The 144179-nt window shown below is 41.8% G+C and overlaps 4 protein-coding genes across 5 annotated transcripts in view; all 4 read right to left on the bottom strand.

Annotated features, from left to right (window-relative positions):
- LOC106611536 (protein farnesyltransferase/geranylgeranyltransferase type-1 subunit alpha) overlaps window positions 1-5326 on the bottom strand; it is a 16475-nt gene extending 11149 nt beyond the window's left edge. Inside the window, exons 1-5 of the mRNA XM_014211829.2 lie at window positions 5073-5326; window positions 4624-4709; window positions 1286-1400; window positions 1037-1141; window positions 632-758 (exon numbers count right to left, since the gene is read on the bottom strand). Coding sequence (XP_014067304.1) covers window positions 632-758; window positions 1037-1141; window positions 1286-1400; window positions 4624-4709; window positions 5073-5281 — 642 coding nt within the window. The 5' untranslated portion in view covers window positions 5282-5326. The remainder of the gene's footprint in view (window positions 1-631; window positions 759-1036; window positions 1142-1285; window positions 1401-4623; window positions 4710-5072) is intronic.
- A 4860-nt stretch (window positions 5327-10186) lies between these two features.
- Window positions 10187-13961, bottom strand: LOC106611535 (glutathione S-transferase P). Of its 2 annotated transcripts, none has more exons than XM_014211827.2 (7): window positions 13736-13961; window positions 12894-12929; window positions 11790-11896; window positions 11362-11449; window positions 11131-11234; window positions 10842-10943; window positions 10187-10590 (listed from the first exon to the last, which is right to left on the bottom strand). In XM_014211827.2, coding segments are annotated over exons 1-7 (627 nt in total). In that variant the 5' UTR covers window positions 13737-13961; the 3' UTR covers window positions 10187-10401. The 2 variants fall into 2 exon arrangements, with proteins under 2 accessions (XP_014067302.1, XP_014067303.1); XM_014211828.2 differs by lacking the exon at window positions 13736-13961 and adding an exon at window positions 13526-13672.
- Window positions 13962-24261: 10300 nt separating this feature from the next.
- LOC106611534 (glutathione S-transferase P) lies at window positions 24262-27464 on the bottom strand. Its single transcript, XM_014211826.2, has 7 exons — window positions 27310-27464; window positions 27016-27048; window positions 26295-26401; window positions 25562-25649; window positions 25367-25470; window positions 24821-24922; window positions 24262-24689 (listed from the first exon to the last, which is right to left on the bottom strand). Coding segments are annotated over exons 1-7 (624 nt in total). The 5' UTR covers window positions 27311-27464; the 3' UTR covers window positions 24262-24500.
- A 10067-nt stretch (window positions 27465-37531) lies between these two features.
- LOC106611533 (short transient receptor potential channel 3) lies at window positions 37532-136412 on the bottom strand. The gene is made up of 13 exons (XM_045723839.1): window positions 135984-136412; window positions 120385-121159; window positions 118787-118837; window positions 111381-111566; window positions 106081-106245; window positions 104302-104518; window positions 73809-74042; window positions 61028-61292; window positions 59305-59500; window positions 52200-52409; window positions 44880-44954; window positions 38389-38464; window positions 37532-38031 (listed from the first exon to the last, which is right to left on the bottom strand). Exons 1-13 carry the CDS (start codon window positions 136136-136138, stop codon window positions 37880-37882), a joined length of 2757 nt encoding a protein of 918 aa, XP_045579795.1. The 5' UTR covers window positions 136139-136412; the 3' UTR covers window positions 37532-37879.
- Between the last annotated feature and the right edge of the window lie 7767 nt (window positions 136413-144179).

Below are 144179 nucleotides of genomic sequence, written 5' to 3'. Positions count from 1 at the left end.
ATAATCAATGCAGCCCATTTCAGAGAGCTATAGAGTCTATTCGGTGGCAGAATTCAAATGGGACTTCATTTACACAGACCTGCAAAAATAAATTGGTAATCAACGTCGTTTGGTTTCATGCATCAAACCAGTTGCCGTGATAAGTTGTTGTTGTGTACTCTCCTCAAACAATAGCATGGTATTTTTTCACTGTAATAGCTACTTTAAATTGGACAGTGCAGTTAGATTAACAATAAGTTAAGCTTTCTGCCCATATAAGACATGTCTGTGTCCTGGAAAGTTTGCTGTTACTTACAACATCCTGCTAATCACATTAGCGCACGTTAGCTCAACCGTCCCGGTATAGGGACACCGATACCGTAGAGGTTAAGAACAAATTCTTATTTACAATGACGGCTTAACCAGAGACACTCTGCACAACAACACTTCTTGCTCAAGAAGCACCGTCAATACCATTGACCCAGAAAAGCCAAGGTGCAAGCAAAGGTTCAGCTAGGTCCAGGACAACGATTTTAAGTCTCAGGGCAGGAGATGTCACTTGCACGATGGTCGCTACTAGCACACACACACAGAAAACTAGCTAACAATTCACCATCGGTTACAAACGCAGCCTGGTTGTTGAGGCTCATACCTTGATGACCCACTGTCTGTGCTGCCAGGCATGGTAGTTCTTAGCGTCCTGACTTAGGATCTCTGCAATGAACTCCAGTTCCTCCGAGGGGTCGTTCAGCCACTCCACCACCATTCGTCTATGGTGCCTAGGATATGGAGCAGACGGTTAAGTCTTTGTAGAACCGAAGAAGAAAAATAAGAACTTTATTGTCCAACTTGCAGAGAACGGAAATGTGTCTTTATGCTCACAACCCAATGTTGGAGACAAAAGAGGCCGATGTTGTCATCCAGTCACATTTGATAATTTCTTTAAAAAGTAAAATACACAATATTTTACATAAATTAGGTTCTTAAAGGACCATAGAGTTTAGTCTGCTTCATCGAAAATCAACTATGGTCGTGACACTGGATTGGCAGAGCTCACCAGACTTGGTAGTTTTTGGGCTGGTCCTCGATGATGGCTGTGATATACCTCATCTCCGCTCTCAGGTCCTTCTCCAGGGCCTGCAGTAACACTCGCCGGTAGTGCCTTCACATACACAAAATGGAGAGAGGAAAAGTTCACCCTTTCTGAATGATCTTGCACATTTCCTTTTCGAAGGAGGGGAAAATAAGAAAAAAAAGTATTGGTTTTCTACTGTTATGTTCATAAATCATAATAACACCTGCTTACCATACAGTGTAATTTGCAGCATTCAGTTCAATGGCTTCAGCTGTCAGCAAGAGTGCCCGGTCACTTTTTTCATCATTCTTCAGTAACGCTCGGAAATAGTCATACACGTCTGTGACTATTTGAGACAAATGTAACATGTTTGGTTACGTGTGAAATGTAGAGTGAAATAATTTTTCATGAATCATAAATCTACTTAAAGTGACTTCAGAATAACAGTTGAAGTCTACATAAACGAGTTTTAATGACTCCAACTGAAGTGTTTCAAACACTCCACAAATTTCTTGTTAACAAACTATAGTTTTGGCAAGTCGGTTAGGACATCTACTTCGTGCATGACAAGTCATTTTTCCAACAATTGTTTACAGACAGATTATTTCACTGTATCACAATTCGTGGGTCAGAAGTTTACATACACTAAGTTGAGTTTGCCGACCTCTTGGGGCTAGGTGGGACGCTAGCGTGCCACCTGTGGTGCACTCCATCAACAGCAGGTGCATTTCAAGAGCGGCAAATTTGAATCCAAATAAATGTCAAAATTCAAATTTTTCAAAAATACAACTATGTTACACCATTTGAAAGATAAACATCTCCTTAATCTAACCACGTTTTACGATTTCAAAAAGGTTTTACGGCGAAAGCATAAATTTAGAGTATGTTAGGACAGTACATTTACAAGAGTTGTGTGTAATGTTTTGTCAAGTCAAAGACAGGGTCACCAAAACCATAAAACCAGCTAAAATGATACACTAACCTTTTACAATCTCCATCAGATGACACTCCTAGGACATTATGTTAGACAATGCATGCATTTTTAGTTCTATCAAGTTCATATTTATATACAAAAACAGCGTTTTACTATGGCATTGATGTTGAGGAAATCGTTTCCCTCCAATAACCGGCAGTCAAGTCAGCGTCACAAATTAAATAATTAAAATTAGAAAACATTGGTAAAATATTATATTGTCATTTAAAGAATTATAGATTTACATCTTTTGAACGCAATCAACTTGCCAGATTTAAAAATAACCTTACTGGGAAATCACACTTTGCAATAATCTGAGCACTGTGCCCAGAAAAATACGCGTTGCGATACAGACTAGACGTCATGTTGGGGAGATCTAAAATCGAAAATACTATGTAAATAATCCATTACCTTTGATTCTCTTCATCAGATGTCACTTCCAGGTATCACAGGTCCATAACGAATGTAGTTTTGTTCAAAAAAGCTCATCATTTATGTCCAAAAATCTCCGTCTCGTTAGCACATGATGTAAGCCAGCCGGACTTCTCGTCATGAACGAGGGGAAAAAATATATTTCCGTTCGTTCAAACATGTCAAACGTTGTATAGCATAAATCATTAGGGCCTTTTTAACCAGAACATGAATAATATTCAAGGTGGACGAATGCATAGCCTTTTATAACGTATTGGAACGAGGGTACCCAACATGAAGTAGCGCGCCAGGTGTCTAATGGGACATCACCGTTCCATGGCTCTTGTTCGGTCAGATCTCCCTCCAGAAGACTCAAAACACTTTGTAAAGGCTGGTGACATCTAGTGGAAGCAATAGGAAGTGCCAAAATATTCCTAAACCCCTGTGTTTTTCAATGGGATAGGTTTAAAGTCAATACAACACATCAGGTATCCACTTCCTGTCAGAAAATGTCTCAGGGTTTTGCCTGCCAAATGAGTTCTGTTATACTCACAGACACCATTCAAACAGTTTTGGAAACTTTAGAGTGTTTTCTATCCATATATAATAAGTATATGCATATTCTAGTTACTGGGTAGGATTAGTAACCAGATTAAATCGGGTACATTTTTTTTATCCAGACGTGCAAATGCTGCCCCCTAGACCCAACAGGTTAAACAGCCTGAAATTGCAGAAAATTATGTCATGGCTTTAGAAGCTTCTGATAGGCTAATTGACATCATTTGAGTCAATTGGAGGTGTACCTGTGGATGTATTTCAAGGCCTACCTTCAAACTCAGTGCCTCTGCTTGACATCATGGGAAAATCAAAAGTAATCAGCCAAGACCTCAGAAAAAAAATAGTAGCCCTCCACAAGTCTGGTTCATCCTTGGGAGCAATTTCCAAACGCCTGAAGGTACCACGTTAATCTGTACAAACAATAGTATGCAAGTATAAACGCCACGGGACCGCGCAGCCGTCATACCACTCAGGAAGGAGACGCGTTCTGTTTCCAAGAGATTAACTTACTTTGGTGCGAAAAGTGCAAATCAATCCCAGAACAGCAGCAAAGGACCTTGTGAAGATGCTGGAGGAAACAGGTACAAACGTATCTATATCCACAGTAAAACGAGTCCTATATCGACATAACCTGAAAGGCCGCTCAGCAAGGAAGAAGCCACTGCTCCAAAACCACCATAAAAAAGCATGAATACGGTTTGCAACTGCACATGGGGTCAAATATCAGACTTTTTGGAGAAATGTCCTCTGGTCTGATGAAACAAAAATAGAAATGTTTAGCCATAATGACCATTGTTATGTTTGGAGGGAAAAGGGGGACGCTTGAAAGCTGAAGAACACCATCCCAACCGTGAAGCACAGGGGTGGCAGCATCATGTTGTGGGGGTGCTTTGCTGCAGGAAGGACTGGTGCACTTCACAAAATGGATGGCATCAAGAGGGGAAAAAATGATGTGGATATATTGAAGCAACATTTCAAGACATCGGTCAGGAAGTTAAAGCTTGATCGCAAATGGATCTACCAAATGGACAATGACCCCAAGCATAGTTCCAAAGTTGTGGCAAAATGCCTTAAGGGCAACAAAGTCAAGGTATTGGAGTGGCCATCACATAGCCCTGACCTCAATCCTACAGAAAATGTGTGGGCAGAACTGAAATAGCATGTGCGAGCAAAGAGGCCTACAAACCTGACTCAGTTACACCAGCTCTGTCAGGAGGAATGGGCCAAAATTCACAAAACGTATTGTGGGAAGCTTGTGGAAGGCTACCCAAAATGTTTGACCCAAGTTAAACAATTTAAAGGCAATGCTACCAAATACTAATTGAGTGCATGTAAACTTCTGACCTACTGGGAATGTGATTAAAGAAATAAAAGCTGAAATAAATCAATCACTCTATTCTGACATTTGACATTCTTAAAATAAAGTGATCCTAACTGACCTAAAACAAGGAATTTTTACTAGGATTAAATGTCAGGGATTGTGAAAAACTTAGTTTAAATGTATTTGGCTAAGATGTATGTAAACTTCTGACTTCAACTGTATTTGGTAGGCTAAATGCATGACATTGACAACATAAAACAATATGGATGTCTGGTTTTAAATGATATGCCAAGTTTAATTTCTTACACTTGTCAGAGTAGGCAATCTTCACAACAGGATTGGGACCATCATCTTGAGGAACAGGCTCTAAATCAGCCCATTCTTTCCTGTCTCTGTAGATGAGGGCGAGAGAGGGAAGGTGAAGATAGACAGTGAATGGGGTAACTGTTCAGTCTCGGCCAATGCGCCTACCTCAATTGACGTGAATTTCAGGTATCACTTTTAAATAAATTAAACATAGAAAACAATAATACCTAGCTAATTGTAAGCTTACTATGAAGTATAGATCAAGGCGAGCAATAGCTAACGTTAATTAGCGAACTAACTCACACCGGCTAGGGATGTGGTGGTGGGGAATTGACGTATTGCTACACAGAGAAGAATCTTTGACTTCACAGACTCGTCATACTCGTCTCAGATACTGGTTCAGCTAGCTACGCTACTTAACGCTAGCCTAACTAGCTAGCTTAGCCTACCTGTAAAACACATAACGGAACGGGTCTTCATAGCCAATCTCCTCTTCGACCTCTTCCTCGCTCCTCTCCTCCTGAAATTCTGAGGATACATTTGAAGTTTCTTCAATACCTGACATTCTGTAATAAACTGGTATTTCGGTTGCAAGCGGAATAAGAGCTGCCTTATTTGTAAGGTCGGACGTCTGTGCTATTGCACTCATGGACGTCATTTCCTGTTTTGTGCAACTCTGTTAATCGTTTTACAAGGAGCAGTGTACTGGAGCACGTATGGTCCGCGTAGGGGTTGATAAAAATATAAAGGAACGTTTTTAAAACGTGTTTATGTCCGCAATCTGTCACCTCATTCTCGAAAAAAAAATAGTCCTAAAAATTGATGAATATGTGTGTGTTTCGTTAGTATGCACACAGGTTTACCAACGAGAGTATTACATTTGGCACGAACATGTATTTTATTCCCTACACTGGATTCATTGTTTTGGATCTTTAGAGAGATTCGTACACCGTTTTGAGTTTAAGAATTTTAGCAAGAATTTATCCTATAAATGCCAAAAACCGAGTAAAAGCCAGTTTCAGGTTGGGAAATTCGACGGATATTCGCGCTTTCAAACCTCAATTGCTTTCAAACCACTTGAGCCACAGACTCCAAATAAGTGTCATGATGTTGGAAGAATGTTGCGCAACATTGCACCGGTCTGATTTTCACGATTTGGACATTAATTAATTTTCAAAAGGTAATAAACGTGGAAATGTGAGCAGCATTTTGTATGCCTAGTTGAATTAGTTAGGGAGCTTAAACTAAGTAGAAACATTTTTTTACATTCGAATTTTAATAGTTCCTTGGTCATGTGACCTACTGACTTCAAACAAGGTTCAGAATGTACACTCAGTGGGCCTACACATTGCACATCCTTTAGTTTATCCGTTTTCATCTTACACGTTTTTACAATAATTTTTCAAATTTCTCATTTCAATAGCTCCTTGGTCATGTGACCTACTGGACTCAAACAAGGTTCAGAATGTCGACTGACTACCCTTCTATAGCGCACACCCTTTTGTTCGTCCATTTTCATCCCACACGATATAACATACATTTTCAATGTTTCTAATTTAATAGCTCCTTGGTAATTTGACCTACTGACCTCAAACAAGGTTCAGAATGTACACTCAGTGGGCCTACACATTGCACACCCTTTAGTTTGTCCATTTTCATCCCACACGATTTTACATGAATTTTGTAAACTTTAGAATTTCAATAGCTCCTTGGTCATGTGACCTACTGACCTCAAACTACTTTCAGAATGTCCACGGAATGGCGAAGACAATGTGTCCAGTGAGGTAACGAGAGGGGCCCAAGCCCTGGAAAGGGGCCCAAGCCTTGGAAAGCGTTGCAGTTCCGGCGGCGTCCGGTGACCTCTCACTGGCCCTTGAAAATCCGGGGGAGGGTGTAAATCTCAAGCCGGGCCGTACCCATATCCGCAGCAAGTCTCCAAGGTGAACAGGCTCTCGGATGTTATAACAATGTAGGTAAGGGAAGTTGGCAAGTCAGATCCGGAACTTTGGGATGAGGATTGGCTCTAAGGGCTGGGTTGGGGTGCAAAGGTCAGGATGCGAAGTGGGGCTGGGCTCAAGCTGCAGCTGGGGGAGCAGTCGCCACCGTTGGAAGTTCGTTGTGCGGCCCATCTCACGGTCTCTCGTGCGTGGTCTCGCAATGAGCTGCGTGCCAGTGTTTGTCCAAGTCGTGTCTGGCGGGCCGGTGGAGGGTTGGGTCCGGCGGTTGGCGGCCGCAACTCTGGACGCGCACCAGGCCCTTCTTGCGGATCTCCCCAGCTATGGCGCTCGCCCGCCCTGTTTGCGCGGGGTCACTTTGGACGGCACCTACAGCTGACTTCGAACTGGTAGGATCAGGGGAATCCGACTGTTTAATTAAAACAAAGCATCGTGAAGCCCCAATGTGGGTGTTGACGCGATGTGATTTCTGCCCATTGCTTTGAATGTCAAAGTGAAAAAATTAAATGAAGCGCGGGTAAACTGCAGGAGAAACTATGACCTTAAGGAGTCCTTTGCCCAGGACATTGGTGATCCATGCTTCGCGAATTAGTGCAAAGTCGAATACGGGCGACTGCTTGCAGGTGGCCCTAACATAGCAACAAACTGGAGCAAAAGGTGCCTTCAGGTCGAACGAAACCCTGGTCCGGCTGAGAGTGACTACCTCGAATAGGTTAAGACAGGGGAGGTAAGGAAAGACAGCAAAGTCAGATCCATAACTTTGGGATAAATAGTACCATAGCCCTTGGAGGGCTCTTCCTACCCCTACTCTGTGTGTCACCTGTTTGAGGGAGTCTCTCCAACAGCTAGGAGGCAAACTGTTTCTAGTACACAGGGTGTAAGGGAGATAACGAGGTAGCCCTCTAGCAGGACTCCGATCCTTGTCATCTGTTTTCAGGTGTCGCTAATGATGCAATCCAAACGGGAGTTACCTGCAGATGGTGACGGCTGTTGATCATTTACGGATGGCAGCAGTCGATCCTGGAATATGGTGCTTTCGGTCAAGCATGAAAATGTGTGTGCGGTTCCACCAGACTCAATGATTTGCTGCGGGGCTCTTGTAAATGAATCCTGACCTTGACAGGAAGGCAATCTGAGAATGATGGCTTGAACACATCCCTGGCTTTAGCTGGGAGGGGGGAGTTAAGTCCTGGGAGACAGCTGATGAAAGTGTAGTACTGGCATCAGTCTGATCACAGAGCGGCTGTGGTGAAACGTTTAAACACGCGTCCCCGTATACTTAGCTAACTCTAAACCACAAAGGTTTGAATCAAATGCTGGCTTTGGCTGGACCCGCTAACAGTGGAGCACTAAGTGGAGATGGAATGTGCTTAACGGTTATGGATACTGCCAGGTCTCAGGTCTGCCTGGATGTGGGACTCTACACATTCTATGTGGGGGCTCTCCTCCACGCTCCTTGGAGCATGTAGTGGAGATGGCATGTGCCTTACCATTAGCTGACACTACCAGGCCTCAGGCTTGCCTTAGTGCGGGACACCACACATTGTAGGTGGGGAGGTCTCCTCTATGCTCACTGGACTCGAGGCGGAGACTTAACCCATTGAACCCGCAGTGATAGGGAATTGCATGGATCTGGCTCATGCCCTATGAAGTGAAGAGAGGTATCTCCAGCTTGTCTGGGGAGGGAGGCCTATATCTGATGTGGGTAGTACCATCCACACCTATTGATTTGCTGCGTACCTCAGAAAACGGACGGAAGAAGCCTAGGTTCCCACTGGGCACGGATCACTGAATGTCAACTTCATGAAATTCAAAGGAGCGTACCCATCTGTAGTAATCCTGCTCAGTACGAGAGGAACCGCAGGTTCAGACATTTGGTGTATGTGCTTGGCTGAGGAGCCAATGGTGCGAAGCTACCACCTGTGGAATAGCCCTAAACGTAACGATACTGTAGCGCTGCGGATCTTCAGTTGGCCCGGCATAGCCTGCTTCTTTTGGCAGGTGACTAGAGCCGTTCATGACGGGGTTGGGGTGCAGCCGGATGAGTTGCCGCCCCTCCTGATGCGCACCGCATGTTTGTGGGGAACCTGGTGCTAATTCACTCGTAGACGGGTGAATGGGTCAAGGTTGAGGGTCAAGGTTTCGTACGTAAGAGCAGCTCTCACACTGCGAATAATTGAAAGTCAGCCGTCGATCCAAGTTTTTGGTCGGGGACGGACTGCGTCTTCCTCCACCACCATCCTTCTTTACTAACGGGTTACCAGGTGCACGCAGAAGGGCCAGAGGCCAGACACAGAGTGTGAGAGCTCAGGCAGGCGGATAGAAGGCGTAAGACATTGACATTGGGCTCTGGATAGGTAAGGGACTAGGTAGTGGACGCCCATCCGCCCGGGCCCGTTCTCTGGTGGGACTTTGAGTCAGGTTGGGACTCGCTGTGGAAGTTAAAGGATTACCAGGTGCACGAGGAGGCCTCCCCCAAGGCGGGGGGCACTCAGTCTGAGCAGGGGCGGCCGGACTGGGGGGCTTGGGGCAGCACTCAGGCTGTGGAGGTTGGAGTAGGGACTTAGTCTCCGAGCAGAAAAAAAGTGGGCAGGTCACCAGGTGCAGAATCTGTTTTGGGTTACCAGGTGCATATGGTTCCTGATAGCGGGACTATAGATGTTTTAGTAATTCCAGGGAGTAAGCTATACTAAGGCGAAGGGAGAGGGGTGTTGACTGGGTAGGTGCGGAGGCCTGGAGGTCTGTAGTTCCAGGGAGTAAGCTATACTCTCAGGCCCAGGGAAAGGGCAGGCAGGCGGGCAGTCAGTCAGAGATCACTGGGGGCCTGCCTGCCTGGAGGCCAGGAAGCCCCCAGGAAGAAGGCCCAAGTGAATAGGTATGAGAGTGACACTATCCTTCCGGGGGCCAGAGCAGGCAAATTAATGTAAAATGAAAATGGACAGACGAAAGGGTGTGCAATGTGTAGGTCCACTGAGTGTACATTCTGAACCTTGTTTGAGGTCAATAGGTCACATGACCAAGGACCTACTGAAATTCTAAAGTTTACACAATTTATGTAAAATCGTGTGAGATGAAAATGGACAAACTAAAGGGTGTGCAATATAGAAGGGTAGACAGTAGACTTCCTGAACCTTGTTTGAGTCCAGTAGGTGCTATTGAAATTCAAAACAATGAAAAACAGAAAAAAATCTAGTAAAATCACCTGAGATTAAAATTGACTAAAATTGGATTAAAATATATTGCTAGTGCGTAGATGCTCTGAAAGTAGTTTGAGAGTTGTAGGTCACATGACCAAGGAGCTATTGAAATTAGAAACATTGAAAAACATTTAAAATGAAAGTAAAATTGTGTGAGATGCAAATGGACAAACAAAAGGGTGTGCAATATGTAGGCCCACTGAGTGTACATTATGAACCTTGTTAAAAGGTGTGGGGGTGCTAATGAATTAAAAAATTGCCCCCTACTGACCATCTTCTGTATGTACTGTACCAATTCTTCTTCATGGCTTGTCATTATAATGGCAATTGCCATAATATTCACAGAACTGCAAAGAAGTGATAAATGTACTATAGAACCTGTAAACGTCTACTAAATTTCAAGTTCAAAAGTGCTTTTCAAAAATACCTTTATTTTTTGAACACATGACAATTACAATTTATCATGTCAAACAAAAGTCATTAGTATCTAACAATTGTACATACAGTTAACAAGCTTATCGTAGGCTAATGTGTAAGTTGGACATACAAAAAAAAATGGCTATTATCCATGATCATTCAGGTTACAGTATAAGGGATGGAATTTAGCCTCCTTTGTTCAGCAGAATTTACTGTTTGCCATTGCCATTAATTGGCAGTTTCTTGTAGGCGTCAGAGTCTAGGAAGGCCTTGATTTTGGGACGGGCAGACATCTTCTCGACAAAACTCTTCAGGGAGGGGAAGGTATCCAGGCAACTGGAGCAGAGCACCAGGTGGTTGAGCAGGACTTCAAACAGACTATAGTCAGCAAAGGAAGGCTACGTAGAATAGGGATCATAGAAATAGAATCTCGCATTATGAACTTCAATGGGGATGCCTGCTCTATTCGTTCTAGTTTTGTGATAGGTAACCGACAGTACTGTGATTACAAGAGAACCAAACCATTTAGTTAATGCATTTTGGTAAATATTATTTTTTTTGGACCACAACTAATGATTGCGGTATGTACTATGTTAGAACTCCATTTATTCAAGAACCCTATTTTTGGGTGCATTGCAGGTTCGGTTACCTTGTCGTCAACAAGAAAACCAGTCTTGTTTTTGGCCATCACAGCTTCAAACTTGTCAAGGTGGTTAGGGAGGTCTTTGATGTATGCGTCTTTACCAGTATCCTATGAAAAGAGAAAGTGATTCATCATAATGCTTCATAAATGTTTACCCATTAAGCTGCATACATTTTTAAAAAAACGTTTTGTGTCTCTACACACTGAAACAAATGTTTACTGCACAGTACAGGTAAAACGTTTTATGAACTGTACCCTACCCTTAGTCCGAATTTCAGCTTTCATGAATACTTACGTATTCCTGGTAAATCATTTTTGCATATTTAAGACGAAGGTCCTCAACGCCATCACACATCATGTCAATGAGGGCAGCCTCCTTGCCATCTTTCCCATAGGCATCTGTGTGTGTGTCCGAGTTAAGCATGAAATGTTAATTATACTTTCACCTATATTTGATAGATTATAAAGGATAAATAGAGTGAGAAAAACATTGTAAATATATGACATAACGATTGAGATCAATTACCATGATTGCGGCCCAAGTGCCTCAGAATGGCATTTGACTGGTACAGGGCAAATCCTCCATCTTCTAACTTGGGCAACTGACCAAATACCTAAAACCCCAAAATGGAAGTGTTATTTATTATAGATTTTAACAACTAATGGGGACATGGGGGTTTACATTTGTTGTAGCTGAATCAAATCTACATTGATGATAACAGAAGATACAGGTAAATAATGGAACACAAAGCTCATGAGGTAAAATCTCTCTACTTAAATAAGAATAATGGAAAGCACAGGCAGAGATTGTAGAAACAAACAGTGTATACTAAACAAACCGATCATCCTTCAAAAGCACATCCCAGCTGTTATCATTAGACCATCATTGGCTAAACTGAACAGGTTGACAAATTAACAAGATGGTAACAAAGGAATGATCCATTCCCCACTCACACAAGTGGCTTTCAGATCTCCCTTCATCCAGTCCGCAAAGTCCACCACGATCTCCTTCCATTCCAGTCCCTGGTCGGCCATCATGATTCTCATAGCGCCACAGCGCCCTGTGGTAAACAAGGGTCTCTGTTAGCACAGGTCAACCAAAACAGATCTCAATCATAAGACACTTTGTCACAGATCTAACAAGTCATACATAGCACTAGTGTTGGGCAAATACATATGTTTTCAGACTAGATAATTATTTATACATACAACCTTTCTTGATTATTCAAGTCAAAACCTTTCATGGGTTCAAGTCAATGAACCCTTAGTCCCATGACACAATTGTTCACCAGTGCACTCCACATTAATCTGGGTCACATGCTCCTGACAGAAAGCCAGCCCTTCTCATTGCTCAAGCACCATGAATAATGTAAACAAATAGGAGTACTTTGGAAACAAAACTGTTGAAGTTTATGAACAGTGATCATGGGGGCCAGCTGAGCCAAACTATACTCCACGTATTTCCTGTGATAACAATCAAAAAAGTATGGGTGAGGCTAAACTGCCACTGTGGGTGAAATCCAGGTCATATCTTGTTTAAAACCAATAGAAACACAATATTGAGTATTGAGTCAAGCTGCTAGCAGTAGGCTATTGCAGCATTTCCCAAACTCTGTCCTCAGGACCCCTTAGAGTGAATGTTTTGGTTTTTGCCCTAATACTACACAGCTGATTCAAATGACCAAAGCTTCAAGATTAGTTGATGATTTGAATCAGCTGTATAGTGCTAGGGCAAAAACTAAAACACACAATTTGGGAAACCCTGGGCTATTGGGTAATGAATGACAGATAAGGTCTTTGGATATGACACTTAAATGCAAAGTTCATTAATATGCGCAGTAGCATTTGCAAGGCTTTTGTCTTCGACTTCAAACAATCTTACTCCATCACAATATAACATTTATGGCTGTCAAATTGAAGGAAAGATTTAGTCATAAATTATCAATATGAAAAGCTTATAACAGGGAATGCACTCTCCATTAGTAGGCTATTATTACTTGAAAACAATAGCCAGGCTCTATCATGTGATGTTGAATAGGATTAACTGACTCAACATACCTCGGACTCCAAAGTAGGTGATTGTGTAGGGACCCACTGGGGAGAGGAGATACAACACACGTCAACTAAAATGTATATTTTCAATCAATGTAGTTTAATTAGTCTGATTTATTCCATGGATTCAGACAAGTCTGTGTCCCGTTGATATTTCAACTAATTACATAGCTGATTTTAGTACATTTAGTATGGTATAGTATCAAGTGCTATTTGCATGTAAAAATGCCATGCAACATTACATATTGCTTGACATAGTTTTGTTGCCAAACAAATCTGTCAAATGTGACCAGTCTGTGGTTCTTTTTTTGCATATCAAGTATCCGGGTCCTTTCTGGTCTAGTAAAGTTCACCCACACCACTGTTATGCAAGGAACCTAAACATCTTTGGCCACTGTCTGACAACACATCTCAACCAACTAAAATATAGACATGCCCGAATACAAAGTTTTAATCTGCACGTGAAAACATTGCACCTTCAGCTAGCTAGAATATAATGAATTAAAAACGTCAACCATGCGTAACTGGGGTAGAAGGGCAATCGGTTGTGCCGTTACATAAGAACCCTCCGTTTAAACCAAGAAAATAGCCTAACTTCCGGCTAACTACAGTGCTTTTCGGTCGTATTTTGCGTTTACCGTCGACAATCAAGTTGCAAAAACGATTAATCCTCGATAGCTAGGCTATTTCAAATTAGTTTAATTAAATGACACAATGAGTGCACGACCGACTAAAGGACAGACGTCTGTCTGTGTGCTAGTATGAGGTGTAAATCCTAATTTAGATTAGCTATTGCAAATCGCTTTATAATGTTTAAAAGGCATTACTGTCTATAACTGGTTACTTACTTTTACGATGTAAGAGTCGTGATGGTCCTGACAGTAACTATGGAACTCTGTGTGGGTCAAAAAGCACGTGGTGAAAACGCAATATTCCCAATGCTACTCGTGTAGAGTAATACCCTGACTACACCGCTCGCGTCGCGTGCGCCACATTCCATCTGGTTATTTTTTTACAATGCCTTCCTCACCATCTTAAATAAGCTTGCCACATTGAAGAAATTTAGAACCAGGAACAGATATAGCCCTTGGTTCTCTCCAGACCTGACTGCCCTTAACAACACAAAAACATCCTGTGGCGTTCTGCATTAGCATCGAACAGCCCCCGCGATATGCAACTTTTCAGGGAAGTTAGAAACCAATATACACAGGCAGTTAGAAAAGCCAAGGCTAGCTTTTTCAAGCTGAAATTTTCTGGGACACTGTAAAGTCCATAGAGAATAAGAACACCTCTTCCCAGCTGCCCACTGCACTGAGGATAAGAAACTCTGTCACCTCCGATAAATCCACTATAATTGAGAATTTCAATAAGCATTTTTCTACGGCTGGTCATGCTTTCCACCTGGCTACCCCTACCTGGCTACCCCAGCTGGCTACCCCAGCACTGCACCCCCCACAGCTACTCACCCAAGCCTTCCCCATTTCTCCTTCTCCCAAATCCAGTCAGCTGATGTTCTGAAAGAGCTGCAAAATCTGGACCCCTACAAATCAGCCGGGCTAGACAATCTAGACCCTTTCTTTGTAAAATTATCTGCCGAAATTGTTGCAACCCCTATTACTAGCCTGTTCAACCTCTCTGTCGTGTCGTCTGAGATTCCAAAAGATTGGAAAGCAGCTGCGGTCATCCCACTCTTCAAAGGAGGGGACACTCTTGACCCAAACTGCTACAGACCTATATCTATTCTACCCTGCCTTTCTAAGGTCTTCGAAAGCCAAGTCAACAAACAGATTACCGACCATTTCAAATCCCACCGCACCTTCTCCGCTATGCAATCTGGTTTCAGAGCCGGTCATAGGTGCACCTCAGCCACGCTCAAGGTCCTAAACGATATTGTACCCGCCATCGATAAGAAACAATACTGTGCTGCCGTATTCATTGACCTGGCCAAGGCTTTCGACTCTGTCAATCACCAGATCCTCATTGGCAGACTCAATAGCCTTGGTTTCTCAAATGATTGCCTCGCCTGGTTCACCAACTACTTCTCTGATAGAGTTCAATGTGTCAAATCGGATGGCCTGTTGTCCGGGCCTCTGGCAGGCTCTATGGGGGTGACACAGGGTTCAATTATTGGGCCAACTCTTTTCTCTGTATACATCAATGATGTCGCTCTTGCTGCTGGTGAGTCTCTGATCCACCTCTACGCAGACGACACCATTCTGTATACTTCTGGCCCTTCTTTGGACACAGTGTTAATAACCCTCCAGACAAGCTTCAATGCCATACAACTCTCCTTCCGTGGCCTCCAACTGCTCTTAAATACAAGTAAAACTAAATGCATGCTCTTCAACCGATCACTGCCCGCACCTGCCCGCCCGTCCAGCCTCACTACTCTGGACGGTTCTGACTTAGAATATGTGGACAACTACAAATACCTAGGTGTCTGGTTAGACTGTAAGCTCTCCTTCCAGACTCACATCAAACATCTCCAATCCAAAGTTAAATCTAGAATTGGCTTCCTATTTCGCAACAAAGCATCCTTCACTCATGCTGCCAAACTTACCCTCGTAAAACTGACCATCTTTCCGATACTCGACTTCGGCGATGTCATTTACAAAATAGCCTCCAATACCCTACTCAATAAACTGGATGCAGTCTATCACAGTGCCATCTGTTTTGTCACCAAAGCCCCATATACTACCCACCACTGCGACCTGTACGCTCTCGTTGGCTGGCCCTCGCTTCATACTCGTCGCCAAACCCACTGGCTCCAGGTCATCTACAAGACCCTGCTAGGTAAAGTCCCCCCTTATGTCAGCTCACTGGTCACCATAGCAGCACTCACCTGTAGCACGCACTCCAGCAGGTATATCTCTCCTTCCGCTTTATTTTCACACAATTGTGTCTTGCAGAAGGGAACCATGAAGAGGAGCTTGGAGTGGGCAAGGGGGAGGCTGATAAAGCAGCAGGGAAGACCTGATTCATCAAGTATCACAGTTAATTCTGGTGATTCTCACATGGTTGGCATGCACAACACTGCAAGGTATGCAACATTAAGTCTAATCAAATATCCAATGTTATTAAAACATGTATTCCAATCTACGGTCGAGCAACGTTTAATGTTAGTTATGTGTTCATGTTACGAACTACAAACAATCTATAGTTCTTGGAGTCAATGAATCAATTGAAAGTGACGACAATTAGAAATGATTTTAAAACAACTGTGCCAGTAAAGATGACAAAAAAAGGGAATCTGTTCTTATGGTCCTGTTTGAATTTTTTCAGACACTTCAATCAGAATCTCTTAATGTTTGACGTCAGGCAATACCTCTTTAGTCACCGTAGGACATAGAGCCGCTGGTTGGCATTTTTGACAGCAGTGTCTGTCTGGGTGTACCAAGACAAATTCACTGGACCAATTCCAGTTTGCCTGTTGTCCCAACAAATTTGTCAAATGTGCATTTTACATACTTCACAGTGCGTTTTCTTTGATAGCTCTGCTTTCAACACCATCCTGACCCACAAACTGGTTAGCATACTCAGGCCTCTGTGTGAAAACCCTGTAATAACAAATTATATTTTTTACATTATCACAAGAATGTGTATCCCCAGAATGGACCCAACACCTAAACATGCTGACGTCACTACCATGGTACACCTGATCACCAGTGATCATGGGTAAATGGAGGAGCTCTGGGGTCTGACATAATGGTGATAGGACAACAGTCTCAGCGTAAGCAAAACAAAGTAGATGGTGAGACTTAATGACCATTCTCCCACCAGTGCTTCTCCACTACCCTCATCAACTTGCTGCACCACAACCTATGTACCAACTACAGTGTTTGTTTCTATTGCCACTACACATGTAAATGAAATGTTGTCCATATTTACTGTAAGGTTTATTTATGGTAACATTGCACATATTGTAAAATTATAGTCGTTTTTCATACATGACTTAACTACTTTGCATAATGCTCAGTTCACCGCCTAAGAAATCATACATTAATTAAAATATTAAAGCTGCATTATGTATTACTGTGTCCAATTGATTCTGATTGGTTGTAATGTTTTTGAAAACTTTCACTTCACAACTTCTTTTGCTGATGGTCGATCCTGTCGGAAACTTTCATAATATCAAACCTTTTGGGACACATAACCAATTAACATTGGCTGCAGTATTCTGAACTTTACTAGGTAGTCATGTAATAAACATTTTGGATAATTCCCCTTAAATTAATTCAATTTTTATTTGTCACATGCGCCAAATACAACAGTGGTAGACCTTACAGTGAAATGCTTACTTACAAGTCCTTAACCAACAATCCAGTTAAGAAAAATACCTTAAAGAAATAAAAGTATAATTAAATAACAAGTTATTAAAGAGCAGCAGTAAAATAACAATAGTGAGGCTATATACAGGGCGTACCTGAACAGAGTCAATGTGCGGGGGGCACCAGTTAGTCGAGGTAATATGTACATGTAGGTAGAGATATTAAAGTGACTATGCATAGAGAGTAGCAGCAGCGTGAAAGAGGAGGGTGGTTGCAATGCAAATAGTCTGGGTAGCCATTTGATGAAATGTTCAGTAGTCTTATGGCTTGGGGGTAGAAGCTGTTTAGAAGCCTCTTGGACGCAGACTTGGCGCTCCGGTACCACTTGCCGTGCGGTAGCAGAGAAAACAGTCCATGACTAGGGTGGCTGTCTTTGACAATGACACCAAATGTTGGTGACTGTAGAATTCCACTCTCCATTTTCTCCCTGAAGGCTGCGTAAGTTGGGTAGATTTTCTCCCGGGAAGAACCTGGCAGCCTCCTTCTCTTGTTTGTGTTAGAACTGTAGCTGTGGCTCCGCTGGGAATCCCAGCCTAGGAATGGCCGAAGCCCCCGAAGTGAAAATGAGAACCTTCTCCAGGGTTAAAGAGTATGCGTTCCCCTCTGAAAAAAGAAGGGGGGGTCATTAAAGTCCATAAGTAACACTTATTGGAGAACACGATACTCTAAGTGAAAGTAGTTTGGGATTTAATTGATCTATTACGTTCTTAGGAGGCCCATGAAAGAATAAGGTTATAACATGCTGTCCCACAGTTGTGAGAGTGATTCGGTGATATATTTTACTGATGTGGGCCGTGTTACTTCAATGATCATGGTTTTGCATCTAACCTTCCACCTCCAGAAGTCAGTCCCTCCAGAAACATACGACTCTGCTCTCTATTGGTCTTTGATTAGTACCAGGTGGGGAGCGCTCTGCTTTGAAGAGAGAAGATTTGTCTTTGGCCAAAAGAGGCTTCTCAAGGTAGAGGAAAACCTCTCTGAAGAGGCTTGAGGGTCTATTCATGTAAGGCAGGAGACCTAGACACTCCAAACACTCTTTTAATTTATAAAGCAAAAAAAGTCACATGATGAATTTGCCCTGAAGAATTTAACTCAGCTTATGAGATTCCTTAGATATATGGAAACTCACTGCTCTAGAGCATCCCGTAGCCTGCTTTCTAAGTAGAACTTCGTGGCTGACTCCACCAGGGCATCCCTCTCCTCCTATGTACGAATGTATCATATTGAACCCAACATGACCAGTTGTTTGGAGGCCTCCATGACCGCTTCCTGTGCCTCGTCAATGGTTTGTGCTAACTGGATCTTAGATAGTTCAATAACAGTGTTTTGGGACAAGTTAGCAAAACAATTACCTGATTATCACTACCCTTAAAAAAGATTGACTGCCAACAAAAGGAAACCAAATCCATGTGGAAAAGTATTCATGAACAACTACAATCTGACATGTCAGAATATAACTGTGCATGTAGTGTCTGGAAAAAAGAATAACAATGGCCAGGGATGAGGTAATGTATATCATCATAGTAATTTTAAAGTCCTGTCTTGATTTGTAGTTTATAGCATTACTCCCAAGCACAACTGACCTTAGACAATGTTTGACTGTCGATCAGGACACATGTAGAATATCTGCCATCTGAGACACACTGAAAGCACAGGACATCAGAAACCTCAGTTGCTCTTGAGTGATGGCATAACAAAGTACACTTCTAGCTCCTCTAAAATTCTGAGGAGCCCAGTAACCGGAACTGGCTGTTACAATAATACAACACTGTGTTTAGGCTTCTTAATGTATTGTGACACCGCCCACCCCCCCTCATTCCAAAAACACTTTTAAATGATAGTAACTGTCACACATTGTGGCCCGGTAATCTTTTTTTAACATTGGATTTTAAATCCAAGACATGAATAGAAATGTTAACCAAGAACAAATACAATGGGCAGCAGGAGAACGAAGAGTGAAAAAAAATCAGCGGCCTATCATACAATACTGTTTGATTGCTCAACAGTAAGCCCAACCACACCCACTACAATGCTGCTTACCTTGATGTCAGCCAGAGGTATGAATCTCCTGAATGAACTGAGATACTTGATCAATTAGATCATCTGCTGAAGCAACATTTATCAGCCTAGCCCACTCAAGGCTTCTCTGCATGGTTTCCATTCTGCAAGATGACAGTTTTGTGAAAATGATCTTTCACACAATTCAACACCTTAAGTGGTAGGTTCTTTTTCACAAGAATTGCTACACCTTTACTTCTAGATGTAAATTATGAGAAAAACACTTGACCAAACCCCCCCTTGTTGCAATTTCAGATGCTCCGTATTGTCCAAATGAGTTTCTTGCAACAGAGCAATATCAATATTTTATTTTTTCAAAAAAAGACAGTACCTTCTTCCTTTTAATGGGGTTATGGCTCTCTCTAATGATCCATTTACATACACACAGTCTGTTACCTGCCATTGCACTTTGACCAACCAATATCCAGACTGAATTCTACTGCAAAGATGGGGTGGTACATTTTCACATGTGTTGAACTCTCCTCAATCTCACCGAGCATAAACAAACAATATGAACCCTGAACCCGAACTATACTAAACCCGAAAATTAAACATGTAAAGATCCAAAAGGGGGTTTTCCCACTAGCTAACAGCTAACATCCAATGTAGACTCTTAAGTCCGCATAGCCACTCTATAGCCTCATCCTTTATATATATGGAAATTAAAATCAATAAAAGAAGATTGAGGCTCTTCCACCTAAAACCAGGCCTGGGCACCAATATAGATTCACACATATCTCAGTCTGAGCTATAGTGGCAGTTACTTTAGCAAGAAAAATAATAAAGATAGGAATATTACTGAACAGGAGCACTTGAGAACTCACATCACTGCTTCATGATCAGATTCAAATAAAAAAGTGATCCAATGCTGTGGTGCAGCTTAAAGTTATTTACCCGAGAGAGTCAATAAACGCAGCAGCCTCTTCAGGTGTGTAGAGTTTTTTTAGGCGATCCGTTGACCATAATCTTCAATATGGAGGGGTACAGCAGCGCGTAGTAGTCCATCTTTATTCTCTTGAATAAAGAGAATAAGGCGTTCGATGAGGTTCACCTCATCGAACGCCTTGCGTCTTCGTACAACTGCTGTGGAATAATCATTGAAGAATGAGACCCATGGACCTTGACGTTGACTACCGTAAAGAACCGATGCGTCTGGCCGCATCCATGACGCGCTGCTTATCAGTGAAGTTGTGGAACTTTATAACCACTGGTCGTGGGCGCTGGTTGGGACCGGGTATCAGTGCTTGAGAGCGATGGGTTCTATCCAGCTTCACATGACCAGCTTTAGTGTCCATTTGTAGGTAGCCAGGGATCCATTCCTCAAAAATGTTTACTGAACGTGTCCCTTCAGAATTTTCTGGGAGTCCCACAACACGGATATTGCATCTGCGTCCTCGATTATCCATGTCGTCAATGTGCTCCGCCATTTCATGCACCTGTTTCTCAAGTGCCTTTATCTTAGTGTCCATTGATGTAGTTGAAGTTTCCACAGTAGCAATTCTTCTTTCTGCTTTATCCACACGCTTGACAACCCTCTGTAGTTCTTCTGAATGGCCTGCTATTGCTTCTAAGACCATTACTATCTTAACATCGATCACTTTAGTAATGTTATCCGTCATCCTTTGAATCACCAGGTCCATTGTGCCTGGATCCGCAATGGTGTTAGCTTCGCTAACGTTAGCTAGCTCCTCCTGCACATCTACAGAGGTGGTGGTTTTGGTCGAGTTCTTAGTAGTTCTGCTGGGCATGCTGTCGGAAATTCTAGAGAAATACTCATTGTAGGATAGCTTATTTAGCAAATTCTACCACTTTTTCAAGCTAGAAAATTTATATAAAAAGAGAAATTAAAGAACGCCACAGTAGTTTGCTGAAACACAGTGTTCTCCCTACGGCGCCATTTTGTCCCTCCCGAATCAACCTTGTTAACGTGGACTGAAGGGCATCAAGTCCAGGATTATTGAAGAGCAGAAGCCAAGTGCAGTCATTTAGGGATTGTTTGCAGTGGATAAGCAAGTTCTTTCTCAGAATATGGTGTTGTTGCTTTAAACTGACTGTACACCGATTAATGAAATCTGTTTGAAAGGAGGAGCTAGGGAAATTGGTTAGTAAAATGTGTATATTAAAGAACGCAATAAGTTATCGTGTGTAGGTGTATATTTAGCAGCTGTAGGCGTTAATTTGACTCTGCATGACCGCTTGCAGCCGTTTATTTAGCACATTGGACCACCTGCAAGAACATTTGCACGTGCTTATTTGACGTATGTAGGTGTTAACTTAGTGCGTGAAGACGTTAACTTAACACGTGAACACGTTAACTTTGCACCTGCACCTGCTTACTTTACATGCGTAGTGTTAAAAAGATTGCGTTTTGACCTCCTGGTTTATGACCCAAACGGCGTTCCATAGCTTTCTGAAAAGTCATACTGATTTACCATCACTGAAGTTACGCTGTTGCCTTGAATGAGTTGCAAAGCTTCTTTGTTTCCAACAATAGGCTTCTAATCTTGTTATATCAATCATGCAAAGTCTCAGGTGTGACTTTCAAGTCTATAGTCACGTTCTTATCGTCTGCAAGTCAATTGCTTATTTACAATGGTGGAAAAAGTACCCAATTGTTACTCTAGAAAATCACTAAATTAAAAACTTAATTCACCCACTAAAATACTACTTGAGTAAAAGTCTAAAAGTATTTTGTTTTAAATGTACCTAAATATCAAAAGTAAATGTAAATGTTAAAATATACTTAAGTATCAAAAGTAAAATTATAAATAATTTCAAATTCCTTATATTAAGATTTGTTTTTTAAATATACGGATAGCCAGGGGCACATGTCAACACTCAGACATCATTTACAACTGTAACTCAAAGCATTTGTGTTTAGTGAGTCCGCCAGATCAGAGGCAGTAGGGATGACCAGGGTTGAGGATTATTTCTGTCTGTAATAAACCCCTTTTGTGGGGAAAAACTCATTCTGATTGGCTGGGCCTAGCTTCCAAGTGGGTGGGCCTGTGCCCTCCAAGGCCCTGTGCACTTGCCCAGTCATGTGAAATCCATAGGTTAGGGCCTAATGAATTTATTTCAATTGACTGATTTCCTTTTATGAACTGTAACTCAGTAAAATCTTTCAAATTATTGCATGTTGCATTAATATTTTTGTTCAGTGCACTTAACTGTAATATTAACCTAGGTCTATTCTTTGGAAAAATATAGGCTCAATGACTTGAGGCAAGATGTGTGATTTTTATGTTTGTCTCTGGAAGGTTCTTTGTGTAAATATGGGGTAACTCAAATGTGAGTACTATACATCTACAGACAACTATTATGGTAATTTCTATGACTTGGCAAAATCTCATGATCTGCATAAAGACATCTGTGGCCAGCCAGTGCATACCAGAAAATCTGTTTATCATTCTGAGTCACCCTGTCTACACTCAGAAAAAAGGGTTCCAAAAGGGTTCTTCTACTGTCGCCGTAGGAGAATCCTTTTTGTTTCTAGGTCAAACCCGATTTTGGTTTCAGGTAGAACCATTTCGGGTTCCATGTAGAACCCTCTGTGGAAAGCATATCTCCTCATGTGAGCATTTAAAAACGCCTTCTTTAAGGTGTGGTCCATGAACATGCTACAGTTTAACTGTCCATGAATTCCATGCATACCTGGAATTAGGCCAAACCACAGAATATTGGGAAATTGAGAGCAAACAAATGTAGAGAGGCAAAAAGTTGACATTTCCTAAGCCCAATGAGTCTCTTTCAATTATACTGAACAAAAACATAAACGCAACATCAAACAATTTCTATTATTTTACTGAGTTACATATAAGGAAATCAGTCAATTGAAATAAATTCATTAGGCCCTAATCTATGGATTTGACATGACTAAGCAGGGGCTCAGCAATGCGTGGGCCTAGGAAGGCAAAAGCCCACCCACTTGGGAGCCAGGCCCAGTCAATCAGAATGACTTTTTCCCCACAAAAGGGCTTTATTACAGACAGAAATACTTCTCAGTTTCATCAGCTGTCCGGGTGGCTGGTCTCAGACGATCCTGCAGGTGAAAAAGCTGGATGTGGAGGTCCTGGGCTGGCGTGGATACACATCGTATGCGGTTGTGAGGCCAGTTGGATGTACTGCCAAATCCTCTAAAATGACATTAGAGGTGGTTTATGGTAGAGAAATTAACATTACATTCTCTGTTAATAGCTCTGTTGGACATTCCTGCAGTCAGCATGCCAATGCCACACTCCCTCAAAACGTAAGAAATCTGTGGCATTGTGTTGTGTGACAAAACTGCACATTTTATAGTGGCCTCTTATTGTCCCCAGCACAAGGTGCACCTGTGTAATGATCATGCTGTTTAATCAGCTTCTTGATATGCCACACCTGTCAGGTGGATGGATTATCTTGGCAAAGGTATTATGCTCAGTAACAGGGATGTAAACAAATGTGTGCACAACATTTGAGAGATATATGCTTTTTGTGTGTATGGAACATTTCTGGGATCTTTTATTTCAGCTCATGAAATATGGGACAACACTTTGCATGTTGCGTTTGTATTTTTGTTCAGTATAAATGCTCGCTATATATGACTGCAAATACCAAACCTGATCCTCCTTCCCTATACATTGTCCCCTCACACTCTTTCTTAACTTGACACCTGACAACAACCATGACTTGCACATTTGGCTCTTCACTGTATGTAAGTTGAGCTGCTGTTTGTAATAGAATACTTGAGACAATGTTTTAGTCAATTGTTTCTACAAGTGTCAATAAGATCCACTATCACTTATTCTAAAAGGAAAATATTAGATGTAAAATATTTAAGCAATGAAGCCCAGGAGGGCATGGTATATTGGATATATTGTCAGAAGGTGGCTGGGAGAAGGTGGCTGGAAAACTACCTAGCCATTACAATATATCTGATAGACCACAGCCTCAGGGGTATTATATCTGCCAATATTTTCGACACACAAAACAATAGCGAAAATTCGATGTATATGCAAATGTACTTTATTAAACAATAACATCATTTTTAACACTCCTCGCTGCAAGCGGGTAGCACTGATACCAGGCACAAACAGACAGAGACCTACTCCACCAAGACACACAGTACTCAATATACAGCCAAATTACAACTCAACGTGATCCATTCTGGTTGAATGTATACATATTGTGGCATTTTAGATATGATTTAATACTGAGGTACGATAAGAGGACTAGGGCCATAAGGACTTTAGGCTCTATTTCCAGGAATGATGGGTCTGTTCTTGAAGTCGTCGCTATGAAGGTAAGCATGCAGGTTGGGTCGGGCACACAGCCTCTTCAGGTAGCTCTGGAGGGAGGGGAAGGCATCCAGGCAGGGGGGGCTGAGGACTTGGTGGTGGATCAGCAGGAGCACCAGGGCGTAGTCGGCTAAGGAGATCTGCCAGAGAGAGGAAGAGAGCATGAGAAGTCCAGGTCCAAAACAACCCCTAACCCCTTACCTCTACCCCCATGTACAGTATATGCCAGTTGACGTCTTTGATGATAATGAGAAAACATAAATAAATGTACCTTGTCGCCAACCAGAAAGCTTCCTTTATTGCTGGACAGGGTTTTCTCGAAGGGCTTGAGATCTGTTGGCAGTGCCTTAAGGTACCTTTCTTTACCGGAGTCCTGGGGAACCAAATATCATTATTAATCATTTTGGGACTCAATCTAATCAAACTTGCATTGCAGTTACAGTAGGTAAGTGGCAATTCTTCCTACAGTCAATACTATACTACTACTATACTATGATATACATATAGTATATTCATTTGATCACTGTTGTCGCAGAGAATTTTCCTGCTCTGCAGGAAATTATAAGTGCCCTAGTAGTAACATAAACAGTTATCTGTCTCTCACTAGATCTCTCACGTAAACAAATGCCTACTGTAGCCTAACAAAACACATTTCTGTAAAAACGTTTTTGAGAATAATCAAATCCTCCTACTGCAGGATTATTTTACTACTGTGACAAAACTGGTCAAACTAAGATCCAGCAACAGATCTGTATTATGAGGGAGACGATGGGTTTAGATCAAATTGGTTACATTTACCCTACATTTGAACACTTACATCTTTCTCGAACATCAGTTTTATGTATTTGTTTAGGAGATCTTGAATGGCTTCATCCATCATGTCAATGAGAGCAGCCTCCCTCTGGTCTTTGCCATAAAGTCCTGGAGCAGAGAATTGATCAAGACATATTGGGTGAGTCAATATGAATTTCATTATGTTGCAAGCAGGATTTTCTGTTTGTTCTCCATTTACCAAGTTTCCGTGCGAGATGTCTCCTTATTGCATTGGTCTGGTACAAAGTGAGGTCACCGTCTTGAAATATAGGGAGCTGACCAAACAACTGTGAACAAAAAGCAAAGGAAAAATGATCAACAATTCACTTCTAATCCTCTGTCAAAAAACATAATTGTGATTTGTCATGTCCTGAATCACTTAGCATCTAAACGTCATGATTCAAATTCATGATTCTGAGATGATGTTTTGGTAACACCTCCTATGAATACCCTCTTCATAATGCATTATAAGTGCATGAACAACACCTTGTGAGCTATGCATAAGGCACAGAGTGTGCTTTTTATAAAGACAGTATTTGTGGTAGGTATGTTTTCTATTGATATGTTTATCAAGTTCCGTTTGGCTGATCTTGCATCCAACCTCCCCCTATAGAACTTGTTAGGGGCTCTCTCCGTCTCTGTAAGGCCCACATGGGTAATGTTGCTTAGAAGCTCGGGTTACCAGTGTCATGTTTGCTCAGTTGCTATCTAAACCGCCTTTTTAGAAGAACATTGTCGACGGTGTTTCAGTAAACATTCAGCCAAGAATACTCATTTATTCACTTTTTTAAAGTACTTTTTTTTTTTTTCCGAAGGTTACTCCCTCCCCACCAACCCCTGAATTAACTAAGACATTTTTGTCTGCATGTAAAAGTGATGTGAAATGCAATAACATAACTTGACTATGGTACACTGGTTACCGGGTTACTCACACAGCTGGCTTTGAGAGTGCCCTCCTTCCACATCTCCATGGTGATGACCTTCTCATCAAACTCTGCCCCTTGGTCTTTGAGCATCACCCGGATGACCTCAGCACGACCTGTTATAGCACAGACCATAGAGATCCTATTCAAATATATTGTATTCTAATTCTAAATTCTACAGCACAGGAAAAAGGATTGGCCTTTTCACACTGCATCGTTCTTAGCCCTGAGCTAAGGTGCAGTGTGAGCGCGCCTAATCTCTACCAAATGAAACCCTAGTAGTGCCTGACAAAATGTCTGGTTCTTACAACAAGGTTATAAAGAAAGTTAAGGGCAAAATGCAATTTACTGTTTAATAAGCAAACTCTATATCAATAATAGTTTCTGTGTTTAAAAGAAAAGGTTAAAAGGTCCAATGTAGCCATTTTTATCTCAATAGCAAATCATTTCTGGGTAACAATTAAGTACCTTACCGTGATTGTTTTAAATTAAAATGATAAAATTATCTATATAAAAAAACACAGGTAAATCACGTTTTTAACTCCATAAAAAGTCTACTTCAATAGCCAAGTTTGGCATGAAAATTCCATAAGGTGTTGGCAAGAGAGCAGAAACAGACTGACAACCAGGGTAAATGTTGGCTACAGTATTTTGCACTTCAATAGCTGTCCATTCTAAAAACTGAAAAGTTCAACATTGATGGAACATTGATCAGGTCAACATACAATACCTCGGACTGGAAAATATGTGAGTGTGAGAGACACTAAAGAGAAAACAAAAAACAATAATTATTAGTACGAAAGACAGAAAATTAAAGGCTCTGCACACTACAGTTAGTTCTCTGAAGTGTGCAGTACAAAGTCAATGTTCTTTATTGTCAGTTTCCTACTTCAGAATATCCAGCAGCACTTGCAGAAATAAATTGAATGTACATGTTTTCTACCCTTTTTATACAAATCAACCATAGTCCATAACTAAACAGGCAAGAAGAGCAGATTAAAGGTTTTGCTGTGCATTCACTTACTCTCTGCTATCAGCTGTGGTTTGTAGAGCAAAGTAGTGTGTTAACGCAAAATGCAATACCTACTCTCCTCTGTGTATTGGCCTTATATACACCTTTGTTGGTTTTGCAATATGACTTGCACGTTCAAGTTTTAAAAATGGGAGGAGAGTGGGTTATGTATTAGAATTAAAGGTGTTCCCCCAGCCAATGAACCAGTTAGACCTGCCAGAAAGCAGAAAGTCAACTGTTTTGGCTGAGTCATGATGATATATACTGAACAGTGTTTGTTCCATGTTCCATGAGCTGAAATAAAAGATCCCAGAAATGTTCCATGTGGACAAAAAGTTTATTTTGCTAAAATGTTTTGCACAAGTTTGTTTACATCCCTGTTAGTGAGCATTTATCCTTGGTCAAGATAATCCATCCACCTGACAGGTGTGGCATATCAAGAAACTGATTAAACAGTATGAGCATTACACAGATGCACCTTGTGCTGGGGACAATAAAAGGCCACTCTAAAATGTGCAGTTTTGTCACACAACACAATGCCACAGAAGTCTCAAGTGTTGAGGGAGTGTGGCAATTGGCATGCTGACTCCAGGAATATCCACCAGAGCTGTTGCCAGAGAATGTAATGTTCATTTCTCTACCATAAACATATTTTTTCAGAATTTGACAGTACATCCAACTGGACTCACAACCGCAAACAATGTGTAAACACGCCAGCCCAGGAACTCCCCATCTGGCTTCTTCACCTGTGGGATCATCTGAGGCCAGCCAACCTGACAACTGATGAAACTGTGGGTTTGCACAACTTAAGAATTTCTGCATAAACTGTCAGAAACTGTCTCAGGGAGGCTCATTTACATGCTCGTTGTCCTCACCAGGGTATTGAATACACAGAGATATCGTGACGAGATCCTGAGGCCCATTGTCGTGCCATTTATCCACCGCCATCACCTTACGTTTCAGCATGATAATGCACGGCCCCATGTCGCAAGGATCTGTACACAATTCCTGGAAGCTGAAAATGTCCCAGTTTTTCCATGGCCTACATACTCACCAGACATGTCACCCATTGAGCATGTTTGGGAGGCTCTGGATTGACGTGTACGACAGCATTTTCCAGTTCCCATCAATATCCAGCAACTTCACACAGCAACTGAAGAAGAGTGGGACAACATTCCACAGGCTACAATCAACAGCCTGATCAACTCTATGCAAAGGAGATATGTTGTGCTGCATGAGGCAAATGATGGTCACACCAGATACTGACTGGATTTCTGATCCACACCCTAAGACATTTGTTACCAACAGATGCATATCTGTATTCCCAGTCATGTGAAATCAATAGATTATGGCTACATGTATTTATTTAAATTGACTGATTTCCTTATATGAACTGAAACTCATTCAAATCTTTGACATTTTTGCATGTTGTGTTTATATTTTTGTTCAATTTATGTACAGGTATCTGATGATAAAATAATATTTATGCTGTATTGGACATGTTAAAGTACCTGCCCAGTGTTTACAGATTTCTATGAAATATGACCTTTAATTACTTACAATAGCTTTTCTGTTTTGGAATGGTGTGGGTGTATCCCAACAACAGAATGGTTTGGGCATATACTGGTCATTAAAAATATGAACGCAAGTAGACCACTGATTGGCCAGCTAATCCTCCTCTAGACCGCTGATTGGCCAGCCCATCCTCCTCATGAATATGACATCATGTTCTATGAGGAAATAACAAGCATTCTTAAGTTTGAGGTGGGTTTTTTTTGTGTTTTTTTCTCCAATGTATGCTTTGGCCACAAAAATGAGTATAGGGTGAGTCAACATAATTTGGATATGAGTTAAAAGAATAACTTTTAAAAATGAGATTTTCACTGGGTAGCTACTTTAATCACATTAAAACGCCTGAAACAATTCCACTTCTTCCTCTTCTTCTTCCCTTGTAGACATTGTTATTGGTTATTGACGTGAAACAACGACTATCCTTAAAATACAGCGTAAACGGTCTGAGTGAACCCTTTTATCTGCAATTGATAGATTTGGGACCTAAATCCCAATCTTCTATAGCACACCACTGCCCTCTAGCTTAGAAAGACTATTTGCAAGGATCCCACTGTGTGCTATTGAACGTCTTGAATGTTTCCCTCATGGTGACGCTCCACTACCAGGTTTATACTTGATATAAGGGCTTTGCTACCTAATATCTTAGTATTACACATACACTCATGACTAAACAGGATTGTAATAAAACATGAAATATGTTGGATTTGTATTAAACAATATTTGTTTTCTCATCTTTTGTTTGTGCTAAAAGAGGAGGAGAGTGTATTTTACATAGTGCTTTGCCTGGTCCCAAATCTACCTAATACCTTAGTGTTACATTTACTTATGACAAAACATACAACAAAATCATTCCAACTCTGCTTTTTTCCCAAAGGAATTTTAAATAGAAAACAGGTTAAAAATATGCATCACCATATCATTTCTAGATCATCTCATTCTACAATTATGTAATTAGAACCATCAAAATAAAGTCATACATATGGATATATGAAAATGCATAAGTTAAATGTAAAAAAAAATACCCTGCTGTAACCAAAAAATAATGATGCCAGCTTTTCCCCACAAAATAGTTGGTGCATCTATCCAAAACTAGTGGAGAGGCCTACAAGAAATCACTCTTTGATAATATTGCACATTTAAATATTACATACTGTATATATAAGATATATTGTATGAGGTTTTCCATTGCTTATCTCAAGCCTTCTTTATAACACAGCAGCTATGGATTTTCATATACAGTTGAAGTCGAATGTTTACATACACTTAGGTTGGAGTCATTAAAACTTGTTTTTCAACCTATCCTCAAATTTCTTGTTAATAAACTATAGTTTTGGCAAGTCGGTTAGGACATCTACTTTATGCATGACACAAGTAATTTTTCCAACAATTGTTTACAGACAGATTATTTCACTTATAATTCACTGTATCACAATTCCAGTGGGTCAGAAGTTTACTGTGCCTTTAAACAGCTTGGAAGATTCCAGAAAATGTCATGGCTTTAGAAGCTTCTGATAGGCTAATTGACATAATTTGAGTCAATTGGAGGTGTACCTGTGGATGTATCTCAAGGCCTACCTATCTCAAGTGCATCTTTGCTTGAAAATCAAAAGAAATCAGCCAAGACCTCAGAAAAACAGGCGTAGACCTCCACAAGTCTGGTTCATCCTTGGGAGCAATTTCCAAACGCCTGAAGGTACCACGTTAATCTGTACAAACAATAGTACGTAAGTATACACACCATGGGACCACGCAGCCGTCATTCCGCTCAGGAAGGAGAAGCATTCTGTCTCCTAGAGATGAACGTACTTTGTTGCGAAAAGTGCAAATCAATCCCAGAACAACAGCAAAGGACCTTGTGAAGATGCTGGAGGAAACAGGTACAAACGTATCTATATCCACAGTAAAACGAGTCCTATATCGACATAACCTGAAAGGCCGCTCAGCAAGGAAGAAGCCACTGCTCCAAAACCACCATAAAAAAGCAAGAATACAGTTTGCAACTGCACATGGGGTCAAAGATCAGACTTTTTGGAGAAATGTCCTCTGGTCTGATGAAACAAAAATAGAACTGTTTGGCCATGATGACCATCATAATGTTTGGAGGAAAAAGGGGGATGCTTGCAAGCCGAAGAACACCATCCCAACTGTGAAGCACGGGGGTGGCAGCATCATGTTGTGAGGGGGTGCTTTGCTGCAGGAGGGACTGGTGCACTTCACAAAATAGATGGCATCATGAGGAAGGACAATTATGTGGATATATTTAAGCAAAATCTCAAGACATCAGTCAGGAAGTTAAAGCTTGGTCACAAATGGGTCTTCCAAATGGACAATGACCCCAAGCATACTTCCAAAGTTGTGGCAAAATGCCTTAAGGACAACAAAGTCAAGGTATTGGAGTGGCCATCACAAAGGCATTTACATTTACGTAATTTAGCAGACGCTCTTATCCAGAGCGACTTACAAATTGGTGCATTCACCTTATGATATCCAGTGGAACAACCACTTTACAATAGTACATCTATATCTTTTTTTGGGGGGGGGGGGTTAGAAGGATTACTTAATCCTATCTCAGGTATTCCTTAAAGAGGTGGGGTTTCAGGTGTCTCCGGAAGGTGGTGATTGACTCCGCTGTCCTGGCGTCGTGAGGGAGCGTGTTCCACCATTGGGGTGCCAGAGCAGCGAACAGTTTTGACTGGGCTGAGCGGGAACTGTGCTTCCGCAGAGGTAGGGAGGCGAGCAGGCCAGAGGTGGATGAATGCAGTGCCCTTCTTTGGGTGTAGGGACTGATCAGCGCCTGAAGGTACGGAGGTGCCGTTCCCCTCACATCTCCGTAGGCAAGCACCATGGTCTTGTAGCAGATGCGAGCTTCAACTGGAAGCCAGTGGAGTGTGACCTCAATCCTATAGAAAGTTTGTGGGCAGAACTGAAAAAGCATGTGCGAGCAAGGAGGCCTACAAAATCTGACTCAGGTTCACCAGCTCTGTCAGGAGTAATGGGCTAAAATTCACCCAACTTATTGTGGGAAGCTTGTGGAAGGCTACCCGAAACATTTGACCCAAGTTAAACAATTTAAAGGCAATGCTACCAAATACTAATATTGAGTGTATGTAAACTTCTGACCCACTGGGAATGTGATGAAAGAAATAAAAGCTGAAATAAATCATTCTCTCTACTATTATTCTGACATTTCCCATTCTTAAAATGAAGTGGTGATCCTAAATGACCTAAGACAGGGAATTTTCTCTCTGATTAAATGTCAGGAATTGTGAAAAACTGAGTTTAAATGTATTTGGCTTAGGTGTATGTAAACTTCCGACTTCAACTGTATGCATACAAATATTATAACTGAAATGCTACAGTTATTGAGTTAGAAAAAACATTCTTTACAGTGTCTAAGAACATCCTAAGGAAAGACTTTCTATCAAATACAATATGGAATCAAATGCATGTTTCTGTTCCCTAGTATAATTACAAAATGGTTATCGGACAAAGATAATTAAATATCCTGCATAGGTTATTAAGGAAATCTAAAGATATTTATCATACCAATAAATGCTTAAGTGCAGGTGTAAACCAACCCTGGACCCGGAGAGGCAATATTCCACTTTCTATCCACAATTTTACACCAGGGCTACGCTACAGAGAGAAAATAGGTTGACTCACACAAGGACCTCAATCAAATAAGGTGGCAATGTCAAAATCAAATCAAATTTATTTTTATATAGCCCTTCGTACATCAGCTGATATTCTCAAAGTGCTGTACAGAAACCCAGCCTAAAACCCCAAACAGCAAGCAAAGCATGTGAAAGAAGCACGGTGGCTAGGAAAAACTCCCTAGGAAAAACTCCCTAGAAAGGCCAAAAACCTAGGAAGAAACCTAGAGAGGAACCAGGCTATGAGGGGTGGCCAGTCCTCTTCTGGCTGTGCAGGGTGGATATTATAACAGAACATGGTCAAGATGTTAAAATGTTCATAAATGACCAGCATGGTCAAATAATAATAATCATAGTAGTTGTCGAGGGTGCAACAAGCACGTCCGGTGAACAGGTCAGGGTTCCATAGCCGCAGGCAGAACAGTTGAAACTGGAGCAGCAGCACGGCCAGGTGGACTGGGGACAGCAAGGAGTCATCATACCAGGTAGTCCTGAGGCATGGTCATAGGGCTCAGGTCCTCCGAGAGAAAGACAGAAAGAGGGAAAGAGAGAATTAGAGAGAGCATGTTTAAATACACACAGGACAAGAGAAATACTCCAGATGTAACAGACTGACCCTAGCCCCCCGACACATAAACTACTGCAGCATAAATACTGGAGGCTGAGACAGGAGGGATCAGAAGACACTGTGGCCCCATCCGATGATACCCCCGGACAGGGCCAAACAGGCAGGATATAACCCCACCCACTTTGCCAAGGCACAGCCCCCACACCACTAGAGGGATGTCTCCAACCACCAACTTACCGTCCTAAGACAAGGCCGAGTATAGCCCACAACGATCTCCGCCATGGCACAACCCAAGGGGGGGGCGTCAACCCAGAAAAGGAAGAACAAGTCAGTGACTCAACCCACTCAAGTGACACACCCCTCCCATGGACGGCATGGAAGAACACCAGTAGCTCACATTGGTAGGCAGACCATTCCATAAAAATGGAGCTCTATAGGAGAAAGCCCTACCTCCAGCCGTTTGCTTAGAAATTCTAGGGACAATTAGGAGGCCTGCGTCTTGTGACCGTAGCGTACGTGTAGGTATGTACGGCAGGACCAAATCGGAAAGATAGGTAGGAGCAAGCCCATGTAATGCTTTGTAGGTTAGCAGTAAAACCTTGAAATCAGCCCTTGCCTTAACAGGAAGCCAGTGTAGGGAGGCTAGCACTGGAGTAATATGATCACATTTTTTGGTTCTAGTCAGGATTCTAGCAGCCGTATTTAGCACTAACTGAAGTTTATTTAGTGCTTTATCCGGGTAGCCGGAAAGTAGAGCATTGCAGTAGTCCAGCCTAGAAGTAACAAAAGCATGGATTAATTTTTCTGCGTCATTTTTGGACAGAAAATTTCTGATTTTTGCAATGTTACGTAGATGGAAAAAAGCTGTCCTTGAAACAGTCTTGATATGTTCTTCAAAAGAGAGATCAGGGTCCAGAGTAACGCCGAGGTCCTTCACAGTTTTATTTGAGACAACTGTACAACCATCCAGATTAATTGTCAGATTCAACAGAAGATCTCTTTGTTTCTTGCGACCTAGAACAAGCATCTCTGTTTTGTCCGAGTTTAAAAGTAGAAAGTTTGCAGCCATCCACTTCTTTATGTGTGAAACACAGGCTTCTAGCGAGGGCAATTTTGGGGCTTCACCATGTTTCATTGAAATGTACAGCTGTGTGTCGTCCGCATAGCAGTGAAATTTAACATTATGTTTTCGAATAACATCCCCAAGAGGTAAAATATATAGTGAAAACAATAGTGGTCCTAAAACGGAACCTTGAGGAACACCGAAATGTACAATTGATTTGTCAGAGGACAAACCATTCACAGAGACAAACTGATATCTTTCCGACAGATAAGATCTAAACCAGGCCAGAACTTGTCCATGTAGACCAATTTGGGTTTCCAATCTCTCCAAAAGAATGTGGTGATCGATGGTATCAAAAGCGGCACTAAGATCTAGGAGCACGAGGACAGATGCAGAGCCTCGGTCTGACATCATTAAAAGGTCATTTACCACCTTCACAAGTGCAGTCTCAGTGCTATGATGGGGTCTAAAACCAGACTGAAGCGTTTCGTATACATTGTTTGTCTTCAGGAAGGCAGCGAGTTGCTGTGCAACAGCTTTTTCTAAAATTTTTGAGAGGAATGGAAGATTCGATATAGGCCGATAGTTTTTTATAATTTCTGGATCAAGATTCGGCTTTTTCAAGAGAGGCTTTATTACTGCCACTTTTAGTGAGCTTGGTACACATCCGGTGGATAGAGAACCGTTTATTATGTTCAACATAGGAGGGCCAAGCACAGGAAGCAGCTCTTTCAGTAGTTTAGTTGGAATAGGGTCCAGTATGCAGCTTGAGGGTTTGGAGGCCATGATTATTTTCATCATTGCGTCAAGAGATATAGTACTAAAACACTTTAGTATCTCCCTTGATCCTAGGTCCTGGCAGAGTTGTGTAGACTCAGGACAATGGAGCTTTGGAGGAATACCCAGATTTAAAGAGGAGTCTGTAATTTGCTTTCTAATGATCATGATCTTTTCCTCAAAGAAGTTCAGAAATGTATTACTGCTGAAGTGAAAGCCATCCTCCATTTGCGAAGGCTGCTTTTTAGTTAGCTTTGTGACAGTATCAAAAAGAAATTTCGGATTGTTCTTATTTTCCTCAATTAAGTTGGAAAAATAGGATGATCGAGCAGCAGTGAGGGCTCTTCGATACTGCACGGTACTGTCTTTCCAAGCTAGTCGGAAGACTTCCAGTTTGGTGTGGCGCCATTTCCGTTCCAATTTTCTGGAAGCTTGCTTCAGAGCTCGTGTATTTTCTGTATACCAGGGAGCTAGTTTCTTATGACAGATGTTTTTAGTTTTTAGGGGTGCAACTGCATCTAGGGTATTGCGCAAGGTTAAATTGAGTTCCTCGGTTAGGTGGTTAACTGATTTTTGTCCTCTGATGTCCTTGGGTAGGCAGAGGCAGTCTGGAAGGGCATCAAGGAATCTTTGGGTTGTCTGAGAATTTATAGCACGACTTTTAATGCTCTTTGGTTGGGGTCTGAGCAGATTATTTGTTGCAATTGCAAACGTAATAAAATGGTGGTCCGATAGTCCAGGATTATGAGGAAAAACATTTAGATCCACAACATTTATTCCATGGGACAAAACTAGGTCCAGAGTATGACTGTGGCAGTGAGTAGGTCCAGAGACATGTTGGACAAAACCCACTGAGTCGATGATGGCTCCGAAAGCCTTTTGGAGTGGGTCTGTGGACTTTTCCATGTGAAAGTTAAAGTCACCAAAAATTAGAATATTATCTGCTATGACTACAAGATCCGATAGGAATTCAGGGAACTCAGTGAGGAACACTGCATATGGCCCAGGAGGCCTGTAAACAGTAGCTATAAAAAGTGATTGAGTAGGCTGCATAGATTTCATGACTAGAAGCTCAAAAGACGAAAACGTCATTGTTTTTTTTTTGTAAATTGAAATTTGCTATCGTAAATGTTAGCAACACCTCCGCCTTTGCCGGATGCACGGGGGGTATGGTCACTAGTGTAACCAGGGGGTGAGGCCTCATTTAACACAGTAAATTCATCAGGCTTAAGCCATGTTTCAGTCAGGCCAATCACATCAAGATTATTATCAGTGATTAGTTCATTGACTATAACTGCCTTGGAAGTGAGGGATCTAACATTAAGTAACCCAATTTTGAGATGTGAGGTATCACAATCTCTTTCAATAATGGCAGGAATGGAGGAGGTCTTTATACTAGTGAGATTGCTAAAGCGAACACCGCCATTTTTAATTTTGCCCAACCTAGATCGAGGCACAGACACGGTCTCAATGGAGATAGCTGAGCTGACTATGCTGACTGTGCTAGTGGCAGACTCCACTAAGCTGGCAGGCTGGCTAACAGCCTGCTGCCTGGCCTGCACCCTATTTCATTGTGGACCTAGAGGAGTTAGAGCCCTGTCTATGTTCGTAGATAAGATGAGAGCACCCCTCCAGCTAGGATGGAGTCCGTCACTCCTCAACAGGCCAGGCTTGGTCCTGTTTGTGGGTGAGTCCCAGAAAGAGGGCCAATTATCTACAAATTCTATCTTTTGGGAGGGGCAGAAAACAGTTTTCAACCAGCGATTGAGTTGTGAGACTCTGCTGTAGAGCTCATCACTCCCCCTAACTAGGAGGGGGCCAGAGACAATTAATCGATGCCGACACATCTTTCTAGCTGATTTACACGCTGAAGCTATGTTGCGCTTGGTGACCTCTGACTGTTTCATCCTAACATCGTTGGTGCCGACGTGGATAACAATATCTCTATACTCTCTACACTCGCCAGTTTTAGCTTTAGCCAGCACCGTCTTTAGATTAGCCTTAACGTCGGTAGCCCTGCCCCCTGGTAAACAGTGTATGATCGCTGGATGATTAGTTTTAAGTCTAATACTGCGGGTAATGGAGTCGCCAATGACTAGGGTTTTCAATTTGTCAGAGCTAATGGTGGGAGCCGTCGGCGTCTCAGACCCCACAACGGGAGGAGTAGAGACCAGAGAAATCTCGGCCTCCGACTCCGACTCGCTTAATGGGGAGAACCGGTTGAAAGTTTCTGTCGGCTGAATAAGCGACACCGGTTGAGCATTCCTACAGCGTTTCCCTCCAGAAGCCATGAGAAAGTTGTCCGGCTGCGGGGACCGTGCGAGGGGGTTTATACTGACGTTACTATCTGTACTTACTGGTGGCACAGACGCTGTTTCATCCTTTCCTACACTGAAATTACCCTTGCCTAACGATCGCGTCTGAAGCTGGGCTTGCAGCACAGCTATCCTTGCCGTAAGGCGATCGTTCTCCTGTATATTATAAGTACAACGACTGCAATTAGAAGGCATCATGTTAATGTTACTTAGCTTCGGCTGTTTGAAGTCCTGACGAACCATGTCCAGATAAAACCTCCGGGGTGAAAAAGTTGAATGAAAAAAGTTGAGTGAGGGAAATAGCCTGTATTCACATTTACACACTCCAGGACCAGGGCTGGACACTTCTAAAACATAACATTTCTAGAATCCTGCAAAATAGCCAAAGCACTAAGACCAACAAGACCAGTGTTTATGTAGAAAATAAAGGTGCTTTGCAACTAGATGGATTTCAGTTAAAAAAAAGAAACATCACAATGACATTAGTGCACGAGTTTGATAGCCCTGGCCTAAAGTGTATGTCTCAACAGAGACTATACCACTATTTGTTGCATAAAATACTGCAACTGCTTTTTTGCATTGGATGCATCTCAATCCACCGCATCCGCCGATGTCGCACTTCCGCATCTGCGGGTCACTTGTAGGGCAAGCGTGTAGTAGGGCCTAGGTTCAGTTTGTCACTCAGTTTCTGGATAAGCAAGGACAGCTCCTCTGTAGCCTGAGACTTGTCTTCCAGGAGTTCGTAACGTAAACTGGAGATGTCCTGCTTGATTTCTTTCAGTTCACCTGCAAAGTAACATAATGTGAGGTCATAACAGAAATAATATATGAGGTCCATTCAAGTTGTATGTATTGAAGAATTCTGTTAAAGGGTTCTCAAATGAAATATTTACTGAAATATTCACTGCATGACAATGTTGAACTGATGCACTCTTCATAATTCAACATATATACTGTACACAATGCAGTTAGCACGGTTTATTTGAGCTTCAAACACCAATGGGAACCCTGTGGAATTTGCAGTTTATAGGCCTCTTTCTACCCCTGAGAATTGTTAATTTTATGCATTGTGTAACACCGCAAAAGATTCTCAGACTATTTCTGATGAAGTACTTCAAAGTAAAAGTGAAGATGCAACTTTACCTTCATTGACCTCATCGTTTTCTTTGTCCACTTGTGCTTTCAAAACATAGCGTTTGATGAGTCGCTTCATGATTTGCTGTAACAAGGAAGGAACATTTTAAAAAATGTAGGTCTATATGCTGTTATGTTATAGTGGGGCTAAACTTCCTGATTTGGCCTTGTTTTTCAGCTTGGTCATTAACAAATGCAGCAGCCATGACTGAAGCCAAACGAGAGTTGGCTTGAAGGGGGTGGTTTATTGTGAGTCTCTTGTGTGTGTGGCAAGTGTTTGTACATTCACTCTGCCAAAACAGTACACAGTTACAGTCACTCATCCTTCTAGATAAGTTGAAACAGTCTAACCAAGACCCGGTCTCCCAAAAGCATCGTAAGGCTAAGTTCATTGTTAGAACCTTTGTATGAGCATCGTTAAAACTCTGAGCTGTTTCCCAAAGCATCATAATTAAAACCTGTTAGGGACAGATGTTCCGCTAGCGGAACGCCTCACCAATATCCAACGGCATAGAGTGGCGCGAATTACAAATACCTCAAAAATGCAAAAACTTCAATTTTTCAAACATATGACTATTTTACACCATTTTAAAGACATGACTCTCCTTTATCTAACCACATTGTCCGATTTCAAAAAGGCTTTACAACGAAAGCAAAACATTCGATTATGTCAGGAGAGTACCCAGCCAGAAATAATCACACACCCATTTTTCAAGCAAGCATATATGTCACAAAAACCAAAACCACAGCTAAATGCAGCACTAACATTTGATGATCTTCATCAGATGACACACATAGGACATTATGTTACACAATACATGCATGTTTTGTTTAACTTCTCTAGGGCCAGTGGGACGATTTCGTCGCACCTACGTAACAGCCAGTGGAATCCCGTGGCGCCTTATTCAAATATCTTAGAAATGCTATTACTTCAATTTCTCAAACATATGACTATTTTACACCATTTTAAAGAGAAGACTCTCGTTAATCTAACCACACTGTCCGATTTCAAAAAGGCTTTACAACGAAAGCAAAACATTAGATTATGTCAGCAGAGTACCCAGCCAGAAATAATCAGACACCCATTTTTCAAGCTAGCATATAATGTCACAAAAACCCAGAAGACAGCTAAATGCAGCACTAACCTTTGATGATCTTCATCAGATGACACACCTAGGACATTATGTTACACAATACATGCATGTTTTGTTCAATCAAGTTCATATTTATATCAAAAACCAGCTTTTTACATTAGCATGTGACGTTCAGAACTAGCATACCCCCCCGCAAACTTCCGGTGAATTTACTAAAAATGTACTAAATTACTCACGATAAACGTTCACAAAATGCATAACAATTATTTTAAGAATTATAGATACAGAACTCCTCTATGCACTCGATATGTCCGATTTTAAAATAGGTTTTTGGTGAAAGCACATTTTGCAATATTCTAAGTAGATAGCCCGGCATCACAGGGCTAGCTATTTAGACACCCAGCAAGTTTAGCACTCACCAAAGTCAGATTTACTATAAGAAAAATGTAATTACCTTTGGTGTTCTTCGTCAGAATGCACTCCCAGGACTTCTACTTCAATAACAAATGTTGGTTTGGTCCCAAATAATCCATTGTTTTATCCAAATAGCGGCGTTTTGTTCGTGCGTTCAAGACACTATCCGAAAGGGAAAAAGAAGGGTGACGAGCATGGCGCATTTCGTGACAATTTTTTTTCTAAATATTCCATTACCGTACTTCGAAGCATGTCAACCGCTGTTTAAAATCAATTTTTATGCCATTTTTCTCGTAAAAAAGCGATAATATTCCAACCGGGAATCTGCATTTAGGTAAACAGACGAAAGAAAATAAAGCATGGGGTCGACTCGTGAACGCGCCTAAGCCCATTGTCCTCTGATCGGCCACTTGCCAAAAGCGATAATGTGTTTCAGCCTGGGGCTGCCTCGATATCATTCAGCTTTTTCCCGGGCTCTGAGAGCCGATGGGAGCCCGTAGGAAGTGTCACATTACAGCAAAGATCCTCAGTCTTCAATGAACAGAGACAAGAAGAACAAGATCTTGTCAGAGAGGGCACTTCCTGTAAGGAATCTTCTCAGGTTTTTGCCTGCCATATGAGTTCTGTTATACTCACAGACACCATTCAAACAGTTTTAGAAACTTTAGGGGGTTTTCTATCCAAAGCCAATAATTATATGCATATTCTAGTTACTGGGCAGGAGTAGTAACCAGATTTAATCGGGTACGTTTTTTATCCGGCCGTGTCAATACTGCCCCCTACCCCCAACAGGTTAATCAAGTTCATATTTATATCAAAAACCAGCTTTTTACATTAGAATGTTTTGTTCAGAACTAGCATACCCACCGAAAACTTCCGGTGAATTTACTAAATTACTCACGATAAACGTTGACAAAAAACATAACAATTATTTTAAGAATTATAGATACAGAACTCCTTTATGCAATCGCGGTGTCCGATTTTAAAATAGCTTTTTGGTGAAAGCACATTTTGCAATATTCTGAGTAGATAGCCCGGCCATCATGGCTAGCTATTTTGACACCCACCAAGTTTGGCACTCACCAAACTCAGATTTACCATAAGAAAAATTGGATTACCTTTGCTGTTCTTCGTCAGAATGCACTCCCAGGACTTCTACTTGAACACCCAATGTTGTTTTGGTTCCAAATAATCCATAGTTATATCCAAATACCTCCGTTTTGTTCGTGCGTTCAAATCACTATCCGAAGGGTGACGCGCCGGCGCATTTCGTGACCAAAAAATTCTAAATATTCCATTACCGTACTTCGAAGCATGTCAAACGCTGTTTAAAATACATTTTTATGCGATTTTTTTCATAAAAATAGCGATAATATTCCAACCAGGAGACGTTGTATCCGTTCAAACACTGAAATAAGAAAATGGAGTCATCGCATGCACGCGCACTCCAGTGTCATTGTTCTCAGAAGTACCACTCTCCAAAACCCCTACTGTTTTTCGCCCAGAAACTGCAGAGTTATCATTCCACGTTCTGGCGCCTTCTGAGAGCCAATGAAAGCCTTAGAAAATGTCACGTCACAGCAGAGATCCTGTATTTTCGATAAAGAGGCTACAGAAGGCCAAGAAATGGTCAGACAGGGCACTTCCCATATAGAATCTTCTCAGGTTTTGGCCTGCCATATGAGTTCTGTTATACTCACTGACACCATTCAAACAGTTTTAGAAACGTTAGGGTGTTGTCTATCCAAATCTACTAATTATATGCATATTCTAGTTTCTGGGCAGGCGTAATAACCAGATTAAATCGGGTACGTTTTTTATCCGGCCGTGAAAATACTGCCCCCTATCCCAAACAGGTTAGCAATGCACTTGAAAATGCAGGTAATCTAACGCATGCCTCGGACAACTTGTAGAACAGCTAAGTGCATGGTTAGATTTTTTTTTCCCCTCCCGCATCACTGTATACACAGAAGATCTCTGCTAAACATCTGTGACCGCCAATGACTTCAAAACAAAGTTGTCGATGTCTTTGCAATTGATACAAACAAGTGGCGTATAAAAATATTATTTAAAAGAAAACCGAGATGACTGCATTAAAATAAAGGTTGATTTTGTACGTTTGCCCACTGACAAAGAAATTATCAGTCTATAATTTTAATGGTAGGTTTATCTGAACAGTGTGAGACAGAATAACAACAACAAAAATCCAGAAAAACGCATGTCAAAAATGTTATAGATTGATTTGCATTTTAATGAGGGAAATAAGTATTTGACTCCCTCTCAATCAGAAAGATTTCTGGCTCCCAGGTGTCTTTTATATAGGTAACGAGCTGAGATTAGGAGCACACTCTTAAAGGGAGTGCTCCTAATCTCAGTTTGTTACCTGTATAAAAGACACCTGTCCACAGAAGCAATCAATCAATCAGATTCCAAACTCTCCACCATGGCCAAGACCAAAGAGCTCTCTAAGGATGTCAGGGACAAGATTGTAGATCTACACAAGGCTGGAATGGGCTACAAGACCATCGCCAAGCAGCTTGGTGAGGAGGTGACAACAGTTGGTGCGATTATTCACAAATGGAAGAAACACAAAAGAACTGTCAATCTCCCTCGGCCTGGGGCTCCATGCAAGATCTCAGCTCGTGGAGTTGCAATGATCATGAGAACGGTGAGGAATCAGCCCAGAACTACACGGGAGGATCTTGTCAATGATCTCAAGGCAGCTGGGACCATAGCCACCAAGAAAACAATTGGTAACACACTACGCCGTGAAGGACTGAAATCCTGCAGCGCCCGCAAGGTCCCCCTGCTCAAGAAAGCACATATACATGCCTATCTGAAATTTGCCAATGAACATCTGAATGATTCAGAGGACAACTGTGTGAAAGTGTTGTGGTCAGATGAGACCAAAATGGAGCTCTTTGGCATCAACTCAACTCGCCGTGTTTGGAGGAGGAGGAATGCTGCCTATGACCTCAAGAACACCATCCCAACCGTCAAACATGGAGGTGGAAACATTATGCTTTGGAGGTGTTTTTCTGCTAAGGGGACAGGACAACTTCACCGCATCAAAGGGACGATGGACGGGGCCATGTACCGTCAAATCTTGGGTGAGAACCTCCTTCCCTCAGCCAGGGCATTGAAAATGGGTCGTTGATGGGTATTCCAGCATGACAATGACCCAAAACACACGGCCAAGGCAACAAAGGAGTGGCTCAAGAAGAAGCACATTAAGGTCCTGGAGTGGCCTAGCCAGTCTCCAGACCTTAATCCCATAGAAAATCTGTGGAGGGAGCTGAAGGTTTGAGTTGCCAAACGTCAGCCTCGAAACCTTAATGACTTGGAGAAGATCTGCAAAGAGGAGTGAGACAAAATCCATCCTGAAATGTGTGCAAACCTGGTGGCCAACTACAAGAAACGTCTGACCTCTGTGATTGCCAACAAGGGTATTGCCGCCAAGTATGAAGTCATGTTTTGCAGAGGGGTCAAATACTTATTTCCCTCATTAAAATGCAAATCAATTTATAACATTTTTGACATGCGTTTTTCTGGATTTTTTTGTTATTCTGTCTCTCACTGTTCAAATGAACCTACCATTAAAATTATAGACTGATCATTTCTTTGTCAGTGGGCAAACGTACAAAATCAGCAGGGGATCAAATACTTTTTTCCCTCACTGTATAGGCTTATCTCAATCATATTGAAATACATTTATATTTTGCTACTTTTAGGCTACTGTTTGTAATTTGTCTCAATATAGTTAATGATGTACTGTATAGCCTAACATTCGTGCAATGATGTACCAAATCAGTGATTTAGTGCATTTTAATTGGGTAAGCATGAGAATAATCAAAATCAATATTTGCAGCCATAGGTGGTAATATCTCTCTAGGAACTGATCAGTCATCAGTATTGTGAAATAATGTTAAGGAAAGATTTGAATAGAGAAAGCTGACCCGAGAGCAGCACTTCCTTTCTTTCGATCCTAGCAGTACAGACATATGCTCCAACGACACACTTAGTGACCATTCTTTCTGCGTGGTGAAGCGCATGTTACATCTTCGGCCATTGTAGGAAAGATACATCGCTAACACACTGGTAAGCCTAGGTTCCATCGCAATTGGGAAATCAGGCCCAGGTCTTGTGTCTCGAAGTCGCCTTGGCAAGCTAGTGCTAGCCAACTTCTTTCGCAAATTAGCTTAACCTGGCTGGTGTGCGACTATGGCAAAGTTGGTTTGACATTGGATAACCTCTCTCTGGGCTAGTTAGGAACCGTCAATAAATTACACAAAGTAAATTGGACAATATTTTCATCTTTCATATACAATATGTTTTCAATATTTGTATATGAATTTCTACAATTTATAATTGGTTTGAGGTTTTTAAGTCATTGAAATTTGGAGCTATTGACATTTTTTAAATATTGTCCCATATACATTGAGGTAATTTACTGATGGTCCCTAACTAGCCCCATTGGGATATTGAATGTCAAACCAAAAAGATCATGGGCATTACGATCAGGTACCGTGCAACTGTGCTCCAAATTGATGATATCCCGTGTGGCTCAGTCGGTAGAGCATGGTACTTGCAATGCCAGGATTGTGAGTTCGATTCCCACGGGGGACCAATACAAAAATGTAAGCACTCACTACTGTAAGTCACTCTGGATAAGAGCGTCTGCTAAAATGTAAATGATTACTTGGCTGCTGTGGGCAGGATTGAAATCAACCCAAGGAAAACTGTCATGGTACCCTTCATCCGTGACATACCTATCATCTCCCAAATCTCAGATTTGGACCAGACTGGCTTTATGACCAAAATTATCCTATTTATACTTTGTAGTCAATTTTGACACTATAATAAATGTTTCTGACTCATATCAATACCACATAGGCCATTTTCAAAATGTAAAGTTGCTTTTTAGGGGCAGTCGATCTTTAATGTGACATTTTGCTAAACATTATATTTAGACTGACGGAGAGGTCAGCTTACCTGATAGCAAGTGGGTTGGTTCAGAATGCTGTGGGACTCTGCAATGCGTAGGTTGGACTGGGTGAAGAGATTGAGCTGCAAAAATAGACAAGCAAAAACAAAAGCACATTTGGATACTTTATCTGGATACTTAATTAACCATTATAAAAATAAGGACCAATTATCAATGAGAGTCTTAACCAGAGGTTGGAACCGGATCAGAGAACAGAACAGAAAAATAACTAAATCTTTCAAGGAACAGAAATGGAACCTGGAACGAAAGAGATCCATAATGTTCTGGAAAAGAACCGTCATTTAAAAATCATGGGAACCAGTTAATATCGTTCTTTTATATTCCAGGCATTTATTTTCTAGTTCCACAACAAAACGCAACAAAGCCCTACTCTGTCACTCAGAAACGTATTCCAGTGTCTGCCTGCAAGCTGAAAATCTTTGCCTGTGAGTGTGCATGTTTAAGTTACCTGTGATCCTCCCCCCTCCTAAACAGACTCCGTTACTGACATTACAAGCTTAATTCAGAAGATAGGGAGAGACATTTGTAATTGGCTAGAGAAGAATGGATCAACATTTTAAATTCTAGTTAAGGATACTATAGGCCTAGTTATCACGTTTAACGTTGGATTTATTAACTACAAAAAGGTAAGATGTGCTTTTAATTCTGGTGCCGCTCTGCAATCACGAGCCTGTTAGCTAGCTAGCTCAAGCTTGTTAGCTAGCTAGCTCAAAGGACATTCAAAGCTCCTCCATAGAAGCCGCTCCTCCTTGGTATAATTCTGTGGACCTAATTTAGATAATGCATGTCATAACAAGATGCCCAGCGCTTCAAGCCTCCTCCTCAACTCTCTCTCGCTCTCTCCCCACCCACAAAATGTCTCCCTTGCTCTCTACCCACCCACACAATTTCAGTAGCATCTTGCGCCATAGGCTACACACATGTAAACAACTAGCTTGCCTAATCACTCCGCACTGATTGGTGAAATCATGTAATGAGCTAATTGTTAAAAACTGTTGATTTCACAGATTAAAAAAGGAACAGAAAGGAACAATATAAACAGGTTCAAACCGGTTCAGAACCTTGTTTTGCTGGTAGGAACCGTGGTATGAAATAAATAGTAATTATGTTCAGAACAAAATGATTGGAAAATAATTTTGGTTCCAACCCCTGGTTTTAACACTCGCAAGCACATACGCCCGTACATTTACACACACACGCACACATACGTTTTGGGGGATCAAAAAACTAATACTACATTGTTTCGCATCATTCCTGGGACATTGTCAAAATACCAGGGTCTCAACTGTCTCTGTCACTGCTCTGATGAAGGCCGTGCATTAGCTGTCAGTGTCTTATGGCTAAGGACCTTGGAGAGGCTTCACTTACCAAGTATAATTCGATAGTGTGTATAGTTCGATAGTGTGGTTACATTGTTTTTTGACCGAAGGCCATCTTGGCCTCAAGTGCCTCAAGTGCACAGAGAGCCTTATTACTCATCAGTCATGTCTTCTTCTTCCCACTACCCAGCAACTCTTCGATTCACCACAGGCTAACGGGGATCTACCCAAGGACATTCTTGACCCACCACCCACCCGATCAATAGGTAGTTAATTGAAGAAATACCTTGGGTTCAGGGTAACAGAAGCGGTGTCAACCCATTTTGCTTCTAGCCCCCCCCCCCCAAAAAAAAATATAAAGACATTTTGTGTGTCTGACCAGAAAGCACTGGAATTCAATGTACCTCATATTTGCATGTTTTAAAACCAAAAACAACATAACACACTATAGACCCCTTTCTGTGTTTGCAAACATTGCCGCATGAGCGCGATGCGCGCAAGTTGGTGGCAGAACACGGGGGAGTTCTTATAGCATGCCAGCAAAAAAAGCCTCTATTTACATGTTGCTTATGAGTGCATTTCACACTACTTTTGGATTATAATTGGATTTCAAGGCTTGTATGAATGTCCTGCTTAATATAATGTTTGTGTCATCGTCGCAAGTCAACTGCATTATACTTAAAAAACACTTCCAACATCAACTAGATAAAATGGCTCTTTGGCTAGCTTTTGCTACTGTATGTCAATTAGCGTTAGCACTCTAGCTAACCACTGCTGCATCCAAAATAGTTATTTTGCAAAGGTCACAACCAAATATAATCTTAGCGACTGTTCAAGCAAGAATCAAAACATGACTGTAAGCGTATGAGAACCCAAAAAGTTATTTTGTTTAGAATAATAAAAGTGTAAATCTAGGCTGTTGAACGGGTGCAGATGGCGCCAAGAGTCGCGCGCATCTGTGTGTGATGTCAGTGTGTCGTGTAATGGAAAGGGGTCTATGTTACTATGAATGTTTCTGTTGAAGACAACATTTAGACCAACTTCAACGAGTCTTCCTTGTGGCTCGCCTATTGAGATAACAATGCCGCAACATTTCCATTCCACTTGTCAGATTGCCATGTGAAATATGCCTCAGAGAAGAAATCCATGTGGTCAAATGTAGTTCATGTAAAGTGAAAACGAGAGAGAAAGAGAGAAAGGGGGATAGAGAGAGACAGTAAGGGTGTGTTCATAAATTCAATCTGGAGTGCCAGAGTGCGCTCAGAGTGCGCTCAGGGCGCTATTCCGTTTGGTTTTCGCTCTTGGAGCGTTCAGAGCGCACATTGGACGCTCTGGCCGAGGAGTAGGTTTGATTCGAGTGTTCTGACCTCACAATGGCAGTCAAGCACCCAAGCTAACTGACTAATGTTGGCTAGCTTGCTAGCTACTTTCAGACACAAATACACCTCAACCTGACCATTTTACTCCCCCTAGCAGAGCTGGTTAGGCTGTTTTCATGTTATATAGAGCGTTGGTGACTGTAACTGTGCTGCTGGCAACAATTTAATTACGCTTTTATTCCAATGTTAACTGACACTGGCCATATTCAACTGGTGTTGAGCGTTGGTAAATTCATCTGCGATCTGGCACACTAAGACGAGAGTGCTCTGAAATTTGAGTAGATAGCCAGAGCAAATTTACGAACGCGCTGTCACAATTGTTGAAGCCGTGTTGAATGGATACTCATCTTTTTAATATATACGAGCAAAGCATCCACAGGAAAAACAATAACTACTAACGACAGGCTAACAGGCTACGTACAAACAAAAGACTAGCAGTGTTAGCACAACCACCCACAAACCCAAGTGACAAACATACTCCTAAATATATGACTCCCAATCAGGAACAACGATCCCCAGCAATCAAGTTCATATTTATATCAAAAACCAGCTTTTTACATTAGCATGTGACGTTCAGAACTAGCATACCCCCCGCAAACTTCCGGCGAATTCACTAAGAATTTACTAAATTACTCACGATAAACGTTCACAAAAAGCATAACAATTATTTTAAGAATTATAGATACAGAACTCCTCTATGCACTCGATATGTCCGATTTTAAAATAGCTTTTTGGTGAAAGCACATTTTGCAATATTCTAAGTAGATAGCCCAGGCATCACGGGCTAGCTATTTAGACACCCGGCAAGTTTAGCACTCACCAATATCAGGTTTACTATTATAAAAGTTTGATTACCTTTTGTTGTCTTCGTCAGAATGCACTCCCAGGACTGCTACTTCAATAACAAATGTTGGTTTGGTCCAAAATAATCCATCGTTATATCCGAATAGCGGCGTTTTGTTCGTGCGTCCCAGACACTATCTGAAATGGTAAATCAGGGTCGCGCATGGCGCAATTCGTGACAAAAAAAATCTCAATATTCCATTACCGTACTTCGAAGCATGTCAACCGCTGTTTAAAATCCATTTTTATGCCATTTTTCTCGTAAAAAGCGATAATATTCCGACCGGGAATCTCCTTTTAGCTAAACAGAGGAAAGTAAACAAAGCTTTCGGTCGACGCGGGCACGAGCCTGAGTCTCACAGTACTGTAACCAGCCACTACCCAAACGTGCTACTTTTTTTCAGCCAGAGCCTGCAAAGCCACGATTCAGCTTTTTACCGCCTTCTGAGACCCTATGGCAGCCGTAGGAAGTGTCACGGGACAGCTAAGATCCTCACTCTTCAATAAACAGAGACAAGAAGAACGACACCTTGTCAGACAGGCCACTTCCTGCCTGAAACCTTGTCAGGTTTTTGCCTGCCAAATGAGTTCTGTTATACTCACAGACACCATTCAAACAGTTTTAGAAACTTTAGGGTATTTTCTATCCATATGTAATAAGTATATGCATATTCTAGTTACTGGGTAGGAGTGGTAACCAGATTAAATCGGGTACGTTTTTTATCCAGCCGTGAAAATACTGCCCCCTAGCCATAACAGGTTAACACAAAAATCCCCAATACCACAACAAAAATTAATACCCCCTAAACAAAAAAGGGAGGGAAGGGAGGGTGGGTGGCTGCCGTCAACGACGGCACTGTGCTACACCCTCCCTCTCCAACCCACCTATCCTGGAGGTGGCTCTGGTTCCGGCCTCCTGCCTTCCAGGTTGTAGGCAGACTCATTGGGGTCCGGGTCATAGACAGACTCAATTTGCTGTGGCTCGTGGGCAGGTTCCCTCATTTCCACGCTGTAGGCAGACTCATTTACAACACAGTTAGTCATATTCAGTTCTGAGTCGCAGGCAGACCCCTTCGGTTCCGGGTCGCAGGCAGTCTCCCTCGGTTCCGGACTAGACACTGTTGCCGGATACTCTGGACTGCACACTGTTGCCGGATACTCTGGACTGCACACTGTTGCCGGATACTCTGGACTGCACACTGGTGCCGGATACTCTGGACTGCACACTGGTGCCGGATACTCTGGACTGCACACTGGTGCCGGATACTCTGGACTGCACACTGGTGCCGGATAGTCTGGACTGCACACTGGTGCCGGATAGTCTGGACTGCACACTGGTGCCGGATAGTCTGGACTGCACACTGGTGCCGGATACTCTGGACTGCACACTGGTGCCGGGCTCTTGAGGCTGGGCCGAAGCACTGGAAGCCTGGTGCGTGGGGCTGGTAGAGGTGGTACCAGGCTGAAGACACGCACCCTAGGGCTAGTGCGAGGAGCGGGAACAGGCTGAATAGGACTAGGCCGACTCATGGGAAGCTTGGTCCAGGTTGCTGGTACTGGTCGTGCCATACTGGAGGTACTCACTTCCGGGATAGCACGAGAGACGGGAACCGGAAAGACTGGGCCATGGAGGCGCACAGGTGGCCTTGACCGCACCGCCTGCACAACCCGTCCTGGCTGGATGGAACTAGTAGCCCTGCACGAGCTGGGTGCTGGTACAGGGCGAACTGGGCTGTGCAGGGGCCTGATGGTTGCCGTGCATAGAGCGGGAGTAGGGTAGCCTGGTCCTAGGAGGCGTACCGGCGACCAGATGCGCTGCGCAGGCATCCTCCTACCAGGCTGGATGCCCACTCTAGCACGGCATCTGCGAGGGGTTGGAATGGTGCGCACCGGACTGTGCGTGCGTATGGGTGAGAGTGCGCACCTCAGCAAAACACGGCGCCCTCCACTCCATACGCTCCTCCATGTACTCACGGGTAGCTGGCTTATGGTTCTTCCTAGGCCTAGCCAAACTACCCGTGTGCCCCCCCCCAAATTTTTTTTTGGGGGTGCCTCTCCGGCTTCCTCGCCAGTCGTGTACCCCGGTAGCGTTCCCGGTCCTCACCAGCCTTTCTCCACGGGCCCTCTCCGGCCAGAATCTGTTCCCAAGTCCATTTCTCACGAGTGTCCATGTCAAAGTCTATTTCCTCAGAATAGTCCATATATTCAGCATCCTGCTCCCTTTTCCGCTGCTTGGTCTTGTTGTGGTGGTTGGTTCTGTCACAATTGTTGAAGCCGTGTTGAATGGACCAAACTGCAGACGGAATGTGGATACTCATCTTTTTAATATATACGAGCAAAGCATCCACAGGAAAAACAATAAACAATAACTACTAACGACAGGCTAACAGGCTACGTACAAACAAAAGACTTGCAGTGTTAGCACAACCACCCACAAACCCAAGTGACAAACATACTCCTAAATATATGACTCCCAATCAGGAACAAGATCCCCAGCTGTTCCTGATCAGGTGTCACAAGACTAACACAGAAACAGACATACTTCTGCCACGTCCTGACCAAAATACTACACCACTACTCCCTCTGCTGGTCAGGACGTGACACGCGCCCTGAGAGACAGAGAGAGAGGGTGACAGACGGACAAAGAGAGAAAGAATATATGCTATGGGGGCCTACTGATTCAAGTTTTAAATAAATGATGTCCTCAAAGGAATCAAATTAGAGAGAGGCATCAAACTACATTGGTTCAAACCTGTCTTAAATGGGAATTTCCAGAGAACAGTCATCTCCATACATATATAGTTGAAGTCGAAGTTTACATACACTTAGGTTGTAGTCATTAAAACTCGTTTTTCAACCACTCCACAAATTTCTTGTTATCAAACTATAGTTTTGGCAAGTCGGTTAGGACATCTACTTTGTGCATGCACAAGTAGTTTTTCCAACAATTGTTTACAGAGAGATTATTTATCTTATAATTCACTGTGTCACAATTCCAGTGGATCAGAAATGTTACATACACTAAGTTGACTGTGCCTTAAACAGCTTGGGAAATTCCAGAAAATGATGTTATGGGTATGCTTGTAATCATTAAGGATGAGGGGGCTTTTCAGGATAAAAAAGAAACGGAATGGAGCTAAGCACAAGGAAAATCTTACAGGAAAACTGGTTCAGTCTGCTTTCCACCAGACACTGGGAGATGAATTCGCCTTTCAGCAGGACAATAACTTCAGGCCAAATGTACACTGGAGTTGCTTACCAAGAAGATAGTGAATATTCCTAAGTGGCCGAGTTACAGTTGTAACTTAAATCTGCTTGGAAATCTGTTGCAAGACCTGAAAATGGTTGTCCAGCAATAATCCACAACCAATTTGACAGAGATTGAAGAATTTTGAAAATAATAATGGGAAAATGTTGCACAAGAGACTTTCCCAAAAAGACTCACAGCTCTAATCGCGGCCAAAAGTGCTTCAACAAAGCATTGACTCGGGTGTGAAAACCAGTGTCAATGAGATATTTTTTGTGTTTAATTTTCAATAAATGTACTAACATTTCTAAAAACATGTTTTCACATTGTCATTATGGTTTATTGTGTGAAGATGGTTGAGCATTAAAAAAAATATTGAATCCATTTAGAAATCAGCCTGTAACAACAAAATGTGGAATAAGTCAAGGGGTATGAATACTTTTTGAAGGCACTGTACATACACACACACACACCCATCCATCCAACCATCCATCCATCCATCCATCCATACATACATACCCTGGACTTTGAACTGTCCAACCCCAGCTCTAGATCCTTCTTCACATTCCGTTGTCGGCATGGCAGCATGCCGACTATCCACTTGATGTGGTGGTAGAAGGACTTGGGAGTGGGAACGATGCTGAAGGGAGGAGGCAGTGTCTTGCCATTGTCAAAGTACGACAGCCATAGCTTGGAGCGTGCAAACTTCCACTCCACGTCCGCATCGTCCTGAGAGATAAGCAGAGTTATTTCTCTCTCTGAGCAAACACCCCTTAAAAGATTGACTTAGTGACGCTAGCTAATGTTACAAACACACATTATCAAAACCTATTTGAACTGATGATAACTGGTTCACTTCCTTTGCTGTAGGCCTAATCTATGAGATAACAATAGTTTGTGACTTTTAGATAACAGCTTTTGCCTAATACTGCCATCTAAAGTCATACACTAATTGTTGTCTCTGATAGGAAATTACAGCAGAGGCCTCATGTCACCTGTCGTTGCTTGTTTAGTGTATTAGCAAAGGAAATTTCCACAACACATAACATGGATAATCTAAAAATGATTGATTAAAGCAATAATACACAAGGGGGCGTGATACATTGTGGCTTTAGTACAGTTGTGGTCATATGAGGCAAGTAGGAAACAGTGAAAGATATTCCCATTACACACAACAAGGATCATCTTCAAATGACTGATTTAAGAAATATTCATTGCTGACCTGATGTTTCACAATCAGAGACATCAGAGCATAACAGAATAATATATATATATATATATATATATACACACACACAGTTGAAGTCGGAAGTTTACATACACTTTAGCCAACTACATTTAAACTACGTTTTTCACAATACCTGACATTTAATCCAAGTAAAAATTCCCTGTTTTAGGTCAGTTAGGATCACCACTTTATTTTAAGAATGTGAAATGTCAGAATAATAGTAGAGAGAATGATTTATTTCAGCTTTTATTTCTTTCATCACATTCCCAGTGGGTCAGAAGTTTACATACGTTCAATTAGTATTTGGTAGCATTGCCTTTAAATTGTTTAACTTGGGTCAAACGTTTCGGGTAGCCTTCCCACAATAAGTTAGGTGAATTTTGGCCCATTCCTTCTGACAGAGCTGGTGTAACTGAGTCAGGATTGTAGTCCTCCTTGCTCGCACACGCTTTTTCAGTTCTGCCCACAATTGTTCTATAGGATTGAGGTCAGGGCTTTGTGATGGCCACTCCAATACCTTGACTTTGTTGTCCTTAAGCCATTTTGCCACAACTTTGGAAGTATGCTTGGGGTCATTGTCCATTTGGGAGACACATTTGCGATCAAGCTTTAACTTCCTGACTGATGTTTGAGATGTTACTTCAATATATCCACATAATTGTCCTTCATGATGCCATCTATTTTGTGAAGTGCACCAGTCCATCCTGCAGCGAAAGGGTTTAATTGCAAAAGGGTTTTCTAATGATCAATTAGCCTTTTAAAATTATAAACTTGGATTAGCTAACACAACGTGCCTTTGGAACACAGGAGTGATGGTTGCTGATAATGGGCCTCTGTACGCCAATGTAGATATTCCATAAAAAAATCTGTCATTTCCAGCTACAATATTCATTTACAGCATTAACAATGTGTTGTATTAACAACTGTATTTCTGATCAATTTGATGTTATTTTAATGGACAAGAAAATAGCTTTTCCTTCAAAAACAAGGACATTTCTAAGTGACCCCAAACTTTTGAACAGTTGTGTATATACATGTGAGAAGGAATACAACAAACTGTTTGTTTGTGGCTATGAAAGTTAACTGTTTGTGTGTGATCCGCCGATTCTGTTAAAAAAAATCTTAAACAGAAGCAAACGGAACGAAACGGGGATAAACATACCTGAATTTGTCCAATAGAAACTCAATTGTTTCATTGAACTGGGTGAATGGAATATGAATGACAGTCATTCAATATGCTGTAATAAAAATAAGGCCATTCTCATAAAAATTTAAAATCGTCCTCCCTCATCTTAAACGGCACCGATGGCCACTGATATACAGTACTAGTCAAAAACAATGAACTCATGTAGGAACCAAAAAAGAGTTTAACAAATCAAAATATATTTTATATTTGAGACTCTTCAAAGTAGCCACCCTTTGCCTTGATGACAGCTTTGCGCACTCTTGGCATTCTCTCAACCAGCTTCATGAGGTAGTAATCTGGAATGCATTTCAATTAACAGGTGTGCCTTGTTAAAAGTTAATTTGTAGAATTTCTTTCCTTCTTAATGCGTTTGAGCCAATCAGTTTTGTGACAAGGTAGGGGTGGAATACAGGAAGATGGTCATTTACCAAATAGGGCTAAGTCCATATTATGGCAAAAACAGCTCAAATAAGCAAAGAGAAACAACAGTCTATCATTACTTTAAGACATGAAGGTCAGTCGGTTTCTTCAAGTGCAGTCACAAAAACCATCAAGCGCTATGATAAACCTGTATCTCATGAGGAACACCACAGGAAAGGTAGACCCAGAGTTACCTCTGCTGCATAGGATAAGTTCATTAGAGTTACCAGCCTCAGAAATTGCAGCCCAAATAAATGCTTCACAGAGTTCAAGTAACAGACACATCTCAACAGCAACTGTTCAGAGGAGACTGCATGAATCAGGACTTCATGGTCAAATTGCTGCAAAGAAACCACTACTAAAGGACACCAATAAAAAGAAGAGACTTGTTTGGGCCAAGAAACACGAGCAATGGACATTAGACCGGTGGAAATCTGTCATTTGGTCTGACGAGTCCAAATGTGACATTTTTTGTTCCAACCTCTGTGTCTTTGTGAGATGCAGAGTAGGTGAACGGATGATCTCTGCATGTGTGGTTCCCACCGTGAAGCATGGAGGAAGAGGTGTGATTGTGTGGTGGTGCTTTGCTGGTGACACTGTCAGTGATTTATTTTGAATTCAAGGCACACTTAACCAGCATGGCTACCACATCATTCTGCAGCGATACGCTATCCCATCTGGTTTGTGCTTAGTGGAGGGCCCCCCACAGCCCTCCATGTGCTCGCCAGAGGTAGCCTGGCTGCCATTAGGTACCGAGATGAGATCCTCAGACCCCTTGTGAGAACATATTCTGGTGCGGTTGGCCCTGGGTTCCTCCTAATGCAAGACAATGCTAGACCTCATGTGGCTGGAGTGTGTCAGCAGTTCCTGCAAGAGGAAGGCATTGATGCTATGGACTGGCCCGCCCGTTCCCCAGACCTGAATCCAATTGAGCACATCTGGGACATCATGTCTCGCTCCATCCACCAACGCCACGTTGCACCACAGACTGTCCAGGAGTTGGCGGATGCTTTAGTCCAGGTCTGGGAGGAGATCCCTCAGGAGACCATCCGCCACCTCATCAGGAGCATGCCCAGGCGTTGTAGGGAGGTCATACTGGCACGTGGAGGCCACACACTACTGAGCCTCATTTTGACTTGTTTTAAGGACATTACATCAAAGTTGGATCAGCCTGTAGTGTGGTTTTCCACTTTAATTTTGAGTGTGACTCCAAATCCAGACCTCAATGGGTTGATAAATTGGATTTCAATTGATTATTTTTGTGTGATTTTGTTGTCAGCACATTCAACTATGTAAAGAAAAAAGTATTTAATAAGATTATTTCTTTCATTCAGATCTAGGATGTGTTGTTTAAGTGTTCCCTTTATTTTTTTGAGCAGTATATGCAAAAGTATGTGGACACCCATTCAAATTCGTGGATTCGTCTATTTCAGCCACACCTGACAGGTGTATAAAATAAAATCACAGAGCCATGCAATCTCCGAAGACGAACATTGGCAGTAGAAAGGCCTTACTGACAAGCTCAGTGACTTTCAACGTGGCACCGTCATAGTATGCCACCTTTCAAACAAGTCAGTTCGTCACATTTCTGCCCTGCTAGAGCTGCCCCGGTCAACTGTAAGTGCTGTTGTTGTGAAGTGGAAAGGTCTAGGAACAACAACAGCTCGGCTGCAAATTGGTAGACCACACAAGCTCACAGAATGGGACCGCCGAGTGCTGAAGCGCGTAGCGTGTCTCTCCTTGGTTGCAACACTCACCACTGAGTTCAAAACTGCCTCTGGAAGCAACGTCAGCTGTTCGTCGGGAGCTTCATGAAATGGGTTTCCATGGCCGAGCAGCCGCACACAAGATCACCATGCGCAAATCCAAGAGTCGGCTGGAGTGGTGTAAAGCTTGCTGCCATTGGACTCTGGAGCAGTGGAAACGCGTTCTCTGGAGCGATGAATCACGCTTAACCATCTGGCAGTCCCACAGACGAATCTGGGTTTGGCAGGTGCCAGGAAAACGCTACCTGCCCGAATGCATAGTGCCAACTCTAAAGTTTGGTGGAGGAGGAATAATAGTCTGGGGCTGTTTTCATGGTTCAAATTAGGCCCATTACTTCCAGTGAAGGGATATTTTAATGCTACAGCATACAATGACATTGTAGATGATTCTGTGCTCCCAACTTTGTGGCAACAGTTTGGAGGAAGGCCTTTTCCTGTTTCCGCATGACAATGCCCCTGTGCACAAAGCGAGGTCCATATAGAAATGGTTTGTTGAGATCGGTGTGGAAGAACTTGACTGGCCTGCACCGAGCCCTGACCTCAATCCCATTGAACACCTTTGAGATGAATTGGAACGCTGACTGCAAGCCAGGCCTAATCGCCCAACATCAGTGCCCGACCTCACTAATGCTCTTGTGGTTGAATGGAAGCAAGTCCCCGAAGAAATGTTCCAGCCTTATCAGAAAAGTGGAGGCTGTTATAGCAGCAAAGGCGGGGCCAACTCCATATTAATGCCCATGATTTTGGAATGAGATGTTCGACGAGCAGGTGTACACATACTTTTGGTCATGTGGTGTATATACAGTCTATTCTGAAAAGTATGGATTAAATTAAAATGTTCCCTCATCAATCTACACACAAAACCCCATGATGACAAACCAAAAACAGGTTTTTATAAATGTTTGCAAATGTATTAAAAATAAAAAACATAAATACCTTATTTACATAAGTATTCAGACCCTTTGCTATGAGACTCGGAATTCAGCTCAGGTGCATCCTCTTTCCATTGATTATCTTTGAGATGTTTCTACAACTTGATTGATGTCCACCAGTGGTACATTCAATTGATTGGACATGATTTGGAAAGGCACACACCTGTCTATATAAGGTTCCACAGTTGATAGTGCATGTCAGAGCAAAAACCAAGCCATGAGGTCGAAGGATTTGTCCGTAGAGCTCCGAGACAGCATTGTGTCGAGGCACAGATCTGGGGAAGGGTACCAAAGACATTCAGCAGCATTGAAGGTCCCCAAGAACACTGTGGCCTCCATCATTCTTAAATGGAGGAAGTTTGGAACCACCAAGATTCTTCCTAGAGCTGGCCAACCGACCAAACTGACCACTCGGGGGAGAAGGGCCTTGGTCAGGGAGGTGACCAAGAACCCAATGGTCACTCTGACAGAGCTCCACAGTTCCTCTGTGGAGATTGGAGAACCTTCCAGAAGGACAACCATCTCTGCAGCTCTCCACCAATCAGGCCTTTATGGTAGAGTGGCCAGATGAAAGTCACTCCTCAATAAAAGGCACATGACAGCCCGCTTGTGTTTCAGATAAGGCACCTAAAGGACTCTGACCATTAGAAACAAGATGCTCTGGTCTGATGAAACCAAGATTGAACTCTTTGACCTGAATGCTAAGCGTCACATCTGGAGGAAACCAGGCACCGCTCATCATCACTTGGCCAATACCATCCCTACGGTGAAGCATGGTGGTAGCAGCTGTCACGTTCTGACCTGTAAAGGTGTTATTTGTTAGTGTTTAGTATGGTCAGGACGTGGCAGGGGGTATTTTGTTTATATGTTTCGGGATTGTTAGTCTATGTGTATAGACAAGGGGTGTTTGATTAGAGTGGTCTAGAGGTTTGGTATATGTTCTATGTTAGGGCATTTCTATGTTTATTCTAGTCACTCTGTTTCTATGTGCAGTTTTGTTCTTGACCTTCAATTGGAAGCAGCGGCTCCTCGTTGCTTCTGATTGAAGGTCCTATAATTAGGGGTTTGTTTGTATTGTGGGTAGTTATATTCTGTTTTGTGCTTATCACCTGACAGAACTGGTAGTGTCGTTTCCGTTAATTGTATACGTGTTTCATTTGTTTCTCCTTCTTCAATATTAAAAAAAGAAGATGAGTATACACTTCCCTGTTGCGTCTTGGTCCTCCACACACGACACGCGTTACAGCAGCATCATGCTGTGGGGATGTTTTTCAGCGGCAGGGACTGGGAGACTAGTCAGGATCGAGGGAAAGATGAACGGAGCAAAGTACAGAGAGATACTTGATGGAAACCTGCTCCAGAGCTCTCAGGACCTCAGACTGGGGCGAAGGTTCACCTTCCAACAGGACAACAACTATAAGCACACAGCCAAGACAACGCAGGAGTGGCTTCGGGACAAGTCTCTGAATGTCCTTGAATGGCCCGCCTGAGCCCTTTCTTGAACCCAATCGAACATCTCTGGAGAGACCTGAAAATAGCTGTGCAGCGACGCTCCCCATCCAACCTGACAGATCTTGAGAGGATCTGCAGAGAAGAATGAAGAAACTCCACAAATACAGGTGTGCCAAGCTTGTAGCGTCATATCCAAGAAAACTTAAGGCTGTAATCACTGCCAAAGGTGCTTCAACAAGGTACTGAATACTTACGTAAATGTGATATTTCAGTTTTTTTTTTTTTTTTTACACATTTGCAAAAAGTTCTAAAAACCTGTTTTTGCTTTGTCATTATGGGGTATGGGGTATTGTGTGTAACTTCATGAGATTATTATTTTTTTTCATTTTAGAATAAGGCTGTAACGTAACAACATTTTGAAAAAGTTAATACTTTCCGAATGCACTGCACACAAAAAGATTACACCAAAATACACTAGTATCCCTATAACTATAATCCGATGAAATGGTGGGTCTACAGATGCCACTGACTAACCTCTGCAGTGAAGTTTCCCCCTACGTACAGATCTAGGATCTGCTTCCCTTCTTTTATTTACCCAAGATCAGTATCTAGGGGCAACTTCACTACACCAGTGACTCACCTCGATTTCTTGATAAGAGCTGTTGATCATGGCGATCAGCATGTTGAGCAACACCACCACCATGGTCACGTTGTAGATTCCATAGAGCACGTAGCCGATGTTCTCGATGAACTTGTGGTTGTACTTGAGCACCACAGAGGACACCTCGGATAGTCCAAATATAGACCAGAACAGAGTCTTGAAGCTCTCCTCCACCCTACGGTGACAAGGAAGGAAGGAAGGAAGGGGATAAGAAAGCTATAGGACAGGCTGATCAGATTAGGGGTTTCTAGATTGTTGTTGTGCCCTAGCGAAATCACAAACTACATTTGGCTGTTGCCCAAAGTGACAGGCGATAAAGTGCTGCTTCAAATAAAGTGATGTCACCTCATGTGTAGCCTAACTTATAAGTGTGTGGGGAATGAACCAAATATATTGGCATGTCTTGCTTAATACTAAAATGCATCATCCTGTGTTAAAGTATTCTGGTTGCCAAAGTCCCTTCGAGAAACATTTATATGCCATGAAATTATATATTTTTTATTTCAGGTGATGTTGCTGTATTTTATATTTTGTGTAATATGAATTCCACAGATGTCCTTGGTAAGAGCAGAAATGACCATTGTTGTAATAAGGGTCGTCTAAAGGAGACAAAAATGCGGCGTGTCAAGTGCTCATATTACTTTTAATGAAAACACTTTGCAAAATAACAAAACGACCAACAACAGTCCCGTCAGGTACAAACAACGAAACGGAAAACAACCACCCACAAAACCCCATGAAAAACAGGCTGCCTAAGTATGACTTCCAATCAGAGACAACGAAAAACACCTGCCTCTGATTGGAAACCATACTCGGTACCAACATAGAAAATACAACATAGAACGACAATCTAGACAACCCACATAGAAAACCCAAAATACATAGACAAAAACCCCCCCCTGTCAGGCCCTGACCAATCTACTATGGAAAAATGACCTCATACTAAGGTCAGAACGTGACAATTGTGACTCTTGGCAATGTTAGATTTGTGTGTGTGTTGCATTTATGCCAAGGCAGCTTGGCTAATGAAATGCAATATGGACACTAAGACAATAGAGGAAAATAATAACCATAACAATGGGAAGGATTTCATTTTCTCAGCCTCAGCTTGGAAACAGCAATCTTGGCGGTAATCCACTCCAGTGTGATATTAGTTATTTTTGCTGAGCTGCCACAAGCTCGGCGGTGCCTTTTCCAATTCAGTTTTGAAGAACTCTTAGAAAGGGAGTCCAAGGTTGGCCATTTTCAACTTTATTCTGCACTACAATGACTGAGTCGATAGACTGAATGAGCTAGCACTGCATGAATGGGCTCAATAGAGGAAGAAAAGAGTTCCCTACATGAATGGAGAACTCGTTTGTTGGAGATTTTTTTTATGTAGATATGTCCCAAGCAGTATTACTTTATAAATGTGTACCAATCGTATTCTCAAGTCTTATGTTTTATGAGTGTACTCATTTTAGGGACTTTGGGGACAAAACAGTATGGTTGAATGTGTACAAAGCCTCCCTACTGACTGTCAGTCCATACAGAGTGACTGTTCCTGTCACTGACTCCAGACCTGCCTGAGTGACCATCAATTAATGTTCTCTTATGTTGTGAGTCCCTATAAGTCTGTTCCCATAAGTGTCTCACCATATGTCTATTCCAATAAGTGTTCTCTATACACAAGTGTCCTCTATGTGTCTGCTATATCACTCACGTGGTGAAGGCCGGGTTGACCTTGGCACCCAAGTAGTAAGAATAGAGGATGAACATGCCAATCATGAAAGCCAGGAAGACCATGATGAACAGGACCATAAACTTGAAGATGTCTTTGACCGTGCGGCCCAGGGAGATCTGGAGCGGTCCAAAGCTCTCGTTAGCCGGCAGGATGTAAGCGATGCGTGTGAAGCTTAGCACCACAGCGATGGCGTACAGCCCTTCTGAGATCAGCTGGGGGTCCGACGGCAGCCATTTGTCCCTTGCTAAGTGGAGGAATGGGCAACAGCAACATGAACATGTGTTTAATGCATTGCGCTATATGACTGTTCTACACAATGGTTGGGTTACACTTTGTTTTACAGTCCCACTATGTCTTTGTGGGCTTTGAAATAACACAGAAAATAGTAATTGTATAATAATTCCCCAAAAAGTAGTCTTTTGTTTCTTTAGGATTCATCAACACAAGCACCAATACATACAATTTCTCACTAAATATCAGCTAAAACTAAATTAAACAGGACTATAAAATAAGTTGCCACCACAATTTGCATAGGCCACATATGTTCTCAATGTCAAATTAAAAACAGGCATTCATGTGATTTTAAATGTTTGCCCTTTTGCATGTTCTAATGATATACCTAATGATCATTTTTCTCCCTTCTGCGTGCAGTGTACTAGGTGGATAATGTTGCACTTAAAGTAATTCTGTATGTGTACGTCACTGTGTACGATTAGACAATTAGAGCTTAACCTGCGCTAAGAATCAAATGATTCTTCAGATTAGTGTGCCTGCCCTTAAGCATAATCATTGCTAACAATGTTACACGTCTTGCAGGGCAAGTGGTCAGGAAACATCTGTATTGACACTTGTGGTAGTATTTGTAGATGTGTGCAAGATGCCTACTTGTCTCAACTATTTCACAGGTTTAAGAAGATGGCGCTGCAGTGGATAGCTGCCGTTTTACGGGCTCCTGACGAAGTCTGCATTAACCTCTAGGGGCTAGGGGGCAGTATTTTCACGGCCGGATGAAAAACGTACCCAATTTAAACAGGTTACTACTCTGGCCCAGAAAATAGAATATGCATATTATTAGTAGATTTGAATAGAAAACACTCTGAAGTTTCTAAAACTGTTTGAATGGTGTCTGTGAGTATAACAGAACTCATATGGCAGGCAAAAAAATGAGAAAAATTGAATCAGGAAGTGGGAGAATTTAGAAATGTAGTTTTTGTTTTGAATCCCTTGGAAAACTACAGTGACATAGGATTTACGTTACACCTCCTAACACTTCCATTGGCTGTCAACAATCTTTATGAACTGGTTTCAACCGTCATCTGTTACCGGGCAGATCATTTTGGCTTAGTCAATCACTGGCCAGTCTGAGGAGAGGTGTCTTATGATGCGCGTGTACTTGACGTCATCGTTTTTATATTTTTCTTCTGGGATGAATAGCTATTGCCCGGTTGTAAAATTATCGCAATTTTACGTTACAATATACCCTAAAGGATTGATTGTAAACATCGTTTGACGTGTTTCTACAAACGGTAATGGAACTTTGAACATTTCGTCTATGGATTTGCGTCCACGCCACATGGCATTGTAAAGTGTTCTGGATGGGTCAACAAAACGGATGTATTTGGACATAAATGATGGACTTTGCAGAACAAATGAACATTTATTGTGGAAGTGGGTGCCCATCCGAGTGCATTCCGCCGAAGATCAGCAAAGGTAAGTAAATATTTCAAACATATTGTTGGAGATTTGTCGACGCCGTGGTTGTAGGCTAACTGCATAGCTTAGCATTGAAGGCTAAGTTCTGTACTCAGAATATTGAACAATGTGCTTTTTCCGTAACGTTATTTTGAAATCTGACAAAGTGGTTGCATAAAGGAGTAGATTATCTCTAATTCTTTAAATAATTGTTATACATTTTTTCAACGTTTATGAGTTATTCCGTAAATTAAATGTGCCTATTCACCGAAGTGTTATGGGGAGAAAACATTTTCTGAACGTCACGCGCCAATGTAAAAATTGGGTTTTTGGATATAAATATAAACTTGATCGAACAAAAAATGCATGTATTGTCTAACATGATGTCCTAGGAGTGTCATCTGATGAAGATTGTCAAAGGTTAGTGCTTAATTTTAGCTGTATATCTGGTTTTGTGATGGCTATCGTGCTTGGAAAATGGCTTCTTTTTTTTGCGAGGTGCTATGCTAAAATAATCTAATGTTTTTCTTTCACCGTAAAGCCTTTTTGAAATCGGACAATGTGATTGGATTAACGAGTAGAGTATCTTTAAAATGCCGTATAATACTTGAATTTTAATTTAGAGATTATTTTGTTTTGAATATCGCGCCGTGCTATCTCACTGGCTGTTGTCCAACCAATCCCGTTAACGGGATTGTATCCTCAAGAGGTTTTAAAAAGAATTTGGTTGTTGCTGATCTTACATTTTTGTACATAATGTTTCTCGCCATCATTTCATATGACCGAAAACAGCTTGTGGACATCAGAACAGTGATCATTAACCTCGATTTGATGACGATTTCTACTTCAGCAAGTTTTGGGCATTCTGCTTACCCCGGACCAGGCCCTGATCCCTGGCACTCGAAAGAGAAAGCAGCGGCGAAAGAGAGGCAAGCGAGGTGGTGTCTTGACTACGTTGGCAAGCAAGTAGACCATCATTGCCCTCTACTTTGTTGGCGAACGTGCAGTCACTGGAGAATAAACTGGATGAGCTCCGTTTGAGACAATCCTATCAACGGGACCTGAAAAAACTGTAATATCCTATGTTTCTTGGAGTCGTGGCTGAACGAGGACATGGATATCCAGCTCTGTTTTTTCTATGCATCGTCAAGCTCAGATGGCAGACTCGGGTAAGGCGAGAGGGGCAGCGGTGTGTCTCTTTGATAACAACAGCTGGTGCTCGATCTCTAATGTTTAGGAAGTCTAGAGTTTTTTTTGCCTGAGTCAGAATACCTCATAAGCTGCAGACCATACTATTTAACAAGAGAGTTCCCATCTATATTTTTCGTAGCTGTCTATTTATCACCACAAACCAATGCTGGCACTAACACCACACTCAACAAAATCCGTTTTACCAGATTTTTACCAGCATATCACCTATGCAAATAGAGGCGACAAAACTCTAAATGACCTTTACTCCACACTCAGAAACGCATACAAGGCCCTCCCTCTCCCTCCCTTTGGGAAATCAGTTACATCAGTCACCGGCTTCATTAATAACTGCATCAACGACGTTGTCTTCACAGTGACCGTACAGTGGTTCCTCCTTTAAAAGTTGTGTCACACTGCAGCACACCTTGTGGGCTGCTGCAGCATTCTGTGGCTAGTTATTTAATTGTCCGTTAGGATGGAACGGAAAATATGGCACTTTACAATGTGACGGTCGGCAGTACAGTACTGGGCTATTCAGCTAAAGAATCCCTGTGTGGTACGGGCAGGGCACGCGGGAAACCGGGGTTCACTTCCCTGCCAGGGAGGAAGGATAAGCTATCCTTGTAAATAAGAATTTGTTCTCAACTGACTTGCCTAGTTAAATAAAGGTTATACTAAGAGCATAACATTTCTTCACCCTAATTTTCTAATTCTAGTCTAACCAATACCCAAACTGAGATTAAGTGAAAATAAAAATGTAATTGATTTATCAAGCCCATTCTTCATACTTGTCTCAGAACCTCGCAAAACAGTGCTAAAATAGTTGTAGGCTTTCGCTTCAAAATCTATTGCTTATAACTTCAATATGCTCTTTAAATAAATTGTCACGGTCGTCGTACTGATTGAACCAAAACGCAGCGGGAATGTGTATCCTCACCTTCCTTTTTATTTAGGGAAAAATGTGAACACAAAATAACAAAAACAACGACGAAACAGTCCTGTAAGGCTACTAGGCTATACAAAGAACAACTACCCACAAATCCCAATGAAAAAACACCCCTATTAAATAGGACCTTCAATTAGAGGCAACGAGGAACAGCTGCCTCCAATTGAAGGTCAACCCAATAAACTAAACATAGAAATAGAATAAATAGACACAGACATAGAAATAGACTAACATAGAACATTGCCCAAAAAAACCCGAAACACACTAAACAAACACCCCCTGCCACGCCCTGATCAAACTATAATAACAAAACAACCCCTTTTACTTGTCAGGACGTGACATAAATAAGACCTACACCACTTTTAACAGCACATTACTCAACACTAGTGAGACTCATGTCCCCTAGGGTAGGCCTACAGTATATCGAAAAATAAGACGTGGCTCTCCGCTAATAATTACATATAGAGGATTGGAGGATTCTAAATTAAAACCAAAAGCCACCTCATGGGTCTCCCGGTGGCGGTCGGCACGGGTATCAAACCTGCATCAGCCAGTTAAGTTATTTTATATAGGTCTAGGCTCCGAAGAATTAGAATCGAAATAAGCGCTCTTGTTGTTTGTAAAGTCAAATTAAAATGAAGATTATTGTTGAAATGAATTGCTCGACTGGTGTAGGTTCTCTCCATCTGTTGGTGTGCAACACTTGCATAACAGGTTAGCTATATTTTCAGCACCTGCCACACCTCAACTCCTATTGATTGCGCTGTGGTTGCTGCCAGTTGTTTTTGTAAATTTAACCTTTATTTAACTAGGCAAGTCAGGTAAGAACAAATTCTTATTTACAATGACAGCCTACCCCAGATGACGCTGGGCCAATTGTGCGCCGCCCTATGGCACTCCCAATCACGGTTGGATGTGATACAGCCTGTATTCGAACCAGGGACTGTAGTAATGCCTCTTGCACTGAGATGCAGTGCCTTAGACTGCTTCGCCACTCAGGAGTCATGACCAATATATGTAGATATCTTTTTTTTCCAGAACATTAACCGTGTGTAGGTAGATACTTGTGTAGGTAGATGTGGAAAGGTAGATACAAATGATTTGTTGCAAGTTGGGGAGGGGGGTTCAGACTTAGCTCGGCTATTAGACAATTCTTTAGTAAAGGTTGAATAGTCTATTGTTCAGCTAATAACCCATTGTGAAAAACTAATAATAATACTTTCCCCCCTTTCCACTTGTTAAAGATTCCAATTGATAAAGTGTTTTTAGCCACAATTGGCCCCAAACCCAATTAATACATTTGGGCACAGTTGATAGCGTGCTGGGCTTCGGGCTAGAATGTTGAGGGTTCGAAACCTGTTCCCTGCTTGTTTCATTACATTATTATGCTGGTCTCAGAGCAAATAGCCTGGATTGTTACTCCCATCTCGTTCCTCGCCCTCTTCCATGTGTCATTCTCTGCCTGAGTGGCTCGCATGCTGGCAGGGTATGGCAGCACCTTCAGTTGTGCGTCAAGAATTCAGCATATCAAGTTTGTTGATGTGAGAGAGGAAGCCAGTCCTGTCATTGCCACCTCACCCGCTCTTAAGATAACCTTCGGGCCAACTGGGGGCCCAAGGCTGGTTAGGAGACACAGCTAGAGACACTATGTAATTGTGATGAACTAAGAGAAGATTAGGGTAGCACTGCTGTCTCCCTGCTCCTCTGTTCTTACCTCTTTCCCTTTCTGTCTTCGACACCTCTCTCGCCACCTCTTTTTTTAAATAATGCACACCATATGTGCATTGAAGTACAGATTTAACTTGTATTTATAATATAATATTACAATGATCATAATTATAATGCATGTATTATGTATTTATAACACCTGGATAATGAACTTTCAATAAAGCGTTTCACATTCTCCACTGGTGGAAATGAAGTATCTCATTGGAATACTACACCTATCCTGTGTCCTCAGATTAATGCAGATGAAGGGAGTTAGATATGCATAGGAAGTGTAGTGTACTGTTTTTTATTTCTGTATATATGAATTACAAATCAGCCTTTACTTAAATCATGTTTCGAGTCTATTGCATAGTTACAATGTGTAATCATTGATGTCCCAGAAGCAGGAGTGGTAAACACTGTTGAAGTGTAGAATTGTAATACATACATGCAGACACAGCATCATTCAAAGAATGGAGTTAGATACACCTGGTATTGGATATGACTGAAAAAGAATGTCTCACAGAGATTCATACCTGAACCACACCTTTATTTACCAAGGAAGAGTACATGATCAGTGAATATATTCAATGTACAGGCTACAATATGGGTATCTCATGCATGGTAATAACTACAGTACGTGTATATAGGACTTGCATCCATGGCGCAATAAAGTTATTATATTCTACTCTATCCATAGGCTTCATTAATGCCATTCAGACTTGAAGTCGATACAACAACTATGGTACCTGAGGTTCATAGATTGGTATGAATATTAGTTCAGAACCTAACGTTTTAGGGTCCATACACAGATCGGCTACATACTGTAGCTAGCTACACATCCATAGGCACACAGTTATTTTTACCTTCCACTACACAATACACAAGTAAATAGTTAGTTAGCTATGTTACCTCAGCTGCATTGCATGGCAAATATAAGCAAGGCAAGCTTACACAATTGTACAACACAAATTACAATTTCATACTCATGTCATAACACTAGCTAGCTAGCTGGCTAGAGTTAGCTAAATAGCGATTTTCGTAAATTAACTTTGACAAAAAATATGCACAATCATTTGTTTCTACAAATATGTCTCTAACATATTCCTCTCAATTGTACATTTTTTGCTTGACTCATTATGACGTCATAATTTCTTACATTTGCTTCCACCGTAATGTTTTTGTCAGACATCTTTGCTGGAGAAAGTCACCAGTGACAGGTGGCATAACATTAAATTTGTCATTGGAACCACTCGATATGATTGGTCATATAAAAACCTTGGGACCCAAATGCATAATGAGTGCTCTAACTCCCCCCTGCGGTAGTCTGGAATAATGAAGCAGTGACGCTGGGTACCTCTAAGTCCTGCAGTGTAAGCTCGCAACTTTTAAAGGAGGAACCACTGTACGTACATACCCCAACCAGAAGCCATGGATTACATGCAACATCCGCACTGAGCTAAATGCTAGAGCTGCCACTTTCAACATTTGGGACATTAATCCGGAAGCTTATAAGAAATCCCGCTACACCCTCCAACAAGCCATCAAACAGGCAAAGCATCAATACAGGACTAAGATCAAATCCTACGCTGGCTGACGCTCGACTGATGTGGCAGGTCTTGCAAACTCTCATGAATTATAAAGGGAAACCCAGCCGTGAGCTGCCCACCGACATGAGTCTACCAGACGAGCTAAATGCCTTCTATGCTCCTTTGAGGCAAACAACACTGAACCATGCATGAGAGCACCAGCTGTTCTGGATGACTGTGTGATCTCGCTCTCCGTAGCCAATGTAAGACCTTTAAACGGGTTAACATTTACAAGGCCGCGGGGCCAGATGGAATACCAGGATGCGTACTCAGAGAATGCACTGACCAGCTGGCAAGTGTCTTCACTGACATTTTCAACCATCTCTGACCCGGTCTGTTATACCAACTTGTTTCAAACAGACCCATGCCCGGACGTTCATGGGCACTTAAAAATCATACAATGTGATTTTCTGGATTTTTGTTTTAGATTCCGTCTCTCACAGTTGAAGTGTACCTATGATAAAAATGACAGACCTCTACATGCTTTGTAAGTAGAAAAACCTGCAAAATCGGCAGTGTATCAAATACTTGTTCTCCCCACTGTATATGAACATAGCACTGGAAGACACTGGAAGATGGCCCCAATGGAGCCTCGCTACTAGATCTTAAACTTTGCAGTATTTCATTTCTTGATGTACTATTTTTTACATTATTAGCTCAGGAAATGTTTTGTGTCATTACATACAGCCGGGAAGAACTATTGGATATTAGAGGCGGTAACTCACCAGAACTACCAGCATTACTGTCACGACTTCTGCCGAAGTCGATGCCCCTCCTTGTTCGGGTGGTGCTCGCCGTTCAACGTCACCGGTTTTCTAGCCATCATTTATCAATTTTTCATTTTCCATTGGTTTTGTCTTGTCTTCCTACACACTAGGTTCCAATCACATTCATTACATATTGTGTATTTAACCCTCTGTTTACCCTCATGTCCTTGTCAGAGATTGTTTGTTTGTTCTGTGCTCGTGTATTTTGTATTGGTGTGCGACGGGTTTATTTGACCCATGTTATTTTATTTACGTACGTTGGTTTTGGAGTTTGATTTTATTTCTTTATTAAACTACTCCAGTTATACCATGTTGGTTTCTCCTGCGCCTGACTTCCCTGCCACCTACACACACGACGATGACAATTACGACCAGGAATACAACTTCCCTGGAGCAGATCCTTTGTTCACTCTTCCCAGAGAAATTAAACTTATTATAAAGGCTGACTCAAAACATCACTGATGGAGGAGAGGCACTCGAGGTGGCCTGCTGGTTTGAATTAGAGGCGCGCACACCACCCACGGCGTTCCGAGTATATTACTCGCTAATGTTCAGTCTTTCTTTCCAGAGAGACATCGGGGCCTGTAACATACTTTCTTTCACAGAAACATGGCTCTCTCAGGATATTCTGTTGGAGTCGGTAAAGCCAGCAGGATTCTCAGTATATCGCGCAGACAGTAATAAATATATCTCCGGGAAGCAGAAGGGCAGAGGGGTGTGCTTCATGATTAATGACTTATGGTGTAATTCTAGGAACATACAGGAACTCAAGTCCTTTTGTTCACCCGACCTAGAATACCTCACAATTAAATGCCAACCATATTATCTCCCAAGAGAATTCTCCTCCATCATCGCCACGGCCGTTTACATCCCACCTCAAGCCGAAACCTTGACGGCCCTCAAAGAACTTCACTGGACTTTAGGCAAACTGGAAACCACATATCCTGAGGCTGCATTTATAGTAGCTGGGGATTTTAACAAAGCAAATCTGAGGACTAGGCTGCCGAAGTTCTATCAACACATTGACTGTCCTACTCGCGCTACTAAGACTCTCGACCATTGCTATTCAAACTTCCGGAATGCTTACAAGGCCCTCCCCACCCTCCTTTCGGCAAATCTGACCACGACTCCATCTTGCTCCTCCCGTCCTATAGGCAGAAACTCAAACAGGAAGTGCCCGTGCTTCATACTATTCAATGCTGGTCTGACCAATCGGTATCCACGCTTCAGGATTGGTTTGATCACGTGGACTGGGATATGTTCCAAGTAGCTGGCGAAAATAATCTAGACGCATACACGGATACGGTGACTGAGTTCATAAGAAAGTGTATAGGAGATGTAACACCCACTGTGACTATTAAAACCTACCCTAACCAGAAACCCTGCATAGATGGTAGCATTCAAGCGAAACTGAAAGCGCAAACCACCACATTTAACCAGGGCAAGGCGACTGGTAATATGGCAGAATATAAACGGTGTAGTTATTATCTCCGCAAGGCAATCAAACAAGCTAAACGTCAGTATAGAGATAAAGTGGAGTCGCAATTCAACATTGTTCAATCATTGTTCCTGTACCCAAGAAGGCAAAGGTAACTGAACTTAATGACTATGGCCCTGTAGCACTCACCTCTGTCATCATGAAGTGCTTTGAGAGACTAGTCAAGGTTCATATCACCTCTAACTTACCTGCCACCCTAGACCCACTTCAATTTGCTACCGCCCCAATAGATCCACAGACGATTCAATCGCCATCACTCTGCACACTGCCCTGTCCAATCTGGACAATAGGAATACCTATATAAGAATGCTGTTTATTGACTATAGCTCAGCATTCAACACCATAGTACCCTCCAGGCTCATCATTAAATTTGAGCCCCTGTGTCTGAACCCCGCCCTGTGCAACTGGGTCCTGGACTTCCTGACTTCGCCCCTAGGTGGTGAAGGTAGGAAACATCACCTCCACTTCGCTGATCCTCAACAATGGGGCCCCACAAGGATGCGTGCTCAGACCCCTCCTCTACTCTCTGTTCACCCATGACTGCGTGGCCAAGCACGCCTCCAACTCAATCATCAAGTTTGCAGACGACACAACAGTGGTAGGCTTGATTACCAATGATGACAAGAAAGCCTACAGGGAGGAGGTGAGGGCTCTGGGAGTGTGGTGCCTGGAAAACAACCTCTCACTCAACGTCAACAAAATAAAGGAGATGATCGTGGACGTCAGGAAACAGCTAAGGGTGGAGAAGGTGGAAAGCTTCAGGTTTCTTGGCATACACATCACTGACAAACTGAAATGGACCACCCACACAGACAGTGTGGTGAAGAAGGCACTACAGAGCCTCTTCAACCTCAGGAGGCTAAAGAAATTTGGCTTGTGACCTAAAACCCTCACAAATTTTTACAGATGCACAATTGAAAGCATCCTGTCGGGCTGTATCACCACCTGGTACGGCAACTGCACCGCCCGCAATCGCAAGGCTCTCCAGAGGGTGGTGCGGTCTGCCCAACGCTTTACCGGGGGTAAAATACCCGCCCTCCAGGACACTTACAGCACCCGACGTCACAGCAAGGTCAAAAAGATCCTAAAGGACATCAACCACCCGAACCACTGCCTGTTCACCCCGCTATTATCGAGAAGGCGAGGTCAGTACAGGTGCATCAAAGCTGGGACCGAGAGACTGAAAAACAGCTGCTATCTGAAGGCCATCAGACTGATAACCTGTTGGGGCTAGGGGGCAGTATTTGCACGGCTGGATAAAAAAATTTACCCGATTTAATCTGGTTACTAATCCTACCCAGTAACTAGAATATGCATATACTTATTATATATGGATAGAAAACACCCTAAATTTTCTAAAACTGTTTGAATGGTGTCTGTGAGTATAACAGAACTCATTTGGCAGGCAAAACCCTGAGACATTTTCTGACAGGAAGTGGATACCTGATGTGTTGTATTACCTTTAAACCTATGCCATTGAAAAACACAGGGGCTGAGGAATATTTTGGCACTCCCTATTGCTTCCACTAGATGTCACCAGCCTTTACAAAGTGTTTTGAGTCTTCTGGAGGGAGATCTGACCGAACAAGAGCCATGGAACGATGATGGCCCATTAGACACCTGGCGCGCGAGTTCATGTTGGGTACCCTCGTTCCAATACGTTATAAAAGAGGATGCATTCGTCCACCTTGAATATTATTCATGTTCTGGTTAAAAAAGGCCCTAATGATTTATGCTATACAACGTTTGACATGTTTGAACGAACGTAAATATATTTTTTCCCCTCGTTCATGAAGTGAAGTCCGGCGGGCTTAGATCATGTGCTAACAAGACGGAGATTTTTGGACATAAATGATGAGCTTTTTTGAACAAAACTACATTCGTTATGGACCTGTGATACCTGGAAGTGACATCTGATGAAGAGAATCAAAGGTAATGGATTATTTACATAGTATTTTCGATTTTAGATCTCCCCAACATGATGGCTAGTCTGTATCGCAACGCGTATTTTTCTGGGCGCAGTGCTCAGATTATTGCAAAGTGTGATTTCCCAGTAAGGTTATTTTTAAATCTGGCAAGTTGATTGCGTTCAAGAGATGTAAATCTATAATTCTTTAAATGACAATATAATATTTTACCAATGTTTTCTCATTTTAATTATTTAATTTGTCGTGGTGACTTGACTGCCGGTTATTGGAGGGAAACGATTTCCTCAACATCAATGCCATAGTAAAACGCTGTTTTTGGATATAAATATGAACTTGATAGAACTAAAAATGCATGCATTGTCTAACATAATGTCCTAGGAGTGTCATCTGATGGAGATTGTAAAAGGTTAGTGCATCATTTTAGCTGGTTTTATGGTTTTGGTGACCCTGTCTTTGAATTGACAAAACATTACACACAACTCTTGTAAATGTACTGTCCTAACATACTCTAAATTTATGCTTTCGCCGTAAAACCTTTTTGAAATCGTAAAACGTGGTTAGATTAAGGAGATGTTTATCTTTCAAAGGGTGTAAAATAGTTGTATGTTTGAAAAATTTGAATTTTGACATTTATTTGGATTCAAATTTGCCGCTCTTGAAATGCACCTGCTGTTGATGGAGTGCACCACGGGTGGGACGCTTGCGTCCCACCTAGCCCATAGAAGTCAAACAGTCATCACTAGCACATTAGAGGCTGCTGCCTATAGGCAGACTAGGAATCTTTGGCCACTTTAAGGAATGGAACACTAGTCACTTTAAAAATGTTTACACATGTGGCATTACTCATCTCATGTGTATATACTGTATTCTATACTATTCTACGGTATTTTAGTCACCTAATGTTTACATATGTGGCATTACTCATCTCATGTGTATATACTGTATTCTATACTATTCTCCAGTATCTCATTCACTTAATAATGTTTACATATCTTGCATTACTCATCTCATATGTATAAACTTTTTTCTATACTATTCTGTTGTATCTTAGTTTGTTTCGCTCTGACATTGCTCGTCCATATGTATATAGTCTTAATTCATTCCTACTTAGATTTGTGTGTATTGGGTATATGTTGTGTAATTTGTTAGATATTACAGCACTGTCGGAGATAGAAGCACAAGCACTTTGCTACATCCACAATAACATCTGCTAATCATGTGTATGTGACCAATAATATTAGATTTGATAGCAACCTCAATTACCTTGTACCCCTGCACATCGACTCGGGTACTACCTCTCTATATAGCCATGCTTACTCGTTAATATTATTCATTATTCACTGTGTATTTATTGCTCGTGTCACTATTTCAGTGACAAATAACATTTGATTGGGTGCATCCTGACTTTAGGAAAAAAATCTATACAGTAGCTCTTCTCTCACCGTAGGTAAAGTATTTGACCTCTGGGGGTAGGGTCACCAGGGAGAGGTCGGTGGTGTGGATCTTTTCGTTGACGTACTGCTGGGCTCTGGTGGCCTGGAGGAAGGCAAAGAACCGAGCGGTGAAAGCGGCAATGAAGATGGAGAGCATGCCGAAGTCCAGAATGTTCCACAGCTGCTGCATGTACTCCCTGGGCCCCTCGGTCCACAGCTCCTTACACTCCGACCACATCATTCCTGCAGAGGAAGCAACAAAGATGTGGGTTGTGTTCAGTAGGCACCAAACAGATTAAACGGTTCTGAAACTGAGAGAAAAATCTACAGAGGAAACAACATCAAGAGGAAAGGGGTTGTGTTAATTAGGTATACAACTGTAAAAAAAGGACAAACGGAGAGGCACTGGACGTATCCAATAAGAATGCTCATTTTCGTTTTCCGTTGCAAATTGTTTAGCTATGTCGTGCCCTAATTAACATGACTGGCAATAGTGAGACCGCAGTGTGTTGAATCTGGGTATTCCTCCAAAGCTCCATTGTCCTGAGTCTACACAACTCTGCCAGGACCTAGGATCAAGGGAGATACTAAAGTGTTTTAGTACTATATCTCTTGACACAATGATGAAAATAATCATGGCCTCCAAACCCTCAAGCTGCATACTGGACCCTATTCCAACTAAACTACTGAAAGAGCTGCTTCCTGTGCTTGGCCCTCCTATGTTGAACATAATAAACGGCTCTCTATCTGTACCAAGCTCACTAAAAGTGGCAGTAATAAAGCCTCTCTTGAAAAAGCCGAATCTTGATCCAGAAATTATAAAAAACTATCGGCCTATATCGAATCTTCCATTCCTCTCAAAAATTTTAGAAAAAGCTGTTGCACAGCAACTCACTGCCTTCCTGAAGACAAACAATGTATACGAAACGCTTAAGTATGGTTTTAGACCCCATCATAGCACTGAGACTGCACTTGTGAAGGTGGTAAATGACCTTTTAATGACGTCAGACCGAGGCTCTGCATCTGTCCTCGTGCTCCTAGATCTTAGTGCTGCTTTTGATACCATCGATCACCACATTCTTTTGGAGAGATTGGAAACCCAAATTGGTCTACATGGACAAGTTCTGGCCTGGTTTAGATCTTATCTGTCGGAAAGATATCAGTTTGTTTCTGTGAATGGTTTGTCCTCTGACAAATCAATTGTACATTTCGGTGTTCCTCAAGGTTCCGTTTTAGGACCACTATTGTTTTCACTATATATTTTACCTCTTGGGGATGTCATTCGAAAACATAATGTTAAATTTCACTGCTATGCGGACGACACACAGCTGTACATTTCAATGAAACATGGTGAAGCCCCAAAATTGCCCTCGCTAGAAGCCTGTGTTTCAGACATAAAGAAGTGGATGGCTGCAAACTTTCTACTTTTAAACTCGGACAAAACAGAGATGCTTGTTCTAGGTCCCAAGAAACAAAGAGATCTTCTGTTGAATCTGACAATTAATCTGGATGGTTGTACAGTCGTCTCAAATAAAACCGTGAAAGACCTCGTCGTTACTCTGGACCCTGATCTCTCTTTTGAAGAACATATCAAGACTGTTTCAAGGACAGCTTTTTTCCATCTACGTAACATTGCAAAAATCAGAAATTTTCTGTCCAAAAATGACGCAGAAAAATTAATCCATGCTTTTGTTACTTCTAGGCTGGACTACTGCAATGCTCTACTTTCCGGCTACCCGGATAAAGCACTAAATAAACTTCAGTTAGTGCTAAATACGGCTGCTAGAATCCTGACTAGAACCAAAAAATTTGATCATATTACTCCAGTGCTAGCCTCCCTACACTGGCTTCCTGTTAAGGCAAGGGCTTATTTCAAGGTTTTACTGCTAACCTACAAAGCATTACATGGGCTTGCTCCTACCTATCTTTCCGATTTGGTCCTGCCGTACATACCTACACGTACGCTACGGTCACAAGACGCAGGCCTCCTAATTGTCCCTAGAATTTCTAAGCAAACGGCTGGAGGTAGGGCTTTCTCCTATAGAGCTCCATTTTTATGGAATGGTCTGCCTACCAATGTGAGAGACGCAGACTCAGTCTCAACCTTTAAGTCTTTACTGAAGACTTATCTCTTCAGTAGGTCCTATGATTAAGTATAGTCTGGCCCAGGAGTGTGAAGGTGAACGGAAAGGCTGGAGCAACGAACCGCCCTTGCTGTCTCTGCCTTGCCGGTTCCCCTCTTTCCACTGGGATTCTCTGCCTCTAACCCTTTTACAGGGGCTGAGTCACTGGCTTACTGGTGTTCTTCCATGCCGTCCATGGGAGGGGTGTGTCACTTGAGTGGGTTGAGTCACTGACGTGGTCTTCCTGTCTGGGTTGGCGCCCCCCCTTGGGTTGTGCCATGGCGGAGATCGTTGTGGGCTATACTCGGCCTTGTCTTAGGACGGTAAGTTGGTGGTTGGAGACATCCCTCTAGTGGTGTGGGGGCTGTGCTTTGGCAAAGTGGGTGGGGTTATATCCTGCCTGTTTGGCCCTGTCCGGGGGTATCATCCGATGGGGCCACAGTGTCTTCTGATCCCTCCTGTCTCAGCCTCCAGTATTTATGCTGCAGTAGTTTATGTGTCGGGGGGCTAGGGTCAGTCTGTTACATCTGGAGTATTTCTCTTGTCTTATCCGGTGTCCTGTGTGAATTTAAATATGCTCTCTCTAATTCTCTCTTTCCTTCTTTCTGTCTTTCTCTCGGAGGACCTGAGCCCTAGGACCATGCCTCAGGACTACCTGGTATGATGACTGTCCCCAGTCCACCTGGCCGTGCTGCTGCTCCAGTTTCAACTGTTCTGCCTGCGGCTATGGAACCCTGACCTGTTCACCGGACGTGCTTGTTGCACCCTCGACAACTACTATGATTATTATTATTTGACCATACTGGTCATTTATGAACATTTTACCATTTTAACATCTTGATCATGTTCTGTTATAATATCCACCCTGCACAGCCAGAAGAGGACTGGCCACCCCTCATAGCCTGGTTCCTCTCTAAGTTTCTTCCTAGGTTTTTGGCCTTTCTAGGGAGTTTTTCCTAGGGAGTTTTTCCTAGTCACCGTGCTTTTTTCACATGCATTGCTTGATGTTTGGGGTTTTAGGCTGGGTTTCTGTACAGCACTTTGAGATATCAGCTGATGTACGAAGGGCTATATAAAAATACATTTGATTTGAAATTTGATTTGATTCAGTAATCTCCTAATGTCTACCTAAAGAAACCACATTGAGGGCCTGAAAATAGGTTAATTTGTTTATTAAATCAACTGAATGAATCTAGCTGTGCACTACAGATTAAAAACTCTAAGCCCTGGTACAAACACAGCTCAATCCCTGCACCAAACTAAAAAATATGTCAATTTCTGTTTGGATCGAAGAGTGGGGATAGAGTGCCATCTGAAACTATGCAGTGCGCCTAGTCTGACTTTTGACGATAGTTCGGCAACCTCTGCCGCAAGGTTATTTTAGTAAACAAAAACAAAAATAAAAACGACATTTGGAAAAACAATTTAGTATACGCTGAAAAGGAAAATCCTAGCAGTTTAGAGAGTTGCGCCAGTAACCAAAAGGTCGCTGGTTTTAATCCCTGAGCTGACTAGGTGAAAAGTCTGTCAAGATGCCCTTGAGAAAGGCACTTAACCCTAATTGCTCCTCTAAGTCACTCTGGATGAGAGTGTCTACTAAATGACAACAATTTTAATATAGTAAACTGAAATTGTCACGCCCTGACCTGTCCTTGTGATTGTCTCCACCCCCTCCAGGTGTCGCTTATTTTCCCCAGTGTATTTATCCCTGCGTTTCCTGTCTCTCTGTGCCAGTTCATCTTTAGTTTCAAGTCAACCAGCATTTTTCCCATTCCCCTGCTTTTTCTAGTCCTCCCGGTTTTGACCCTTGCCTGTTTCTGGACTTTGTACCCACTTGCCTGACCTTTCTGCCTGCCTCGACCACAAGCCTGTCTGCCACTCTGTACCTCTTGGACTCTGATCTGGTTTTGACCTTTTTGCCTGTCCATGACCATTCTCTTGCCTACCCCTTTGTATTAATAAACATTGTAAGACTCCAACCATCTGCCTCTTGTGTCTGCGTTTGGGTCTCACCTCGTGCCTTGACAGAAAAAAAAACATCTGTAAAACTATACTGGAACTATAATCTTTGACTGCAAAATAAATCAAATAAAAACCATGTTAAATTATGTTTAGTTTCTTCTAAACTGCAATGGAGTTTTTTTCTCATGGAGTTCGAGCTTCTGAATCTGGCGGTAAATGCTGCCAGTATATGCCGATATTTCAAATAGACCTAGCTTGGGCATCACCATCAGTAGCCAAGAGGGAAGAAATCCGAGGGTGAGCAAGGTGCGTGACTGGGCTAAGCTTGTGCAGCTTGAGAAGTTGCTGGAGATGTTAGCAAAACTTTTTTTTTTATATATTTTTTTTATATCACATTTATTTAACCAGGTAAGCTAGTTGAGAACAAGTTCTCATTTACAACTGCGACCTGGCCAAGATAAAGCAAAGCAGTGCGACACAAACAACAACACAGAGTTACACATGGAATAAACAAGCGTACAGTCAATAACACAATAGGGGGAAAAGAAAGTCTATATACAGTGTGTGCAAATGGCGTGAGGAGGTAAGGCAATAAATAGGCCATAGTAGCGAAGTAATTACAATTGAGCAAATTAACACTGGAGTGATAGATGAGCAGATGATGTGCAAGTAGAAATACTGGTGTGCAAAAGAGCAGAAAAGTAAATAAAAACAAAATGTGGATGAGTTAGGTAGATTGGGTGGGCTATTTACAGATGGGCTATGTACAGCTGCAGCGATTGGTTAGCTGCTCAGATAGCTGATGTTTAAAGTTAGTGAGGGAAATATAAGTCTCCAGCTTCAGTGATGGCCACTGATGAGGGAAGTCTTTTGTACTTCAGCAAATCAGAGAGTACAACTGTGGAGCAGCAGGACTCCAGCAAGATGCCAGCACGTTGAATCCAGCAAGCATCTCAAACACAGTTCTTCAGAAATATAGATTTCCTCACTTCGAAGATTGTGTCTGAGGTCACTGTCCATACGGGGGTCAACCTGGCAGGACATGAAGTGTCCCGAGTGAGCTGCGGAAATACCTGGTAGAGTCACCTCTCCAGTTCTGGCAGGCAAGGATGGCTGTTTATCCAAAGCTGTGCCTTGTGGAACTGGATCTGGTTTTTGCCCGTGCATCCCAAGTGTTGTGGTGAGAATATTCAGCATGCCATCAGGTTTGAGAAATCGAACGACCACCTCTCTGTAACCTATTTGAAGGGGTTAGTCAATGATATATGTTTAATATTACATAAACAATACATGTCAAATGTGCCATGAGTTAATTTGTTATTTTTTCCTCCTTCCTTTCTGTCAGATAAAGGTAAAGGTACTTGATTATTCTTAAACTACCAAAGTTAAAAAAGCATCGGATTGGTGTAAACATAGTCAAGAGAGTTTCCTTCCACCATATTTCTTGCACCAGTGTAGGCGCTTATCCTTTAAATCCAAGTCATATTAGAATCCATGGAGTTGTATGGAGTCCTCTAGTGACTAAAAGCCTGTGATACTGTAGCATGGACAGCGCCATTGAGGACTTAGCCAACTGAGCTGGACTTCCATCTTCATTGGCTGATCCCTCCTGATGACCCGGTTGGCATGACCTAATTACCTGTTTGGATACGTAACAGCCGGGTCGTCAGGTGGGGTCATCAGGATTATTTTTCAAGATGGAGATGGCCTCAATGGCACTACCCATGCTCTCACTGACGCCATCATGATACAGAGATGTTACGTCTATCCAAGTCTATCGTCCTCTCACATTACCTGAAGTATTACTGCCCTCTAGTGGCAAGAAGTAACATCTCCCCCCCAAAATATATAGGCTGTCAACAAATAAATGGCTTCCAACCTCCCACAAATAGGCTACTTTCTTTCCGTAACACTAAAACTAAAACTTTAGCTAAATTATATAACAAAATAAAATGTTTTATCAAACTGAAACTAAATTAAAAAAACTAGTAAATCAAGTCTGAAAACTAACCGAAACTAAACTGAATTTCTAATAAAAATCTAGAAATAAAAACAAATATTAAATCACAAAACTATAACAACCTTGCTCTGCCTCGCTTTTGGCCCAGTGCGGGTGAAGTGCACCTCTGTTCATGCAACGCGCCAGAGCAGTTCTTCCACTGTCAGGAGAAATGGTAATGCATACAGTGAGGGAAAAAAGTATTTGATCCCCTGCTGATTTTGTACGTTTGCCCACTGACAAAGAAATGATCAGTCTATAATTTTAATGGTAGGTTTATTTGAACAGTGAGAGACAGAATAACAACAACAAAAAATCCAGAAAAACACATGTCAAAAATGTTATAAATTGATTTGCATTTTAATGAGGGAAATAAGTATTTGACCCCTCTGCAAAACATGACTTAGTACTTGGTGGCAAAACCCTTGTTGGCAATCAGAGGTCAGACGTTTCTTGTAGTTGGCCACCAGGTTTACACACATCTCAGGAGGGATTTTGTCCCACTCCTCTTTGTAGATCCTCTCCAAGTCATTAAGGTTTCGAGGCTGACGTTTGGCAACTCGAACCTTCAGCTCCCTCCACAGATTTTCTATGGGATTAAGGTCTGGAGACTGGCTAGGCCACTCCAGGACCTTAATGTGCTTCTTCTTGAGCCACTCCTTTATTGCCTTGGCCGTGTGTTTTGGGTCATTGTCATGCTGGAATACCCATCCACGACCCATTTTCAATGTCCTGGATGAGGGAAGGAGGTTCTCACCGAAGATTTGACGGTACATGGCCCTGTCCATCGTCCCTTTGATGCGGTGAAGTTGTCCTGTCCCCTAAGGAGAAAAACACCCCCAAAGCATAATGTTTCCACTTCCATGTTTGACGGTGGGGATGGTGTTCTTGGGGTCATAGGCAGCATTCCTCCTCCTCCAAACATGGCGAGTTGAGTTGATGCCATAGAGCTCCATTTTGGTCTCATCTGAACAAAACACTTTCACCCAGTTGTCCTCTGAATCATTCAGATGTTCATTGGCAAACTTCAGACGGGCATGTATATGTGCTTTCTTGAGCAGGGGGACCTTGCGGGCGCTGCAGGATTTCAGTCCTTCACGGCGTAGTGTGTTACCAATTGTTTTCTTGGTGACTATGGTCCCAGCTGCCTTGAGATCATTGACAAGATCCTTCTATGTAGTTCTGGGCTGATTCCTCACCGTTCTCATGATCATTGCAACTCCATGAGGTGAGATCTTGTATGGAGCACCAGGCCGAGGGAGATTGACAGTTCTTTTGTGTTTCTTCCATTTGCGAATAATCGACACCTGTCACCTTCTCACCAAGCTGCTTGGCGATGGTCTTGTAGCTCATTCCAGCCTTGTGTAGGTCTACAATCTTGTCCCTGACATCCTTGGAGAGCTCTTTGGTCTTGGCCATGGTGGAGAGTTTGGAATCTGATTGATGGATTGCTTCTGTGGACAGGTGTCTTTTATACAGGTAACAAACTGAGATTAGGAGAACTCCCTTTAAGAGTGTGCTCCTAATCTCAGCTCGTTACCTGTATAAAAGACACCTGGGAGCCAGAAATCTTTCTGATTGAGAGGGGGTCAAATACTTATTTCCCTCATTAAAATGCAAATCAATTTATAAATTTTTTTACATGCATTTTTCTGGATTTTTTGTTGTTATTCTGTCTCTCACTGTTCAAATAAACCTACCATTAAAATGATTGACTGATAATTTCTTTGTCAGTGGGCAAACGCACAAAATCAGCAGGGGATCAAATACTTTTTTCCCCTCACTGTATTAATATGCATGCCTCTCCCTAATATCAATATGCCTTCTCCATTACTGTCCTAGTTAGTGATTGTCTTATTTCACTGTAGAGCCTCTAGCCCTGCTCAATATGTCTTAACTAACCATTTAGTTCCACCTTCCACATATATGGTGACATCACCTGGTTTAAACATCTCTAGAGACAATATCCCTTTCATCATTACTCAATGCCTAGGTTTGCCTCCAATGTATTCACATCCTACCATACCTTTGACTGTACATTATGCCTTGAATCTATTCTATCGTGCCCAGAAACCTGCTCCTTTTACTCTCTGTTCCGAACGTACTAGACGACCAGTTCTTATAGCCTTTAGCCGTACCCTTATCCTACACCTCCTCTGTTCCTCTGGTGATGTAGAGGTTAATCCAGGCCCTGCAGTGCCTAGCTCCACTCCTACTCCCCAGGTGCTCTCATTTGTGGACTTCTGTAACAGTAAAAGCCTTGGTTTCATGCATGTTAACATTAGAAGCCTCCTTCCTAAGTTTGTTTTATTCACTGCTTTAGCACACTCTGCCAACCTGGATGTCCTAGCCGTGTCTGAATCCTGGTTTAGGAAGACCACCAAAAACCCTGAAATTTCCATCCCTAACTATAACGTTTTCCGACAAGATAGAACGGCCAAAGTGTTGCAATCTACTGCAGAGATAGCCTGCAGAGTTCTGTCTTACTATCCAGGCCTGTACCCAAACAATTTGAGCTTCTACTTTTAAAAATCCACCTTTCCAGAAACAAGTCTCTCACCGTTGCCGCTTGCTATAGACCACCCTCTGCCCCCAGCTGTGCCCTGGACACCATATGTGAATTGATTGCCCCCATCTATCTTCAGAGCTCGTGCAGCTAGATGACCTAAACTGGGACATGCTTAACACCCCGGCCATCCTACAATCTAAGCTTGATACCCTCAATCTCACACAAATGATCAGTGAACCCACCAGGTACAACCCCAAATCTGTAAACACGGGGACTCTCATAGATATCATCCTAACTAGCTTTCCCTCCAAATACACCTCTGCTGTTTTCAACCAAGATCTCAGCGATCACTACCTCATTGCCTGCCTCCGTAATGGGTCTGCTGTCAAACGACCACCCCTCATCACTGTCAAACGCTCCCTAAAACACTTCAGCAAGCAGGCCTTTCTAATCGACCTGGCCCGGGTATCCTTGAAGGATATTGACCTCATCCCGTCAGTAGAGGATGCCTGGTTATTCTTTAAAAGTACCTTCTTCACCATCTTAAATAAGCATGCCCCATTCAAAAAATGTAGAACAAGGAACAGATATAGCTCTTGGTTCTCTCCAGACCTGACTGCCCTTCACCAACACAAAAACATCCTGTGGCGTTCTGCATTAGCATCGAATAGCCCCCGTGATATGCAACTTTTCAGGGAAGTTAGGAACCAATATACACAGGCAGTTAGAAAGCTAAGGCTAGCATTTTCAAGCAGAAATTTGCATCCTGTAGCACAAACTCAAAAAAGTTCTGGGACACTGTAAAGTCCATGGAGAATAAGAACACCTCCTCCCAGCTGCCCACTGCACTGAGGCTAGGAAACACTGTCACCACCGATAAATCCACTATAATTGAGATTTTCAATAAGCATTTTTCTATGGCTGGCCATGCTTTCCACCTGGCTACCCCTACCCCAATCAACAGCCCTCCACCACCCACAGCAACTCACCCAAGCCTCCCCCATTTCTCCTTCACCCAAATCCAGATAGCTGATGTTCTGAAAGAGCTGCAAAATCTGGACCCTACTAATCAGATGGGCTAGACAATCTGGACCCTCACTTTCTAAAATCATCTGCCGAAATTGTTGCAACCCCTATTACTAGCCTGTTCAACCTCTCTTTCGTATCGTCTGAGATTCCCAAAGATTGGAAATCTGACGCGGTCATCCCCCTCTTTAAAGGGGGAGACACTCTAGACCCAAACTGCTACAGATCTATATCTATCCTAAATCAAATCAAAGTGTATTTGTCACGTACGCCGAATACAATTGGTGTAGACCTTACAGTGAAATGCTTACTTACAGGCTCTAACCAATAGTGCAAAAAAGGTGTTAGGTGAACAATAGGTAAGTAAAGAAATAAAACAACAGTAAAATGACAGGCTATATACAGTAGCGAGGCTATAAAAGTAGCGAGGCTACATACAGACACCGGTTAGTCAGGCTGATTGAGGTAGTATGTACATGTAGATATAGTTAAAGTGACTGCATATATGATAAAAAGAGAGTAGCAGCAGCGTAAAAAGAGGGGTTGGGGGGGGGGGGGCACACAATGCAAATAGTCCGGGTAGCCATTTGATTACCTGTTCAGGAGTCTTATGGCTTGGGGGTAAAAACTGTTGAGAAGCCTTTTTGTCCTAGACTTGGCACTCCGGTACCGCTTGCCATGCGTTAGTAGAGAGAACAGTCTATGACTAGGGTGGATGGGGTCTTTGACAATTTTTAGGGCCTTCGTCTGACACCGCCTGATGAAGAGGTCCTGGATGGCAGGCAGCTTAGCCCCAGTGATGTACTGGGCCGTACGGACTACTCTCTGTAGTACCTTGCGGTCAGAGGCCGAGCAATTTGCCGTACCAGGCAGTGATGCAACCAGTCAGGATGCTCACGGTGTTGCAGCTGTAGAACCTTTTGAGGATCTCAGGACCCATGCCAAATCTTTTTAGTTTCCTGAGGCGGAATAGGCTTTGTCGTGCCCTCTTCACGACTGTCTTGGTGTGTTTGGACCATTCTAGGTTTTGTTTCTGTGGACACTGAGGAACTTGAAGCTCTCAACCTGCTCCACTACAGCCCCGTCAATGAGAATGGGGGCGTGCTCGGTCCTCCTTTCCTGTAGTCCACAATCATCTCCTTAGTCTTGGTTACGTTGAGGGATAGGTTGTTATTCTGGCACCACACAGCAAGGTCTCTGACCTCCTCCCATAGGCTGTCTCGTCATTGTCGGTGATCAGGCCTACCACTGTTTTGTCGTCTGCAAACTTAATGATGGTGTTGGAGTCGTGTCTGGCCATGCAGTCGTGGATGAACAGGGAGTACAGGAGGGGACTGAGCACGCACCCCTGTGGAGCTCCAGTGTTGAGGATCAGCGTGGCAGATGTGTTGCTACCTACACTCACTACCTGGGGTGGCCCGTCAGGAAGTCCAGGATCCATTTGCAGAGGGAGGTGTTTAGTCCCAGGACCCTTAGCTTAGTGATGAGCTTTGAGGGTACTATGGTGTACCCTGCCATTCTAAGGTCATTGAAAGCCAAGTTAACAAACAGATTACCAACCATTTCGAATCCCACCATACCTTCTCTGCTATGCAATCTGGTTTCAGAGCTGGTCATGGGTGCACCTCAGCCACGCTCAAAGTCCTAAACGATATCATAACCACCATCGATAAGAGACATTACTGTGCAGCCGTATTCATCGACCTGGCCAAGGCTTTTGACTCTGCCAATCACCACATTCTTATCGGCAGACTCAACAGCCTTGGTTTCTCAAATGATTGCCTCGCCTGTTTCACCAACTACTTCTCTGATAGTGTTCAGTGTGTCAAATCGGAGGGCCTGTTGTCCGAAGCTCTGGCTGTCTCTATGATGGTGCCACAGGGTTCAATTCTCGGGCCGACTCTCTTCTCTGTATACATCAATGATGTCGCTCTTGCTGCTGGTGATTCTCTGATCCACCTCTACGCAGACGACACTATTCTGTATACCTCTGGCCCTTCTTTGGACACTGTGTTAACTAACCTCCAGACGAGATTCAATGCCATACAACTCTCCTTCCGTGGCCTCCAACTGCTCTTAAATGCAAATAAAACTAAATGCATGCTCTTCAACCGATCGCTGCCCGCATCTGCCCGCCCGTCCAGCATCACTACTCTGGACGGTTCTGACTTGAATATGTGGACAACTACAAATACCTAGGTGTCTGGTTAGACTGTAAACTCTCCATCCAGACTCACATTAAGCATCTCCAATCCAAAATGAAACCTAGAATCAGCTTTCTATTTCGCAACAAAGCATCCTTCACTCATGCTGCCAAACATATCCTCGTAAAACTGACCATCCTACCCATCCTCGACTTCGACGATGTCATTTACAAAATAGCCTCCAACACTCTACTCAACAAATTGAATGCAGTCTATCACAGTGCCATCCGTTTTGTTACCAAAGCCACATATACTACCCACCACTGCGACCTGTACGCTCTCATTGGCTGGCCCTCGCTTCATACTCATCGCCAAACCCACTGGTTCCAGGTCATCTACAAGTCTCTGCTTGGTAAAGCCCCGCCTTATCTCAGCTCACTGGTCACCATAGCAGCACCCACCCATAGCACGTGCTCCAGCAGGTATATCTCACTGGTCACCCCCAAAGCCAATTCCTCCTTTGGCCGCCTTTCCTTCCAGTTCTCTGCTGCCAATGACTGGAACCAACTGCAAAAATCACTGAAGCTGGAGACTCATATCTCCCTCACTAACTTTAAGCACCAGCTGTCAGAGCAGCTCACAGATCACTGCACCTGTACATAGCCCATCTGTTAATAGCTCATCCAACTACCTCATCCCCATAGTATATTTATTTATTTATCTTGCTCTTTTGCACTCCAGTATCTCTACTTGCACATTCATCTTCTGCACATCTACCATTCCAGTGTTTAATTGCTATATTGTAATTACTTCGCCAACATGGCCTATTTATTGCCTTACCTCCCTTATCCTACCTCATTTGCACATACTGAATATAGACTTTTTCTACTGTATTATTGACTGTATGTTTGCTTATTCCATGTCTAACTCTGTGTTGTTGTATGTGTCGAACTGCTGTGCTTTATCTTGGCCAGGTCGCAGTTGCAAATGAGAACTTGTTCTCAACTAGCCTACCTGGTTTCAATGAAGGTAAAATAAAAATAAAGATGTGTTACATGCGTGCAAATAAAAGTTGCTTCGCTACCACACCCACAACGGAAGAACAATCATGGCCTTGGATTCGGAGATGGAAGACTTTTGTTAGTTGGGTGAGATGATAGCGCTGCGTTTGAACTATTAACATAGCACCTTTCATTATATGAGCTTCATAGAGATATCTGAAACACAGTTCCTAATAAGGCTACACGGTATTCATCACAGCATAGGCTATCCAATAATTTCAGATATTACAGAAAGGCTACTTACCAAGCTTTCTCGTGATTCCTTAGTAAAAGGGACTTATGAAATCTGAAGACACGTTACATTAACCGACACATTAAACCAATCATTTTCACTGCAATAAATGTGTGGTTTCTTTAACACAAGAGGGCGTTGTTATGTCTGAATTCATCCCCAAACCAACTAGGAAGTCTGCAGTGTTGAGAGCCAGCCTGCACTTAATTTCTATTCAGTTATGACTCACCATAAATTCGGAGTCTGAACTGTGCGTAACATAACCATGCAAAATTCAGATGATGAAACATAGGCATAGTCACTGCATCGATTTGTTCACTCAATACGTCATAGGGGGACAGAAAAAGGAAGAAATCTTCCCGCCTCAGAGACAATTGATCTTGCATTTAAATGCTTGGTCACAGAGTTTCTAAACCCAGAGGCGCAACATCGTAAGACTTCCGGTAACGCTTGCTCAACCGACCAAGCAGACCAGGCCGAGAAAATGAGAGAAGTGATCAATTATTCCTTATTTTCTCAAAATCTAAACGTACAACCGAGCCAATGTCTTAACCTGTTGGGGCTAGGGGGTAGCCTTAATCCCCCAGTTGGGATTGCTAGCAAGGCGAGAAATTCAAAACATCAAAAATCTAATAATTTCAATTTCTCAAACAATCAACTATTTTACACCATTTAAAAGATAAACATCTCCTTAATCTAACCACATTGTTCGATTTTCAAAGAGGCTTTACGGCGAAAGCATAAAGTTAGATTACGTTAGGACAGTACATAGCCAAAAAAGTACAAACATCCATTTTCAATTCAAGGACAGGCGTCACCAAAAGCAGAAAACCAGCTAAAATTATGCACTAACCTTTGACAATCTTCCTCAGATGACACTCCTAGGACATTATGTTATACAATACATGCATTTTTGTTCCATCAAGTTCATATTTATATCCAAAAACAGCATTTTACAGTGGCAGAATTTTTTTTCTCCCTCAAATGCTTCCGGTAAATCAGGTTACAATTTACAAAAGTACTATTCGAAAACATTGGTAAATTATAATATTGTCATTCAAAGAATTATAGATTAACATCTCGTAAATGCTACCGCATTTCCAGATTTCAAAATAACTTTACTTGGAAATCACACTTTGCAATAAACGGGGTCCTATGCTAAGAACATGCTAAGAACAATAGGCTAGGATATACAGGTTAGCACCATCTAATATCAAAAATACTATTGTTAATAATCCCTTACCTTTGATTATCTCCATCAGAAGGCACTTCCATGAATCCCAGGTCCACAACAAATGTGGTTTCTTTTGACAAAGTTCATAATTTATGTCCAAATAACTCCAAATTGTTCCATGTTGTTAGGCGTTCAGTAGGCTCCTCAAAAGTAGGGCGGGGGGGGAAGTCACGACGAAAAGTTTAAAAAAAAAATCTATTTACGTTTGTTCAAACATGTCAAACGTTGTTTAGCATCAATCTTTAGGGCAATTTTTAACGTGAAACATCAGTAATATTTCAACCCGACCTCTCCTGTGTCTCCTATGTCTTGAAAACCATTTTTGATAAATGTCTCCCCTCACATGCATGCGCAGGTGCGCGCAATAATGAAGTGACGACATCCCAGTGACGTCAACTTCTCTTCGTTGTCATCCGGTCTCTGTTCATCATAGACGCTTCAAACAACTTTATAAAGATCGTTGACATCTAGTGGAAGCCGTAGGAAGTGCGAAATGAATCCTTTGTCACTGTGTGATCTATTAGCAATGACTCGAATATAGTACAGCCACAAAATTCTCATTTCCTGGTTGTATTTTTCTCAGGTTTTTGCCTGCCATATGAGTTTTGTTATACTTACAGACACCATTCAAACAGTTTTAGAAAATTCAGAGTGTTTTCTATCCAAATCTGTTAATAATAAGCATATCCTAGCTTCTGAGTTGGTGTAGGAGGCAGTTAAAAATGATCACATATTTTTTTCAAAATTCTCAATACTGCCCCCTAGCCCCAACAGGTAATTGAAAGTGACAAACTGACCCGTTTTCATTTTCGTCAAAAACAACTTTATATCGAAGAAGTGCCTTTAATTTGAGGGCCTGCACATGCGCAGTTTGGCGCAAGATGACCGTTACATTTGATGATGTGCTTCTGCGCATGAGCTTAGCTAGCCATGATACCGCCTACAGGTGTGATTTGGCATTTCTATTGGAAAAGTAGTTTATGTCTATCTTCAAACTGTACTGTTGTTTGGTAAATGAAGGTCAGCGGACCTCTTGGGTCATGTCAAAAGACCGGTAGTGACTCATTATAATAACTTCCTATCCTACCAAACGAGATGCATCTTTAATAGTGGAGCAACCTCGCAATACCGGTCATTTCTAATCAAAATAGATATAGATCAAAATCAATATATTCTAAATAGAATACTTCTTATGTCAAATTGACGTCAAAAGTTGAAATGTTTTGCATTTTAGCTAACCCTAACCTTAACCCTTTTCCTAACCTTAACCTAATTCTCCTACCCTGCTGTGTAAATTTGCCTAATCTGCTACAAAAAGTAGATTTTGAGATAAAATGTATCTAATCTACTCAAAACCTGCAGTACCTGGCAATGGTGTCACCCTCGACCGGGCCCGATGGGGGCCGTGTTAATTTGGGCAAGCAACGGAAACAGATTTTGAAACTTTTGCAACAGAAAACTAAAAGTCCATGTAGTTTCTTCTTGGTTCAGTCCGTTTTCTTCCATTTGATGCCAAATTAACACAATCCAGGAAACCTCCCCATGCTGAGAACAGAATGGAGACTGTTTGGTAGAGGAGAGGAAAGAGAGGGTTCATTTGCAGATATGTCACCATAATTGGTATTTCAATCTTGCGGGAGCCACAGGGGGACTGAAGACTGCTCCTCGCCAAAATCTCATCTGTTTTTGCTCTCCCCAGAGAGTTCCCTGACCTTCTCGCTCGTAAGTATGTATTGTCACCTGCTCTTTCCAATTTAGATCAGTCTGGCTGCTAAGAGTTAAGCTATGGAAAGTAAATTGAAATGGTTCACTTTTCATTGAAAAGACCTCAGTGTTTTAAAGGCAGAGATAGTCTCCTGACGATTGTGCCATACAGCTGCTACGTTTTAAATGCTAGGTCCTTCAGAGCACATTGAAAAGAGATGTCCCTGCTAGATAAGTAGAGCACAGTATACAAAACAATATATTTAATTTAAATCTATCCAGGATAATCCACCCCGTAACAATTGCCACCACTTTCAAGGGAGTCCTGGGAAATATATATGTAAATCAAATCAAATCAAATGTTATTGGTCACATACACATATTTAGCAAATGTTATTGCGGGTGTAGCGAAATGCTTGTGCTCCTAGCTCCAACAGTGCAGCAATATCCAACAATTCACAACAATACACACAAATCTAAAAGTAAAATAATGGAATTAAGAAATATAAATATTAGGACGAGCAATGTCGGAGTGGCATTGACTAAAATACAGTAGAATAGAATACAGTATATACATATGAAATGATTAAAGCAGTATATAAACATTATTAAAGTGACTAGTATCCCATTATTAAAGTGACCAGTGATTCAATGTCTATGTACATAAGGCAGAAGCCTCTAAGGTGCAGGGTTGAGTAACCGGGTGGTAGCCGGCTAGTGATGGCTATTTAACAGTCTGATGGCCTTGAGATAGAAGCTGTTTTTCAGTCTCTCGGTCCCAGCTTTGTTGCACAGACTGGAATATGTTCTGGGATTCTTCCGATGGCATTGAGGAGTACACCACATCAGTCACTGGCTTCATCAATAAGTGCATCGATGACATCGTCCCCACAGTGACCGTACGTACATACCCCAACCAGAAGCCATGGATTACAGGCAACATTGAGCTAAAGGGTAGAGCTGCCGCTTTCAAGGAGCGGGACTCTAACCCAGAAGCTTATAAGAAATCCCACTATGCCCTCCGACGAACCATCAAACAGGTGAAGCATCAATACAGGACTAAGATCAAATCGTACTACACCGGCTCCGACACTCGTCAGATGTGGCAGGGCTTGCAAACTATTACATACCACTAAGGGAAGCACAGCGATGAGCTGCCCAGTGACACAAGTCTACTGGACGAGCTAAACTACTTCTATGCTCGCTTCAAGGCAAGTAACACTGAAGCATGCATGAGAGCATCAGCTGTTCCGGACGATTGTGTGATCACGCTCTCCATAGCCAATGTGAGTAAGACCTTTAAACAGGTCAACATTCACAAGGCTGCAGGGCCAGACGGATTACCAGGACTTGTACTCCGAGCATGCGCTGACCAACTGGCAAGTGTCTTCACTGACATTTTCAACCTGTCCCTGTCTAAGTCTGTAATACCAACATGTTTCAAGCAGACCACCATAGTCCCTGTGCCCAAAAACACTAAAGTAACCTGCCTAAATGACTACCGACCCGTAGCACTTACGTCTGTAGCCATGAAGTGCTTTGAAAGGCTGGTTATGGCTCACATCAACACCATTATCCCAGAAACTCTAGACCCACTGCAATTTGCATACCACCCCAACAGATCCACAGATGACGCAATCTTTATTACACTCCACACTGCCCTTTCCCACCTGGACAAAAGGAACACCTATGTGTGAATGTTATTCACTGACTACAGCTCAGTGTTCAACACCATAGTGCCCTCAAAGCTCATCACTAAGCTAAGGACCCTGGGACTAAACACCTCCCTCTGCAACTGGATCCTGGACTTCCTGAAGGGCCGCCCCCAGGTTGTAAGGGTAGGCAACAACACATCAGGGGTGCGTGCACAGTCCCCTCCTGTACTCCCTGTTCACCCATGACTGCACGGCCAGGCACGACTCCAACACCATCATTAAGTTTGCCGATGACACAACAGTGGTAGGCCTGATCACCGACAACAATGAAACAACCTATAGGGAGGAGGTCAGAGACCTGGCCGTGTGGTGCCAGGTCTCTGACCTGGCAACCTATCCCTCAACAAGATCAAGACAAAAGAGATGATCATGGACTACAGGAAAAGGAGGACCGAGCACACCCCCATTCTCATTGACTGGGGCTGTAGTGGAGCAGGTTGAGAGCTTCAAGTTCCTTGGTGTCCACATCACCTGCAAACTATCATCGTCAGAACACACGAAGACAGTCGTGAAGAGGGCACGACAAAGCCTATTCTCCCTCAGGAGACTGAAAAGATTTGGCATGGGTTCACAGATGCTCAAAAATTTCTACAGCTGCACCATCGAGAGCATCCTGATTGGTTGTATCACTGCCTGGTATGGCAACTGCTCGGCCTCTGACCGCAAGGCACTACAGAGGGTAGTGTGTACGGCCCAGTACATCACTAGGGCTAAGCTTCCTGCCATCCAGGACCTCTATACCGGTCGGTGTAAGAGGAAAGTCCTAAAAAATTGTAAAAGACTCTAGCCACCCTAGTCATAGACTGTTCTTTTGGCTACAGCATGGCAAGCGATACCAGAGCACCAAGTCTTGGTCCAAAAGGCTTCTTAACAGCTTCTACCCCCAAGCCATGAGACTCTTGAACTAATCAAATGGCTACCCAGACTGTTTTATGCTGCTACTTCTCTCTGGTTATTATCTATGCATAGTCACTTTAACACTACCTACATGTTCTGTGGCAGACCAGGGGGTTGGCTCAAAACGTTTACACAGATCAGACACGGACAGAGTAGGATTAGCTCAGTTTCAAAGGTGTTTATTAAAATAATAGTAAAAAAAAAAAAGAATAGGTCTCCCCCAAGAGACCCTGTCCGGGATATCGTCTTCTGCTCCCCGGGTCGTGCTGTATCCTGTGGGGATCAATACTGAACTCCCTCCTGTTACCTCTGGTACAGTCCCCAACTATGCGGGAGTCCTTTCCTCCCCCAGTCTTTCCCTAGTGTGCTGCCCTTCTGGCAGCTTTATGGGACTTGTACAGCTGGTGAGCAATCAGCCCCAATTAGTCCTTGCCGGAGATCCCGTTGAGACCTGGCACGTCCAGCAGATGGAGCCATCGCCTCGTGATGTATATTCCGTCTGTCACCAGGCCTCGACGAGTACAGGCCTCTGACCTGCTGTACGCCACATTAAATAATACCTCAATTACCTCGACTAACCTGTGTCCCCGCACATTGACTCTGTACCGGTACCCCCTGTATAAATCCTGTTAGGGCTAGGGGGCAGTATTGACACGGCTGGATAAAAAACGTACCCGATTTAATCTGGTTACCACTCCTACCCAGTAACTAGAATATGCATATACTTATTACATATGGATAGAAAACACCCTAAAGTTTCTAAAACTGTTTGAATGGTGTCTGTGAGTATAACAGAACTCAAATGGCAGGTCAAAACCTGAGAGATTCCTTTACAGGAAGTGGCCTGTCTGACCATTTCTTGAACTTCTTTTCCATCTCTATCTTTTACTAAGGATCTCTGCTCTAACGTGACACTTCCTACGTCGTCCATAGGCGCTCAGAGCCCGGGAAAAAACAGAATGTCGTCATCCCAGCCCCAGGCTGAAACACATTATCGCCTTTCTCAAGTGGCCGATCAAGGGACACTGGGCTTAGGCGCATGACCCGACCGCCCCCGCCTTTGTGATTTTTTCCTCTGTTTGCCGAAAAGGAGATTCCCTGTCGGAATATTATCGCTTTTCTACGAGAAAAATGGCGTAAAAATTGATTTTAAACAGCGGTTGACATGCTTCGAAGTACGGTAATGGAATATTTAGATTTTTTTTGTCACGAATTGCGCCATGCGCGCGACCCTTCTTTACCATTTCGGATAGTGTCTGGAACGCACGAACAAAATACCGCTATTCGGATATAACGATGGATTATTTTGGACCAAACCAACATTTGTTATTGAAGTAGCAGTCCTGGGAGTGCATTCTGACGAAGACAACAAAAGGTAATCAAACTTTTATAATAGTAAATATGATTATGGTGAGTGCTAAACTTGCCGGGTGTCTAAATAGCTAGCCCGTGATGCCTGGGCTATGTACTTACAATATTGCAAAATGTGCTTTCACCAAAAAGCTATTTTAAAATCGGACATATCGAGTGCATAGAGGAGGTCTGTATCTATAATTCTTAAAATAATTGTTATGCTTTTTGTGAACGTTTATCGTGAGTAATTTAGTAAAATGTTAGCGAATTCCCCGGAAGTTTGCGGGGGGTATGCTAGTTCTGAACGTCACATGCTAATGTAAAAAGCTGGTTTTTGATATAAATATGAACTTGATTGAACAAAACATGCATGTATTGTATAACATAATGTCCTAGGGTTGTCATCTGATGAAGATCATCAAAGGTGAGTGCTGCATTTAGCTGTCTTCTGGGTTTTGGTGACATTATATGCTGGCTTGAAAAATGGGTGTGATTATTTCTGGCTTGGTACTCTGCTGACATAATCTAATGTTTTGCTTTCGTTGTAAAGCCTTTTTGAAATCGGACAGTGTGGTTAGATTAACGAGAGTCTTATCTTTAAATGGCTGTAAAATAGTCATATGTTTGAGAAATTGAAGTAATAGGATTTTTAAGGTTTTGAAAATCGCGCCACAGGCTTAAAGTGGCTGTTACGTAGGTGAGACGAATTTGTCCCGCCTAGCCCAGAGAGGATAAAGCATTGCTACTGTTATTTTACTGCTGCTCTTTAACTATTTGGTATTTTAATTTTTGAATACATTTTTTACTTAACACTTATTTTTCCATTAACTGAATTTCTGGTTAAGGGCTTGTAAGTAAGCATTTCACTGTAAGGTCTACACATGCTGTATTCGGTGCATGTGACAAATACAATTTGATAGCGGGGTGAACAGGCTGTGGCTTGGGTGGTTGATGTACTTGATGATCTTTTTGGTCTTCCTGTGACATCGGGTCCTGTAGGTGTCTCGGAGGGCAGGCAGTGTGCCCCTGGTGATGCGTTGGGCAGACCGCACCACCCTCTGGAGAGCCCTGTGGTTGCAGCTGCCGTACCAGGCGGTATTTGGTATTTTATTAGGATCCCCATTAGCTGTTGCAAAAGCAGCAGCTACTCTTCCTGGGGTCCACACAAAACATGATGCATAATACGGAATGACATAATACAGGACATCATTAGACAAGGACAGCTCAAGGACAGAACTACATACATTTTTTAAAAGGAACACGTGGCCTAAATATCAATGCATACACACAAACTATCTAGGTCAAATAGGGGAGAGGCGTTGTGCCGCGAAGTTGCTTTATCTGTTTTTTGAAACAAGGTTTGCTGTTTATTTGAGCAATATGAGATGGAAGGAAGTTCCATGCAATAAGGGCTCTTCATAATACTGTACGTTTTCTTGAATTTTTTCTGGATTTGGGGACTATGAAAAGTCTGGTGGGATAAGTGTGTGTGTCAGAGCTGTATGTAAGTTGACTATGCAAACAATTTGGGATTTTCAACACATTAATGTTTCTTATAAAAAGAAGAAGTAACGCAGTCAGTCTCTCCTCAACTCTTAGCCAAGAGAGACTGGCATGCATAGTATTAATATTAGCCCTCTGATTACAATTAAGAGCAAAACGTGTCGTTCTGTTCTGGGCCAGCTGCAGCTTAACTAGGTCTTTCCTTGCAGCTCTGGAACACACGACTGGACAATAATCAAGATTAGACAAAACTAGAGCCTGCAGAACTTGCTTTTTGGAGTGTGGTGTCAAAAAACCAGAGCATCTCTTTATTACGGCTAGACCTCTCCCCATCTTTGCAACCACTGAATCTATATGTTTTGACCATGACAGTTTACAATCTAAGGTAACGCCAAGTAATTTAGTCTCCTCAACTTGTTCAACAGCCACATCATTCATTACCAGATTCAGCTGAGGCCTAGCACTTAAGGAATGATTTGTACCAAATACAATGCTCTTAGTTTTAGAGATGTTCAGGACCAGTTTATTACTGGCCACCCATTCCAAAACAGACTTCAAGTCTTTGTTAAGAGTTTTAGTGACTTCATTAGCTGTGGTTGCTGATGCATATATAGTTGAATCATCAGCACACATGCTTTGTCTAATGCTAGTGGCAGGTCATAGGTAAAAATAGAAAAGAGTAGAGGGCCTAGAGAGCTGCCCTGCGGTACACCACACTTGATATGTTTGACATTAAAGAAAACCCTTAGAGTTTTATTAGATAGATAGCTCTGAATCCACGATATGGCAATGGCAGAGGTTGAAAAGCCATAGCACTTAAGGTTTTTCAACAACAGGTTATGGTCAATAATATCAAAGGCTGCACTGAAATCTAACAGTACAGCTATCACAATCTTCTTATTATCAATTTCTTTCAACCATCAGTCATTTGTGTCAGTGCAGTACATGTTGAGTGCCCTTCTCTATAAGCATTCTGAAAGTCTGTTGTTCATTTGTTTACAGAGAAATAGCATTGTATTAGGTCAAACACCATTTTTTCCAACAGTTTGCAAAGAGCTGGCAGCAAGCTTATAGGTCTGCTGTTAGAACCAGTAAAGGCCGCGTTACCACTCTTGGGTAGAGGAATTACTTTGGCTTCCCTCCAGGCCTGAGGACAAAGACTTTCCTCAAGGCTCAGATTAAAAATATGACAGATAGGAGTGGCTATAGAGTCAGCTACCATCCTCAGTAGCCTTCCATCTAAGTTGTCAATGCAAGAAGGTTTGTCATTATTGATCGTTAACAATAATTTTCCCACCTCTCCCACACTAACTTTACAAAATTCAAACTTGCACTGCTTTTCTTTCATTATTTGTTATTTTATATATGGATATAATTGCTCACTGTTTGTCGTGGGCATTTCCTGCCTAAGTTTGCCCACTTTGCCAATTAAATAATCATTAAAATAATTGCCAACATCAAATGGTGTTGTGATGAATAAGCCATCTGATTTGATGACAGATGAAGTTGAATTTGTACTCAAAAGTTTTTTTCCATCATTCTTTATACCATTGATCTTGGCTTCATAATAAAGTTTATTCTTCTTTCTGTTAAGTTTAGTCACATCATTTCTCAATTTGCAGTAAGTAAGCCAGTCAAATGTACAGCCAGACGTATTAGCCACTCCTTTTGCCCCATCTCTTTCAACCATACAGTTTTTCAATTCCTCATCAATCCATGGAGCCTTAACAGTTCTAACAGTCAGTTTCTTAACAGGTGCATGTTTATCAATAATTGGAAGAAGCAATTTCATAAATTCATCAAGTGCAGCATCTAGATGCTCCTCATTAATCACATCAGACCAACAAATATTTTATAACATCATCCACATAATAGTCACAGCAAAATCTTTTGTATGATCTGTTGTACACTATTTCAGGCCAGGCTGTTGGAACTTTGGCTTTCCTTGATGTAGCCACTATATTGTGATCACTGCATCCAATAGGTACGGATATACAGCAGCTTTAGAACAAAGTTCTACAGCATTAGTGAAAATGTGATCGCTACACATGGATGATCTTGTTCCTGTAGTGTTCGTAAACACCCTGGTAGGTTGATTAATAACCTGAACCAGATTACAGGCACTGGTTACGATAAGAAGCTTTCTCTTGAGCGGACAGCTTGATGAAAACCAGTTAATATTCAGGTCCCCAAGAAAGTAGACCTCTCTGTTTACATCACGTACGCTACAAGCATTTCACACATATTATTTAGGTACTGACTGTTAGCACTTGGTGGCCTATAGCAACACCCCCCAAAAAAAGGCTTTAGATGTGCCAAGTGAACCTGCAACCAAAACACTTCAATAACACTTGACATAAGATCTTCTCTAAGCATTACAGGGATATGGCTCTGAATATATACAGCAACTCCTCCCCTATCAGCATTTCTGTCTCTTCTATAAATGTTATATCCTTGTATTGATACTGATGTATCATCAAATTAATTATCTAAGTGAGTCTCAGAAATGGCTAATATATGAATGTTATCAAGTTATTTATTTCATGAACCTTATTTCTAAGGCTACATATATTAATATGGGCTATTTTCAGCCCTTTCCTGGGTAGCTTATCACAGATAGACATAATATGGAAAAGAGCAGACAAAGCAAGAGAACAAAAATCTACATTCAGCAGTCCATTAATCAATTGGTGTGTGTGTGCTGCGGGGTTGAGGCTATGAACCCATAGGATTGGCTCTCTCATCCCTTCCAGGCTTCTGGTAGGGTGGGTGGACAATGAGCCTGTCGTAGCGGATGTACGCAATGTCCCCACGTGCTCTGGCAGCTTTCATGGCGGGGACCAGTTCTTTCCTCTTCTGGTGCACAGCTTCAGGATAGTCCTCGTTGAGGAAGATATACATTCCTCTCAAGTTCTTGGCTCTTTCCAGAACAGCTACCTTGTCCTTGAACCTCAGGAACTTGACCACTATCTGCCTGGGCCTATCACCTGGGCCGGTGGTGTGTTTTCCAGTCCTGTGGGCACGCTCCACCTCAATTTTCCTGTGGTCCATCTTCAATTTCTCAAAGACCATTTCCCTCACTTTGTCCTCAGACTCCATCCAGGTCTCATGTGGAGATTCTGCAATTCCTTTCACAACCATGTTGTTTTGCCTTGATTGTCCCTCGAGATAGTCTGATTTATCTGTCATTGTTATCATGGATTCACAGACAGAACTAATGTCCTCTCTCAATGACTTACAGATTGCTGTCATCTTGCAGTTCTCCTGTTTCAACTCATCGAGCTGACCCTGGGAGAACTGCAAACTGTTCTTCAGGTCCTGGACCTCTGGTCAGGTCGTCCATTCTTTTATTAGTAGAATCCACGAGTATTTGGACAAAACACTTGAAGCTATTTTCTTGTTGTTGTAACAACTGCTTATAGGTATCTTTTTGTTTGTTTAAAAGATCCTTCACGTGTGATAGAGAGACACCACTGACACTGTCCTCAACTGTACTCCCGCTGGCTTTGGTCTTTGTCATGGTAGCTAGCAACGTATGTTAGGCTGTTATTCCTCGCAGTTCCAGACAGGGCAGGTCACAGGGAAAATTGAAAACAACAAACAGCAGGAATCTAGACAGCCACAAACACGGGACAATCCGCGGTCCCAGCCACAATGACTAACCGCATCGCGGGCTGCATACAGGCCAACAGGATGCTCTCAATTGTCCATCAGTTTGTGAGGGTTTTAGGGGTCAAGCCAAATTTCTTCAGCATCTTGAGGATGAAGAGGTGCTGTTGCGCCTTCTTCACCACACTGTCTGTGTGGGTGGACCATTTCAGATCATCAGTGATGTGTACGCTGAGGAACTTGATTGGGGCGTGCTCCCTCTGCTTTTTCCTGAAGTCCACGATCAGCTTCTTCATTTTGTTGACATTCAGGGAGAGGTTATTTTCCAGGCACCACTTTGCCAGGTCCCTCACCTCCTCCCTGTAGGCTGTCTCGTCATTGTTGCTAATCAGCCTACTTTGGTCATGTCGTCTGCAAACTTGATGATTGAGTTGGAGGCATGTGTGGCCACACAGTCATGGGTGAACAGGGAGTACAGGAGGGGGCTGAGAACGCACCCTTGTGGGGTCCCTGTGTTGAGGATCAGTGAAGTGGAGGTGATGTTTCCTACCTTCACCACCTGGAAGCGGCCCGTCAGGAAGTACAGAACCCAGTAGCACAGGGCGGGGTTCAGACCCAGGACCCCAAGCTTGAGGATGAGCTTGTAGGGTACTATGGTGTTGAAGACTGTGCTCTAGTCAATGAACAGCATTCTTACATAGGTATTCCTCTTGTCCAGGTGGGATAGGGCAGTATGCAGTGCAATGGCAATTGCATCATCTGTGGATCTATTGGGGCGGTAAGCAAATTGAAGTGAGTCTAGGGTGTCAGGTAAGGTAGAGGTTATATGATCCTTAACCTCTTAGGGCTAGGGGACAGTATTTACACGGCCGGATAAAAAACGTACCCGATTTAATCTGGTTACTACTCCTACCCAGTAACTAGAATATGCATATACTTATTAGATATGGATAGAAAACACCCTAAAGTTTCTAAAACTGTTTGAATGGTGTCTGTGAGTATAACAGAACTCATATGGCAGGCAAAAACCTGAGAGATTCCTTTACAGGAAATGGCCTGTCTGACCATTTATTGGCTTTCTTTGACATCTCTTTCCAAAACAAAGGATCTCTGCGGTAACGTGACACTTCCCACGGCTCCCATAGGCTCTCAGAGCCCGGGAAAAAGCTGAATGTCGTCATTCCAGCCCCAGGCTGAAACACATTATCGCCTTTGTCAAGTGGCCGATCAAGGGACAGTGGGCTTAGGCGCGTGCACTGGTCGCCCCCGTCTTTCTTTTTTTCCCTCTATTTACCGAAACGCAGATTCCCGGTCGGAATATTATCGCTTTTTTTACGAGAAAAATTGCATAAAAATTGATTTTAAACAGCGGTTGACATGCTTCGAGTACGGTAATGGAATATTTAGAATTTTTTTGTCACGAAATGCGCCATGCTCATAACCCTGATTTACCATTTCGGATAGTTTCTTGAACGCACGAACAAAACGCCGCTATTTGGATATAACGATGGATTATTTGGGACCAAACCAACATTTGTTATTGAAGTAGAAGTCCTGGGAGTGCATTCTGACGAAGAACATCAAAGGTAATCAAACTTTTGTAATAGTAAATCTGATTTTGGTGAAGGCTAAACTTGCTGGGTGGCTAAATAGCTAGCCCGTGATGGCTGGGCTATGTACTTAGAATATTGCGAAATGTGCTTTCACCAAAAAGCTATTTTAAAATCGGACATATCGAGTGCATAGAGGAGGTCTGTATCTATAATTCTTAAAATAATTGTTATGCTTTTTGTGAACGTTTATCGTGAGTAATTTAGTAAATTGTTAGTAAATTCCCCGGAAGTTTGCTAGTTCTGAACGTCACATGCTAATGTAAAAAGCAGTTTTTTGATATAAATATGAACTTGATTGAACAAAACATCCATGTATTGTATAACATAATGTCCTAGGGTTGTCATCTGATGAAGATCATCAAAGGTTAGTGCTACATTTAGCTATGGTTTGGGTTTATGTGACATTATATGCTAGCTTGAAAAATGGGTGTTTATTTCTGGCTGGGTACTCTGCTGACATAATCTAATGTTTTGCTTTTTTGTAAAGCCTTTTTGAAATCGGACAGTGTGGTTAGATTAATGAGAGTCTTGTCTTTAAATAGCTGTAAAATAGTCATATGTTTGAGAAATTGAAGTAATAGCATTTCTAAGGTATTTGAAAATCGCGCCACAGGATTCAACTGGCTGTTACGTAGGTGGGACGATTTGGTGCCACCTAGCCCAGAGAGATTAACTAGCCACTCAAAGCACATGCTGACAGAGGTGAGTGCTACGGGGTGATAGTCATTTAGTTCAGTTACCTTTGCTTTCTTGGGTACAGCAACAATGGTGGAAATCTTGAAGCAAGTGGGGACAGCAGACTGGGATAGGGAGAGATCGAATATGTCTGTAAACACTCCACTCCAGCCAGCTCTGAGGATGCGGCTAGGGATGCCGTCTGGGCCGGCAGCCTTGCGAGGGATAACTCGCTTAAATGTCTTACTCACGTCGGCCACGAGGGATGGAGTAGCATTTTCCGCAAATTTGCTTTGTTAAAATCCCCAGCTACAATAAATGCAGCCTCGGGATATGTGGTTTCCAGTTTGCATAAAGTCCAGTGTAGTTCCTTGAGGGCCGTCGTGGTATCGGCTTGAGGCGGAATACACATGGCTGTGACTATAACCAAAGATAATTCTCTTGGGAGGTAATACGGTCAGCATTTGATTGTGAGTTATTCTAGGTCAGGTGAACCAAAAGACCTTCTTCTTCCCAGAGAGATGTTCATTCCTGTCTGCGCGATGTCCTGAGAACCCAGCTGGCTGCATGGACAGGGACAGTATATCCGGAGAGAGCCATGATTCTGTGAAACAGAGTAGGTTACAGTTCCTGATGTCTCTCTGGAAGGAGATCTTCGCCCTGAGCTTGTCTACTTTATTGTCCAGAGACTGAACACTAGAGAGTAATATACTCGGAAGCGGTAGATGGTGTGCCTGCCTCCTGAGTTGGACTAGAAGTCGGCGGTGGCGTCTTGGAGCAGCCTCTGGGATAAGTTCAATTGCCCTGGGGGGTACGAACAAAGGATCCAATTCGGGGAAGTCATATTCCTGGTCGTAGTGCTGGTGAGTTACCACCGCTCTGATATCCAAAAGTTATTTACGTAATAACACCAAAAAACGTTCTGGGCTAATAGTGTAAGAAATAACACACAAAAAAAACAAAATACTGCAAAGTTGCTTAGGAGCTAGAGGCAGAGCTGCCATGTCTGTCGGCGCCATCTTGCATTGTTTGTTTCATATATCTGTTTAATATGGTCTATGGTAAATATATGTAAATATAGGGATTCTAAGGAATTTGTATGTTGAATGTTGATATTTTGAGTGTCTTTTCGAAAACCAAATACTACTGTACGAGTAGTATATCAGAACACATGGTTTCACATGACATCCTGACTTGCTCTATATACCATTGAGGGTCCCCTCATCCTTACAATAATATTGATACCATAACTTTTACTGTATTAAGCCGGACAAAGTTGAATTACTGTTTAAGGAATGCCACCCGCTTCACTTTTCTCCACACCCCCAAAAAAAGTAACAATCAGATGCGTTCTTTTTTGGCCAATATATGTGGCTCTTTGTTTATAATGCACTGTCCGCTCTCCTTTGAGGCTCACCCAATTTGATGCCCAAGAGACCAAACAGCCTCAAATCACTCGCTCAGATCATGTTCGAGCCTCGGATTGGACAGTGAAACACACGCTTGCACCTGCAGGCGAAGTGCAGATGTTTCATTTCTCTCTCATGCCGTCATGGCTGAAGCCAGCGCATATTCCTACTATTTATGTGTCCAGGTTAAATGTAGGACGTCCCTCATTATAAACAAACAGTCAGTTAAATTCATGGTTATTGCATCATTTTCAGATCTAGTAGAAGCGATTAATAGACGAAATAACAAAGTAATTTAACCAATTGACTGGCCAGAGATCAAGGCATTCATCAGCAAAGACGCAGTGCAAGCTGATAGTACTTTGGACAACCAAATTGAAGTCAAAATGATTGATGAAATCGAAGTGTGCCAGCTGTATGGTGATTTGCGATTCATAACTTACATTTTACCGGTACTACCAGTTGTAGTAGGCCAACCGATAACAGCCCGACGGAATGTGTTTGAAGTGATGATGCACCGCCGAGAACAGCTAGCATGTCGAGCAAAGTACATCGCCAGTGGCATGCACACACTTCGTGCAGATCAGCAGGTGGGGGCTTTTCGTGGCAGCCAGACGAGACAATTGCAGGAGGATGCGGTGAACAAAGTTACGGGGCTCGAATTTAGTCACGCTTGCTCCATATAGATTGATGCTTCTAATTGTGCATGTTATAAATTACATTTTCTTTTGGATGATGATGAAATGTTATACTCTAAGGCTGAATTTATGTATATCTTTCCAATGCGATATTAATTTGGCAGATCTAACTTGATTGAACCTCTTTCTAAAAGGCCTAGTCTATGAGAGGCCTAATCATATTTGTATGAATATTTTGTTAACGCCAAGGCTATAGAGATGCATTCAGGTAACGAACTCATTATTGTGGATCAACATTTTAATTTGATTACAATTATTTATTGTCAATCATTCTTTAATTTGTTAAGCAATACAATTAAGTAGATTAATGAACTGATAATACGTTCATACATAACTTTTTTTTCAAAATTGTTTGAATATGATAGGATGTATAATATAATGCAATATTCTATGTGAATAATGTTCATTGATGTTAATTTGTTTATTAATAATAATCCTAAAATCAGTTTAAAATTAAATATTTTGCCTATTGTTCATAGGACAATGTGATAAAGTACTGTTATTCCTTATCCACCGAATGAATTATTATTTGGGTTTTTTCTGCTTGTCTCACTTTTCTGGGGAGAAAATCCATTAAACAGTGAATCAATTTTGTCTGGCCTAAGTTGGGTAACTAATTAACTGACACAATGAGCAGGGCACCACCAAGGCGATTTGAGTACTGCTTTTTGGAGAAAAGCTACTTTCAGTTTTTAAAAAATCAGAGTCGATTGAAGTGCCTGCGTATCTGCGGTGGAAGGTGGCAGAGCTACAGCGCTGTTTGACAGACTATTTTTCCATTTATGAATGTGTTATTCAATGCATTTCTATGGCCTATAGCAATAAAGCCCCCCCAGAGGTTTAGACCTTTAGCCATCGTTGAACTTTATGCTTTAATCACTGAGGTTTTTCTCCTTTGAAATTTTATGGAATCTTTATGCACCTTGAAACATGGCTCTGATATATCCCCTTGCCTCTGACCACACATTTCCAAGCCCCTCTGGTGCTTGGAAATGCACAGTACCACAAAATGTTAAACAAATAAATCCTGTCTCACCTGTGACCCAGACCATGATGAGTATCTCGGTCCAGCTGAATTCGGTGGTCTTGACCCGGTAGATCTGCATGGGATGGTCAGTGACGGTCACGTTTGGCATGGTGCTAATGCCCTCGAAGCGGTCCGATGCGTTGAACAACAGCAGGCACAGGAAGATGACGAAGGAAGCGGCATGGGCCACAAACTTCATGAAGGGGCTGCGCAGGACATTTCCCAGCTACATAAAATAAAAAGGATCACATTTACACTTCAGTCATTTAGCAGATGCTTTAATTCAGAGTGACTTACAATCAGTGCATTCAACTTACATACAGTAGGTAAAACAACCACATAGCAAGTAATACTTTCAGTGGGGTCAGTGGGATGCAAAGCGAGAATTCAGTCGATAAGAAGTCTATAGAGTAACTATGCTACAACCACTTAACCTTATGGAAATGAGTTTATAGTGAAGTCTGGAGTGTTGCAAACAACATCCCTTAAGATATAAAATATAACACTAACATTCATTGGAGCGTTGCAAGAGACCCTTGCTATACTACTGGCACGTGCCCGTAAAGCAGGGTAAGTGAATATAAACAAATAAACACACTATGCACTCACACACCTAGACTTACTTACTTAAATCAAAGGTGGCTGTAAATGTCTTTGTTTTACTTTTAAAAGGAAGAGTTAGGGTAATGGACACAAGGGGCCCTATACATTACTATTCTATATGTCATTCTATGGGCTAGACACGATACTCTTCATATGCTCTGGTTTGAGTTTAGATAATTGAAAGGAACACAATTGGTGAATTCTGTCCCAACACAGTCTCTGTATTTCAATCTACAGCCTGGACATACTCAAGTTGTGAGGTTCTGAGTGGCGGGAATGATGGAGGTGGGTGGCCTTGCATGCCACAATTCTATCTATACTCGTTTGGCAGATATTACTTTTCACATTGCAAAACAATTAGCAATCAAATTCAATCAATCTAATTGATTTTATAAAGCTCTTTTACATCAGCAGTTGTCACAAAGTGCTATACAGATACTCAGCCTAAAACCCTAAAGAGCAAGCAATGCAGAAGCACTGTGACTAGAAATGCCAGTAACCTAGAAACCCAGAAACCTAGGAAGAAACCTAGAGAGAAACCAAGCTCCGAGGGTTGTCCAGTCCTCTTCTGGCTATGATGGGTGGAGATTATAAGAGTATGGCCATTAAGGCCAGATTGTTCTTCAAGACGTTCAAATGTTCATAGATGACCAGCAGGGTCAAATAATAACCATATTGGTTAAAGAGGGTGCAGCAGTTCAACATCTCAAGAGTAAATGTCAGTTGGTGGCTTTTCATAGCCGAGCATTCAGAGGTCGAGAGAGCAGGTCAGAGAGAGCGAAAGAGAGATTCGAAACAGCAGGTCAGGGCCAATCATACATATTGGTTTGAACTTTGTAGTTGTAAATAACTATGTTCTAATATTTTTGGATAGAAAAAAGTCTAGGTAGCCTACTCAGCCCAGTTATGAATATGAACCTAATTTGATCCCTTTCACATTTTCTCACAAACAAATGGGCTATAAATACACAACGTTACCGCTTCGTTTACCCTGGCCAGAGGGACAGGGTGCATAGTAGACTACACTATGCAGCTTCTGTTGTTAGTAGCCTACAGTGGATCACACTGAAAAATTGTCTCGTTTCCATGCAATACAACATGTCAGATCGCTAATGTTTAGGTATATAGGTTTTTGCTTGTGTCTGTTGGAAGTGATGTGTTTGTCAGAGGACGTGGTACTCTTACCCGACTGCAGGGAGCGAACCAGTAGCCCATGGCCAGTAGGGGCAGACCAAAGGCCACCGCCACCACCACCAGGCACTTCACAGCGATGGTCTGCTCCCTTAGGCCCGACAGGTTCTCATACCAGATCGTCAGCAGCTGCTGCTGGCAGTTGGGGTGGGCCACAAACTGTAGGGAAGGAGAGAGAACACCGGAAATAAAATATGTACTGTAAAAGTTAATGCAATGGGCAAGCAGTCTGGGAAGAAAAGAGGCTGAGTGGCAGGCCTGGTCCTCTAGGCTGTCACGCAGTTTAGTCTGGAAAATGAGGACGAAGACCCAGTTCCGAATATATCCTGTAGGCACCAGGCGGAAATCAGGAAAAGGGACTGCTGGAGTGGAGGCACCAGTCATTGGTTGGTCATTTGCATTTTAAGTGGGCCTATAAAGTGTGTGTATGTGTGTATGTGTGTGTGTGAGTGTGTGCGAGAGAGAGAGAGCTTCTCATATAATCACATTAACAGGCTTGATCAAATCTGGGAGAAATGCTTTCGCCAGTGGCGGCTGGTGTGGGAAGAACTGGGGAGGCGGTGTTCCCTGTAATGGAAGTGTTTAATCAAAACCCACCGAGCCATTAATGAAGTGGACAGTTCTCGCTGTGGGTTTCCTTGACACTGTCTGCCAGCCCAGTCAATCCATAACCATTTCATAATGGTAAACATTTGGTTATTTGCTCTGTAAAGACCAAACACCACAAGATAAGAACATCAACCTGTCTCAAGGGGATGTAAATAGTTTGGGTTCACATGTTTATAATAATATGGGAAAAGATAGATACGCAATTCCAATTGAAGAAAAAGATAATGGATGGGAGTGCTGGCCATTTCCGGTTCAAATTCTAATTGTTGAATCGAAATGGGATTGACCGCCAAGCTGTTGCTCCCAGGGACTTCGAGAATCACTTGTTCAAGTTCATTTCGAGACACAGACTCGTGAATTCTGGGTCAGCGAGAGGTGCATTACCCCCTGTAGTAAGGAACAAGTTCCATCCTCAAGTGTGCAAGGTTAATGAATAACACACCTCTGTGCCTTTAGGTTTTTAACGTCATGGTTGTCCTACATCGGCTCTCCCTTTTTCCTAGCAAAAATTGAATCGGAATATATGGCAGATTAATTATGCAGTTGAATGAGGAATCAAGGCGAAGCCAGAACGGCTATAAATAAGGAGCAGCGAGTCTATTATTAAAGATTCTTTGGAAAGGGAGAAATGTGTGACATTCATACATTTTTGGGATAAGTGGGATGAGTGTACTGTGAGGGATGTACTAAAAGCTTGGGACAAGTTGAGAGGTGAAAATGAACTTTGCAGTTACAGGATAAGGACAATCTCACAAAATTGTCTGTAGCGTCCGAACGGTTTGGCCTACAAAACTATTATGACCCCTCTATGGAAAGACGATACTCTCATGAACATGTTGTTTGCACTAGGACACCCACAGGCCTCACAAGAATCGTCTGAAAGTCCCCAGTACCAGTAGAAAAAAATGTATGGAATTATATACAGTGCCTTCGGAAAGTATTCAGTCCCCTTGACTTTTACACATTTTGTTAGGTTACAGCCTTGTTCTAAAATTGAATTTTTTTTTCCCCTTCATCAATCTACACACAATACCCCATAACGACAAAGCAAAAGATTTTAGATTTTAGAAATGTTTGCTAACAATCGATTCAAGGCGATTCCAGCATCGAGTCTTCTTAGGTATGACGCTACAAACTTGGCACACCTGTATTTGGGGAGTTTCTCCCATTCTTCTCTGCAGATCCTCTCAAGCTCTGTCAGGTTGGATGGGGAATGTCGCTGCACAGCTATTTTCAGGTCTCTCCAGAGATGTTCGATCGGGTTCAAGTACAGGCTCTGGCTGGGCAACTCAAGTACATTCAGAGACTTGTCCCGAAGCCACTCCTGCATTGTCTTGGCTGTGTGCTTAGGGTCGTTGTCCTGTTGGAAGGTGAACCTTCGCCCCAGTCTGAGGTTCTGAGAGCTCTGGAGCAGGTTTTCATCAAGGATCTATGTACTTTGCTCCATTCATCTTTGCCTCGATCCTGACTAGTCTCCCAAGGGGTCTGAATACTTTCCGATGGTCACTCTATCAACTGGTTCCCCATTGATCTCCGTAGGGGGTAGTGCAGTTTTGTTCCTTCTACAATCAATTTATCTCTTTTGTTTTCTTAACGTTTTTATCAAGAAAGTTATCTGTACACCATGTACTTTAATGTAATCTCAACTAGAGGTCAACCGATTAATCGGAGTGGCCGAATAATTAGGGCCGATTTAAAGTTTTCATAACAATCGGTAATCGCCATTTTTGGACACCAATTGTGGCCGATTACATTGCACTCCACGAGGAGACTGCATGGCAGGTTGACTACCTGTTACGCGAGTGCAGCAAGGAGCCAAGGTAAGCTGCTAGCTAGCATTAAATTGATCTTATAAAAAACAATCAATCTTAACAATAATCACTAGTTAACTACACATGGTTGATGATATTACTAGTTTATCTTTCTTGTTCTGCGTTGCATATAATCGATGCGGCGCCTGTTAATTTCTCATCGAATCACAGCCTACTTCGCCAAACGGGTGATGATTTAACAAGCACATTTGCGAAAAAGCACTGTCGTTGCACCAATGTATAGCTAACCATAAACATCAATGCCTTTCTTTAAAATCAATACACAAGTATATATTTCTAAACCTGCATATGTAGTTAATATTGCCTGCTAACATGAATTTCTTTTAACTAGGGAAATTGTGTCACTTCTCTTGCGTTCCGTGCAAGCAGAGTCATGGTATATGCAGCAGTTTGGGACGCCTGGCTCGTTGCAAACTGTGTGAAGACCATTTCTTCCTAACAAAGACCGTAATTAATTTGCCAGAATTGTACATAATTATGACATAACATTGAAGGTTGTGCAATGTAACAGCAATATTTAGACTTAGGGATGCCACCCATTAGATAAAATACGGAACGGTTCCGTATTTCACTGAAAGAATAAACATTTTGTTTTCGAAATGATAGTTTATGGATTTTACCATATTAATGACCTAAGGCTTGTATTTCTGTGTGTTATTATGCTATAATTAAGTCTATGATTTGATATTTGATAGAGCAGTCTGACTGAGCGGTGGCAGGCAGCAGCAGGCTCGTAAGCATTCATTCAAACAGCACTTTCGTGCATTTGCCAGCAGCTCTTCGCTGTGTTTCAAGCATTGAGCTGTTTATGACTTCAAGCCTATCAACTCCCGAGATTAGGCTGGTGTAACCGATGTGAAATGGCTAGCTAGTTAGCGGGGTGTGCGCTAACAGTGTTTCAATCGGTGACGTCGCTCGCTCTGAGACCTTGAAGTAGTTGTTCCCCTTACTCTGCAAAAGCCATGGCTTTTGTGGAGCGATGGGTAACGATGCTTCGAGGGTGGCTGTTGTCGATGTGTCCCTGGTTTGAGCCCAGGTAGGGGCGAGGAGAGGGACGGAATCTATACTGTTATACTGGCAATACTATAGTGCCTATAAGAACATCCAATAGTCAAAGGCATATGAAATACGAATGGTATAGAGAAATAGTCCTATAATTCCTACAACCTAAAACTTCTTACCTGGGAATATTGAAGACTCATGTTAAAAGGAACCACCAGCTTTCATATGTTCTGAGCAAGGAACTTAAACATTAGCTTTTTTACATGGCACATATTGCACTTTTACTTTCTTCTCCAACACTTAGTTTTTGCATTATTTAAACCAAATTGAACATGTTTCATTATTTATTTGAGACAAATTGATTTTATTGATGTATTATATTAAGTTAAAATAAGTATTCATTCAGTATTGTTGTAATTGTCATTATTACAAATATATGTAGAAAAATCGGGCGATTAATCGGTACCGGCTTTTTTGGCCCTCCAATAATCGGTATCGGTGTTGAAAAATCATAATCGGTCGACCTCTAATCTCAACTAACTGTAATCCATGTCATTTGGTTGTGTTATTAGATCAAGCACAGTGACAACACATTAAGCTGTTGTATAAATAAATGAAATATCTGACATTTGAACTTTGGTGTGCTTTTAAAATGGTTAAAAGCGCAGTGATAACACATTTAGGTGACAACTAAATGAAAAATCTGACATTGATTTTCCATTGGAATTTGGTTGTGCTTTTAAATAGTTGAAAGCATAGTAATAACACATTGGGATTTCAACAAACTTTTAGCTGTCTTTTTGAGTGGGTGAAAATAGTTTGGAATCTCATTGATCAATCTATCTTTCCAAATATGACCTAATTCTTCCCGTTGAAATGACATGGTGTGCCCAGAGGGAAGGATCCAACATCCTTTTTAATACATTATATACCATTCATTTCTATTGGGCTCAAAACAATCTGAAACAACCAAAACAACAACAAATGCATCCACCAAATGTATAGTCACAAGCTTGATGTAGTCATTGCATCCAATGAATATAGAACCAAATACTTAACGTTTTACTACTTTAATACACATACAGTATAAGTGAATTTGTCCCAATACTTTTGGTTCCCTAAAAAGGGGGGATTATGTACAAAAAAATTCTGTAATTTCTAAACAATTCACCCAATATATGAAAATACCCTCAAATTAAAGCTGACAGTCTGCACTTTAACCTCATAGTCATTGTACCATTTCAAGTATCCCAACACTTTTGAGGCTCCCTGTGTATGTGCATTCAATATGTTGACTGTGGTTTGGTTGGAATTATGCTGTGTTACTTCTAGGCACTCTGAACAGGAAGATTATGTTTAGTTCTTATTTACCCCTGAACTTTGAGGTACAGCACAGGGATTTCTAGTATCACATCTTGTAGTTCTGGCAAAAAAACAAAAGCACCCAGCATCGGAGCAATGCAAATTGCTAACTGTTGCAAAAAGTGTAGAGACAAAATGTCGATGAAAAATGGATGGATGCTGCATACGAGACAGATAATGTTACAAAAGTTGCCCTGTGGAATTGGAAGGCATGCTCGTTTTTTTTTTGCTCGGGTGAAAGTTTGCCCGGTAATATTATAGGCAGGGCCGGTGGAGGGGTGTACAAAGGACAGAAGGGCCAGAGATGCAGGTCTGGTACACAGGCAAGTGACAATGGAATCCCTTGGATGTAACGTGGTGTGTCTTGGGAATTGTTTGGACTGAACTACTGTATATTCTAGAAATAACTTACAAGATAGAGATTAGAGAGAGAGAAGTCAACTACTTGCAAGGCCTTAGAATAGATAAAGGAAACTGTTAGCTACTTACCTTTTTCACCTCGTACTTGATGGCCAGTTTGACCCTGCTCAGGAGAGAGCGAAGGCCCTTCCCCGCCTCCTTCTCAGCAGTAACATCTCCATTCAAAATGGCTTCCACTTCCTCCGTGTCCCGACAGAGGTCCAGCACTCCCACTACAAAGTCCTTACACTGCATAGACAGCTTGCGGTAGTCATTCTGGAGCGAGGGAGAGAAAACACAGGTTAGAGCCAAGTCAGCTGGTATAGACAGGGAAATGCAAGCTCGTCTGCATAAATCTAACTTACAAAAGTAATATGTGACACGAACATAATATAAACTTACAGTGGTATTTTGTTCAGCAACCATACTGTCATAGAAGCTATATCAGTGAGAAAACAACTCCTTTTCTCAGAAAACCCTTTTAGCATTTCTGAGTAACTGAGTACTACTTGGCTGGACAAAAAGAGCCACATGCCTACGGTAGTGGTGACCCAATGGGAATATCTGTGTGTAATGATCTCGGCAGTGTTATATATGCACATTTCATAAAATGTTATTATTACTCAAGTATGAAAATCTGAAATGCATTTAAATCTTAATACTGTGCACTGTACAAGGGGGAGGTCAGGTTTTGGGACAGTGCTGAGAAGCATTTTTCTCTGCTCTGCTGACAAGTACTTTTCTCCGCTCATACAGGAGTTATAAAGGCCTAGTTCGCAAACATTGTTGATTATTAAAATGTTTATATATATAAAATCATTATATATATATATATATATATATATATATATATATATATATATATATATATAAAATCATTTTCTAAATTTGATTTATCAGTGGGTGCTATGGATCAGATAATGTAATTGTTGCTGTTTTATCAATTGCTGTGCTGATCAATGGACAGCTCATTACCTCTGTCAAAATAACATGTAGCTTAAAGTTTGTTTGTACTTGTATTTCTTGTTGCAATAAAGATGGTGATGCAACAATAATACACATTTACAATAGGCCTATATTAAAAAATACATACAACAAAATTGTGTGTGTATATACAGTGCATTCGGGAAGTATTCAGACCCCTTGACTTTTTCCACATTTTGTTCACAAATAGACAGGTATTTTCCTTTCCATGGTAGCAAGATTTTATCTATTTTTTTCTAACTTTCTATTCAAATTGATTGTAGTGAGATAATTGATTTATTTCGGGATATGAATATTGAGTTATGTCCACATCACTGTCAGACCATTTTATTAATAAACTACACGGTAATGTAAAAGTAGTATTTTTTTGTGATCCAATACCTAATATAGTACACTTATCATAATTTGGTTGTAATCATGAGAGGTTAGAAAAAGTATCTAGATCCTCTATCAAAATTGTTGATTAAAAAAAAACATGAATTATCACAGTACAATGAAACCTTTGTTTTCAAGCCCTGGATTTCTAGCCCCTTGATATTATCGTTGGATCTGATTTTAATAGCTAATATTTCGATGGCTATAAGAAATAGATATGCCGATAGAGGACAACCTTATTTTACTCCTCTTCACAGTTTAATAGTTTCTGAGAAGTAGCCATTATTTACTATTTAACACCTCGGGTAACTATACATAACTTTAACCCATTGTATGAGAGATTCTCCAAAATTAAATATTACAGGCATTTATATATAAATTCCAGTCGTAATTTATCAAAAACATTTTCAAAGTCAGCTATGAATACCAGGCCTGGTTTCCCAGAATTTTCATAGTGTTCTATTGTTTCCAGTACTTGCCTTATATTATCTCCAATGTATCGTCCATGTAAAAAAAACCTGTCTGATTAGGATTAATAATATCCGACAATACCGTTTAAATTCTAAGCGCTATGCATTTTGCTACAATGTTTGCGTCACAACACTGAAGTGTAAGGGGCCTCCAATTTCTTTAACGGACTGGATCTTTACATTTACCATTTCGGTCCTGTTTCAGAAATAATTAAATCAGACCTTCATGTTGAGTATGTGATAATATACAGTGCCTTGCGAAAGTATTCGGCCCCCTTGAACTTTTCGACCTTTTGCCACATTTCAGGCTTCAAACATAAAGATATAAAACTGTAATTTTTTGTGAAGAATCAACAACAAGTGGGACACAATCATGAAGTGGAACGAAATTTATTGGATATTTCAAACTTTTTTAACAAATAAAAAACTGAAAAATTGGGCGTGCAAAATTAGGCCTTTGATTGAGAGTCCCATATATTAGGATGTGTTTGTGTTTGTCATTGGTGGGAGATTGTTCTTTGTCTAGCATGTATGAGCCTGAGAAGACTGTCAGTATATCGTGAGTTTGTTTTGTTGTTTTTGGTATTCATTTTGAGTTAATAAATGTTCAAAATGAACAAACACAGTCCTGCTGCATTTTGGTCCTCCTTTTCCGACGATGATTTCGCCATATCGTCTGACGACGACGAAATCTCTGACAAAAATATAGCTAGCTATTTAGCTAGCTTTCCTTGTTAGCTACATAACGTTAGCTAGTTAGCTAGCTAATCAAAATATTTATTTGCATTTATTGATTAACCTCAGTTTGAATACCAACATATAGCTAGCTATATACAGTATCCTAGGTTTGTTCGCATACACTTAATATGACCGGCAGTGGTAGCATGGTGCAAGCAGCTGTTGTTGCCGAGCAACCAATCCGGTGTTAGAACTCTGATTTTCGGCTAAAAAATGATGTTAGCATTGTCAGAAATGCTACAAAAAGGTAGCACATCGTTGGTTCTTAACGGACAGAAATTGGCACTTGAGGGCGATAAATTATACATTTAATAAAAACTGTTGCGCCTACAAACTTAGTCAATCCGACTTTTTTTTAATCGAATTGTCACTTTATGGATGCTATAGTCTCGTTTTAATCTGACGTTTAGAATTTGAGCTGGGTATGAAATACAAAAAAAAAAACTATTGTGAACAACCCTGTTAAAAGATCCGGCATGTGGTTTTCGGTAACAGCCCACACAAGAGGCATGGAGTGTGTTGTGTACCTCCAATCAAGTTGATTTGCTAATTTTCATCGAGATTGGTATTATATTGGCTTAGATATGGTGATAGGGAGATTTGAATTTAACACTGAGCTTCATTCAATCCCTATAATATTATAGTACTATCATCCTATAATAGACGCGCAAATAACCGATACTCCCGAGACACCACTTTTATTTGAGTTCAGCAAAGTGCATTAATTATTCAAATGAAAATAATATCTTTTAAAAAATGTAGCTTGGAGTGAAAAAAAATCTATCACATTGTTGTTTCAACCTTGCTCTAAGAACACAATTACAGATGCATCCCTGTAGGCAGGGATTAAGAGAAAGTGACTTGTAGCAGGATAAATAATAATAATAATAATAATATACAACAATAATAATAATAGTAAACCGTATAGCAGCAGCATAAGTGGTGGGTGGGTGTTTGCATGGTGGTGAGAGTGTGAGTGTGTGTGTAATAGTGTCAGTGTAGGCATGATAGGCAGATAATTTTGTATGTATAGTGTATGTGGACACACCTTCAAATTAGTGGAATAGGATGCCACCTTTCCAACAAGTCAGTTTGTCAAATGTCTGTCCTGCTAGAGCTGCGCCGGTCAACTGTAAGTGCTGTTATTGTGAAGTGGAAACGTCTAGGAGCAACAACGGCTCAGTCGCGAAGTGGTAGGCCACAGAAGCTCACAGAACGGGACCGCCGAGTGCTAAAGCACGTAACGCGTAAAAATCGTCTGTCCTCAGTTGCAACACTCACTACCGACTTCCAAACTGCCGCTGGAAGCAACGTCAATAACTTTTCGTTGGGAGCTTCATGAAATGGGTTTCCATGGCCGAGCAGCCACACACAAGCCTAAGATCACCATTCACAATGCCAAGCGTCGGCTGGAGTGGTGTAAAGCTCACCACCATTGGACTCTGGAGCAGTGGAAACGCGTTCTCTGGAGTGACGAATCACGCTTCACCATCTGGCAGTCCGGCAGACGAATCTGGGTTTGGCAGAGGCCAGGAGAACGCTACCTGCCCAAATGAATTGTGCCAACTATAATAGTCTGGGGCTGTTTTTCATGGTTTGGGCTAGGACCCTTAGTTCCAGTGAAGGGAAATCTTAACGCTACAGCAAACAATGACATTCTAGACAATTCTGTGCTTCTAACTTTGTGGCAACAGTTTGGGGAAGGGCCTTTCCTGTTTCAACATGACAATACCCCCGTGTACAGAAAGGGTTTGTCAAGATCGGTGTGGAAGAATTTGACTGGCCTGCACAGAGCCCAGACATCAACCACCTTTGGGATGAATTGGAACGCCGACTGTGAGCCAGGCCTAATCGCCCAACATCAGTGCCCCTAATGCTCATGGCTAAATGGAAGCAAGTCTCTGCAGCAATGTTCCAACAGTTCGTGGAAAACCATCAAAGAAGAGTGGAGGCTGTTATAGCAGCAAAGGGGGGGGCAACTCCATATTAATGCCCATGATTTTGGAATGAGACGTTTGACGAACAGATGTCCAAATTGTTTTGGTCATGTAGTGTATATAGTACATGTAAACAGGGCTGACAAGTGACTGGTAGCAGAAATATATAAATACTTATGGTAATATACTAATGGTAATACATACAAGATTACAACCAATTGACTACAGCATTACCCCAAAAATGGAAGAAGCAGGTGGCAGCGGGAGGAGGTAGGGAACTGTTCTGTCTTCCCAATATAAAGGATCAAAACTGGCGGAGGAACAAAAATAGCATAAATAGGAAAGTATACCAGTTTAATTTGAGGACCAGGATTTTGAAAACTGTGCCTTACAGATTGCTGGGAAGAGATTTCTGGTGTACCGTTTCATGCGGTACACCATGCATGTATGAGTTGATATATAAAACGATACAAGATTCAAGACTAAAATTATTACATAGAATTCTTGCCACCAATTTTTGGGGGGAAAATTTGGGGCATACAATCATCTCAGCTCTTCAGATTATTGTGTGAGGATACACAGTCAAAATATCATTATGTTCTGGTATTGCCCTCAGGTAGCCCGTTTCTGGTCCCAGGTTCAGGAATGGCTGAAAAAAGCATAACATTAATGTAAAATTGACCCTAGAAATAGCATTGTTGGGAGATCTGGAGAGACATGGTCAGTCAATTACTAATGTACTAATACTCTTAGTAAAAGTATTTATCTTCAACTCGCAATCTGTGGATTCTATTCGATTAGATTGGAGACAAGTGGGAGTGGACTTGCTGGGCTGGGGATAGAATGACGGGTCCCAGTTTTTGACCTTGTGAGAGATCTGTCAACGTGCTCTTGAGCAGGGCGTTGACCCTGGTTGCTTCTGTGGGTTGCTCTGGGTGGGAATCTGTTAGTTGTCTGAATGTCATGTAAATGTTAAGCGGCTTCACTGCAAGTAGAGTGTATGTTTTAATATTCAATAATAAACATTTTAAAAAATCATTTTAGCAGCGTATGTGTGAGGGAGAGCAGTAGTTGTTAGCCATTTAACAGTCTTATGGCCAGGGGATAGAAGCAGTTTAAGAGTCTGTTGGTCTAAGCCTTGATGCACCGGTACTGCCGGATAGGAGCATGGAGAACAGTACAATGTGCTTTTAAATGTGATTGTTTGCTGAGAGCATTTATTCTTGATTTAATTTCCATGGAACACCTCGACGTTCAGAGTGTATCTGCCACTTTGTTCATATCTAGTGCTTTATTCTTTCTAATTGTGACCGATTGTCATAATCCATATGTCCAAAGACAGAATAGAATGGGAGACAATTTGAATACAGTCTTAGGCAAGTCCAATTCCTACATTTCCAGTTACTTATAACTGAACATTGTGATCCAACTGTAAAGTGAAGCATTGCACCATGTGGTAAGAGGCAGTGAACCATTTACTGCGCTTGATTCACTAGAACATGTTCTGATATAATCTCTCACAGAGGGAGGCAAAAGGACAATTCAGAGAACAGATGGAAGAAAACAGGTTTCAGAACAAAAAGATAACAAGCCCTGTATGAGGCCGGATATTGAGAGCTAAGTAACGTGTGAAAACCTAGGACTATACAGTGAGGGGAAAAAGTATTTGATCCCCTGCTGATTTTGTACGTTTGCCCACTAACAAAGAAATGATTAGTCTATAATTTTAATGGTAGGTTTATTTGGTGAGATCTTGCATGGAGCCCCAGGCCGAGGGAGATTGACAGTTCTAGGCCACTCCAGGACCTTTTAATGGATTTCTTTGTTGTTATTCTGTCTCTCACTGTTCAAATAAACCTACCATTAAAATTATAGACTGATCATATCTTTGTCAGTGGGCAAACGTACAAAATCAGCAGGGGATCAAATACTTTTTTCCCTCACTGTATGTATTGTCTATTTTTAGTTTAATCCTAGGTTGAATTTAAACAATAGCTGTTGATGACTTCCCAAATGCTATACAGTCCTAAATAGTATCATTGATGATATATGATTGATACAGTATGGTTACATTTCATTTGCTCTGTTAAACCTACACTTCGGAATGACTTTGATAGCACCAGTGAATCTATTAAATGGAGATTTTTCAACAATCAACATCACGATAGCACATTGGTAACAGTTGGTGACAGATATCAAAACTAAGCAGGACGGGGCTTGGTTAAAACCCTGGATGGGAAACAAGGCTATCTATAGGTAGATCAACTTTCCAGTAGGATGTGGTGCCCAGCCTATAGTTTTTTTCTTATAATGGACATTACATTGAAGATCTGACATTGTTTCAAAGGTACAAATTCAACATATTTTATACAAGGTTTGTCAATGTTTGTCAATGTTAGCTAAAAAGACTGGTATCCAGACTGCAAACAAGCATCCTTTTCTCAAATGTTCTCATTTAAAACAAATTCAGTGTAGCTTGTGCCATCATACAAGCTCAAAATGGTTGTTAATGTGTCATATGTTTAACAGCATGGAACACTTTAGCAAATTTGGATAACAAGCTTTTGTGGCAATGTGGTTCAGTGAACTCATTTTTACAATCAATACAAATAATACAAAAAAATCTAAGTTCATAAAGGAGAGGACATGTTAGTCCCCCCCCCCAATCTCCCATTAACTGCTCTTGTAATTCAAGTCTCTTTCAGAATGTTTATCTGCAATGTCAATGAATTGATGTAACTAAACATATTTAGTTTATATTTAGTTTATACTCAGCCCAGTCAAAACTGTTCGCTGCTCTGGCACCCAAATGGTGGAACAAGCTCCCTCACGACGCCAGGACAGCGGAGTCAATCACCACCTTCCGGAGACACCTGAAACCCCACCTCTTTAAGGAATACCTAGGATAGGATAAAGTAATCCTTCTAACCCCCCCCCCCCCCTCTGGGTAAGAGCGTCTGCTAAATGACTTAAATGTAAATGTAATATTTACCAGGGAGAAGCAATTGTGCTGCATGGTCTCTTTTTTATGGCTCTTTTTATCCTGGTGGTGACAGCAGCATAACACACACACACAGGTTGAAGATTCATTACATGAAAACATGAGGCAGAAATTAAACGGGTTGTTAAGCAGCATCAACACATTGCTATTGTGCAAGACTTTGCCTGATAACAATCATCAATCTTGTAGGTACTAGCGCTGGGCGATATACCGGTATGTATGCACGGACCGGTTTGGGTTTTTCCTTTACCTTCTAAGGGTATTTTAATGTTTGGTTTGTTAAATGTGATACGCCGTTTGTAACGCCCATAGTTTACTCCGCTACTTGAGTCATCCCTCTCAGCTCTCTCTCCATGCCGCTTTCCACAGACCTAGCCCCGTCCCGTCACTCAAGGAGCGAGTTCGTTGTTGCTTGACGAGACACTTTCGTTCAGTCTGCATGGAACAATGCAACAATGTTGATGACAACGATGTTGTTTCCACTTTGATCTTAATATACATCCACAAGCGTACTATAATTACAATATTAGTTTGTGTTTCTTACATCTGCAAACAGCTAGTTTGTATTTTCTTAGCAAGTTAAGCTAAATCGTTTTAGCCACTGATGCTAATCACTAGTTAGCTAACTAGCTAATAAAAGTGCTGAGTCAGAGCAAACGTAGCTAGGTAATACAGCCTGATACCAGTGCTGGTGGAGGCTTAAATCAGCATGCTGTTTGTGCAACAGTATATTCTAAATCAAAGAGGAATAGGCGAAGCATGAATATGTTGGCTATATGAATAAAGATTTAACGTAGCCAAAGATTATAGGGTCCCCTAGGAAACACTGAACATTCCTTTGGTTCCTACCCTGTCACAATAACTCATCCATGGCATTTTCATTCGTTGTCATGTCAAACAACACTGTATTCAAAGTGCCCATTATTATTTACATTCTAACTATAGAATTATAATAAACATTCTATTTCCATGATTCCAAAAGTTCACCCAAGGGTTTTGATCTAAATCGCAATATTTGGTTAAAAATAAGGCCTAGTATTTTTGCCCATATCATGGCAGTGTGGAAATTATCTCAAATGAGTGCAGGAACGGCCGAAATTGATGCAAATGTAGGAAATTATTTTAGGTTGAAGTTCAACTGAACATTATAAAACAATCAGAATGGAGAAAGACCCATTGAAATGATTTAGAATATATGTGTTTCCACCCTAGGGTCACACACTACTCATAAAGCAAATTTAGAACTTTTATTAATCAAAAACATAAAATATAGTGAAATACCGTCACACTGTCAAAAATGTGAATTTTGCCCATATCACCCAGCCCTAGTAGGTACTATGCCAAGAAACCGATCAAACTTGGTTATGCCATCAAAATAAATGCAGAAAAAACAACAGACATTGAGCATTAAGCTTCTGAGTAGAAGGTTTGCAAAATTCTGTAAATTTCCCCAAATTCCTAGATTTTTCAGAAAAACCAAACAATGTTGAGAACGTTCTTAGAAATAGATTTCTAAAAAAAAACTGTGAATTTAGGAACATTTCCCGAATTTTGCAATCCTGAGTGCGAGTAGCTCATAAGTGTCCTACCTTGAACTCCTTCTCGATGTTAGCCAACTTGGTCAGTTCATTGCTGAGCTCCAGCGCGGTGAGCACCGGGTCCTCGCTAGACAGCGAAAGGTAAGCCGGGCTAGCCAGGCCCCGGTAGGCATTGATGCGCAAACGTGAGTGGCTGAAAGCGTCTTTGACCTGTTTCTCGGTGCATTCTGGGCACTTGCAAAAGTAGTCATGTGGCCGCTCAATGCGCGCGCCCTTCAACAGCAGCATGTGTACCACCTCGTACTTCTGGCAGTGTGCAGCCAGAATGATGGGGGTGATGTCGGGCGAGAAGCGTGTGCCATCCTCGTCATACGAGTAGAAGTCATCGTCCTGCAGTTCACACGGACTCCGCGTCAGCCGCTCGCTGGCTTGGAAGGATGGATGGGCCAAGATGGCTTCCACGATCCTGACATACCCTTTCGAGATAGCCAGGAGTAAGGCGTCACCGATGCGTGCCAGGTTGTCCCTCCGCAAGAGCAGTTCCATCACCTCCTGATGCTCGTTGCCGACCGCAAGCTGCAATGCGTTCTGGCCCATGTAGTCCACACAGTTGACATTGAGCGTGGTGGACTCCTCCAGCATCTTGCGGACCACAGGGATGTTGCCGTACTCGGCGGCGTCCAGAAAGCGCTCCTCCTCGGCGGTCATAATGGTGGTATGGTCGTTGAACATGAAGGCCGGCCCACGCGTCGCTGGTCGACGACCCTTCTCCCGAGCCCCTGTCATCCGCCGGTGGGCGGGGAGCTCAAGTTCCGCCGCCCCTTTCCTTGCAGAGACGGAGAAAACAACATCATGGTTACTTCCTCTGTGAAGAGCCTTGACTTTTGCAAACATACTTACCACCAAGTTGACTACCAAAAAAATAAATAAGAAATTGCCCCTCTACTTGTTAAAACAAGCTGCTTTGTCCTTCAACTATAAATAGATGACTTCAGTTGTCGCCCTATGTTTTACAAAGTCTACTAAACGACCCTTCACCATTCAAAGAGACCAGTAATATAAGCTCGGAGCTAATGTTACGTTCTGGCATAAGGGCTCATCTAGGGCATCATCTTTGCTGTCTGCACAGTCTCTGTTGTTCCTTGACCCACAGCTACGTAATTCCACCACCCCATGCCACCCCTACCTTCACAATAGAATGGAGAGTGGCAGCCGGACAGCAGTGTATTCATTAGAACCCAGCCACCCCAGCCGTCTCAGTGAGAGGTGAGCCAGTGACAGAGCGTCACACAGACTGAGTGAGAAATCCTCCTGGCGTTAATAGCATTTTAATGAAACACAACAGATGCGTGAGTAATACAACTACAGGTTGCACTGAGATATCATGGGTTTCTCAGCCAGGTTTGAATCTGAGCAACTGCTCTTTCCAGAGATGAGAGTCATAGCCATAAAGCCCATTGGATTACATGTTTTTGATTTTGACTTAATAATATCCAAGGGTATTTGGTAAGTATTTGTACAATTAAAATACAATTTTATTTGTCACATACATGTGTTTAGCAGATGTTACAGCGGTTGTAGCGAAATGCTTGTGTTTCTAGCTCCAACAGTGCAGTAATATCAAACAAGGTTTTGTAGGTTTGTATTGAACTCAATGTAATATCAAACAATTTTACAACAATACACACAAATCTAAAGTAAAGGAAAGGAATTAAGAATATATAAATCTTTGGACGAGCAATGTCAGAGCGGCATAGACTAAGATACAGTAGAATAGGATAGAATACAGTATACACAGTTGAAGTTGGAAGTTTGCATACACTTAGGTTGGCGTCATTAAAACTAGTTTTTCAACCACTCCACAAACTTCTTGTTAACAAACTATAGTTTTGGCAAGTCGGTTAGGACATCTACTTTGTGCATGACACAAGTGATTTTTCCAACAATTGTTTACAGATTATAATTCACTGTATCACAATTCCAGTGGGTCAGAAGTTTACATACACATACACTGTGCCTTTAAACAGCTTGGAAAATTCCAGAAAATGATGTCATGGCTTTAGAAGCTTCTGACAGGCTAATTGACATAATTTGAGTCAATTGGAGTTGCAGTCATACCGCTCAGGAAGGAGACACGTTCGTACTTTGGTGCGAAAAGTGCAAATAAATCCCAGAACAACAGCAAAGGACCATGTGAAGATGTTGGAGGAAACAGGTACAAAAGTATCTATATACACAGTAAAACGAGTCCTATATCGACATAACCTGAAAGGCCGCTCAGCAAGGAAGAAGCCACTGCTCCAAAACCGCCATAAAAAAGCCAGACTACGGTTTGCAACTGCACATGGGGACAAAGATCGTACTTTTTGGAGAAATGTCCTCTGGTCTGATGAAACAAAAATAGAACTGTTTGGCCATAATGACCATCGTTATGTTTGGAGGAAAAAGGGGGAGGCTTGCAAGCCGAAGAACACCATCCCAACTGTGAAGCACGAGGGTGGTAGCATCATGTTGTGGGGGTGCTTTGCTGCAGGAGGGACTGGTGCACTTCACAAAACAGATGGCCTCATGAGGAAGAAGAATTATGTGGATATATTGAAGCAAGACATCTCAAGACATCAGTCAGGAAGTTAAAGCTTGGTCGCAAATGGGTCTTCCAAATGGACATTGACCCCAAGCATACTTCCAAAGTTGTGGCAAAATGGCTTAAGGACAACAAAGTCAAGGTATTGGAGTGGCCATCACAAACCCCTGATCTCAATCCCAGAGAAAATTTGTGGGCAGAACTGAGAAAGCGTGTGCGAGCAAGGAGGCCTACAAACCTGACTCAGTTACATCAGCTCTGTCAGGAGGAATGGACCAAAATTCACCCAACTTATTGTGGGAAGCTTGTGGAAGGCTACACGAAACGTTTGACCAAAGTTAAACAATTTAAAGGCAATGCTACCGAATACTAATTGAGTGTATGTAAACTTGGAGCCCACTGGGAATGTGATGAACGAAATAAAAGCTGAAATAAATCACCCTACTATTATTCTGACATTTCACATTCTTAAAATAAAGTGGTAATCCTAACTGACCTAAGACAGGGAATTTTTACTAGGATTAAATGTCAGAAATTGTGAAAAACTTATGTATTTGGCTAAGGTGTATGTAAACTTTCGACTGTATATGGATATATATATTTACCCCAAAAATATGGGGGATTGGAAATGATGCAGACAATTACATTCATGAAAGCAACAATCTATCTGTAATATTAAAGCTGATCAACCCCTCAAAAAAAACATAGCATCCCTCTGTTTGAGCAGGGTGTTTTAGTAGGCTAAGCTAGCTAGCTGCATCTGCTAGCTTAGTAAGTGAAACTGAAAGTTAAAAAAAAAAATGAAATATCTCTCTCTCGCTCTCTTGCTTCTCCTTCATTTTTGAAGAAATTAATTTCTTCAAAACAGTTCAACTATTGTCTTTCTCTCTCTTTGAGTCAGCTACTCACCACATTGTATGCAGTGCAATGCTAGCTAACTGAGGCTTATGCTTTCAGTAGTGATTCATTATCTGATCCTTTGATTGTGTGGACAACATGTCAGTTCATGCTGCAAGAGCTCTGATAGGTTGGAGGACGTCCTCCGGAAGTTGTAATAATTACTGTTTAATCTATGGAAGGGAGTGAGAACCATGAGCCTCCTAAAAATCGAATCAAATCAAATTTTATTGGTCACATACACATACTTAGCAGATGTTATTGTGAGTGTAGCGAAATGCTTGTGTTCCTAGCTCCAACAGTGCAGTAATATCTGACAAGGTTTTGTATTAAACTCAATGTACCCAGACGAGGACAGAAGCTAGCTGTCCTCCGACTACACCATGGTGCTACCCTATAGTGCTGTGGAGGCTACTGTAGACCTTGATTTAAAAACAGCGTGTTTTAATACATTTGGTGACGTGAATATATTAGTATAGTTTTATCTAAAAATGATCACTTTTTTAGTTTTACAATATACATTTTTATGAAATTCACTGGGGAGGATGGTCCTCCCCTTCCTCCTCTGAGGAGCCTTCATCGTTCCAAATGCATCCATTTGAGGCGAATGCTGTGGCAGAAAAAAAATTGACTCCCATTTCTGAACAGGGTAAGGTGTAAGTCAAAAAGTCTTAATGCGAATAGAGTCCATACTTCTGATGCAAAAATATCAACATTACAGAATACAAAATGCATGCAAACGGAGAAGGAAAATACATGTTGCATAACATAACAACAAACAAACCAAGAAAAGGCTAATACACTGGTGTTGAAACTAGAGCTGACCCCAATTAGTCGACTGGTCGATTGTTTGGTTGATTGTTTGATCAATTGGCTGTTGGTCAACCAATTTTTTGTTGTTGTGCTGGAGCAGTAGCAAATATATTTTTTTTTAAACGATGGGACACGAGACCCCTGTCTGATTCGCGCCCATCTCAGTGAACTAATCCATTGCGGAGGCTGCGTGGATGACACAGTCGATGAAGGGGAGTGTGAATGCTCTGGATAAGAGCTTCTGCTAAATGACGTAAATGTAAATGTAAAAATGAATGCGCTCTCTCCCCCCAATTTGTGCACATTCATTGTTTAATGACTTCGTTGTGTCAATTGTTTGCATTTGATTGTTAGTGTCTATCAATTCCCCATTACATACAATGTATCACCAGTAGCACATTTACAGTTCATTCCTACAATTTCTAATCTACAATGTTTGTTTTGGTTACGGTCATTTATGTTAATGCATTTAAAATGCTATTATTCCAGTATTTTACCGTCCTCATTGTCGGAGTGGACACGTTGTTTGCAAAGTGCACAACCTATGATTCTGAGAAACAAGTTCTGGTTTATTTCATTTTATTTATGAGTTGTCAATTTAGTCATTGTCTTTGGTTTGGAGCGCTCCTGTCAATGTTGAGTAAGCACCCGATTACGCATAGAAGCAAACCTACCTAATGACCTCTTATCCCTTGCACAAATGTCTACAACTGTGTTATTTCTGAGCTCAATGGCGCAGGAAACTGAGGGCCCAGAATATTTTATACAATTTATTTATTTATTTTATTTAACTAGGCAAGTCAGTTAAGAACAAATTCTTATTTATAATGACGGCCTAGCAAAAGGGAAAAGGCCTACTAAGGGGACGGGGGCTGGGATTAAAAATAAAAAAGTAGGACAAACACACATCACGACTCTTGTGGCGGGCTGGGTGCGTGGTCCGTGTTTCGAGGACGCATGGCTCTCGATCTTCGCCTCTCTCGAGTCCGTAAGTGAGTTGCAGCGATGGAACAAGACTATTACTACCAATTGGAAATCATGAAATTGGGGAGAAAAAGGGGGTAAAAAGTAGGAAAAAGAAAGATAAAAAAACAGAGTATACTGGGGGAGAAGGATACATCTGACCTAACGAGGGGGCAAGATAGACTGGACCTACTGGGAAAGCAGGGAACTCCAGACTTACTTGAGGAAACACTTGGCCTACAAGGAAGACAGGAAACCTAAACCCCACAAGGGATGAATGTACAATCTTCTTCTTCTTTAATAAGGTTTTATTGACGTACTACAACCAAATAGGTGTATTGCTGCCACCTACTGGGTGGAGTAAAAACTGAGATCCTTTAACGAAAAATAAATAAACAATAAAAATAAGACACACTAATACAATTTTCAAAAAACGAAACAAAAGTTAATGTACTCCTTCACTTAGTAAAATGTACTCAGATTCCTACACAGGCTCTGAGGCCTGAGAGGGGGAAGCATCTTCAAACAGCATACCCTTGTTTCAGCCGTGAAATCCTGGAGATCCAAGAATCTTTTAGGCTCTTTGACAGTGATTTCCTGTTTCTTACATTTTTTGTTAGTTAAAATGACTCACCTGCGCAGTAAATCAACCTTCTTCATGATTAGGGTTTCAGGATCTCTCAACCAACTGACATCCACAGACTGTTGGGCATCCACTGCCATAGCTTCACCATCTCTACTCGCTGCTTCGACAATTTTCACTGCCCCTGAATAGTAAACAGTAAACACACTGATAACTTAGTCGGCAGCCAAACTTCGGCATCGGGGAAAGTCACAGGTACAGGCTTGACCTTTTTTACAGTCACAGCTGGTGGGGACACTGACTGGCCTGATACACTGCCTAAGAAAAGGCCTGGACCTGACAAAGCCATTTAGTCACAGCTTTGGCCCCAACTAATTATACAATACAAAGGCCTCAATTGCTATTGTAAGTAGCCTTGTCAGACCCTGAACGGCCCATAAGGCAGGACAAGGAGTCCCCTTGTTGTGTGCAACAGGGAGGGGCAATTCAATGCAAGCTTCACTTGAACAAAGAAATTGATAAAACATTTCTAGCCTGTCTATCTATGGGTAACAGGGTTATCGTCTTCTGCTCAACCTGCTCAGTTTTCAACCACAAAACACCAGAAAATGGCCAAAAAAAGGTAGAACCAGCTCACCTGCTTTTTCACTGTGATTTGACTATTAGATGTTAACTGTTTCATTTGAAAAAAAAAGATTTTAAAAGCAATAGTTTCACCAGAAGGTGGTGCGGGCAGCACAACGAATCACCTGAGACACGCTGCCTGCCCCCCCAGACATCTACAGCACCCGGTGTCAAAGGAAGGCCAAGAAGGACCTCAGCCACAGACTGTTCACTTGGCTACCGTCTGACAGACGTAGACAGTAGAGGTGCATCAGAGCCAAGACAGAGAGACTAAAAAACTGATTCTATTACCAGGCCATCAGACTGTTGAACAGCCATCACTAACCGTTTACCAGGTGATACACACTCACTCACACAAACACACACAAGCCATCACACACACCTTATATTCACATATTCATATGATTTGATATTAAAACAAGAGTTCAGTTCACATAACAGGGTTGACCTTAAAATGAGGGACAGATTGTCTTTTTTTTACCTTGGATCACTCATCTTCAGAAATTACTTTGTCAAAGCAACAACATACCTATGGCTTTACAATGATGTTGAAAACTTGGATAAATGTTGGGATTAAGTGGGTTAAAATATTCCTAGAATTCACAGTGGATGCACTGAGGGGCATGTCAAAATGCAGATTTTTGGCACTTTAGCAAGTCTTTATTCAACCAGTTTCTATTCTGATTCAATCAATTTTCCATGTGGTCCATAATAAAGAGGACTTCATTGAATATATCAGGCTTTTAAAATTCTATATTTGTGTACAATATCTACTTAAAATATCAAAGAGATGCCAAAGGCACTCATTTCGTGGAATGACCCAGTTCATGTTCTTCATGTTTTGTTTTTGTCTAGGCTAAAAACCATAAGACAATGGGAGGTCTTGGAAGGTCACAGATGATCTTCTCAGAGGACAAATGTCACTGCCTGGAGAAATTCATGACCTTTAATTCCTGGGTGGTCGAGGTCCAACAATACTTTCTTGTACTCTGTCAGTGGATATCTTCTGCTGAAAATACTGTCAGAATTCTGTGCCTCTCTCAATATTCTACACACGCAAGTGGCTATTGTGTTGCCATATTGAGAGACCACAAAAAAAAAAAATATCCATGGACTGAAGAAATATACTGCTAAAAAAAATAAAGGGAACACTTAAACAACACATCCTAGATCTGAATGAAATAAATAATCTTATTAAATACTTTTTTCTTTACATAGTTGAATGTGCTGACAACAAAATCACACACAAATAATCAATGGAAATCCAATTTATCAACCCATGGAGGTCTGGATTTGGAGTCACACTCAAAATTAAAGTGGAAAACCACACTACAGGCTGATCCAACTTTGATGTAATGTCCTTAAAACAAGTCAAAATGAGGCTCAGTAGTGTGTGTGGCCTCCACGTGCCTGTATGACCTCCCTACAACGCCTGGGCATGCTCCTGATGAGGTGGCGGATGGTCTCCCGAGGGATCTCCTCCCAGACCTGGACTAAAGCATCCGCCAACTCCTGGACAGTCTGGTGCAACGTGGCGTTGGTGGATGGAGCGAGACATGATGTCCCAGATGTGCTCAATTGGATTCAGGTCTGGGGAACGGGCGGGCCAGTCTATAGCATCAATGCCTTCCTCTTGCAGGAACTGCTGACACACTCCAGCCACACGAGGTCTAGCATTGTCTTGCATTAGGAGGAACCCAGGGCCAACCGCACCAGCATATGGTCTCACAAGGGGTCTGAGGATCTCATCTCGGTACCTAATGGCAGTCAGGCTACCTCTGGCGAGCACATGGAGGGCTGTGCGGCCCCCCAAAGAAATGCCACCCCACACCATGACTGACCCACCGCCAAACCGGTCATGCTGGAGGATGTTGCAAGCAGCAGAACGTTCTCCACGGCGTCTCCAGACTCTGTCATGTCTGTCACGTGCTCAGTGTGAACCTGCTTTCATCGGTGAAGAGCACAGGGCGCCAGTGGCGAATTTGCCAATCTTGGTGTTCTCTGGCAAATGCCAAACGTCCTGCACAGTGTTGGGCTGTAAGCACAACCACCACCTGTGGACGTCGGGCCCTCATACCACCCTCATGGAGTCTGTTTCTGACCGTTTGAGCAGACACATGCACATTTGTGGCCTGCTGGAGGTTATTTTGCAGGACTCTGACAGTGCTCCTCCTTGCACAAAGGCGGAGGTAGCGGTCCTGCTGCTGGGTTGTTGCCCTCCTACGGCCTCCTCCACAACTCCTGATGTACTGGCCTGTCTCGTGGTAGCGCCTCCATGCTCTGGACACTACGCTGACAGACACAGCAAACCTTCATGCCACAGCTCGCATTAATGTGCCATCCTGGATGAGCTGCACTACCTGAGCCACTTGTGTGGGTTGTAGACTCCGTCTCATGCTACCACTAGAGTGAAAGCACCGCCAGCATTCAAAAGTGACCAAAACATCAGCCAGGAAGCATAGGAACTGAGAAGTGGTCTGTGGTCCCCACCTGCAGAACCACTCCTTTATTGGGGGTGTCTTGCTAATTGCCTATAATTTCTACCTGTTGTCTATTCCATTTGCACAACAGCATGAGAAATGTATTGTCAATCAGTGTTGCTTCCTAAGTGGACAGTTTGATTTCACAGAAGTGTGATTGACTTGGAGTTACATTGTGTTGATTAAGTGTTCCCTTTATTTTTTTGAGCAGTGTATATAAATTCTACTAATTCTAATTATATTGGGTCTCCATAGCCTGAGTGCCAGTCTGGTTGTGCTATCATGCCAATTCCTTGTCACTGATTGTCGTGCCCAACAATGAGCTTGACAATGAGCAATGGAGTTGGTAAGAGCACAAACAGATCGGAGACCAGGCTAGGGTCTCTACACCTAAGGCACATATCACATGATGGCAAGGCATACCATTGGCAAGGCATAAAATGGCGTTGGTATCTTAAAATGCAAGATATCCACTTTTGTCGTATTCACAAACTCAACATATACTCAAGGAATATCTAAGTAAATATCAAAATCACAACACACAAGACTTGAGCTATTACTATCCCCAACACAGCAGGGTCGGGGAACTGTGGTAAGTCTACTGTTTGACAGGTTCATTTTAAAGTATTTCTACTGACTTTTCGAACGTCATTTTTAATATACAGCCGTAAACTCAGCTTAGCCTGACAATGTAAGGTGGCACCAGCTCGCTAATCATCAAAAACACCCTAAACACATAGAGTTTACGTCCATAGTTAGAAGGACTTTAAACACTGCATGACTTACCAAAGGCCTGGGCTACATGTAAAGTGGCTTCAGAAAGTATACACACCCCATTACTATTTCCACATTTTGTTGTGTTACAGCTTGAATTTATATTAAATCGATTAGATTTAGATTTTGTGGCACTGGCCTACACAATACCCCATAATGTCAAAGTGTAATTATGTTTTTAGACATTTTTACAAATTAATAAAAAATGAAAAGCTGAAATGTCTTGAGTCAATAAGTATTCAACCCCTTTGTTATGGCAAGCCTAAATAAGTTCAGGAGTAAAAATGAACTTAACAAGTTACATAATACGTTTCATGGACTCACTCTGTGTGCAATAGTGTTTATCAAGATTTTTGAATGACTACCTCATCTCTATACCCCACACATACAATTATATGTAAGGTCCCTCAGTGGAGCAGTGGATTTCAAATACAGATTCAACCACAAAGACCAGAGAGGTTTTCCAATGCCTCGCAAAGAAGGGCACATGTTAGTAGATGGGTAAAAACAAACAGATATTGAATATCCCTTTGTGCACGGTGAAGTTATTAATTACACTTTGGATGGTGTATAAATACACCCAGGCACTACAAAGATACAGGCATCCTTTCTAACTCAGTTGCCGGAGAGGAAGGAAACCACTCAGGGATTTCATCATGATGCCAATACTGACTTTAAAACCGTTACAGAGTTTAATGGCTGTGATAGGAGATAACTGAGGATGGATCAACAACATTGTAGTTACTCCACAATACTAACCTAATTTACACAGTGAAAAGAAAAAAGCCTGTATAGATTAAAAATATTCCAAAACATGCATCCTGTTTGTAATAAGACACTTCAGTAAAACTGAATTTTCTGGGGCAAAGAAATGAACTCCATGTCCTGAATACAAAGTGTTATGTTTGGGGCAAATCCAACACAACACATGTTATGGGTATGCTTGTCATCAGCAGGACTAGGGAGTTTTTTCGGATAATAAGAAACGGAATAGAGCTAAGCACAGGCAAAATCCTAGAGGAAAACCGGGTTCAGTTTGCTTTCCAACAGACACTGGGAGACAAATTCATTTTTCAACAAGGCAAAAACCAATAAACATAAGGACAAATATAGACTGGAGTTGCATATCAAGACGACATTGAATGTTCCTGAGTAGCCTAATTACAGTTTTGACATAAATCGGCTTGAAAATCTATGGCAAGACTTGAACGTGGCTGTCTAGCAATGATCAATAACCAACTTGACAGAACTTTCATACTTTTTAAAAGAATAATGTGCAAATATTGTACAATCCAGATGTGCAAGGCTCTTAGAGACTTACCCAGAAAGACTCACAGCTGTAATCACTGCTAAAGGTGTTTCTAACATGTATTGACACTTAGGGGTGTGAATACTTATGTAAATTAGTAATTTATGTATTTGACTTTTTCAATACATTTGAAAAAACGTCCAAAAACGTTTTCACATTGTCATTATGGGCTATTGTGTGTCGATGTGTATTTGTTATTTAATCCATTTTTAATTCAGGCTGTCACATAACAAAATGTGAAATATGTCAAGCGGTATGAATACTTTCTGAAGACACTGTATTAGCACAAAGCAAGTATCACCAGGATAAGATGGCATAAAGCAGAGTAATCACCCCTGTTAGCACACTTTACATCACCACACATGTGACACATGATAACATCTTAACTCATGGGAAAGATATGGAGAACCTTTGAAGACTGGAGTGGATTTATACACACACATGCACACAGCTAAGTGTATTAGATTTACATACTCCTGATGTATGACTGTTGCAAAATAGACTAGGGAGCTAGTGCTTAGTGGTAATGTCTGGACCACATAAAAACTCTAAGCAATGCCTGTAAATGAGAGAAACATGGATATTGCCAGTGTTAACAATAGAGATTGAGTCATGCTGTCTCTGAGTCGTTTACCTAAAGGATAAGATACTCAAACTTCTCAAAGGTGATCTGTGTGTGGAATGGATTAAGTAATGGTGGGTATTGTTTCATAAAAAAAAAACGATGTAAAAGGATTACACAGGGGTTTAAAATATCAAGGAGAGGAACATAATATAACCTGAATCATCCAAGTTATTTTCTGTCTGCATAGGAACATGAGATTAAATAGAACACCTTCTGTTTGAGCATTACTACATTGTGGAGTGATTTTCAACATGTCACATGAAGTAGTAGACATACACTATACAGTTGAAGTCGGAAGTTTACATACACCTTAGCAAAGTACATTTAAACTCAGTTTTCACAATTCCTGACATTTAATCCTAGTAAGAATTCCCTGTTTTAGGTCAGTTTGGATCACCACTTTATTTTAAGAAAGTCAAATGTCAGAATAATAGTAGAGAGAATGATTTATTTCAGATTTTATTTCTTTCATCACATTCCCAGTGGGTCACAAGTTTACATACACTCAATTAGTAATTGGTAACATTGCCTTTAAATTGTTTAACTTGGGTCAAATGTTTCGGGTAGCCTTCCACAAGCTTCCCACAATAAGTTGGGTGAATTTTGGCCCATTCCTCCTGACAGAGCTGATGTAACTGAGTCAGGTTTGTAGACCTCCTTGCTCGCACACGCTTGTTCAGTTCTGCCCACACATTTTCTATAGGATTGAGGTCAGGGCTTTGTGATGGCCACTCCAATACATTGACTTCGTTGTCCTTAAGCCATTTTGACGCAACTTTGGAAGTATGCTTGTGGTCATTGTCCATTTGGAAGACCCATTTGCGACCAAGCTTCAACTTCCTGACTTATATCTTGAGATGTTGCTTCAATATATCCACATAACTGTCCTTCCTCATGATGCCATCTATTTTGTGAAGTGCACCAGTCCCTCCTGCAGCAAAGCACCCCCACAACATGATGCTACCACCCCCATGCTTCACGGTTGGGATGGTGTTCTTCGGCTTGCAAGCCTCCCCCTTTTCCCTCCAAACATAACGACGGTCATTATTGCCAAAAAGTTATATCTTTGTCTCATCAGACCAGAGGACATTTCTCCAAAAAGTACTATCTTTGTACCCATGAGCAGTTGCAAACCATAGTCTGGCTTTTTTTATGGCGGTTTTGGAGCAGTGGCTTCTTCCTTGCTGAGCGGCCTTTCAGGTTATGTCGATATAGGACTCGTTTAACTGTGGCTATAGATAGATACTTGTGTAACTGTTTCCTCCAGCATCTTCACAAGGTCCTTTGCTGTTGTTCTGGGATTGATTTGCACTTTTCACACCAAAGTACGTTCTTCTCTTGGAGACAGAACGCGTCTCCTTCCTGAGCGGTATGACGGCTGCATGGTCCCATGGTGTTTATCCTTGCATATATTGTTTGTACAGATGAACGTGGTACCTTCAGGCATTTGGAAATTGCTCCCAAGGATGAACCAGACTTGTGGAGGTCTACAATTTTGGTCTTGACTGATTTATTTTGATTTCCCCATGATGCCAAGCAGAGGCACTGAGTTTAAGGTAGGCCTTGAGATACATCCACAGGTACACCTCCAATTGACTCAGATTATGTCAATTAGCCTATCAGAAGCTTCTAAAGCCATGACATCATTTTCTGGAATTTTCCAAGCTGTTTAAAGGCACAGTCAACTTAGTGTATGTAAACTTCTGACCCACTGGAATTGTGATACAGTGAATTATAAGTGAAATAATCTGTCTGTAAACAATTTTTGCAAAAATTACTAGTGTCATGGACAAAGTAGATGTCCTAACCGACTGGCCAAACTATAGTTTGTTAACAAGACAATTGTAGAGTGGTTGAAAAACGAGTTTTAATGACTCCAACCTAAGCGTATGTAAACTTCCGACTTCAACTGTATATACACAAAAACTACGTGGACACCACTTCAAATTAGTGGATTTGGCTACTTCAGACACACCTGTTGCTGACAGGTGTGTAAAATCGAGCACGCAGCCATGCAATCTCCATAGCTAAATATTGGCAGTGGAACGGCCTTACTGAAGAGCTCAGAGACTTTCAACGTGGCACCGTCATAGGATGCCACCTTTCCAACAAGTCAGTTTATCAAATGTCTGCCCTGCTAGAGCTGCCCCAGTCAATTGTAAGTGCTGTTATTGTGAAGTGGAAACATCTAGGAGCAACAACAGCTCAGCCGCGAAGTGGTAAGCGACACAAGCTAACAGAACGGGACCGCTGAAACGCATAGAGCGTAAAAATGATCTGTCCTCGGTTGCAACACTTACTACCGCGTTCCAAACTGTGTAAAGCTTTCCACCATTGGACTCTGGCGCAGTGGAAATGTGTTCTCTGGAGTGATGAATCACGCTTCACCATCTGGCTGTCCGATGGACGAATCTGGGTTTGGCGGTTGCCAGGAGAACGCTACCTGCCCAAATGCATAGTGCCAACTCAAAAGTTTAGTTGAGGAGGAATAATGGTCTGGGGCTGTTTTTCATGGTTCGGGCTAGGCCCCTTAGTTCCAGTGAAGGGAAATCTTAACGCTACAGCATACAATGACATTCTACACGATTCTGTGCTTCCAACTTTTTGGAAAGAGCTCGGGGAAGGCCCTTTCCTGTTGCAGCATGACAATGTCCCCATGCACAAAGTGAGGTCCATACAGAAATGGTTTGTCCAGATTGGTGTGGAAGAACTTGACTGGCCTGCACAGAGCCCTGACCTCAACCCCACTGAACACCTTTGGGATGAATTTCAACGCCGACTGTGAGCCAGACCTAATCGTCAAACATCAGTGCCTGATCTCACTAATGCTCTTGTGGCTGAATGGAAGCAAATCCCCACATCAATGTTCTAACATCTAGTGGAAAGCTTTCCCAGAACAGTGGAGGCTGTTATTGAAGCAAAGGGGGGACCAACTCCATTTAATGGCCATGATATTGTAATGAGATACACACACGTTACTCAATCATTGTACCCACACTGCGTCAACAAGCATCTGCGTAGCCAGTCTTGGTTCTATTTGTGACGCGCTGCAAGTCCCGCCTCCCCCATCTCCTTATTGGTTTTTAGGAGCATATACTGTACCCACGTGGGTGATTGAAAGATCAACTGAGGTCCACACTCCAATTGGTGGTGGTAATGCACCTTAAAATTGGTTGCCAACCACCATATAAAGTCCAAAGAAGAAGGAGAAGCCTGATTGAGGAGAGATTACTAGAAACAAACTCTGTTTCCCCTTTTAGCTGTGGATTAATTGTAGGAGTAGATGACCTTGTGCATTTCAGGTAAAATAACAACCCAATGTTTATATCCCAGGACAAATTTGCAAGCAACAGCAAGCTAGGTAGCTAAATTCTCATACATGTTTAATGCTTTTCGACCTGTCCCCAAATTAATATAGTTGGTTCAGAGTTCGTTTTGATTTTTCAACCTGTGTGTCCTGATCGCGTCTGGTGTGGGTGGACAAAATGAACATGCGGTGGCGCAAGGGACGCGGTCTAGATCAGCATGTCATGCATTATCAACCAAACTGATGCTCTCTTGTCTGCACAATGTCATGTGTGACAAGCGAACGAAGTGCCGCAAGTATTGTCACAAACGCTGCCAATGTCCAAAAATGCAGCTAGATTACGATAATAGGCTATATAATTCTACATTTGGGTTTGGCCGAAAACAACATCATTGCACTATTAGCTACCAGTTCAAAGCTTCGTATCGGAGGACTTTATATAACATGTCAGTGCAACAAATGTGAATAGTCTTGATCTTCGAAGAGGACATGACAAATTATGATTTTTCATCGGACCAAAGGCAGAAAAGTTCATTTTAAAGTAGCCTGTGTCATAAAATAATTCATGACATTTCAACAGTTGGAAGTAAACATGTTAATCCACACAAAGATAGTATCCTACCTCAGTTCCCGTACCGACGTTATCAAGCCTAAAATGAGTTTTCCATAGACAGTAGGCTAGTTTACTCACATATTATAAGCACAATATCCCGACGAGTTCCGGACTTTTTGGACGGACATTAGGTCATGTGCATTCGCGCCGTCGTTTTCCTCTATCCAGCACTGTTCATCCTCCTCTTCGAAGAACGATACTCTCTTGTGATACATTCTGGCCTTCGTTAACATATGGGCAGTAGTGACTCTCTCTACCGTCTCATTGTTTTGTGACAAACTTCCGAAGTCAAGCACGTCAGTTTGGACTTCAGAATGAAGCCGGCGTGTGCTTGAGTTCTCAGCCAGCCCTACCGTCTATTTCCCCAGGTCGTTGTACAACTCCGGGCTAGTCTGCAAAAGTCAATTTAGGAGGTTGTAGTGGTCCAGCCCATTTCTGCCAAATGAACGCTCATCAATCACCGTCTTCATCTTCACCACTGCCACCACCACCACTAGGCTACTATAATCACACGAGTAACAGGTGAAGTGTTTGCCTTGGTACTGAAAGATGTTTGCTTGCTTTACATTATTGCTTTCTTTGAATTATAAATCCCCGATCTGTTGGTTTGATGTAGCGCTCAGCCATGTGAATACTAGTGCAGCACTCTTACGGCAATCTAGTCTGCTTCTAATTTGCTTCTCAGCTTCTAGAGTGGTTGTACTTTCTTATGGAAGTATGTATGCGCGGTGGCACCATATCCCCCAAGGTACTGTTACATGACTCAAACAGGCATACTGTACATGAAATATGCGGTAGTAAACGATAGATATAAAACGCTTAATTACTGGCCACCTCTGGGGGATGTGTGAAATGTTTGACTCCAAAGGTCGTGAGTGACAATAGAAAAACGCTATAGTAGACCTTAAAACTCTTTAAAAAAAATGATATAAAATATATATTTAAAGTCTAAATCGTTGGGGGGGGGGGGGGGGTTCTAAACTGACAAATGGAATTGTTTTAAGATGGTCATACTATGGATCATTTGGCTATTTGAATTAGAGTTTTAGGACACCTTTAGGTATATAAAAAAATATGACAAAATTATTTGATAAAATTGTGATTTTGGCCTTTACAACTAAAGCCCATAGAAACACATTGAATAACACATTCAAGGACAGTAAAAAAAATCATCAGAAGAAATAAGGTTTTGAAGTGTGTCCTAAATCTAGGAGATATTTAAAAAAAACTCTGAGAATATTTTGGATATTTTTAACACATAATTATTTAATCCCATTTTTTGGGTAGGCACAAAACTACCTTCATACTTCCATTTGTTTTTTAAAACAGGTGCCGGTTACCTTCAGACGGGTCCCGTGACACTTGTGGTCCCTGAGCAAAACGGATGGATTTTGATGGGAATTTTTTTGCACTGGTGCGTCAATCGACTCTAGGGGGTTAAATGCGTCTGAGATGCATTTAAATATATTGCATAGGGCGGCGCACAATTGTCCCACCGTTGTCTGGGTTAGGGGAGGGTTTGGCCGGGGGGCTTTACTTAACTCATCGCGCTCTAGCTACTCCTTGTGACTGCAAGCTAATTTCGGTCGTCAGTTGAATGGTGTTTCCTCCAAGACATTGGTGCAGCTTTCTTCCTGGTTAATCGAGTGGGTGATTAAGAAGTGCGGCTTGTCGGGTCATGTTTCGGAGGACGCATGACTCAACCTTCGCCTCTCCTGAGCCCGTTAGGGAGTTGCAGCAACGAAACAAGATCGCAATTGGATATCAAAAAGTTGGGGAGAAAAAGGGGGGCATTTTTTGTTGTTGTTAAAATATTGTCAGTATTGCAATTTTGCAGTGGTGGAAAAAGTACCAAATTGTCATTCTTGAGTAAAAGTAAAGATACCTTAATAGAAAATGACTCAGGTAAAAGTTAGTAAAATACTATTTGAGAAAAAGTCAAAATACTTTAAAGTATTTTTATTTAAGTACTTTACGTCGCTGCAATTTTGATGTGAATTCGATTAATTATGTTGAAACCCTGTGGCAAGACATGCAGCTCTCATTTCAGCACCAAAGACAGATCAACTCAATACAGCAGAGCGCTGTTCATTTCAGAACCATGGACAGCTCCACTACGTACCAAATTGGCCATTCATCAACATAGACGGCAAGGTGTACTATAGTAGCATGTTGGCTATTACAGTACCATGGACAATGCCACTAAGCATCTTGTTGACAACTCTAGCACCATAGATAGCTCTGTGTACTATAGCTCAATTGTTTCCCATTTCAGCACCATGGACAACTCGACTCCCACATCTGGTCATTTCAGATCCCTGGACCGCTCCTCTCACCACAGTAGCCTGCTCACCAAGGACAGCACTGCAGCATTTCTTACTCAGCACACCTGTGCAGCTGATCAGCATTTGTCTGCCCATCCACACTATATGGTACAAAGTTAGCTAAGCTATTTTGTTTACTCCAATTGAACACCAAAGGGGTTGGAGGATATATTCACTTGCATGCTGCAAGTGTCTGTCTTGGGAAACATGAACTTTTTCAGACAACAAACAGATCATCCTATGCAGAGATTTGCAGCACAGTGCAGATGGTACCACTGCTAAAATATGTAAGGGATTCAAATCAATATACTGCGTTTGAATTATTGTGCAACTGCATGCCTCATTAATAAACCAATGCCAGGTATATCAGATCATATTTTGAGGGTGGACAGCAGTAGTCATAAGTCACTCGAAGGCTGCTTAGAAGAAGTAGCAGAAGAGGATGTGACAATAGAGAGCTGCCACTCCCAGATCTCACAACCTCTATGCTGTCTTCTGATGAGGACAAAGAGCACAACGGGCACCAGAGGAGTCCAGGGGGTCCAGAGCAGGAAGAGGAAGATCGACATCCTGTCATCCCTGGCAGAAAGGATATAATTTATGGTGTTCCTGGCACCTCGAACATCAACGCAAGCAGAGAAATCTCTGTGGGCACACATTTGGGCCAATGCCAAGTTGGCGTTCTCACTCAAATCTTTCAACATGTGCTGCTAACTGGATTAAGGTTAATGAACAATATGAATGGACATATCAGAAGCAGGGGCGAAAATCTGATATCAACTTTGGGGGGGACAATTACATGACATTTTCTCAAGAGCAATTCCTGAGGGGGACACCAAAAGTAGTGCTGTAACACATAGCCTACATTGTAATATGGTAAATGTATATTGAGGAACCAAAGAAATAAGGTGTTTGCCGTACTCCTAACTACCGGTACCCAAAACTACACAACTAATCACAACAGCAATACCATTGCCTTTAACAAATCTTAGTTCAGTCACCAGTTTAAGTTGAGAGTGGGGGTATCCATGGCATTTTCCAATTATGTTCCTATTTTACAAGTAAAAAAAATGGAGAACCTTTCATAATGTTGCCAAACAAAGACTCAACAAACTTACCTGAGACTCCCTGTCTCTGCCAGTCTGTCCCTGCATATCTGTCCCCAACTCTGCTGTCTGTGTGCCATCTGTTGCCTACTCTGCCTAATGACATCATTGTGAAACATTTCCATTAGAATTTCATTTCTTTCTTATGAACATTTTATCAACTAGTCTTTGAGATATTAGGCTACTAGGGTTCTTACTTTGCGTTTTGGTGTACTGAAAAATACTCTGATGTCCGTCTTTTATTTTTCTGCCATTTTTCTACCTGGCTGGCTGGCTACACACACACACACACAGTGTGTAGGTTATTTACAGTAGGAGATGGGCTTCTATCATCTTATCTTTTATCATTCTATTTGGGCTTCGATCTAAAAGGTAGCTAGCAAATGTGAAACGGATTAAAATGACAAGAGTTGACAGCTGTATGAGTTCACCATTTACACAACATATGCTGCAACCTTTTGTAATTTTAATAGTTTCTTTCATATTGGCTGGCTTCCAACAATAGCTGAATTTGCAAAGCTAGCGAGCACCAATTCAGTTTCAGTGGTGTTTGCTATAATCTTTGCTACCCGGGTTAAATAAAATAAATAAATAAAAGTTCCCTTGCGACAATTTAGCTTTTGCAACGAGACCATTAAATATATTTAAGAAAATGGTAGAAGAGAGTGTAGTTCTGTTCAGTTTGGACTTCAGTTTATCGCTAACCTTATCACAGGGACTTTGAAGCACTAACTTACATCATCTGCATGCTGATCTCGGAATAAATTGACGATAGCAAAGAATCCATCTTTGATGAGGCCACATAAATGGAATATGTACTAGCTAGCTTAATAGTTAATATTTGTGCGCTAGCTCTGCATATTCAGCTAGTGTGTGTGCGCGATTGACTGGATTAACCTCACGTCAGTTACGTTCATTGAGTGCCTTTCAGACAGTGGCTACGACCCCTCTGTTACCTTGCCAGTGGATCAAACCATTGTGAGGAAAAGGGTGGGGGGGTCGCAATCTTTTGAAACATAAAAACGCGCTATTAAGTGTCTATAATCAGCACAATTGCTTTCATTGCGTATTATTAATATTATTTAAATTACATAGTTATGTTTCAGTGATATATTGGGGGGGACAAATCATATTTTTCCCAAGATGGGGGGGTCGTGTCCCCCCCGTCCCCCCCGGGATTTCCGCCCCTGATCAGAAGGTGCATTGGGTACTGGAAGAATGGAGACTAGGTTCAGACAGATTACTAGTTTGTTGTATGGCATCACTGAGCTCACTGCAGTTTAAGGAAAGTATTTGCTGTCCTACCCTCAGCTTCCATTTCCTGTGGGGGCGGCTGGTATAAAATGCACCAGCAATAATTATATATCAATCATATGAGCTAAAGTAGCCTAAATAAAAAATATCACTTCTCACATGTACTGTACAGACATGCATGCTCCATAGGTCCCCAATGAGTGTGATAACTCCAGGCTTGACCATGTGAACGCTAGAACACTGATGTTGCCATCCAACCAGCTAACAGGCTGTCCTTTGGGTTTTAATTTTTCCATTAACATGATTAGCACATATCCCTCTGTGCTCCCTCTAAAAAATAAAGGGAGTTAGCCAATAAACAGAGAGACCACCTGCAGCATAACCCGACCTCTGTTGATGTGCAGATGCAATAGTTCACTAGAAGGATTGACTGGTACAGCTCTTCTATTGCTGTGCGTGGCCCACTTGACACAAGAAGCTCTGTGTGGCTGTGCTTGAAGTGTGGAAGATGTCTCAGTCAGACAGAACAGTCTGTTTTTTGGGGGGCTCCACAACGTGGTGAGAGTACTCTGTCTTAAAGCATCTGACAGATCGTGTTACAACATTTTTGAGTTGGTGGATTTTTGAGGGCCTCAAAAGAAGTTAGAATTGAGAACAGGAGGTGAACTGTAGTGTTTTGACAGTATTTTGACAGGTGTTTTGTATTATAGAGAGGCTTGATCAGTCTGTTGGGCACCGGGTTTGTTCCAGCATTATGGTGTGTCTTGGAAGTCTTAGATCACAGAGACTGGTGCGAAGCAGGAGCCAAATTTGCAGCAGGAAGTTTAAAGGTAGCGAGTGATATCGGAATGAGCTTCAATGGGACTGACAATTCCTAAATCAAGTGTAAACTCCCTCCATTCAGATGAGATAATGCAGTACCTATTTAGCCATTGCCTGACATTGCTTGATTAATTTATAACTGCCAGTGTGACCCACCGGGTTTCAAACCCAGGTCTCCTTTTTACTACAAGACTGTGTTAGCCCACTGAGCTAAAGCCAATACATTAGCTTGGCAAGCTAAATCAAGTCATCAGGTCTCAAGCAAGGTTAATCATCAAACAAATGTGGTTCACTAAAAAATAAGAAAAACAAGAAGAAGAAGAACAATACTTTTTCCATTATCTTCCAGAGAAGGCAAATTGTTCTTTTTGCTCACAAACACCTCTGTTACACTGACAGGCGATGTGATTGGTCGATACAACTTCATAATTTCCAAACCATTTTCAACACTTTGACACAGGCAGATTCATGCAAACGCATGCTTGCAGCTGACAGCTTCTAACAGGTTAGGACAGCTCTTAATAAGGTCTTCCAAATGGTTTATTGAAATGACTAAAGGGCTTAATACATTTTAGGCATATATTTTATATTTACCCCTAAATGCCTTATAAATGGTTTATTATGGACCCTTAAAATTAAGTGAACCCATCCTAGTGGTGAATGAATAGATACATATATTAGACAAAGAAAATCACTGAATGAATTCCTTCCTTTAAATATTAGGCCACATATAATTCAAAAGAAGAAAACAGAGAGACTGACAGTTCCTTAATGTTTTGGTTGTATAATACAGCCAAAGGCTACATTAAGGAACTGAATTCAATATACAACGTTCTGCGTTTATGAAAGAGCTAGTTTATGTGGATGCGGATAGATTTCCTGCGTTGTGGTTCGTTTGACATTGCGGCACGTGAATGCGTATCTTTCTGCCAAGAAGTGGTGCCTTTCAGCGAATGAAATAAGGAGGGCTTTCCAACCTTTAGTGCGGTGTCTATGTAATGTAATCCGGCACCATAGTCACTTGTTACTACAGCTCAAACTCACTAGCTGGGCTGAAGAGACTGAGATTCAGAAGTGAATAAACATTGATAAAACAATTAAAATACACAGAAAATCCCAGAATTGACCTTTAATGTAATACATGATGACTTGTGTTTAGTAAAAAGCACTGCACAAATGTCTAGTAGATGGCTATTGCTAGGGCTGTTGTGGTGAACGTATTACCGCCACACCGGCGGTCATGAGTTATGAAGGCAGTCAAATTCCAAGTGACCGTTCAGTCACGGTTATTAGGCTTCTCCAAGCTCTGATGCTGCTGATGGTACTCAGCACTCTATTGTCCCTCTAATCACTCTGATATCAATGCAAATGTTATTGAAAATCTTATCAAACACTTCATGAGAGCCCATATGCTCATGTTGCGCAACATTTCTATAGGCTATGCAATTGTGCGAGAAAACAGTGTGATGGCCTCTATTAAAAAGATGAGGATCCCATCAGCTTTCTATAGGCTAGGCCTACTATATTTATTTCTCAACTTTCCTAATATTAAGCACATTGCTTATCTTTACAACAGGAGTATAGCGTACCTAGCTGGCATGAAAATTAACCACGGGAAAAGCGTTCTCCATTTGCTATTTAAGTGCATAGATGACTGGTACTTTTTCCCTTGTTTCGAGACAGGTGCATGATAATGGTCCATTCTAAATCAAAACAAATTTCCCACATATATTATTTAGTATATTTAAAGACAAGATTAAATCAAGAATAGTCTGATGAGTGACAATATTAGCCTATCACTTGTGAATTATATATTATCACTTGTGAATGATCCCCAGCTTAACGCAAGAAACAATGCCTTTTTTTGCACCTTTTTTTAATCATAATCGCACACCTCATGAAGCCTAGCCCATAGTTTATATGTTTTGATAAGGTTTGTATCACAACTAAAGTGGCCAAATAGCTTCTTAAAATTAAGCACATCAATCCGCTTTACAAGGGGTGTAGAGCCTAACTGGCATACACACGAAGCGAGCGAGTTTCAAGTTTGGGGAAGATTATTTTCACCATAAAAATGCGCAATTGCTGTCACTTTTAAGAATGGTGTTTTCTGCTAATGAAAAATTTGCGCATATAGGCTACTGCCATGTGTGCAATGCTGCTCTTATAATGTGAAGAAATTGCGTAATAGTTTATCACATTTTAAGCTACATTTTTCTTAACTGTTGCGTCAGCCTCATCGTCTAAAAAAGTTTCTGGGACGCTAGTGGTTGTATTAATTTGGGATCTATCGTGCCCACACCTGTCCTTAAGTTTGGAATATTTATTTCTCACACAGAATAGAATAGGTCAACTTTTGTACTATGGGGGATATTAGATTGACATAGGCTAGTGCTTTTGCTGTTTGTTAGGCCTACTCGTTAGCCTATTGTCTTATATGTGTTATAAAAGCCAATCTAACAACTGGTTAGGCTATATTGAAGTAGACCTTATGAGGTACAATTTTTTTTCCTTCTGGAGATATTAAGGGGGGTAGTTTTAATTTGATTTGTTGTAATGTTTGTTTTATTTTTATTTAACCTGGTGTTCTTTTGTTGTTGTTTTTTTTATACATTAATCAGAATGTGAGTCACGTGTTAAAAGGGGGGATTACCAGTCCCCTAAGGCTTTTTGGTTAAATATGCACATTTATTTTGTTCACATGCCTGACTGTAAAAGGAAGAAATACATGTTGGTAATGGTTGGTTGGAATATACACATTGAGTGGT

The sequence above is a fragment of the Salmo salar genome, chromosome ssa09 (assembly GCF_905237065.1).
Source record: "Salmo salar chromosome ssa09, Ssal_v3.1, whole genome shotgun sequence".
NCBI lineage: Eukaryota > Metazoa > Chordata > Actinopteri > Salmoniformes > Salmonidae > Salmo > Salmo salar.
Note: the sequence above shows the minus strand (reverse complement) of the source record. Positions and strands in the feature narration are given on the sequence as shown.

Bases quoted from the DNA above. Each gene is read 5' to 3' on its own strand.
- LOC106611533 (XM_045723839.1), bottom strand. From the start codon at position 136,138: ATGTTAACGAAGGCCAGAATGTATCACAAGAGAGTATCGTTCTTCGAA. The intron at 74,043-104,301 runs GTGAGACAGGAT...CTTCCTCTGCAG, and splicing joins CATCATGGTCTGGGTCACAG to GAATGATGTGGTCGGAGTGT. The intron at 59,501-61,027 runs GTGAGTGATATA...TTGTCACCGTAG, and splicing joins GTCAACCCGGCCTTCACCAC to GGTGGAGGAGAGCTTCAAGA.
- LOC106611535 (XM_014211827.2), bottom strand. The intron at 11,897-12,893 runs GTATGTTGAGTC...TGTTTACCACAG, and splicing joins CACCTACTTTGGAGTCCGAG to GGCGCTGTGGCGCTATGAGA. The intron at 10,944-11,130 runs GTAAGTATTCAT...CTCTTTTCATAG, and splicing joins AAATGATTTACCAGGAATAC to GATACTGGTAAAGACGCATA.
- LOC106611534 (XM_014211826.2), bottom strand. The intron at 25,650-26,294 runs GTGAGTAACCCG...TTTTGTTCACAG, and splicing joins GCACTCTCAAAGCCAGCTGT to TTGTTTGGTCAGCTCCCTAT. The intron at 24,690-24,820 runs GTACATTTATTT...TCTCTCTGGCAG, and splicing joins GCTTTCTGGTTGGCGACAAG to ATCTCCTTAGCCGACTACGC.